Source organism: Podarcis melisellensis (assembly GCF_964234715.1).
Source record: "Podarcis melisellensis genome assembly, chromosome: 6".
Taxonomy (NCBI): Eukaryota; Metazoa; Chordata; class Lepidosauria; order Squamata; family Lacertidae; genus Podarcis; species Podarcis melisellensis.
This window is the reverse complement of record NC_138538.1, coordinates 910,459-1,041,174: the sequence shown is the minus strand read 5'-3', so window position 1 is coordinate 1,041,174 and position 130,716 is coordinate 910,459. Positions and strand designations below refer to the sequence as shown.

General features: G+C 49.0%; 5 protein-coding genes across 21 annotated transcripts; 2 read left to right on the top strand and 3 right to left on the bottom strand.

The window, feature by feature from the left end:
• The first annotated feature begins 9,228 nt into the window (after positions 1-9,228).
• On the top strand, positions 9,229-99,905 carry LOC309373118 (whey acidic protein-like). Of its 2 annotated transcripts, none has more exons than XM_081917354.1 (6): positions 9,229-9,350; positions 12,187-12,330; positions 13,757-13,909; positions 16,332-16,511; positions 17,322-17,962; positions 99,887-99,905. In XM_081917354.1, exons 1-5 carry the CDS (start codon positions 9,245-9,247, stop codon positions 17,345-17,347), a joined length of 609 nt encoding a protein of 202 aa, XP_081773480.1. In that variant the 5' UTR covers positions 9,229-9,244; the 3' UTR covers positions 17,348-17,962; positions 99,887-99,905. The 2 variants fall into 2 exon arrangements, with proteins under 2 accessions (XP_081773480.1, XP_081773479.1); XM_081917353.1 differs by lacking the exon at positions 99,887-99,905 and adding an exon at positions 91,499-91,521.
• On the bottom strand, positions 19,945-24,495 carry LOC309373161 (nigwaprin-b-like). The gene is made up of 4 exons (XM_081917405.1): positions 24,361-24,495; positions 22,594-22,728; positions 20,933-21,067; positions 19,945-20,104 (listed from the first exon to the last, which is right to left on the bottom strand). The coding sequence occupies exons 1-4, from the start codon at positions 24,443-24,445 to the stop codon at positions 20,100-20,102; spliced, it is 360 nt and encodes a 119-aa protein (XP_081773531.1). The 5' UTR covers positions 24,446-24,495; the 3' UTR covers positions 19,945-20,099.
• On the top strand, positions 80,413-86,171 carry LOC309373126 (BPTI/Kunitz domain-containing protein-like). Its single transcript, XM_081917366.1, has 5 exons — positions 80,413-80,564; positions 83,406-83,582; positions 84,329-84,469; positions 85,369-85,536; positions 86,133-86,171. The coding sequence occupies exons 1-5, from the start codon at positions 80,480-80,482 to the stop codon at positions 86,141-86,143; spliced, it is 582 nt and encodes a 193-aa protein (XP_081773492.1). The 5' UTR covers positions 80,413-80,479; the 3' UTR covers positions 86,144-86,171.
• LOC309372847 (uncharacterized protein) lies at positions 92,405-103,621 on the bottom strand. Of its 16 annotated transcripts, none has more exons than XM_081916860.1 (4): positions 103,534-103,621; positions 94,267-94,892; positions 93,367-94,131; positions 92,405-93,276 (listed from the first exon to the last, which is right to left on the bottom strand). In XM_081916860.1, the coding sequence occupies exons 1-4, from the start codon at positions 103,607-103,609 to the stop codon at positions 92,779-92,781; spliced, it is 1,965 nt and encodes a 654-aa protein (XP_081772986.1). In that variant the 5' UTR covers positions 103,610-103,621; the 3' UTR covers positions 92,405-92,778. The 16 variants fall into 16 exon arrangements, with proteins under 16 accessions (XP_081772986.1, XP_081772988.1, XP_081772983.1 ...); XM_081916862.1 differs by having other exon boundaries at positions 93,412-94,131; XM_081916857.1 differs by having other exon boundaries at positions 92,405-93,501; positions 93,547-94,131.
• A 17,753-nt stretch (positions 103,622-121,374) lies between these two features.
• LOC309373114 (uncharacterized protein) lies at positions 121,375-125,504 on the bottom strand. The gene is made up of 2 exons (XM_081917349.1): positions 125,377-125,504; positions 121,375-122,315 (listed from the first exon to the last, which is right to left on the bottom strand). Exons 1-2 carry the CDS (start codon positions 125,450-125,452, stop codon positions 121,765-121,767), a joined length of 627 nt encoding a protein of 208 aa, XP_081773475.1. The 5' UTR covers positions 125,453-125,504; the 3' UTR covers positions 121,375-121,764.
• Between the last annotated feature and the right edge of the window lie 5,212 nt (positions 125,505-130,716).

Below are 130,716 nucleotides of genomic sequence, written 5' to 3'. Positions count from 1 at the left end.
TACAAAAATGGGAGGCGTGAGGAGGTCAAGGAAATAAGTGAATGTAAGTAAGTGATGTACAGGTTTGACTTGTTTTTTATCTTTTATCTTTTTTTGTTTTCTGGTTTTTGATGATGTTTTTTCTATTTATATATGTATTGTTCTTACTTTTTATTTTTTTCTGTAATCCTTAAAATCTTAATAAAAATTTATTTTTTTAAAAAAAAGAGAGTGTCAACAAGCAGATAGATAGTGGTGATGTGGTTGACAGTGAACACTTGGAGGTTCATTTTGTTTTTATTTTTATTTTATTTTTATTTTTTGAAAAACTACCTCGCCCAAGACTTCTGAGTAAGCTTAGCAGTCGAGGAGGAATAAGAGGAGAGGTCATTTACTTTCTTGGTCTGGGTCCCCACCTCTGGAGCATCTGGAAACAAGCTTGCTCCATCTTCTGTTTAACAGCCCTTCAGATATTTATGATTCTATGAAATCCTGAGATCCACCGTGCAATTGACGCAGCTCTACTATTTTCAAAGTATAGAGAATCTTTAGATTGAGGGAAGCGAAGCAGCTGAAGAAGAACATCGCACAGATAAGGGAGGTGCTAGAAGGGTTCACAACCCACAACAAGCCAAGGGACAGATTTGCCCTAAATTCGTTTCTGGTGCAGCAGGAGAAAGAGGAGGATCTAAACAAGAGCCTCCCTCTCCAGCCCTGTTTCTGAGCTCTGCACCGTGGTTCACACACGAAGTGTGTCATTTGCTCTGCAGACAAACATCCTGTCCCAGAGATGTCTCAGGTGTAATTGAGATGCATTAGATGCCTCATTCTGCAGAAAGCATCCAAGCGCTCGTCATCATCAGGGCCTGGTCCAAGGGAAGAGTCTGACGGGAGCAGCACCTGAGCGTCTGCAGGTGCCCCAGTCACCCTGCAGCAATGAGGAACAAGGAGGAGGAGACGCAGACTTGGCAAATAGGCCTCACATGAAGCAGACAGAGGAACTTCTGCCTTCCTAGTGGAACAATCATCATCCCCTCAGGCAGGGGACTGGGCTGGGCTGCTCCTAATGCTCTTCTGGAAAAGCATTTCAAAAACAATATCAATCCAAGTGTTGAGCATAAAGAGATGATCTTCCTTAACATAAGAAAAGCCTGCTAGATCAGGCCAGTGGCTCACCTAATCCGGCACCCCCTTCTCACAGTAGCAAACCTGTTGGAAAGCAGCAAGCAGGGCTCAAGCTCAATTGCCTTCTTGCTTCCCCCAGTTTCCAGCAACGGGTATGTGGAAGCAGGGTCGGATTTAGGTTCGATGAGGCCCTCAGCTCCTGAAGGTAACAGGGCCCTTTATATGTCCAGCTGCCCTTTGTCAACAACAAATTGTTGCTGTTTTTGTGTGTTTAACAACAACAACAACAACAACAACAACAACAATTTATTTATACCCTGCTCATCTGGCTGAGCCTCCCCAGCCACTCTGGGCGGCTTCCAATTGAGTGTTAAAAACACCCGCGTCCCTATTCGGAAAGAAGACAGCCTATATATAGAAATGAGCAAACCAGTGATATTTTAGGGAGCAGGCGAGCAGGCGGGGCCCACATCTTACATCATAGGAGCCGACACAACACACAAACACGGTTGCTGTATGTAGGTTTCATTTTATTTGGTTTTTTATCTTATATTTTGGAAATGTACATCCAGGTGTGTGTTTTTCTTAGATTTTTTTGGGGGGCCCCCAAGAGAGTGGAGCCGTAAGCTAGAGCTTGTTGAGCTTATAAGTAAATCCAGCACTGTGTGGAAGCCTTGCTGCCTCTGACTGTGGAGGCAGAGCAGAGCCATTCTGGCTAGAAGCCATCAATTGTCCTCTCCTCCTCCATGAATTTGTCCAATCCTCTTTTAAAGCCATCTAGGCTGGTAGCATCCCTGCCTCTTGTGGGAGGGAGTTCCATAGGTTAACTGTATGAGCTGCTCGGAGAAGGACTTTCTTTTATCTGTTGCAAATCTTCCAATATCCAGCTTCATTGCAGGTCCATGAGTTGTTGTGAGAGAGGAAGAGAAACTTTTCTTTATCCACTTTCTCCATTCCAGGCATAGTTTCATCTTCTATCACGTTGCCTTCTCTCCCTCACCTTTTCTCTAGACTAAAAAGTCCCAAATGCTGCAACCACTCTTCATAGGGTAGGCTTGTTATATTTCAAAAAGTGAAAATCTAGAGCTTCTTCTTCTTGTTGTTTGGCCAAAGTTGGAAAACTTTTTTTTTTTTTTGCAAAATCTCAAAAAAAAAGTGGGGGGGGGGCTAAGGAATTTCTTATGAAATTTGCCAAAATCTACACTCCCGACATGGGCTGCCATACATCCAGATTTCCCCAGACATTTAAGCAATTTTCTCTCGGACGTATGGCCACCCTATCATTGGGGCGTCACCCCCCACCCCCCCACCCCACCACTGATCATTTGGGTGGCCCTTTTTCTGAACCTTTTCCAGTCCTACGGTATCCTGTTTGAGGTGAGGCAACCAGAACTGTACACAGCAGTCCAATTGCAGTCGCACCATGGATTTCTATAATGGCATTATGATATTGGCAGCTTTGTTTTCAGTGGCCCCCTGGCATGGATTTGACTTTTTCTTCTTTTTGTATTATTTTTATTGGTTTTCCAAATTACTACAGATCAGACCAAATTACTCTAATTTAATACAACTTCTTAGTAAAAACCAGGTTTCCCGCTCCTGTTGCAAACATATGCCCATCACTTCATCTCTTCTTAAATATTCACTTAATCCTTCTCTTGATGTTAGTCCATTCTCGCAACTGACCATTATTCTTTCCTTGCATGCAGCACCTCTGTTATTTCTCATAAATATGAAATCCATTTCACCTGTGTAGTCCTTCAGAGACGTTGTCTGGTGTGTTGGGAGATTTAATTGCTATCTTCCTTTGTTCTGTTCACTGCCGTGTTTACAAGGTCAATTCACATTCCATTCAGGCTGCGGCTATAAATAACTCCCAGATAACATGTCCAGTCTCCTCCATTAAAATTCCACTCTGGGGTTCTTCCTCGGCACACAGCTAAATACAAAGCCTTTCCACAAATGCAACCTCTTGCCATACTTGATTCGCAGCCTTTCATCTTCTGACTCTGCATTGCTCCCTCGCACTCCTGGTCCAGTCCAAAGAATAAATAAAGTCCACTCAACTTCGGTCGAGGGGGGAGGGCATAATGAAAGATTGTTAAATTCACTATTGAATCAAAAAGCATCCCTCCTCTTTTGGCAGCTAACAGATTGAGGTTGAATCCTGACAAGACAGAAGTACTGTTTTGGGGGGACAGGGAGCGGGCAGGTGTGGAGGACTCCCTGGTCCTGAATGGGGTAACTGTGCCCCTGAAGGACCAGGTGCGCAGCCTGGGAGTCATTTTGGACTTACAGATGTCCATGGAGGCGCAGTTCAATTCTGTGTCCAGGGCAGCTGTTTATCAGCTCCATCTGGTACTCAGGCTGAGACCCTCCCTGCCCGCAGACTGTCTCACCAGAGTGGTGCCTGTTCTGGTTATCTCCTGCTTGGACTACTGCAGTGCGCTCTACGTGTGGCTACCTTTGAAGGTGACCCGGAAACTGCAATTAATCCAGAATGCAGCAGCTAGACTGGTGACTGGGAGTGGCCGCTGAGACCACTGGTCCTGAAAGACCTTCACTGGCTCCCAGTACGTTTCTGAGCACAATTCAAGATGTTGGTGCTGACCTTTAAAGCCCTAAACGGCCTTGGTCCTGTATACCTGAAGGAGCGTCTCCACCCCCATCATTCCTTCCCAGCTGTTGTAAGGCTTTTCAAGCTTCAGAAAAATCATTCAAATTTCTTCAAAGCGCCAAACCCAGTCCTTTCGGCAGCTGACTGTCTTCTGGCCAATATCATACGTCACTTCATCATCATCGTTTTATTTGTATGCCGTCTTTCCATAGTTGAAACAATGCTCAAGGCGGCTTACAACAAGATTTACATAATTACAAACATAGCAGAAGTCAAAAACAATAAATAAAACACATCAAAACGTACACAACCAAATGGAAAAAAATCCACGTCAATCATAAGATCTAAGACTAAGGATGCAACAATAATATCAATAACAGCGACAGGACTCTCAACCCCCCATAAACAATACTCCAGCCCAAGAATCTGTTCAACAGCCTCAGTTTTTGTAGCTGGAGTCAGTCCGCACTCCACTCTCTCAGGCCAGATGAGAAAGGGCCAGCCAGGCAAGGTCAGGTCTTCCAGGGCTCACAGCCAAGGTGGTCTCGTTTAAAACAACACAGATAAAAATTAAAAACAATTTAAAGCTTCAGGTGCACCTCATGATTAATGCCAATATTCCAAATTAATGAGGGACCGATCACAAATCATGCTGGAGATGGAGGTTCGTCCATGACAGGGACACACTCCCAGGTCGCACCCGCTCTGCCTTTCAAGTTGGAAGACATGGGGGGATGCAGTGTCACAGTGGGATGCAGTGAACTGCCCAGAACCCACTGGGGAGCATTGCCAGGAATTTTACCTCTTAAATCCTGGCTTTCTCCCACCTGAGCCTCCCCACTGCCCCAGAGGGCAATGGAGAGCTACTGCCATCAATCGTGACATCAGCCGGAAACCAGAATTGCCTTTTTCACAGTCACTGCACACTGGGTCAACATCTTCATCAACCTTTCTTATGATAGCAGCGAGACAAAGAGTTGATTCCAATGGGGTGGGGGTGTTACCAAACCCTTCTTCTTGTTGTTGTTTAGTCGTTTAGTCATGTCCAACTCTTCGTGACCCCCTGGACCAGAGCACGCCAGGCCCTCCAGTCTTCCACTGCCTCCTGCAGTTTGGTCAAACTCATGCTGGTAGCTTTGAGAACACTGTCCAACCATCTCATACTCTGTCGTCCCCTTCTCCTTGTGCCCTCCATCTTTCCTAACATCATGGTCTTTTCCAGGGATTCTTCTCTTCTTATGAGGTGGCCAAAGTCTTGGAGCCTCAGCTTCAGGATCTGTCCTTCCAGTGAGCACTCAGGGCTGATTTCCTTCAGAATGGAGAGGTTGGATCTTCTTGCAGTCCATGGGACTCTCAAGAGTCTCCTCCAGCACCAGAATTCAAAAGTATCAATTCTTCGGCGATCAGCCTTCTTTATGGTCCAGCTCTCACTTCTATACATCACTACTGGGAAAACCATAGCTTTAAATTTAAATACAGACCTTTGTTGGCAAGGTGATGTCTCTACCAAACCCTCCCCTCCCCCAAAACTTGGACCCAGTGTGTGTGGAATATAGCACTTATGGAATGTTTAACACACTGTGGGAGGGTGATAAAAGGAATGACAAAGAAAGATGAGTTTGACACCGTATGATTATGTCATTTTTTAACAACCGAACAGTGCTTCCCCATCTATCTCAGTCACAGCAGCCACTGTGGAGAAATTAGCTTAACACTTGAGATTGAAGCATACCCTGTGGGTGTGAGCCGAATCCACACTTCCCTTTGTCCCACAATTTCCTCCATTTGGTCCATGACTTCTAGCCATGCATCCAAGAGGCTTTAGTTTTGTGTCACTGCTTTCCCAGGGGAAAACCCCATGGATGTTTGCTCTGATTCATCAGCAAACCTCAGCTTTTCCTGGGGGAAGCAGTGGGACAAAACAAAAACCCCCACTTCTTGAACCCATGCCTAGAAGTCATGGACCAAACAGAGCCCCACATTTGTTTTGATGCTGTGTGGATGGCTGCATAGAGGACTCAACATCTGTAGGTGTATTTGTCTTGGAAGACAACAACGCACGCTTGGAAATGGTTCCCAAAATTGTCAACAAACTTTGCAAAATAAAAATAGAAGATTCCTGCTTGTCAAATGCATGACTCACCCAAGCAGAGAGGAGTGGGGGCTGCATGTGCCAGCCTGCCCCCTCCCTTGGTTGTTTGTCTGCAAAGGGCGCAAGTGCCACAGGGCACAGGGAGCAATTATCTCCTTCCACTTCCTCGCACCAGGAATGTTGAGTCAGTGGCTGAGTCAGTGCGTGGCAAGAGGAGCAGTTCCCTGAAACTGAGCAATCCCAAGGGGGGGGCTGCTCGGGGGGGGGGAGATTGCACAACTGGCTTTGCTGGGATCCAGGTGTCGCCACAAGAGGAAGCGATAGGAAAGGGATTCCCATCATAGGGAAAGTGTCCCATAGAAAGCTCTAGGGGGAGCGTTCCTGAGTCACACCCCGTGACAGCTACAACAACAGCAGGGAGAGGAGACACTGAATCAGTGGGAGGCAAACATCAGGTCTGAGCCTCCCAAAACCTCTTTGCTAGGAAACTGTGACAGGCATTGTGGGTTCTGACTGGGGTGATGCAGCAAGTTGCCTTGTCCCAATGGAAATAATGATATGAGGTCATTAGGAAACCAAATGCTCCAGTTTCACTGATTCAGGCTGGAAGGGTTGCCATGTCTGAATGTGGCACTCAGAGACATCAGCTGACCCAAGGCCATTCTGAAGGGACACCTTGTTCCATTAAAAAGGTAAAGGGACCCCTGACCATTAGGTCCAGTCTGACCGACTTTGGGGTTGCGGCGCTCATCTCGCTTTACTGGCCAAGGGAGTTGGCGTACAGCTTCCGGGTCATGTGGCCAGCAGGACTAAGCCGCTTCTGGCGAACCAGAGCAGCACACGGAAACGCAGTTTACCTTCCCACTGGAGTGGTACCTATTTATGCACTTGCACTCGACATGCTTTTGAACTGCTAGGTTGGCAGGAGCAGCGACCAAGCAAAGGAGCTCACCCCGTCGCGGGGATTCGAACCGCCAACCTTCTGATCGGCAAGTCCTAGGCTCTGTGGTTTAACCCACAGCGCCACCTGCGTCCCCCTTGTTCCATTATGCAGCATTAATTTGGAAAAGGAAGGAACTTCAAATGGGGAGGCAGACGTTTTCTTTTGCAGACCTCTTGTGTGCAAGCTGCTCTCAGTGCCATGGGCACATCTGCTCTGCTTCTTCAACCCACGATTCCCAGCGTCGGACATCTGGACAGGCAGGGGTGAGAGCAGGCCCGACACGTACATCTCAGAATCATAGGCCCGTGGAGCTGGAAGGGACCAACAAAGGTCATCTATGCAATCCCCTGTGATTTGAACCCATTGGTTTGAGTCCTACCCTCTGGAGCAGCAGAAAACAAGTTTGCTCCGTCTTCTGTGTGATACTTGACGAGGGCCATTGCATCACCTGCCAGTCCTCTCTTCTGCAGGCTAGAAGACTTCATTCCTCGCCTGCTGTGACGACACGTCACCTTTCCAAATTATAGCTGTTCAACACTTATTCACAAGAAAGCACTTGGGAGGGAGGGGGAAAGGAGAAGTCAGACTGGTTGCCCAGCTGAGCCCAAACAGGACAGAGCCGCTCCCTCTTGACTGCAGGACCCTGGCCAAGACCAGGTGTTCAGGCCAGGTGCTTAAATGTTACCAAGAGGGAAGGAGTCCACTCCAGCCTTTGGATTTCCTCACCTCTCAACTGCCTGGGCTCCCTTTGCTCACTCTCCCCCTGGATTTCGACGTAATTCAGGCCATTCATTAGGTATGGCTTAGACAAGGATGGCATTACTTCATGTCGCAGCTTCTTGCACAACTTCGCTGGGCTGAGGGGGAATTTCCCAGACAAAGAACGAGAAAAGTTTCACCTTCCCCAGTGAATTCCTGGCTGTCCAGGCAAAATGAGACTTTTCTTACCAGCCAACTCACCTCTCCACACGGCTTTTCTTTTTACTGAAATCTATCACAAGATTCACCACTTCCCTTTTCACCTCTGACTTTCGGCTTGCATCACTTTCCTGACTCTCTCGGCCCCCCTGACCCAGCTGCCATTTGCCGCCTCCTCCTTCCTTGTTCAAAGAAATAGAGAGTTGTAAGGGACCCCGTGGGGTTGTCTAGTCCAGCCTCCTGCAATTCAGGATCTCAGCTAAATCCTCCCTGGAAGATGGCCACCCACTCTCTGCTTCAAAACCTCCAGGGCTCTTCTTCCCATCAGAAAGTTCTTCCTACTCTTGAGTCGAAATCTCCTTTTCCATCATTTGGAATCACAGAGTGGTAGAGCTAGTCCAGCCCACTGCAAGGCAGGAATATACAGCTGTACTATGCAGGGATCGAACCTGCAGCTTTGCCTACTCTACCCAATTTGCTCAAGTCCTCCGGAGCAGCAGAAAGCAAGCTTGCACCACTTTCCATGGGGAATCCCTTCAGATATGGGAAGATCCTCCTTGCCTCCCTTCCCAGACTTCTGCCCCCCTCCCCCACCTCATGCCCCTTGGTTTCTTTGCCAGTTGATGCTCCTGACCTGCTGTGCAAACCTCTCTGTCTGAGAATCATCTGGGGGAGGTGGACTAGATGGCCCTATGGGTCTCTTCCAACTCTAAAAGGTAAAAGTAAAAGACCCCTGACCGTTATGTCCAGTCGCAGACGACTCTGGGGTTGCGGCGCTCATCTCGCTCTATAGACCGAGGGAGCCGGCATTTGTCCGCAAACAGTTTCCAGGTCATGGGGCCAGCATGACTAAACTGCTTCTGGCACAATGGAGCACCGTGACGGAAACCAGAGTGCATGGAAACACCATTTACCTTCCCACCAGAAGGTACTTGCACTTTGACATGCTTTCGAACTGCTAGGCTGGAAGGGATCCTACCATTCTATGATTCTACACTCCAAATAAAAAAAAAATTATGGGAACATTAAGGAAATAAGAAGAGCCTGCTAGATCAAAGGCCAAAGGCCAGTCCAGCACCCTCTTCTCACAGTGGCCGATCAAATGCTCCAAATGGAAATCAGCGAGCAAGATTTGAGCAGAAGAGAAAGCCCTCCGCTCCTGGTTTTCATCCCTGCTCCTAATTCTTCTACCACCTTGGCCTGGCCAAGCTGTGTGATCCACCTGAGCGTGGAATGGGTCGTTTTATGGGGGGTGCTGGCTTTGGTCCCCGGGGTCAGCAACGGAGGCAGGTGTGCCCAGACGAGGGCAGCCCAGAGGAAAAGGGAACGGGCACTACAGGCCAGGGAAAGGATGAGCTCTTGTGCTGCCCCACCAGGCAGCCCAGCTGGGGCTTCTCCCAGAACCCAGAGCAGGAGGACTATTTTGGGCCAATGCTGGCTGCTCCCTCAGCAGAACCGGCCCAGCTGGCCAGGTAGGTCACTGGGAGCCAGCCCCACCCTGAAAGGCATTTAATGCTCCTCTGCGTGGCTCAGATCAGGATATTCCAGGCTGGATATTCCCCAGAGCACCATGGAGGCAGGAGTCCTCTGGCTCCTAACAGGACTCCTCTTGCTCCAGGGTTGCGCTGCTGCTGCTGCTGCCGCCCAGTCCCCAGATTACGGAGAGGAGAGGACAGGTGAGAGCTTGACTTGAGGAGTCGGGTCCCCCTGGGGGGAGGGGGCTGAACCATCCCCTCTTGGCTTCTGAGGAGGAGCCTCCTTCCCCATAGAGTAGGTCCAGCACCGGAGGGAGATGTTTTCATTTAGAGAGAAGGGGAGCAGGAGGCATAGGAGAGCAAGAAGCAACATGATAGACATTTATAAGATTCCTCCTTCCACGGAGGAAGTGGAGAGAGGTCTTTCTCCCTCTCTCACAGAACTTGTGGACGGGTGACGATGTTTCTATTTTACTTACTATATGCATCTTTCCCCCACACAGACACCTCTTTCCCCCTTTTCTTCCTAATGTCTCAACAAATGAAACTGATCTGTAAAAATGTTACATGGGGGGGAAATATGAGAGAGACATTGCAAACACTTTTGTAAATCAAGAAAATCTTTAATAAAATAAATAAATAACTAAAAAATAGAACTTGTGGATGTCCAACGAAGCTGCCTGTTGGAAGTTCCAGGATGGATGAAAGAAAGGAATTGTTTGTGCAGTGCAGAGTTAAACTTTGGAACTCCCTTCTGCAGGAAGGAAGCAGCCACCAACAGAGATGGCTTCAGAAGAGGGTCAAACAAATCACAGAGGAGAAGAGGGCAATGGATAGCTCTGGAGGCAACAAGGCTTCTGCATCCCAGTTGCTGCAAAACTGCCAGGGGAGGGCTCCTGTGTTCGAATACTGATTGCATGTTTCCCTTTGGGGCACCTAGATGAGGCCCCTTTTGGCATAATCCAGCAGGCTCTCCTTGTGTTCTTAAGGTGGGGGTTTGGGGAGGGGGCTGGAGTCACAGCAGCTGGAGCAGCCCATGGAGCAGAGCAGAACCAGCCTGTTTTCCCCCCTGGGGAAGGACTTGCTCCTTGGCTCCCCACCAGCTGGGCCTGCAATGCTAGGTGGGTCCCCTGCTCCAGGCCACCATGGGGTGGCTGAGCCAGAGAGGCCCCACCAAGACCAGGAAAGCAAGGTGGGGGGAGAGGGAGGGGGGTGGTTGAGAGGGATATTCTTCAGGACGCACCTTAATAATAATTAAGCCCATTGCCCAGCCCTTCTCGGCTAGCTTTTATAAGCCAGGATGGCCAAGGATCAAGGAAACAGGTGTTTAGTTTCACTCGTCCAAGCAGCCTGTCCACATCCTCGGAGGTAACAGATTGGAATTGATCCCACGCAACTTGACTAGACAGGACTCTAGCACTCTCCCACCCCGGCCCTGCAACAATCTGAGTGACTTTATCTGCAAAAAAATACTTAGCAAAATCATTGCAGGAAATCATGTGGCCCGTACTGGGCCCCAATGGAGCAGATGGTTCCTCTAAATTGCGAACCACCTGAAAGAGTCTCCTGCTGCTGTTTTCTGCAGATGCAGATGGATGGGGGGAGCCCTGCTATTAGGCAGAGTGAGGAGGCTGCCTCAGGTGGCAGGTGCTGGTGGAGAAGGTCAGGGAGTGGTGGCAAGAAGGCACTGAAGGGCAGGGCTGGCATATGCCACCCACAGCAATACAGTGGTACCTGGGGTTACAAACCTGATTCATTCCAGAGGTCCATTCTTAACCTGAAGCACGCTTTCGCTAATGGGGCCTCCTGCTGCTGCCGTGCTGCCGGCACACGATTTCCGTTCTCATCCTGGGGCAAAGTTCTCAACCCGAGGTACTACTTCCGGGGTAGCAGAGTTGCAACCTGAACTGTTTGTACCCCAAAGTGTTTGGGGTACTGCTGGAAACTGCAGGAGGGGAGAGGGTTCTTGAACTAACCAGAACTCAGGAGATCTGGTTAGCTCATGCAAGAACAAGATGCTGGACTAGAGGGGGCACTGGCCTGATCCTTCAGGCTATGTCTATCTAGTCCAGAGCTTCCCAAACTGTGCGTCATGACACATTAGTGTGTTGGCTGCAGTCGTAGGTGTGTCACACAAATGCTCCCCATGCTTCTCCTGGGGCCGGAAAGGGGTTAGTTTAACCTCCACTTTGCTGGAAAAACTGAATTACTGCGTCATGAAATGATGTGTGTCTAAAAAGTGTGTCACGAACATGAAAAGTTTGGGAAGCGCTGATCTTTTTCCCCCCCAATTTTTTTTATTGGTTTTCACAAATTCAAAACAAACAAACAAATATACATACATACATCCTGTTTAAATCTTGGTAACATTATTGAGTGACTTCCTCAAATCCCCTTGGTTGAATTTCATTATATGTCATTTTAACAGTTTTCCAAAATCGGTTTTCTCAAAAAATTAACTTGGTCACTTAACATCTTTCATTCTTTCTAAATTGACTTTAAACATCTTAAATCTTATCTACCTATTTAAATCCTAAGCCTATCTATTGTTTGCAAGCTTTTCCAATTAAGTTCTCTTAACATATTTAACCAAGTAGTCTTTAAATTTCATCCATTCTTCCTGGTACTCCTCCTCCTTCTGGTCACGGACTCTTCCAGTCAGCTCGGCCAGCTCCGAAAAATCCATCATCTTCATCTGCCAATCTTCCACTGTTGGTACTTCCTGTGTTTTCCAATTCTTCGCTAACGGGAAACTCTGATCTTGTCCAGTCTCCTGCAGTGCAGGAAACAGGTTTCTGTATGTGGAACTGGGAGAGGCAGCCATCTTCTCCTTTGTCTCGGGCGACAAAATATCTTGGGCTGGCCCTGAATTTGGGATTATTGGACAAATGGTCCTCTGCCCCCTTGCACCTTCCCTGGGGGGGGGGGTTGCCCACCCTCAAAATGCAGAGCCCAGGACTGACTGGCAAGGAGAGGGCCTGGATCGTGCTCACACCCAGCCTCTTGGGTCCTTTCTCCCCATCTCTCTTGCTTGCAGGGAAGGATGGATTCTGCCCCGCCTCCCCCAATGGGCTGTATGACCCCCCCTGCAAGGTGGACTGCGAAGCGGACAGCGAGTGCCCCGGGGGGAAGAAGTGCTGTGAATTTGCCTGCAAATACGTTTGCCTGCCTGCCAGCCGAGGTACCTGTGCTTTGCCAGCCACTGATGACGTGTTTCATTTACCTGCAAGATCGCCTTGCCCAGATGCACACCTTGGGCTGCTTGGATTGGTGGAACTGGCACCATTATGAGTGCCACATTGTACCCGCTCTGCACTTGTAAGAACTTGGGATTTTGGTGTGGCAGTGCCAAACTTTGAAGCTCCCTGCCTGTTGATATCAAGCAGATGCATCTAGTATACCCTTTCTGGAAGCTGCTAAAAGCATTTTTGTTACGCAGGCAGCTGTTGACAAAGTTCATGCAAGTTTTAATCTGTTTCTAGTCTAATGACATTTTAACTTTGTGAATGTCTTAAATTATTGCTGCTGATTCTTCTAATGGTTTCCTTCCAGATTCTTTCCACTTGGAGCTTTGTTGGTTTGTTTACAAACAAGCGGTGTATAGATTTTATGAAATAACAAATAAATAAAATCTCATGGGGAGGGTCTTCAGCTCGAAGTTGGTGGGTGCAAATGTACCCCAGATGACATGAGCAAATCTACCCATGTTTTCTGTAGGCCTTTTGTTCCTGGGCCAGGGAGAGAAATGGGGTTGAATTTAAGCTGGGGGTGGTTCCTGAGCCCCAGAAACAGTTCTGGAACAAAGCGCCCTCCCTTGGAACATGACCAAGTGCCAAGAAGTTGTGTGTGCTTCTGAGCATGGGCAGAGTGCCTTCCCTGCTGAACAGCCATAGTCAGATCCCGAATTGTGGGCTTGGGGAAGAGATTGCAGCGGGCCTGTGGTTCAGTCACTGTCCTATTAAGAACAGAGAGAGGGGCTGTGCAGTCAGCCCATTGGACCATGAGACCTTGCCAACCTCAAGAAGGGGCACTGGGTGGTACCGAGAGACAAGGCAGTGCTGCGCAGGCTGCGGGCGACCGGCGATACTGCAGTGCTCCACTGTAGCCGAGGTGCTGTGATTCCCACATTGCATGGGGTTGGACTAAATAATAATAATAATAATAATAATAATAATAATAATAATAATAATTTATTATTTATACCACGCCCATCTGGCTGAGTTTCCCCAGCCACTCTGGGCAGCTTCCAGCAAAGTATACAGTAGTCTCTTAAACATTAAAAGCCTCCCTAAACAGGGCTGCCTTCAGATGTCTTCTAAAAGTCTGGTAGTTGTTCTTCTCTTTGACATCTGGTGGAAGGGCGTTCTACAGGGCAGGCGCCACCCCCGAGAAGGCCCTCTGCCTGGTTCCCTGTAACTTGGCTTCTTGCAGCGAGGGAACCGCCAGAAGGCCCTTGGAGCTGGACCTCAGTGTCCAGGTAGAACGATGGGGGTGGAGACGCTCCTTCAGGTATACAGGACCAAGGCCATTTAGGGCTTTAAAGGTCAGCACCAACACTTTGAATTGACCCTCTCTTGCTCATTCTCTGTTTTTTCATCTGCTCCCAGAGAAGTCTGGCAGCTGCCCACCACCGCTGCTGAAGAAGCTCCAGGCGCCTTTGGTGTGCGACTCTTCCTGCACGGACGACGCCAGCTGTCCCGGGCCGCAGAAGTGCTGTGACTCAGGCTGCGGGAGCCAAGTGTGCAGGATGCCCATTGAAGGTAATGAGGAAACCGGCCCTGACCTGGGGCAGGACGGAGAAAAGAAAGTCCTTCTTCATCCAGTGCATAGTTAAACTATGGAACTCCCTTCCACCGGAGGCAGTGAGGACCAACCACCTGAATGGCTTTAACAAAGTACCATATTTTTCGCTCCATAAGACACACCTGACCATAAGACGCACCTAGTTTTTAGAGGAGGAAAACAAGAAAATAAATATTCTGAACGAAACAGTGGATGTATGATTTTTGTGGTTCATGCTATGGCCACAGACATGATATGTGATTTGACGGTGAGTTTGGGGTAGCCCAATGCAAAAATCCTGAGAATCCATGTGGATCTGTGCTTTGTAACCACGTTTTTGCACCACGAAACAGTGGATGCGTGATTTTTTTGGTGCAGGCTATAGCCGTGGACATGCTATGTGATCCGATGGTGAATTTGGCTCCAGGGACCATGCATTCGCTCCATAAGATGCACAGATATTTCCCCTTCCTTTTTAGGAGGGGAAAAGTGTGTCTTATGGAGCAAAAAATACGGTAATGGAGGAGAGGGGCATCAGTAGCTACGAGCCAGGAAGGCTTGGCTTTGCCTCCACAGTCAGAGGAAGCCATGCATCTGAGTACCAGTTGCTGGAAGCTACAAGAAGGGAGAGGATTTTTGGACTACGTGGGCCATTGGTCTGATCCAGTAGGCTCTTCTTACACTCTTATTCGGGGCAGGACCAATTTTATTCATGCAGTGCAGTTAAACTATGGAACTCTCTCCCACAGGAAGCGGAAAGGACCTCCAACCTGGATGTCTTTACAAGAGGATTAGATAGGCATCTGGTTGCATCTGGTTGGCCACAGGATGCTGGACCAAATGGGCCACTGGCCTGATCCAGCACCCTGCTTTATTTTGCTTGCACCCTGTTGACTCAATGTCTCTGGCAGTTGTTGTTTCTGCCACAGGGTATGGCCCTTGAAGGCTATCAGTGGCCATCTAGGATGGCTCAGCTCTGCCTACAGGGTTGTTGTTGTTGAGTCGTTTAGTTGTGTCCGCCTCTCCCTGACCCCCTGGACCAGAGCACGCCAGGCTCTCCTGTCTTCCACTGCCTCCTGCAGTTTGGTCAAACTCATGCTGGTAGCTTCGAGAACACTGTCCCACCATCTCGTCCTCTGTCGTCCCCTTCACCTTGTGCCCTCCATCTTTCCCAACATCAGGGTCTTCTCCAGGGAGTCTTCTCTTCTCATGAGGTGGCCAAAGTACTGGAGCCTCAGCTTCAGGATCTGTCCTTCCAGTGAGCACTCAGGGCTGATTTCTTTCAGAATGGAGAGGTTTGATCTTCTTGCAGTCCATGGGACTCTCCAGAGTCTCCTCCAGCACCAGAATTCAAAAGCATCCATTCTTCAGTGATCAGCCTTCTTGATGGTCCAGCTCTCACTTCCATACATCACTGCTGGGAAAACCATACATGGTAGGAGGCAGCAAGGCTGGAAACTGGCCAGTCTCTAAAACATAGGCGCTTCCCCTGCTGTGCCCCGGGGGAAGAGATGCAATGTGTGCCCATTGCCAGGGCATCAGGTCTCTCTCCTGAAGGCTGCATCAGCTCCAGACTCAGCTGCTCCTGTCAGGTGGGGGCGTGATCATTTCATGTGCATGTGCCAGGCTGAAGGCCCCCACAGGGCTCTGTGCAACTGTGGCACATCTGGCTGGCCACAGGGAGAACAGGAGGCTGGACTAGGTGGGCTCCCTTTGGCCTGATCCAGCAGCCGGGCTCTTCTGATCTTCTGGTGGAACCTCCAGGTCCAGGGGTAGTCTATCTCAATTCCTAGGTTCTCTGAGGCATTTGGCCACCAAGACCACATAACACCGGTCCTAAAAGACCTACATTAGCTCTGGCTGGCCGCCTCAGCACCTCGCTAATCCCCGAACTCGCGGCGCAGACCCGCCCACAGCAGAAGAGCCGGCTGCGGTGCTCCAACCGACGGGCGAGCTCTTCCCTGGACTTCAACTCTCAGACCCCGGACTCTCAGCCTGGCACCCCTGAGAGCCTGGCACCCGGGTGCCCTGCACCCCTGGAGCCTATAGTTAAGACTGCCCTGGGTGGAAGGAAACCTGTGGGAGAAAATTCCCTTTTGGGGGTTCAAGTACAGAGGCTCACCCCAAATCCCCAACTAGCCAGACGTGATTCAGACGGAATCCATAAGTGTCTGCGAGAGCATTTCCATTAGGGCACGCCCTTTACAGGAAAGAAACGTGCTGTCTTATTCTCCTGCCAATCCCCTTCTGCCACCCCAGCTCCTCAAAGTCTCTTGTCCAGCCACAGCCCTGGCAAAAACTTTGGGCTCATGCACAATCCGTTCCTTCCTGAAACTCCATCTGCCCAGTGCCAAGAAGACTCGCCCCCTCTCTCACTCTCTGCCTCTCTGTGTCTCTTAGAGAAGCCTGGGAAATGCCCCCTGGTGCAACGGAAGACGCCCTCGGGAGGAGGAGAGCCGTGGAACGACACCTGCGCCCACGACTGGCAGTGCAAGGGGGACCAGAAGTGCTGCTTCTCGGGCTTCTCCATGGAATGCACCAACGTCCCCCAAGCTGCCAAGGCAGGAGGGGGCAGGCCAGGTGAGGAAGCTGCCAGGGGCGGGGGTGGCACCATGGGAGGATGGGCACCCCTGGAAAGCGAAGCTCAGGAGGCTCATAGAGTAGGAAGGGATCCCAAGGCTCTGCAATGCAGGAAATGCAGCTAAAATCCCTGCTTTTTGACCTCTCTTGCTCCAGCTGCCTGTTTGGGCTGAGGGACTTGACTAAGCTGCCCTGGGGATCCATCACGCGAAGCCCCCATTGGCCTAGGAAGAGCGTAACGGGTGGGCTTTGGGGCAGGGGTCTTGGCACGCTTCTCCAGCAGCCGGGACATCCCTCCCTCAAACAGTCTGGTGGGTTTGATAAGAGAGGGAGGGTCTCAGGACTCTTCCCTGACAAGAGTGAAAGGATGGGGAGGGGAGACCAGCAGCTCTTCTTCTGGTGGAGCCGGCTGCTTCCTTTTAGCTGAGGCACCCCGGGGGAAGACACGGGGTGCAGGGGTTTACAGTGTCTGACCAGGACCTGGGAAAGGGCAGGGTTCGAATCCCCCACTCAGCTAGGATGAAGCTCACAGGGTGTGACATTCATTGCCCCTCGGCCTAACCTACCTCGCAAGGTTGTGGTGCAGATTGAGGGAGAATGTGAGAACCATTCAGACCACCTTGAGCTCCTTGGAGGAGAAGGTGGGACAGAAATGCAATAAACAAACAAACAAACAAGAGGAAGGGGCAGTGGCTGCCCCACAGCTCCAAAGGCCCATGGGGGTGTCAGCCTCTGTGCTTTTTGTGGGGAGTCCTGGTAGGGTGAAGGACAGCACACACACAGCCCTGACCACTCAGCTTTCTCTTCTAGGGTCCCCTACCTCCAGCACCTCTTAAAGGAAGACTCCAAGGACTGTTGGGTCTGGCCGTGGACTTGAAGACTTTCTGTCTGGAACACAGCATTGGGGGGGGGGGCTTCTACAGGAAATAGTTCCAGGAGGGTCCCCAAGAAACCAGTGCAGCCATTTGGGGTGCATTATCTTCCAGATGGGGAGCTGCCCTCTCCCACCGCCCTCTGGCCTCCTGTGGTACTGCTTCTGGCGTGCCCTTTCCCTTCCCAGACTGTCCAGCTAGGCTTGCTTTAACCAGGAGCAAAACCAGACTTTGTTTCACCCAAGTCAAAAACCCAGTTTGGCACACACTCCCATGCACAATTGCATAGACACACACACACAACACACACACAGGCTGGGAGCCTCATTGGCGTTCCTCTGGAGCAGGGGTCAACAAACTTTTTCAGAAGGGGGCCGGTCCACTGTCACTCAGACCTTGTGAGGGGCCAGACTATTTTTTGGGGGGGCGATGTACGAATTCCTTTCCCCCACAAATAACCCAGAGATGCATTTTAAATAAAAGGGCACATTCTACTCATGTAAAAAACAAGCTGATTCCCGAACAATCTGCGGGCCGGAATTAGAAGGCGATTGGGCCAGATCCGGCTCCCAGGCCTTAGTTTGCCTACCCATGCTCTGGAGGCTTCACCTGGGGCAAAATACCCAGCTAGCACCACCCGTACTTTAAGCAAGAGCTCAGTGCAGCTGCAGAGTTGCAAGATCTCAGCCAGAGAGGGATGGCTCGCACCTCCCTTCCACAGGCAAAGACTAAATCTCACCCTGGAGGGGGAAGGTGGAGTTCATCCTGTCCACAGAGATGGAGGCCTCCGCAGTCCATTAGCAGGGGGGCTCAGAGCAAGCCCCCCTCTCCAGGCGTGCAAAGGAAGACCCAGTAAACAATCCTAAAATGCTTCTGGCTCCCTTTGACCAGCGACCCCCTGAAACCAGGTGCCTCTTGGGCATATGAGAATCTGTATGAATGTTTGGCTCTGTATGTGTTTGGGGAATTAATAAAAAGAACCCGCCTGTGCCATTGTAGGGTTGCTATTGTTGTTGACTGTTTGTGAACCCCCATTTGCATACAGAACCATTGAATCGGGAGGGACCCCACGAGTCATCTAGTCCAACCCCCTGCAATGCAGGACTCACAGCTAAAGGACCCCTGACAAATGGCCATCCGGCCTCTGCTTACAAACCTCCAAGGAAGCAGAGTCTACGATCTCCTGAGGTCATCCATTCCCCTGTCCGACCGCTCTTACTGTCAGAAAGTTCTTCCTAAAGTGTAGCCAGAATCTGCTCTCTTGTGAGACCTGCAGGATGCTCCCCCAGCAGAGTATATTTCACCCTCCATCCCTTGAAATCTCCCTGCCATTTCTCCAAAGCCTGGCACAAGCGCTGCATCTGCCAGGAGATAACAGCCCCCCTATAGCACCCTGGTTCCTTGTGAGCAAACTGATATTGTGTAGCACAGCAGCCAAGAGGCTAAGGAGCCCTGCCCCAGGACGGGGCCCCTTGTTCCACTTCAAACTGCCCTAGACAGGACTGTTTGGACAAGACTCACACTCCAAGCCCTGAATTATCTCAGCAATTCCTCCAAAGTTGAACAGTGCAGAGGATTTCCCAGATAACATAAGTGATGTGCCTGGAACACTCAGAAACACACAGCCCTTGGCTGGATTTCACATGGCCCCAGGAGCTATCCGACTCACACTTCTTTCCTAACCAGCTTCAAAGATTAAAAGGGAGTGGGAGGTAGGAGGGAAAAGACCTGTCGGAGCCTCCCCTACTACTGAGCTATTCCTTCTCCTCCGGTCGAGTCCTTCGGAATCGCCTCCAACAATAATTAACGACCTGAGCCTCTGATAAGCACGTTCCCATTATGCAGAGAATCAAAGCAGCAGAAGTGATGAGATTTATGAGCTACATGGCCAAAGAGTTTTATTGCTAAGCTACGCAGACAGAAAAGAAAGACATCCTCTCTCTGTGAGAGCAGAGAGCAACTGAACAACAAAGGAGCAGGAAACCAGTAACGTCACATCCGTCTTCCGTGAGACTTCCAACAGTCTGGAATGTGTGGAATGCAAAGCAGAGTCTTGTGACTCCAAAGCACTGCACAGTGACAAACAGAAACTCACCAGACCTTGGCCCCAACTCCCAACTTCTTCCTGCCTTCACAAACTGAAAGATTCACAAATCGAATGCCTGGTCAGGCATGACTCTTGCCCCCCTGCCCATATCATGGCAGGTTCCCCATCATACACACAGTTTTTTTTTTATTTTAAGTGTAAAGCAGCTCTGGGAATTGTGGGAAGGGGGTCCATTGGAGGCATTGGGGGGAACCAGGTGATCAGCAGCTTTGGGGGGAACCAGGTGATCTAAAACATGTGTTTTAGAGCATAATTAAAGATAGAATGAACAAGCCTATAGAAGAACAAGCTTGGTGGAGCAGAACCAGCATGGCTTCTCCAAAGGTAAGTCCTTCCAGTTGAACCAGTTTCCCCAGAGACCAGCAGGCCATCCCGTTTACACACTGTTATACATTCACAGCAGACCAGTAACCTCTCCTTTGTCTCCCCAGTAACTTGATGGCGGAGACCAAGGTTCATGGGAAACTCATATCATTTTTATTGGGTGAGCCTAGGGTTTCAGGCCACTGTACAGTCTTCTACTCCCAAGGAAGCCAGAGAGAAGTCGGCTGCGGTGCCTGTTCAAGGTGAGGAGTCTCACGGAGGGGCTCATCCACTCTGCTGTCCAAGTTACCCTAGGACAGAAGAGAAAGCGTCAGAAGAGCCTGGCAGCAGGATCAGACCAGTGACCCATCTAGTTCAGCTTGCTGTTCTCAAAGCAGTCAGATGTCCCCAAGAACCTCTGGATAGGCTGCCTCTGGAGGCCCCAGAAGAACATAAGAGCTCCTAGATCAGGCCAGTGGCCCTTCTAGTCCAGCATCTTCTCCTCAGAGTAGCCAAACCAGATGCCCATTTTGGTGAGCCCAGAGCAGGACCTGAGCACAACAGCAGCCCCTTCCCCACTTGTGGTCTCCAGCAACTGGTATCAGACACGAGCTTTATCTAATTCGCCGTGCTTCCCAGGCCACCTGGTGCTCATCGTCACCATTAGCTCGTCTCCCCAGCTTTCATTTAAAGAATTTAAATAAAACAACAAGCCGCTGGCCCTTGCGGAAGCCAAGAGAGGGGGCAAAGTGTGCAGCTGCTATACCATCTAACTCAGCGGTTCCTAAACTGGGCTCCACGGAGCGCTTGGTGCCCCGTGAAGCATCTCCAAGGGCTCCACAAAGAGACCGGAAATAAAAATAAATAAATATGTGCCTTTGGCATCAGGGAGGCAACTGTGCTCCATAAAAAAACCTCTCTCCTGAGAAGTGCTCCACGACTCAGAACCTTTGGGAACCGCTGATCTAATCATTTGGAGGAGAATAATCTCACTTCCACCTTCCATCCTCCTTACCCAACGAGAGGAGTTGCCTCTCCCTTCTAACACATCAAGCTCCTGGCCTAGCTCCCTTCCTGCCCCAGCTCTTCTGGGGGCCTTGCTGTGAGTGATGGGCTTGGCACCCGCTGGCTTCTCTTACCTTTAATGGCTTTCATGCATTGGTGGCCACAGCCATTGCTGCAACACTTCTCCCCAGCTGAGCAAGAGGCATCACCCTGACAGAATTCCGCACAGGCCCCACCTCCAGTGGGCCGGGGACACCGTCCAGGATGCACTGGAAGAGAAAAAGGTGACCCCCATACTGGGATGCTCTACTGGGGATTTGGTTTTCAACGGGTAGCAAGCGGTGGAATGAAAATGGAAACTCCACACAGCACTTTGAAAGAATGCTGTATCTTGATATAGAATAAAAAGGCAAGGTTGTCATCACGCAGCACTTTGCTCGGCTGCCAACAGGTAATGCTGTGAACTTCAGTGTGATAACTTCTGAGAGCTGCTGGGCCATGACAGCAGTGCTGGCAAGCGAGATGGGAGGGGCTGGAGGAAAGAGATGCAGCTGGGCCAACAGCGCAAGCAGGACCTGCCAGAATGCTTCTAAGGATAGGGCAGTGGGGCCTAAGGGAAGTATGGGGGGTCTAGTGAGCTCTAGACAGGTAATGGTGAGGTGTCACGGCGCAAGGTGTAAGGTTTGGTGAAATATCAGGGGAGGGCAGTTGGGTAAGAGGATGGGGGGCTGGGTAGGGGCAAGTTGGTAAGTGAAGTGAACAGGGGTGCAACCCCTGGGCCATCATCCATGGGGTGGAAATGAGAAATTGGACTTTGGAAGATAAAAATCTAAAGGTATGGAATACTGTATGCGTGATCGAGCTAATAAAGAGGGCAGACAAGGGATAATCTTTGTGGGGAAATGGAATGTTTCTATAATTTATTGGTGTGATAAGGTACGATAAAATTGTAGAGTTAGAGGGGACACCAAAGGTCATCTAATCCAAAAATGAGCAATGCAGGAACCGCAAGAAGATTGAGTGGTATGGGGGTGGGGCCTCGACGCAAGTGGTTGTGGACAGAAATACAAGCCTGGCCTGCATTTTGCTCAGGGGGCTCTGTTCCCCGGTGGGCTGGGTTCTATCCTGATTCGAAGAATGCCCACTGGGGCCTGTCTTCTCCTGTAACCCTGGCTCTCATTTAAAACAGGAGTGGGGGGCCTCCAGGTACCTCGGCCTCCCCATTTTTCCTGCGAGGCCATCATGGCCAAGTCGCGCCCCCCTGTCCTGCCCTTGATGCCAAATCTAACGGGAGGTGCAGAGCAGGTGAAAGCAGACCTTTCCCAGCTGGTTGCCGTGGACGTGCTGCATGATTGACAAGAGGCCCCAATCTGCCTGATGTCACTATGACAGTGGGATGATTGAGCAGGCGGTTTATTCCACCCACATGTCACCGTTGGCCCTTGGGATCATGGAGAGAGGAATACCTGGCCCATGTGGCCAAAGGGTTCTCAGACCTTTCTTTGAAAAGGAACTTTCTAGACCATGGAGAACCTGTGATAGGAGGCCAAATACGCCACTGCTATACCAGCCAATCATTTGGCGAGAAACAAACCTCCCGCCTTCCATCACCCATGGCCAATGAGAAGAGTCCCTGCTCCCTTCCAACAGGCCAACCTCCCGCCTTCCATCACCCATGGCCAATGAGAAGAGTCCCTGCTCCCTTCCAACAGGCCAAGCTCCTGGGTCGGAGTGTCTTCCTGCTACTGCTCTCCTGGAGAGAGCGATGGGCTTGGCAGCTGCTGGCTTCTCTCACCTTCAACGACTCTTTTGCATGCAAATCCACAGCCTGTAGCACAACACTTGCTCCCAGGGCCGCAAGACTCATCACTCTGACAGGAGATTGCACATGTGCCAGGGCCTTTAATCGGAGGACACTGTCCAGGATGCACTGCAGGAGAGAAAGATGACTCCCACACCACAATGCTGTGGAAGTTTTCTTTTCCACAAGCAATGAAGCCCGTGAGCTGAGAGTCTATCCCCCGGAATACAGATCTCAGGCCAGGACAAGCACAAGCCTCTGTGAGAATCCAGGGCAGCCCCACTCAGCCCCCCAGCCCAAGACCTCGTCGGGGTTCAGTATCTAGAGAGAGAGGACCCCTGACAGTCATGTCCAGTCGTGAACGACTCTGGAGTTGTGGCGCTCATCTCGCTTTACTGGCCGAGGGAGCCGACATTTGTCCGCAGACATTTTTTCCGGGTCACTTGCACTTTATCTACTTGCACTTTGACGTGCTTTTGAACTGCTAGGTTGGCAGGAGCAGGGACCGAGCAACGGGAGCTCACCCCGTCGTGAGGATTCGAACCGCTGACCTTCTGATCGGCAAGTCCTAGGCTCAGTGGTTTAGACCACAGTGCCACCCACGTCCCCCAGTTCAGTATCTACTGGAAGGCTAATGCTGTGAGCCCTTCCACCTTCTCCTCAACCAGCTCCTATGGGAAGATGAAACCATCTATCCCAAAGACACCAACACAGTCCTCAGTGGCCAGCCTAAGAGATGTGCTGGCACCCCTAAAATGTCAAACAGCTCTGACCACCAAAAAGTTCTCCCTAATATTGAGTCAGAATCTCCTTTCTGGCCATTTGAATCCATTGCTTCAGCTCCCCACCTCTGGAGCAGCATCAAACAAACTTGCTCCATCCTCTATGAGACAGCCCTTTGGATTTCAGAAGATGGCTATCAGGTCAACTGTGGGGCTTCTCTTCCCCAGGCTAAACATACCCAGGGGCTGGAAACCAAGCCTTGTGAGAAACAGGTGAGGGAGCTGGGTAGTCTTTGCCTGGAGAAGAGAAGACTGAGGGGTGACATGTGGACCATCGTCAAATAACTGGAGGGCCATCACATGGATGTTGAAGGAAGCTGGTTTGCTGCTGCTGCTCCAGATTCAAATGTCAAGAAAGGGGATTCTCACTCCTTACGGGGTCCTCGATGCGGGATCACATTCACCTGGTGCTTTCCCAGCTGCACTGGCTCCTGGTGGAGTACAGGGTCAGGTTTAAGGTGCTGGTTTTGACCTTTAAAGCCCTACACGGCCTAGGACCCTCGTACCTACGAGACCACCTCTCCTGGTATGTCCCACGGACGACCTTATGGTCTTCAAACAAAAACATCTTGGAGGTCCCAGGCCACAGGGAGGTTAGGCTGGCCTCAACCAGAGCCAGAGCTTTTTCAGCTGTGGCCCCTATCTGGTAGAACGCTCTGTCACAAGAGATATGGGCGCTGCCTGTACGCTGCTCTTTGGGGCTGGGGGGGAAGATTTTTTTTATTGATTTCCCTGTCTAAAAACCTGGTGCGCCCTATGGTCCGGTGCACCCTATGGTGCGAAAAATACGGGTAATTATTATCATTATCATTATTATTATTAGGAAGAGCTTTCTGATGGTAAGAGTTATTCAACAATGGGACAGACATCCCCTAAGAAGGGTGGAGACAGGTTGGAGCAGGTTCAGAGGAAGGCTGTGCAGAGGGTCAACACCGCCAGAGGAGGAGGAAGCCTGGCTGGCCTGGGATTCTGCCCTTACCGTTTTGTCCAGCTGCAGACGGCAGCTCAACACAGATGGTGAGGAGGCCCATGAGGAAGAAGACGAGGAAGAGCCTGGCTTTCATGGTGCTGTTCCTGATGCAGCTAGCAGAAGAGTCTGGGTGCTGTGGCTGATCTGGGCCAAGATTTAAACCCTTGGTTAGAGAGAGAGGTGAGCACAGCCCTTGGTTGGGCAAGAGGAAACTTCAGCAACAAAGGTGACAGTTGGCTTTCATCACTGGGATGGCATAAGAGTTACACTTGTGCAACAGAACTGCTTCCCCCTATGTGTGCACCCCACGCCCTCCCCAAATATGCCCAGAGGTGTGCAGGATGCAATTCTCAGAGTAGGAGTAAGTGAGCATCTCCTCCTGCAAGGATAAAGAGTTTTCCCTAAAACCCGATGTTAAGGTAATAAGCCTGCAAGGATAAATGAGTCACCTCTCCTTCATTGCACCCAAAGGCCACTTGCTTAGCTCTGTCCCTTTGTAGGTGAGTGGCCTCCAGAGTGGGTTGCAACAGCTCTACCTCTTCTCCAAAGGTAAGTCCTTCCAGTTGAACCAGTTTCCCCAGAGACCAGCAGGCCATCTCGTTTACACACTGCTATACATTCACAGCAGACCAGTAACCTCTCCTTTGTCTCCCCAGTAACTTGATGGCGGAGACCAAGGTTCATGGGGAACTCATATCATTTTTATTGGGTGAGCCTAGGGTTTCAGGCCACTGTACAGTCTTCTGCTCCCAAGGAAGCCAGAGAGAAGTCGGCTGCGGTGCCTGTTCAAGGTGAGGAGTCTCACGGAGGGGCTCATCCACTCTGGAGTCCAAGTTACCCTAGGACAGAAGAGAAAGCATCAGAAGAGCCTGGCAGCAGGATCAGACCATCTAGCATAGCATGCTGTTCTCAAAGCAGTCAGATGTTCCCAAGAACCTCTGGACAGGCTGCCTCTGGAGGCCCCAGAAGAACATAAGAGCCCCTAGATCAGGCCAGTGGCCCATCTAGTCCAGCATCCTTTGTCTAACCCTCTTCCAAAGCCATCCAAGTTAGTGGCCATCATTACTTCTTCTGGGAATGAATGCCGTAGTTTAACAATGCAGGTCACTCATCCCAGATGCCTGTTGGTTGCTAACCAGCCATGGAAACCATCAATTCAGCCGAGGGCCTTCTGGCAGTTCCTTCATTGCAAGAAGCAAAGTTACAGGGTACCAGGCAGAGGGCCTTCTCGATGGTGGCGCCTGCGCTGTGGAACGCCCTCCCACCAGATGCCAAGGAAACAAACAACTATCTGACGTTTAGAAGACATCTGAAGGCAGCCCTGTTTAGGGAAGCTTTTAATATTTGATGGATTATTGTATTTTAATATTTTGCTGGAAGCTGCCCAGAGTGGCTGGGGAAACCCAGCCAGATGGGTGGGGTATAAATAAATTATTATTATTATTATTATTATTATTATTATTATTATTATTATTATTCAGCATGTTTCTTTTAAATGCCTAACTGGGGTGGGGAAAAAGGGGAGACTGCAAAACAAGCCCAGACCCTTAGATGGGCCTTGTCACCCATGCAGATGCTGACCTTCAGAGGACCAGGAGTCATGCAGGAATTCATGGGGTCTGAACTGGTAGTGGAGGATCAGGAACTAGACCTTGGTTTGATGAAGATATTGACCCAATGTGTGGCAGCTCTTGTAGGACCAGAATAATATGCACGTATTCACATAGCAAATAAAGCATCTTCTGATTAAATATAGGGGAAATCAAGGAGGAACGCAAGACTATGAGGACACAGATCCGCAAGATTAATACATAATAGTGGCAAAAGCAGTTAGGAATTTGCGACAAAAGCAGAAGTTGAGCTTAGCACACAGAGAATGCTTGAGCAAGATTCGTAAATGCAAAGTTGACACACACAGACTTTTCGGTAAGGGCACTCTGATGAATGTCTAAATAAGTAGCCTACACAATGTACTGTGTTAGAAGAACAAATTTGTTCCGCTGCTCTCTTCCTCTCTGGTTCTACCCAGTCAACATGAGGGAGGGGCATCATTAGGGGGGCTGCAGGTGTCCCACCCCTATGGCCAAGATTACAGGCACAATGTATGTGAAGAGGTTTGGATCTTCTTGTTGCCACATCCCACCCTCAGCCAATCAGCACACGACACACCCCATGATGTCACCCCTCCCTCACCCCTCCCTCCCTGCAGTCATGCCTTAACTAATAATAATAATAATAATGTTGTTGTTTAGTCGTTTAGTCATGTCCGCCTCTTCGTGCCCCCCTGGACCAGAGCACACCAGGCCCTCCTGTCTTCCACTGCCTCCCGCAGTTTGGTCAAACTCATGCTGGTAGCTTCGAGAACACTGTCCCACCATCTCATCCTCCGTCGTCCCCTTCTCCTTGTGCCCTCCATCCTTCCCAACATCAGGGTCTTTTCCAGGGAGTCTTCTCTTCTCATGAGGTGGCCAAAGTATTGGAGCCTCAGCTTCAGGAAATCAGGGCTGATTTCCTTCAGGATAGAGAGGTTGGATCTTCTTGCAGTCCATGGGACTCTCAAGAGTCTCCTCCAGCACCAGAATTCAACAGCATAGATTCTTTGGCAATCGGCCCTCTTTATGGTCCAGCTTTCACTTCCATACATCACTACTGGGAAAACCATAGCTTTAACTATACGGACCTTTGTTGGCAAGGTGATGTCTTTGATTTTTAAGATGCTGCCTCTCCCAAGAAGCAGGCATCTTTTAATTTCATGGCTGCTGTCACCTTCTGCAGTGATCATGGAGCCCAAGAAAGTAAAATCTCTCACTGCCTACATTTCCCCCCCTTCTATTTGCCAGGAGGTGATGGGCCCAGTGGCCATGATCTTAGGTTTTTTTACGTTGAGCTTCAGACCATATTTTGCGCTCTCCTCTTTCACCCTCATTAAAAGGTTCTTTAATTCCTCCTCACTTTCTGCCATCAAGGTTGTGTCATCTGCATATCTGAGGTTGTTGATATTTCTTCCGGCAATCTTAATTCTGGCTTGGGATTCATCCAGCCCAGCCTTTCGCATGATGAATTCTGCATATAAGTTAAATAAGCAGGGAGACAATATACAGCCTTGTTGTAATCCTTTCCCGATTTTGAACCAATCAGTTGTTCCATATCCAGTTCTAACTATAGCTTCTTGTCCCACATAGAGATTTCTCAGGAGACATATGAGGTGATCAGGCACTCCCATTTCTTTCCCATGAACAATATGCCTGTTGCCTTTGTCCATGGAGTTTTCTTGGCAGGGATACTGGAGTGGCTTGCCGGTTCCTCCTCCAGGTGGATCACGTTTGGTCAAAACTCTCCACTATGACCTGTTCATCTTGGGTTCCCTGCTCAGCATAGTTCATAGCTTCTCTGAGTTATTCAAGCCCCTTCGCCATGGCAAGGCAGTGATCCATGAAGGGGAATAATAATAATAATAAACTTTTATTTATATCCTGCCCTCCCCGGCCGAGTCTGGGATCAGGGTAGCTAACATCAAATATATAACGTTGGTATAAAATCAAACAATAATTAAATGACCTCCTAAAAACAGGTCAGGATCAAATTAAAATCTAATTAGATGGCTTTCCGCAGGATTAGGGTTGCGAACAGTAAATGTTCATCAGGCCCAACTGTTTCCGCTGATCTAATATGGGCCTGTGAGAATGCTGGGAGGCCTCTTTCATACTAGTTCTTATACAAAAAGAAAATTCCAATGGCTTCAGCTGGAAAAGCTGGAACGATGCACTAATTCAGCTGGACAATGATGGTTTGACTCTGCCAACAAACCATCCAGATTATTGCCAATTTAGCTAAAAGACATTCAGCAAATATACTGATAAAACAGCAACGTCTGAATCTGAAACTGCAAGACAATTTCTACATTCATCACAACATCCAGCTGTCACAGAGACAGAGCAAATATTTGCAAATACATCCATGCAAAAAGTAAGAATTTGCAACTCCTTAAGGCACCGGTATAAGCAGAGGAAGATAAGAAGAGGAAGCGAAAGATACAATCACCAACCTGAAAAACAATATGGAAGGATTTATGGTTCATTTTTTAACACTCTACTCTGCAACAATGACAGCACAATACACCGCAATGATAAACCATTCACTGCAACTGAAAGGCCTTCTGGATACATAGTTAGAGGCAAGTGTATCGGTAATTCTAGGCCCAAATAATAACCCACATAAAACACAATCTGACTGATGAATTGCATAACTAAATCAAGATGCAAACAGGATGCTAGAAGTTAAAATAAAACAATTCCAAGATGCTTACTTACTAAACAGGTTTTTCTAAAAATAATATTAATAATCCGTCTTGACATTTGAATAGTACGTAAGGTTCTTAGCCTGGGTCAACAGTGTGATGCAGCAGCAAAACAAACTAATGATATTCTGGGCTGCATCAACAGATGAACAGAAGTAATTGTGCTGCTCTACTCCGCTTTGGTCAGACCACCTGGAGTCCAGTGTCAAGTTCTGGACAGTTGGGTATGGAGAAGAGGAGACTGAGAGGAGATATGACACCCATCTTCAAATATCTCAAGGGCTGTCACATGGAGAATGGAGCAAGCTTGTTTGGGGCTGAAAGAAAACTCATGCAGCAAATGAGGAAAACAAAGGTTTTTATTTTGCTAGCCAGCCAAACAGGCACAGAGGAATAAATTCCAAAGTCTGGCCCCTTGCATCGGGCGGGACTTCTTAATATACATAATTGTTACATCTTAAGCTACTACATTGGGGAATGCAGGTGGTGCTGTGGTCTACACCACAGAGCCTAAGGCTTGCTGATAGGAAGGTCGGCGGTTCGAAGCTCCCATTGCTCGGTCCCTGCTCCTGCCCACCTAGCAGTTCGGAAGCATGTCAGTGCAAGTAGATAAATAGGTACCGCTCCAGCGGGAAGGTAAACGGCATTTCCGTGTGCTGCTCTGGTTTGCCAGAAGCAGCTTAGTCATGCTGGCCACATGACCCTGTCAAATGCCAGCTCCCTCGGCCTATAGAGCGAGATGAACGCCACAACCCCAGAGTCATCTGCAACTGGACCTAACGGTCAGGGGTACCTTTACCTTTAAGGCACTACGTATTCATAGACTGACCCAATCACAAGTTACAGTGATGGACCAGAGCACACCAGGCACTCCTGTCTTCCACTGCCTCCCCCAGTTTTGTCAAACTCATGCTGGTAGCTTCGAGAACACTGTCCAACCATCTCGTCCTCTTTCGTCCCCTTCTCCTTGTGCCCTCCATCTTTCCCAACATCAGGGTCTTTTCCAGGGAGTCTTCTCTTCTCATGAGGTGGCCAAAGTCTTGGAGCCTCAGCTTCAGGATCTGTCCATCCAGTGACCACTCAGGGCTGATTTCCTTCAGAATGGAGAGTATTGCTCTTCTGCCCAGATCCCGGTTGGCCACTTTGAGAAGAGGATGCTGGACTGGACGGCCATTGGCTAGATCCAGCAGGTGCTTCTTAAATTCTTTTTGATTGGCTGTCATGGGGAAATTATCTGGACCAGGAGCCAGCTGGACCCACACACTCAAATCTGCTTTGCTTCTGTCCCAGCCCAACCCAGGAGAGGAGGCGGAGAGGGAGGTGGGAGGAGTATATATGGCTGCCGATCTCAGCCCTGAGCACCATTCAGAGCTGCCTCCCAGCATGAGGTCCTACTTCTTCTTTGCGATGGGTCCCTCGCTCATCCTCTGGGCTCTGCTTCCAACTGTGCCTGCCCAGTGTGAGTGGGCAGCTCTGCTATGTGTGTTTGGGGGTTGCTTGGAGGGGTAAAGGGCTTACTTGGGGTCCCTTCCCACTCAACAATTTTAAGAACTGGGAATGCCTGGCATTGGGGAGTCTGTTTAGGGTGGGTGATATTGAGAAAGGTGTCCCGGGGGAGAGGAAGCCCTGCTGGAAGATATCTGGCTGACTGGACTGGCAACGTCAATGGTTTTTGAGGACCCCCTTAAAAAAAACCACACAGATGGGGACATCAGAGAAGCTTCCAGCCCCTCTGCTAAGGTTCCTTAAACTAAGGTCTCATCCAGACTACATTTGTGCTGTGCTTCTGGGCACAGGACCATGTTTTAAAGTGCCAGGTCCAAGCCCTTCTTTCCCCACCCACCCACCTAACCCTGGAACTTTTCTTTCAAAAACCCGCTCTTTACCGCTGTATCGAGCAAACAGCAATCCACGGGAAACCCAAATTGCTGTTTGTTACAATTCAGCATTAAAGAGCGGGTTTTAAGCAAGGAAAGCAGCTCAAGAGGGGTGAAGCATTCAGACACTGACTCTTATAATACAGACCTGTGCCTATAAAGTGTGGGGCAAAGTGTGGGTGCACCCTAAGAGAAATTTGGGGAAAGGGGTTGGGAAGCAGGAATAGGTATTTGTGTAGGAGGGTTGTGGGCAGAATCTTGAGCTGAATGTGTATTCACTAAGTAGTACCTTAGAAGCATAGAATTGTGGGGCTTGGAGGCACCCCCAAGGGTCTAGTCCCACCCCCTGCAATGCAGAAATCTCCAACATATGCCCCCCACCCCTGTTTAAAGACCTCTAAGCAAGGGGAGTCAGCCACCTTACTGAGGTTTATTTGTGCTAGATCTAGGCCATGTCAGAGCACATATTGCATAAATCTATGCTGTTCTTCCCCGGATATGTTTTCCTGATCCCACCCCCCAAACAAAGGAAAGGGAGTCAGAACTTCTGAGAGGCAGAACTCAGGTTTATTCAGCTGAATAAAAGAGAAAGAAACAGACTCCTGACTTGGAAGTCTGTGAAAGTACAGAAAGAAATCACAGTATTTTATACCTCAGAGCACATTCATTCCAGAGATACAGTGTTGTTTACAACATACCTAATCAGGCACCTGGTCAAATGATGCCCCACCTTCAAGTCTTCTCCTGCCTTCCGGTCCTGTCCCAGATCCAGCCCTACCCAAGTGTCTTGTTTTTCCGGGGACAGGCCCAGAATTACAAAGACCATCCCAGATTCGGATTTGTTCCTGGAATGTTCCTTATTTCCCCCTCCTGCACCAAACATGGGGATGAAGATGAGACGCCGAGGCCCCGCCCTGCCAAGTCAAGGAAATGTCTACCGTGAGGCACATCAGAACAAAGCTTATATAGCGTACTTCTACACAGCACACAAGTAGTCATGAAACATAAAAACATCCTTCTATATCCATCGAGAAAGGTTGCAGGTCAGGGGATGTCAACATACATAGCTCCGTCCTGGTATCAACTTCCTTGGGGTTGATTTGGTCTCAACTATTGACATTCCAATCCCATATTTTACTTCCCTGTTCGCAAAACATGTCAAAGAGCTTCCAGGAGAGGCGCTGGATTAACACCCCAGTGCTAACTCAAAGCAGACATAGCAAAACATTCTGGCTGACCATTTGCACCACTTCCAAGCTCAGACAGGAGATGTGCAATACAGCCTAGGAGGGAGGCAGAAGAGTCACAAAATGCAGGGAATCATTCATGGATGCATTCTCTCCCAATGTTAAATGCAATTGATACTGGGACAGTTAGGACTGTCTGGAGCTCATCCTACACTCAAATAGGACCCTGGTAGAGACACATGCCCAGTTGGCATGTTCTCTCCCTCCCGCTCCTTCATTCAGGAGCTTCGTTAGCTTTCTTCAGCCCGAACATCACAGCGACCGATGCCAACAGACACCGGCACACTGAGGAGCACACGGCTGCCTGTGCCCCAGCTGAGCAGTTTTACTGAACCCGGACTCAGTTAAAGTGCTCCCCGCCCCCCAGCTATATGGTGCTCTGATGCTCTTCCTGCTCATGTAGAAGCCAGATAAGCATCGAGGCTCCCTCTGCTGGGGGCCAGGAGGCCTTCTGAGGCATCAGAGCTGTTCAGCTGGGGGGCAGGAGGTCTCTTCCACCCACCAGCTAAGCAGTTCAGCAAAGCCTTGATGCTCCTCGGCTTGGGCTGGGCCATGAATCTCAGAAGAAGCAGCCGAGATAAATTCTAGAACTGCAGAGTTGGAATGGGCCACAAGGATGATGGAGTCCAACCCCTTGCAGCCCAAGAATATTTTGCCCAACATGGGTCGCATGCTCTACCGACTGAGCTATCCCCATCTCTCTGCTGATATGTCATGATGATGAAAAGAAAAGTATCGCCCAGCTAACTCATCAGAAGGTGAGCTGTTGTGCTGATCATAGTGGAAATTTGCTCAGCTATTCCCCCAATTGGACTTTCAAGATGAGACATGAATCTGAAACTCCTAAGGCAAAGTTCACTGAAAGCCCTGCCCACAAGCAGTGGGAGAGTCCTCTAAACTTGATAGGGGTTGAAAGACGTTAGAAGTGCTTTTTGGTTTAAAAGTAGATGTGCTGGTTCAGGGGGGAGGTTACCATGGGGCGAGGTCCAGGACCTGAGTTGAGGGTCGGCAGACAGTCCTCCTCGGGCGAAGTGGGGTCCACAGCGGGAAGCCGGGCAAGGACAGGAACTCTGGGGGAAACAGGACTGGGTGCGGGCCGAAACAGCTCATCAACGACGTTGCTCCCGCAACATGGGACCGGGCTGACTGGCCTTTATCTTCTCTGAGGCCAGGGGCGGTCCCGGCCCACAGGAGACCCGCCTCTCCTGGCCTTAAGGCGAGCACTCCTCCTGGGAGAAACCAGTTCCCTTCGCCTCTCTGCCCTGAGCCTCTGCAGTTCAGGAGTGGCTGAAGGGTTACTGGGCCCAGGGGGAGACTCACCTGTAGGCACTGAGTCCTCAACCACCTCCGGAGCCAGAGTGAATTCACCTGGTGCCTGCTCCTGAGGATCCGGCACAGGTGCAGGCGCTTCAGATTCAAGGCCCTGCCCCGGCTCAGCCAGCCCTGGAGGCGGGGACTCCTGTGCAGGCTGGGATTCCTCCGGTTCAGCCTCTGAATCGGATTCCCAGGCCATCACAGTAGAGAGCAAGGGGAAGGAATCCCCAAGGCAGAACAGAGCAAGACTATGACTTCCCCTTATCAGGACACTAGATGTCTGTTGGTGCAGCTTAGAATAGCATTCCCTTCCCCCCTCCTGCAAGATGATTCCATCAGATTAGAGAACGGGGCCCAAATGTATTTGAGTAGGGACCAATGCCAGGTTCTGCACTTCGGCAAGAAGAAACAGATGCACGAATATAAGATGGGGGACACCTGGCTTGCAAGCAGTACATGTGAAAAGGATGCAGTGGTCTTGGTGGACTACAAGCTTAGCATGAGTCCACAGTGTGACACAGCAGCAAAAAAAGCCAATGCTATTCTAGGCCAGTGTTTCCCAACCTTGGGCCTCCAGCTGTTTTTGAACTACAATTCCCATCATCCCTGACCACTGGTCTTGCTAGCTAGGGATGATGGGAGTTGTAGTCCAAAAACAGCTGGAGGCCCAAGGTTGGGAAACACTGTTCTAGGCTACATCAATAGAAGTATAGTGTCCAGATCAAGGGAAGTAAAAGTACCACTCCATTCTACCAAGTTGATGAGAAGCCTTACAGAAAGCATGAAATGCAGGCATCTAGAAGGACTGTCATATATGGAAGTGAGAGCTGGACCATAAAGAAGGCTGATCGCCGAAGATTGGATGCTTTTGAATTCTGGTGCTGGAGGAGGCTCTTGAGAATCCCATGGACTGCAAGAAGATCAAACCTCTCCATTCTGAAGGAAATCAGTCCTGAGTGCTCACTGGAAGGACAGATCCTGAAGCTGAGGCTCCAATACTTGAGAAGACTCATGAGAAGAGAAGACTCCCTGGAGAAGACCCTGATGCTGGGAAAGATGGAGGGCACAAGGAGAAGGGGACGACAGAGGACGAGATGGTGGGACAGTGTTCTCAAAGCTACCAGCATGAGTTTGACCAAACTGGGGGGGCAGTGGAAGACAGAAGTGCCTGGCGTGCTCTGGTCCAGGGGGTCACAAAGAGGCGGACACGACTAAACGACTAAACAACAACAACAAAGTGCCTTTCTGGAAGTTGCCTGGTGACAGGCAGCCAAAGTGGTGCCTTCAGCCAGGCAGCGGAGGAAGAGGCAAAGGGGCGGGGATGCGGGGGGAGGGAGTGGGGTCAGGCAAGCGAGGTGGCGGTACGGTGCACCGGCATGCACCGTCTCAGAGAAAGCTCTGGCTGTGGGGACGTGGTTTCTGAGACAAGGCGCTGGCTCCCCCAGCAAGGCGCGCTGTGCGTTTTCTGATCTCCACATTCAAGCTTAGGCACATAGCTGTCAGCTTTCCCCATTTCTTGCAAGGAATCCTATTTGGAATAAGGGAATTTCTCTTAAAAGGGGGAAACGTTGACAGCTATGCTTAGGCAACTGTAGGAAGTTGAGAACCTTCAGTCCTCAGAACCTCCTCCTTGGGGCAAGACCTACAGTGGATGCTCAGGTTGAGAACCTGATCCGTGCGGGATGCACCTTCACAACCCGCAGCGTTCGCAACCCTCGTCTGCACATCTGTGCATGCGCGAGTTGCGATTCAGCTCTTCTGCACATGCGCAAAGCACGATTTACCGCTCGCTTCTGCACATGCGCGACACCAAAACCCAGAAGTAACCCGTTCCAGTACTTCTGGGTTTCGGCGGTCCGTAACCTGAAAAAGCACAACCTGAAGTGGCTGTAACCCAAGGTATGACTGTATTGGGAAGATGTGCTCCTTGGCCTGGCCTTCTGAGCCGTTTGCTTCTTGGAATAAAGAGATAACAACGGACACTGTGACTTCTTCCTGACCTGCTCCAGGCACCCACCCGGACATCTCCTTTCCCACTCCCCGCACTCCTGCCGCATGTAGCCAAGATTGCAGGCGCAACGCAGGTGACGTGGTTTGAATGTCCGACGTGCCACACCCCACCCTTGGCCAGAACATGACACCCGCATGACATTTCCCCCTCTCCGCACTCGGGCCTTGACTTGCATCTCACACGCACCAATGCCTTCAGCTGGAAAAGCTGGAACGATGCACTAATTCAGTTAGACAATGATGGCCTGATTCTGGCAACAAAGCACCCATATTGCTGCCAACTTAGTTGAAAGGTATTCATCAGATTCATCAGATAAAACAGCAACAGAAACTGCAAGGCAAATTCCACTTGGCTATCCGGATCTCTGCCCATCACAACATCTAACTGTCGCATCTGGCGATGGGCACAAGGGAGGCGGGCAGAGGCCCAACTGGGAGCCACGCCAAGGGTGTCACCCCAGGAGAAGACGGGCACTGGGTGGGTCTTCCCAAAACTTCTCTTTTCCTAATTTTATTATTATTATTTAAATTCTCACGAATTATGAAGGATTCCTGAACCAACACAGGCCACTTCCTGGGACCGCCACTTCAGCCCTGACTTCCTCATGATGATGAGCATGATGAGGATGAGGATGATGGAAAAAACTCTCAGTGTTTCCCTTCCCCTGCCCTCCCATCATTAGCATCACTATTTTTTACTTCTAACATCACCTTACTGGTATTGCTATTGCTATGGCTAGTGTTATTTTTCTTTTCTTTTTTGCTTTTTTGTTTGTTTTTTGTTTTTAAAGGAAAATACACACAGAGAGACTCTTAATGGCCCTACTCTTTCCACCCCATCCCCCTCCTCCTTCTCTTTTTCTTTCTTTCTCCTCCCCACAAAACGAAAGAATAAACATTACAAACCTATATAGATAGATCACTTCATCCACTTTCAATAGTGAATCCCCCCTTTTATTTTATTTTCCTTTCATTACTACTACTTTTTCCCTTTAAAAAAAAATCTATTTTAAAATTTCTATACTTTTAATTTTATTTTTTATCTATCTTTTTTCTTGTTTGTTTTTTAAATATAACATCCACCCGTCACAAATACAGAGCAAGTATTTGCAAATACATCCACGCCAAAAGTAACCGAAGAGAATTTACAACTCCTTCAGGCGCCTATATAAGAAGAGGAAGCAGAAGATACCATCACCAAATTTGAAAAAGGATGGATTTATGGCTCCATGTTTTAATCTCTGCGACAACAACACGACAATTATGCCACAGGGATAAACCACTCCCTGCAACTTAAATGCCTTCTGGCTACATGGTCAGACGTCAGCCTAACAGTCATTCTAAACCCAAATAACAATCCATCTATAATGCATTCTTACGAATTTCAGAATTAAATCAGAAGAGTTTGACGTCTGTTCTTGCTAAAAGGTAAGATACAAGCATTCCAATATCCATACACCAAAACCAAAAAATAAAAATCCATCAACTTCAAACAGATCTTTTTAAAAAATAAAAACAAAAACAGCAGATTGCCTAGAAATGAGTAAAAAAAAACAAATTCAGCAAGGCAGCCATTTGTCTTTCTTTGAAACTGGTGAAAGCTTTTCCCTGAGTACAGTGAAATTTGCTCAGAAAGGCATGAACTGAAGTGTGGATTGGGCTTCTTTGTAAAGTCCTGAAGTCTTAAATCTATCCATCCAGACCAGGGTGGCCCATCAAGGTACATAATACATTTTATTTTTTAAGTGTCCAAACCCAAAGAGTACTCATTAATGGTTCCTTGTCATCCTGGAAAAAGTGACAAGCTGCAGGGTTCTGTCCTGGGCCCGTTGTTGTTTAAACGTCTTTATAAATGACTTGGATGAAGGAATTGAGGAGATGCTCATCCAATTTGCAGACGACACCAAACTGGGAGGGGTAGCGAATGCTGCAGAAGACAGAATCAGAATTCAATATTGCCTTAACAGATTGGAGAACTGGGTGCAACTAACACAATGAATTTCCACAGGCAGAAATGTCAGGTTCTGCACTTAGGCAGGAAGAACCAGATGCACAAAGATAGGATGGGGGACTCCTGACTTACTAGCAGCACACGTGAAAAGGATCCAGGGGTCTTGGTGGACTACAAGCTGAACATGAGTCCACAGTGTGATGCAGCAGGAGAAAAAGCTAATGCTATTCTAGGCTGCACCAACAGAAGTCTAGAGTCCAGACCATGGGAAGAAGTCATAGTCCCGCTCTAGTCTGCCTTGGTCAGACCACACCTGGAATACTGTGTCCAATTCTGGACACCACAATTTAAGAAGGAATGGGTACAGAGGAGGCCAACCAAGACGATCACTGGTCTGGAAACCAAGTCTGATGAGGAACGGTTGAAGGAGCTGGGTTTGTTTAGTTTGAAAAAGAGGAGACTGAGAGGAGATATGATGGCCATCTTCAAATATCTTATAGGCTGTTCACATGGAAGATGGAGGAAGCTTCTTTTCTCCTGCTCCAGGATAAAACTTTCTCCAGAAGAACTTTCTGACAGTAAGAGCTGTTTGACAGTGAAACAGACTCCCTCTGTGGTGGACTCTCCTTTGTTGGCAGTTTTTAAGCAGAGGCCAAATGGTCATCTGTCATGGATGCCTAAACTGAGGTTCTTGCATGGATTAGGTGACCCTTTGACCCAGCAAGGGAGGGTATTGCTCTTCTGCCCGGATCCTGGTTGGACACTTTGAGAAGAGGACGCTGGACCGGATGGCCATTGGCTTGATCCAGCAGGTGCTTCGTATGTTATTTTTGATTAATTATCACGGGGAAATTATCTGGACCAGGAGCCAGCTGGACCCACACACTCAAATCCGCTTGGCTTCTGTCCCAGCCCAACCCAGGAGAGGCGGGGGAGAGGGAGGGAGGGAAGAGGATATATGGCTGGCGATCTGAGCCTTGAGCACCACTCAGAGCTGCCTTCCAGCGTGAGGTCCACCAGGTCCTCCTCCTTCTTCGCAATGGGTCCCTCACTCATCCTCTGGGCTCTGCTGCCATCCATACTATGTAAGTTTGGGGATTGCTTGGAGGGGCAAAGACTCAGGAAGGCATGGAGTCGGGGAGTCAGTTTAGGGTATTTATGCCCTGCCTTCTTCATGGATGGGATTCTAAGTAGACACCCCTGCCCTGAGCTGCTGCTGTGCAGCTGGCTCCAGCTGGTGGACCTCAGGGCTCCGGCGAAAACCAAACTAGCCCCTGTGAATCTCAACCCATCTCTGAGCAAAGGAAGGTGGAGGGTGCTGCAGTTGGTGGTGGAAGGACCTCTGAAGGAAGCTTTTAATGACTGATGTTTTAATGTATTTTTAATCTCCTGTTGGAAGCCACCCAGAGTGGCTGGGGAAACCCAGCCAGATGGGCGGGGTATAAGTAATAAATGATTATGATTTGATGCTGATGGTAGTGAAGACATCCGCACCAAGCAGTTGGGCACCATCCTGAGGGTGCTGGGCTAGGTGCCCATCAAAGAGGAGTGGGATGCCATCAGAGGAGTGAGGAGGAACTGCATCACTGGGGGGCAGGTGGTGGAGCATATGGGCATGGCCAGGATTTCAGGGGGGCAGGACTTTTGTTAGGGGGGCAGAACCGAGCTACCTGCGACTTGTTTGGTCAGTTAGCTGAGTATTTGTATTTATTTGCTTGATTTGTGGCTACACCCCTGGTGGAGGGGGAAGGGAGGCGTGGGCAGGAGGCTGGAGAGCACGACCCTCACCCTGGACTGGATTCCTCCTTGCAGGCAATGGAGCCAATGGCTTTGCAGGACGCTTGCAGCAGGGGATATGGCGGCAGAATCGACAAGCCAATGAGGAGGCGAAGGTGGAGGAAGCTGGCTATGTAAAGGACAGGTGAGGCTAGGACACGTCCACAACATATGGAGGAAATTCCCCTCCTTCTCCTTACACTTCCAACCATTTTTATCTTGTGGGGCTGGACTATCTTTTGAAGAAAACCACCACCACCCCACCAACTCTCCCCTCCCTTCTCCACAGCACCGGACGAGCCCCAGTGGCTGCTTACCTGTGCCTTGCAAGCGGCAGGGGCGGGCGGCAGTGGCGGTGGAGGGACAATGAGTGGCGCAAAGGGGCTGGCTCCAGAGAAGGGCTGCGAAAAATGGCACTCAGCCATCCACGGCTCAACAAAGTCCAGCCCCCTTCCTCCTCTAGGCAGGGCAGGGAGAAGCCAGGAGGAGGGAGGGAGGAGCCGCCACCGTGGCAGTGTGGATGGGGGGAAATGACGAAGCCTGAATGATCAGAATCCCCACGCTGATCACCACAGCGATTCCCGGACCGTCCGCGGGCTGGATCCAGAAGGCAATTGGGCCAGATCCGGACCCCGGGCCTTAGCTTGCCGACCCACGTTCTATGCCGATAGCCTTCACAGGACCCTCTTTGAAAGCTGCTTAGGACAGCTGGGCTCTGTCTGGGGCTCTCGAGCAGGGTGCGTTAGACCTAGAGAGTTCACCAACCAGAAAACGGGGGTCGTCTTTTGCAATCCCTTCCTGCAATGATACAAAGCAGAACTTTGGCTTTGCCAAGCATCCAGGCTGGGGCACCTTAGAGGAGAGGTCGGCAAGGTTTGCCTCGCCTGGGCTGGTTCACTCCAGCGGAGATCTCTCTGTGGGCCAGATTGTCAGCGAGTGTGAGCGCACGTGTGCATGATTTCCGGTGTCTGCACATGCATAGGCACGATTTTCGGCACCGCAGCAGCGAGTCCCCACACCGTGCTGCGCTGGTTTATTGCAGTGTGTGGGGACTCGCCGAACAAGCAGCTCAGTTCAGGGGTGGCTCGGGGGCTGGTTAAACGACCCCCGTGGACCACAGGTTGCTGACCCCTTCCTTAGAGCCGAGATTCCCCCTCCCATCCGCTCCCCACACATCAGCCCATCTCAGAGGCGGCCCTCCTCCCAGAGCCCCAAACAGAGGATGATCTGTTGTTGCCCCGCAAGCCGCCTCTCCTGCAGTTCCCTGGTTCCGCTCCATCCCCTCTTCCACCTGGGTTTCTGTTGCTGCTGCTGCTGGAGGTTTCCTTTGTCTCCATGTCTGCGCTCTGTTCTTTACCTTTCAGACTGTTGCCTGAGGGGCAGACCAGAAACATTTCCAATAAGCAAACAGGCAGGAGGAACAGTGCAAGGGGGAGGGTTGAAAATCCCCAAGCTTGAATGTGGAGATCAGAAAACACACAGCGCGCCTTGTTGGGGGGAGCCAGCGCCTTGTCTCAGAAACCACGTCCCCACAGCCAGTGCTTTCTCTCAGACGGTGCAGGCCGGTGCGCCTTACCGCCACCTCGCTTGCCTGACCCCCGCTCCCTCCCCCCCCCCCGCATCCTCTTCCTCCGCTGCCGCGCTGAAGGCACCGCTTTGGCTGCCTGTCACCGGGCAACTTCCAGAAAGGCGCTTTGTTGCTGTTGTTTATCGTTCAGTCGTGTCCAGCTCTTCATGACCGCATGGACCAGAGCACGCCAGGCCCTCCTGTCTTCCACTGCCTCCTGCAGTTTGGTCAAACTCATGCTTTTAGCTTTGAGAACACTGTCCCACCATCTCGTCCTCTGTCGTCCCCTTCTCCTTGTGCCCTCCATCTTTCCCAACATCACGGTCTTTTCCAAAGAGTCTTCTCTTCTCCTGAGGTGGCCAAAGTCTTGGAGCCTCAGCTTCAGGATCTGTCCTTCCAGTGAGCACTCGGGGCTGATTTCCTTCAGAATGGAGAGGTTTGATCTTCTTGCAGTCCATGGGACTCTCAAGAGGCTGTGCCTGAAGCCGTGGGAAGCGGCAGCGGTGGGGGCAGTGGCAAAGTGGGAGGGGTGGGAGGGACGGAGAGGGTGGGAAGGTGGGCAAGCGGCTGGGGTGGGCATGGTGCCTACGGGCACCTAATTTTTCTTGGAAAAAAACACAGCTGCTCCCAGTGGGGTGACCTGGCTCTGATCAGGCGACAGTGATGGCTTCAAGTTGGGAGGAGCTGAGTGCTGCCCACCTCAACACTTTCCTCCCCCCACTCCGAAACAGGGCTCATTATGTCTACCTGGATGTGCCTGAGCATATTTTAGAGATCTTATGAGGATTTAATCTCTCCCCACTCCGAAACAGGAATGATGATGTCTACTGGTTTCTGCCTGGGAGTATTCCAGACGTATCAGAAGTACTTATTCTTGTAAGTGCTGACGGTGAGTGGCTCAGCCCTGCCTTGCCTTCTTGGGAGCTGGAGGGGGCGCGCAAAGGCAGCTCTGTGTCCCTCCCACCACCAGCCCCTCAAAGCCCAGCAGGCTCCCGAGACTTGTCGCCTCCTCACTCTCAGTTGGCACCTGAGCGCAGTTTTGCCTCCCAGCCCTGCTCCCGGGCAACGTGAACCCTGTTAAACTATGGAACTCGCTCCAGCAAGAGGCAGAGGTGGCCACCAACCCAGACAGCTTGAGCATGATAAAATCAGGGAGGAAAAGAAGGCTATCAACAGCAGACAGCTGCAATGGCTGTTCTCCGCCTGTTCTAATGGAGGCAGCCCTGCTTCCCAATACCACTTGCTATGAACCAAAGGAGGTGGGGAGAGTTGTTTTCATGCTCGGATCAGGGCCTTGCAGGTTTCCCTTTGGAGCAGCTGGTTGCAAGCAAGAAGTTGGAGCAGAGAGGTTGATAGCTTGATCATAGCTGTCCACTTCTCCCTTTTCTTGCGAGGAATCCTATTCGGAGAAAGGGAATTTCCCTTAAAAAAGGGAAATGTTGACAGCTATGAGCTTGATCCAGCAGGCTCCCCTTATGTTCAACATCCTGGGAATCCCAGCTTCCCTCTCACAGGCATGCATGCATAATTTTATTTGTATGACACTTTCCAAAGTTCAGACTATGCTCAAGGCAGCTTACAACATGGAAAAAACTACATGGCAGCAACATAGCAAAATTAGCCACAATCAATGAAACTTCCAAAAATGCACACCCAAATGGAACAATTCCCACAATTCTGCAGGGGAGAAGGAGCGGGAGGGCAAGACTAGTTACGAGGCTGGAGAGGAGAACCCTAACTCTTGGTCTGATGTCTTGCCTATAGAGTCCATGCAGCCAGATAAACGCCAGGTTGATGATGACTCCTTCGATGAGGACTCCTCTAAGAAATTCGATCCGGAACCGTAGCTTCAGGCGGCCATTGCCAGCAACCAAGCCCGCCATCTCCTGCCTCTGCACCCGCTGTCAACCTTTGCCTCGCCTCTCCGCGCCTCACATCGCCTCACCTCGCCAAAACGGCCCCAAATCTGTGAAGTTTTCTTTTCTATTAAAAGTAAATAGAAGGCACAAATTGCAGAAAAATAAAAGCAGCAGTTTCATGATTTGCTGGGAGTTTTGCGTATCTGAATTTGATATGTAAGAAAGGAAATCTCTCCAAACAGCATAGAAATGAGCTGAGAAATGAGAGCTCTCCTAGAGAGCTGAGAGACCTTGCGCTGCCAAACCCAGTTCTGGAAAAGTGGGCGGCGCAGGGTTCAAGGTGCCTCCTCTAAACCACAGCCCAGATCACTGCAAAGCGGGGCAGAAGGGAAACTCACTCCTCCAGAGCCCCGAGGGGCCCAGGGATCCGCCCTCCGCTCTGCTGGGCTTTGCTCAGTGAATCAGGGCCTTTGTCAAGAGTGATGATGACACGGAAGCCACAGACACCTCACTAATCCTTCTTGGCCCAAAAGGTGCTACTTAGGAGGAAAGGGAGGAGCTGGAAGGGGGATTCCCCAGAGCCACTCTGCAAGCAGGCGGAGGCTTCCTCCCCAAAGTCAACAGCGGAGGGATTCAGATGCTGTTGGTCCTGATCCTCAGTTGCATATTCCTGCATTGCAAGGGGGTGGGACTTGATGACCCCCAGGGTCCCTTCCAACTCTACATACACTTCTGTTCTTCTATGACCCTCTTTCACCTCCGTTATGCCGCCAGGCAGGAGCTCTGGGTCGTGAGGAAAGAAGGCAGCCCCACAGGCCTCTGTCGCTGGACCCTGGGACTTTGCCCAGGCCAGGCCACGGTGGCTGCGTCCTCCTTCAACGGGCGGAGGTTGTAGGGCTTGTGTCCCGCAAGGGATGGAGGAGCAATGGAGGAATCTAGAGGGGCCTTTGAAACACCTCCTCCTTGCAGCTTCTCTCCCACATAAGCCCACTTCTGGTCTTTAGAGGGGGTGCAAGGGTGGGGGTCAAGGCATGGGGCGCCGTACAAACATATGCTTAAGAGAGGCATTGTCCTTGCCACATCTCCAACGCTCAGTTCAGGGAAAGCCACATAGCTGTATTAAACGAAAAATCTGCCCTTATTCCTTTCTGGGGGACACAAGAGCCCTTATAGAGTCCTTTGTAGGTTCCCTATTAGTAGGAGAAAATAACAGAGGCCAACCAGAGAATATTGAGAAACAAAGCAGCTAGTAAGCTTGATCTTTATTGAACTGTTGCAACAGGGTGCTCTACTCACACGCAGGAAAGGAGGGGGACCCAGAAGAAAGGTGTGTCCACCCTTATATAGACATTTTAAACTGCCCACCTTAGAGATAAATACCACCCCCCAGATACATCATACCTACATCACAGAAGGGGTGTAGCTCAAGACCACCACCCCAGATACATCATACCTACATCACAGAAAAGGTGGTCTACAACAGAAATCTGAGTGCATTGTTTACCTCCTGTCTGGCAGGTTACCTGTTAATGGTCGCTTGATTGGATACCCTGAGGAGCCTGGCCAGTCTTTTGTAATGACAAATACTTAGTTCCTGAGCCAGTCTGGGCTTGGGCCAGGCAAAAGCTATGGTCAGGCAAAGAATATTAGACACCGAGAGACAACAGGACTGCGCAAGGTGCCCCGACTATAAAATTGGAAAATTGAGAGAGAGATAGCTGCACCCGCAGCATATCTCTTCTTTCTTGAAATGCAAGAAGGGCCTTTACACTCGCTACAAGCTCGGCTCTTCCCTCGCCGGTCCTGGATGGAGCCTTTAGAAAAGTCCCCTATGCTCAGAGACTTTGACTGTCCATTGGGAGAGATAGGAAGCCCAGAACACTTGTTCTTTAGATGTCCCTTTTATGAAGAGGCATTTTGGACTTCTGCCTGTCCAGTGTGCTTCCCGGTGCCAAAAAACACTGCTTTCTCTCAGTGCAATCTTCTGGGGGGAAACTTCACCTGAGGCAGAAATAGCAGAGATGCAGCGGCGTTGCTGTCGTGTGGGAGGAAAGGGAGTGAAGTACTCCAGAGACAGAGTCTTCTATTCTAGAAGCTTTATTTACAAGCAGAAAATTACACCATCCAAACTTTCAGACATCTTTCTCCTAACACACTCTGACTCCTTGCTCAAATACACTCCGACTGAAAAAACGAAAGCAGACTCACAGAACAAAGGAACTGTGACGTGACATCCTGACTTCCCATTGAAGTCCCTCCCTCAGACACGAAGCACCAGAAGGTTAACTCTTTAACCACCAAACTCTACAAGGCACGTAGTAAGATCATTGATCCCCTACTGGTGAGGCTCCCCGACCTCCCGCCAAAGCAAAAATTTGACCTTTTGCTGAGGCAAAGATCAGAAGATGATCTGGATGGTCGCCAGATTCTGTGTACAAATCCGTAGGCGCAGACCATCGCCCAACTCAAAGCAGTCCGGCATGAAAATCCCCAAACTTGGGTCCATGGGTGAGTCTGAGTCAACTCCCTGGGATAGTTTATTGTAGTACATTGTTTCTAAATTTATTGTTGTACATTGTTTTAATTGTCTGTTTTAACCATATTTGCACATCAGTTTCTTTTTTTAAAAAAGATATTTATTAAGAATTTTCAGAATTACAAAAAAGAGAAGAAAAAGAAAAAAGAAAAAAGATACATAAAAACAATTCAACAACACAACAACATCAAAAAAGAAAAATACAAATCCCATATTACATATCTTATATTTCATTTGCTTGTTTCCTTGACCTCCTCACACCTCCCTTTTTGTATTCTAGCTTAATTAATTATTTCACCAAATTCTTTCCCTCTTTTTCAATTATTGTTAAATAATTTATCTTGACAATCTAGCCTATTAATTAACTCAGCAGATCCTTTCCATCTTTCACCATATTCGGTTATTCAATTTGCCTTACTTTATTTAACCTTATTTTACCGTAAAATACCTTAAAACTTAAAACTTAATGCTTATTTATACATAACTCCTTATATCATTTCTACTAAAGCCAGTTTCATTCCAATATTTCCCCTAATATTCATTAATTTTACACTAATTCCCCCCCCCCAAAAAAAATTCTTTATAGACTTTCTTCCAATTTTCATCCAACGTCCCTTCTTCCTGGTCTCGGGTTATGTCAGTCCTTATTGTCCATTCCATCTAGTCCATCAACCTAGTAGTCTTATGTCCGAGGCTCTTAAATCTCTTCCATGCCCCTTCTGCAAATCTTCTTCTTCTTGTTTATACTTGCACTTTTCCTTGTCTTTTTTTGGTCTCTTTCTTGATTTCTTTCCTTTCTCAACTAGGAGTAGGTCTCTGGGGGATTCCAGCCCATAATTGTCTCCATCTCCCCTCATCAGACCAGCCCATTTCCCACAGTCCCACTCCCCACAGTCATCAATATAATCCAAAAAATATTTAACAGCATATTTCAAAGTCCCTCCAAAGTTAAGAGCCTCCTCAGCTCCAGGCTCCCCCTGGCCCACTCCAAATTCAATCTTCCAAAACAGCGGCTTATGCTCCTGCAGGGCTTCAGATCCCTCCATTTGTATTGCTTGAGGTGCAACCGCAACCTCCTCCATTATCATCTGCCCTTGTACTTGCCCAATCAAGCCAGTTTCCTGAATTGGTCCCTGTATGATTCCTGTGTCAATATTCCCTGTTTGTCCACATTCACTAACTGTAGCAGTCATCAAATCCAACTTCTCATTCATCAAATCCATCTTCTCATGCAACTGCTCCAGCAAAGCATTTGTCTTGCAAAAAGCAAGCACCAAAACTTCCTCCCAATATATTTTTATTCAAGGTCAAAAGACTGGTCCCACGATGTTAATCTCGCAGCTGTAAAGTCACCAAGTAAACTGCAGCAACAATTTGACAAGCTCCCTCTAGAGGAGACAATTTCTTTTCTTTTTTTAAAATATATTTATTGAAATTTTCAAGGAATACAGAAAAAAAAGAAAAGAACAAACAAAAAAAGAAAAAATATTCACCTTTTAAGCCTTATTTTCTATGACATATTTCCATGACTTCCCCACACCTCCCCTTCTTGTATTCCAATTCCATATGTTTGATTCAACAAGTTCTTATCCCCAATTTTTAACCTTATTATATTTAGTTCATTATTATATTTAGTTCCTTATTATATAACCAATTCTACCTTATAAACCTCAGTCTTTATACTTTAGAATCTTTTTCTAAGATCGACCCCTGTTCTCTTCCACGATTTCCCCATTTTTATACTCATAACATAACAAAATAGAAAGAAGAATAAATCAAAATATAATTATACACCTTTTGGATTCCCAAATTCCCCCCCCCCCCTTCCCGGTTTCAATCCCCAATATATATCAGTCTATCTGTTCTCAGCCTGGAGACCTTACATCCGAGGCATTCAATTCTCTCTCAGTTCCTCTTTGCCAGTTTTTTTGGTAGTCCTTTATGTAAAATCTCAAATCTCGGAGAAACCCTGTCTCGATAATGTCCATTTTTCTTCCAGCCAGACCTCTATATTCAAAAGTGGAACTCAAATCTTGTTTCTTAATCCTTTTGAATCTAAATGTCCCAAAAGCTCCAACTTCCATCTTGATCAAATTTGTAATCCATAGGTCTTCAGGTCTCCACCTAGGGAGGCTCTCCGTTCTTCATTTTCCAATTCAAGCCAAATCTTCATCATCCAGTTCTTATTTTCCTTCCTGCCAGGCCTCTGGCCTTCCTTAACCTTCTGCAGCATTGTAGCTCCTCCTTCATTTCCCTCCAGATCATCATATATCTCTTGTTCCACTTTCTCAGATTTATCAAATTTCTTTTCCTGCTCAGCTGCAAAGACTTTTGTTTCCGCTACAAGGGCTTTTTGTTCAGCAACAAAGACTTAAGTCAAGTCCCTTCCAGTTTCAGTAAAATTATTTACTGTTTCATTCAATGCAATTACCCCTGTAGCCAAAATATCACTCTGTTCTTGAAGCTTTCCCAGGAGATAAAAAGTCCTGTTCAGCTCAATGAGTATTTTTCCACTTGCAGCCATTCTTGCAGTGTCCCAGAACCCTCTCTAGAGGGATTGTGGTTACTTACTATCCTTCTAATTCCAGTCCCAAAATCAAAATAACTTGTTTCTCTTTGTTTTCAACAGTTTATAACCAAGTTGTAACAAATCCAACCGGCAAAGGCAACAAAAACAATGTTTCTTTTTGTTCCCCAACTTTGACAGCTAATTTTGACAGCTGTCAAAGTCCTCTGTATCTTTTCAACAGGCTCTCTCGCAGATCACTCCCGGGTCCCGGGGGTTACACTTCAACTCTCAAAATCAACTCTTATCCTCCAGCAAAATTACTTGTACTGTCCAATCGTGAAATTAATAACTTTTGTTCAATAAAGAAGAAGATATTCTCTCAACCTTAGTTATTTAGTCCTTGCTTTAAGTTGTTTACAAGGCAGGGAGACGGACTTCCTTTTTGCACCTTCCCAGATCGTGCCAAATTCAGAAAGAAAATTTCCCTTTTAAGTCCAATTTCCGTATTACTCACGGGTTGTTGCTTTTAATCCGAATGTTCAAAGGAAAAAGTCAGCACTCTCCGTCCATGGCATGCGGCTTCACTCAGCAGGGGAAGCAGAGGACTCTCAACACCATGCCGCTCCCCATCCCCCATTCCGTAGCCTTTAAAAAGGCTCCTTCGCGGGTCGGGGGCGCAAATGGTGCCCACCGAGTCACCAAGTCCACAGGCTTCCACGCCTGTTGTTTTTTAGGGTCCCCGCGTCACCGCCGCGGCAGGACCCGACACCTGCTGAGCTGATTCCCTCCAGAGCTCGGAGGGAATCCGCCATTAGGTGATGGCGCTAACCCGGAAGTCTAGAGGAGACAATTTCTATTTGTATCCATCTTTTTAAAGCATGTCCAACAAAAGAAAGTTACTTTCAATTTCCAAATATTTTGTTTCTTTAGAATGCAGAAGGCAACATTGGAATCAGTTTGTTTCTCTTTTTTTTAGCTATCTGTCAAAATGTTCCATTCACAGTCAATAGACGTCTCCAACAATTTCTGTCTCTGACACCCCGTTCCCAGGTTTGAGGCGGTGGAAACTTATTTTTCTTTACTCCCTCTCCTGCAGGCTTAAACAGTCCAATCCCCCCCCCTTTTCTCCTGCTTCCAAGGGGGTTTTAGTGGTTATAGATGAAGGAAATTTCGACCTTTACAAACAACTTTCCAGGCTATTAGCTTACAAGGTTTTTGCTTCAGTCTATTTACAAAAAGCGGAAGGCGGACTTCCTGTTTTGAACCTTCCCGCTTCAGTGCCAAATTAGGATGTTTCTTGATCCAATTTTCCGTTTTTACTCACGGGTACTTGTTTAGAGTCCAATTGTAAACAGGAAAAAGTCAGCGCTCTCCGGCAATGGCTATGCGGCTTCCCTCCGTGAAAGTAGCAATCAGTTCGCAGCACCGCGCCGCTCACCCCACTTCGCTCTGGAGCCCCAAAATGGAGTTCCCCACGAGTAGGGGAGGCGCTAAGGGACGCAGGTGGCGCTGTGGGTTAAAGCCTCAGCGCCTAGCACTTGCCGATCGAAAGGTCGGCGGTTCGAATCCCTGCGGCAGGGTGCGCTCCCGCTGCTCGGTCCCAGCGCCTGCCAACCTAGCAGTTCGAAAGCACCTCCGGGTGCAAGTAGATAAATAGGGACCGCTTACCAGCGGGAAGGTAAATGGCGTTTCCGTGTGCGGCTCTGGCTCGCCAGAGCAGCGATGTCACGCTGGCCACGTGACCCGGAAGTGTCTCCGGACAGCGCTGGCCCCTGGCCTCTTAAGTGAGATGGGCGCACAACCCAAGAGTCTGTCAAGACTGGCCCGTACGGGCAGGGGTACCTTTACCTTTACCTTTAGGGGAGGCGCTCCAGGTGCCCTGCTGAACCCCACGTTCCCAGGCTTCCTCCACCTTGGATTTCTAGTGGGTCCCCACCTTCGCCGCGGCGGGAAGACCCAATTTCCACGGAGCCCGTTCCTCCGGTCGGAGGAACTCCGCCATTCGCCGATGGCGCTAACCCGGAAGTCCGCACATCAGTTTCTAATGTTGTGAGTGTCCTCTATTTCAGAGGCTTCTACTCTGCAGCATTATAGTTGTTTTAACTGCGAGTCTTTTAGTTCTTATGCTCTTACAGTTGTTTTAACTGCGTGTTTTTATTTGTTTTTAGTTCTTATCTGTTTTAATTCTCAGTTTTTATCCATCCATTATCCATGTTTAATCTTGCATTTTATTCAGATGTTTTATCCTATGCTTGTTTCTTTGTCCTTATTTGCTCTAACAAGGTGACGCAGCAGCAAAAAAAGCCAATGCTATTCTAGGCTACATCAATAGAAGTATAGTGTCCAGATCAAGGGAAGCAATTTGTTGTTGTTTAGTCATTTAGTCGTCTCCGCCTCTTCCTGACCCCCTGGACCAGAGCACACCAGGCCCTACTGTCTTCCACTGGCTCCCCCAGTTTGGTCAAACTCATGCTGGTAGCTTCGAGAACACTGTCCAACCCCCTCATCTTCTGTCGCCCCCTTCTCCTTGCGCCCTCCATCTTTCCCAACAGTCCCGTGGCGAAGGGGTTTGAAGAACTCAGAGAAGCTATGAACTATGCCGTGCAGGGAAGAAATCGTACCATTCTATTCTACCTAGCTGATGAGAAGCCTTACAGAAAGCATGAAATGCAGGCAGCTAGAAGGACTGTCATGTATGGAAGTGAGAGCTGGACCATAAAGAAGGCTGATCGCCGAAGGAAATATACAAGGAAGGAAGGAGATACTCATACAGCAGGTAGCAAAACACACACACACCAACCATCCCAACTATATGCCAATGATACCCAGCTCTACCTTTCTTTCAAATGAGAACCAGTGAAGGTGGTGAATGTCCTGTGTGCATGTCTGGAGGTGGTTGGAGGATGGATGGTGGCTAATGGATCGAGGTTGAATCCTGACAAGACAGAAGCCTGACAAGGGGGACAGGAGGTGGGCAGGTGTGGAGGACTCTCTGTTCCTGAATGGGGCGACTGTGCCCCTGAAGGACCAGATGCACCGCCTGGGAGTCATTCTGGACTCACAGTGGCCGTGGAGGGGCAGGTCAATTCTGTGTCCAGGGTGGCTGTTTATCAGTTCCATCTGGTACGCAGGCTAAGATCCTACCTGCCCGCTGTCTGTCTCGTCTGAGTGGTGCATGCTCTGGTTATCTCCTGCTTGGACTACTGCAATGCGCTCTATGTGGGGCTGCCTTTGAAGGTGACCCGAAAGCTACAACAAATCCAGAATGCGGCAGCTAGACTGGTGACTGGGAGCTGCCACCGAGACCACATAACACCGGTCTTGAAAGACCTACATTGGCTCCCAGGACGTTTCCAAGCACAATTCAAAGTGTTGGTGCTGATCTTTAAAGCCCTAAATGGCCTCGGTCCAGTATATCTGAAGGAGCGTCTCCACCCCCATCGTTCTACTTGGACACTGAGGTCCAGCTCCAAAGGCCTTCTGGCAGTTCCCTCACTTCGAGAAGCCAAGTTACAGGGAATCAGGGAACCAGGCAGAGGGCCTTCTCGGTAGTGGCACCCGCCCTGTGGAACGCCCTCCCACCAGATGTCAAAGAGAAAAACAACTACCAGACTTCTAAAGGACATCTGAAGGCAGCCCTGTTAGGGAAGCTTTTAATGTTTGATGTATTGTTGTTGTTGTTTAGTTGTTTAGTCGTGTCCGACTCTTTGTGACCCCCTGGACCAGAGCACGCCAGGCCCTCCTGTCTTCCACTGCCTCCCGCAGTTTGGTCAGACTCATGTTTGTAGCTTCGAAGACACTATCCAACCATCTCGTCCTCTGTCGTCCCCTTCTCCTTGTGCCCTCCATCTTTCCCAACATCAGGGTCTTTTCCAGGGAGTCTTCTCTTCTCAGGAGGTGGCCAAAGTATTGGAGCCTCAGCTTCAGAATCTGTCCTTCCAGTGAGCACTCAGGGCTGATTTCCTTCAGAATGGAGAGGTTTGATCTTCTTGCAGTCCATGGGACTCTCAAGAGTCTCCTCCAGCACCCTAATTCAAAAGCATCAATTCTTCGGCGATCAGCCTTCTTTATGGTCCAGCTCTCACTTCCATACATCACTACTGGGAAAACCAGAGCTTTTACTATACGGACCTTTGTTGGCAAGGTGATGGCTCTACTTTTTAAGATGCTGTCTAGGTTGGTCGTTGCTTTCCTCCCAAGAAGCAGGCGTCTCTTAATTTCGTGGCTGCTGTCGCCATCTGCAGTGATCATGGAGCCCAAGAAAGTAAAATCTCTCACTGCCTCCATTTCTTCTCCTTCTATTTGCCAGGAGGTGATGGGACCAGTGGCCATGATCTTCGTTTTTTTGATGTTGAGCTTCAGACCATATTTTGCACTCTCCTCTTTCACCCTCATTAAAAGGTTCTTTAATTCCTCCTCACTTGCTGCCATCAAGGTTGTGTCATCTGCATATCTGAGGTTGTTGATATTTGTTCCAGCAATCTTAATTCCGGCTAGGGATTCATCCAGCCCAGCCTTTCGCATGATGAATTCTGCATATAAGTTAAATAAGCAGGGAGACAATATACAGCCTTGTCGTACTCCTTTCCCAATTTTGAACCAATCAGTTGTTCCATATCCAGTTCTAACTGTAGCTTCTTGTCCCACATAGAGATTTCTCAGGAGACAGATGAGGTGATCTGGCACTCCCATTTCTTTAAGAACTTGCCATAGTTTGCCATGGTCGACACAGTCAAAGGCTTTTGCATAGTCAATGAAGCAGAAGTAGATGTCTTTCTGGAACTCTCTAGCTTTCTCCATAATCCAGCGCATGTTTGCAATTTGGTCTCTGGTTCCTCTGCCTCTTCTAAATCCAGCTTGCACTTCTGGGAGTTCTCGGTCCACATACTGCTTGAGCCTTCCTTGTAGAATTTTAAGCATAACCTTGCTAGCGTGTGAAATGAGTGCAATTGTGCGGTAGTTGGAGCATTCTTTGGCACTGCCCTTCTTTAGGATTGGGATGTAGACTGATCTTCTCCAATCCTCTGGCCACTGCTGAGTTTTCCAAATTTGCTGGCATATTGAGTGTAGCACCTTAACAGCATCATCTTTTAAAATTTTAAATAGTTCAGCTGGAATGCCATCACTTCCACTGGCCTTGTTATTTGCAGTGCATTCTAAGGCCTATTTGACTTCACTCTCCAGGATGTCTGGCTCAAGCTCAGCAACCCCACCACCTGGGGTGTACGAGACATCCATATCTTTCTGGTATAGTTCCTCTGTGTATTCTTGCCACCTCTTCTTGATGTCTTCTGCTTCTGTTAGGTCCTTATCACTTTTGTCCTTTATTATGGCAATCTTTGAACGAAATGTTCGTTTCATATCTCCAATTTTCTTGAACAGATCTCTGGTTTTTCCTATTCTATTGTTTTCCTCTATTTCTTTGCATTGCTCGTTTAAGAAGGACTTCTTGTCTCTTTGCTGATATTGGGTCCGGCAAGCTTCCCAGTTTAGCTCCGTACCCCTGGAAGCTCTGAGCTTGCCTAGCAGAGTAAATGCAGCGGTCCTGAGTCCATGTGAGAAAGGGATAAATTAAGTCCAAAGACAGATCGTTTCTTATCTCTAGAAGCGTTTATTTACAAGTCATAAGTCAGTCTCTCCATCAGAAACCTCCGCCATTCCAAAGGCATTCCTCCGTGCTTTAAAAAAGCACACAGACAGCTCCGTTGAGCTGTCTCTCTCAACGTCTCTCAGTGAGAACTGAAACTAACTCTCAGAGGCAAAGCCTGTGAGGTAGGGTCCTGCTTCCGGCCCCTCCCAGATGCAGGGCACCACGGAGTTTTAACCCTGTTTGTTCCAAACTCCACAGTCTCTCCTTGCTATTTTTTTGGAAATCTGCATTCAATTTCCTGTATCTTTCTCTATCTCCCTCGCATTTTGCTTGCCTTCTCTCCCCTGCTATTTGTAAGGCCTCATTGGACAGCCATTTTGCTTTCTTGCATTTCCTTTTCATTGGGATGGTTTTCGTTGCTGCCTCCTGTATAATGTTGCGAGCTTCCATCTATAGTTCTTAAGGCACTCTGTCCACCAAATCTAAATGCTTAAACCTGTTCCTAACTTCTCTGTATATTCATAAGGGATTTGATTTAGATTGTATCTTACCGGCCCAGTGGTTTTTCCTACTTTCTTCAGTTTAAGCTTGAATTTTGCTATAAGAAGCTGATGATCTGAGCCACAGTCAGCTCCAGGTCTTGTTTTTGCTGACTGCTTCTCCATCTTCGGCTGCAGAGAATATAATCAATCTAATTTCGATGCTGGCAATCTGGTGGTGTCCATGTGTAGAGTCGTCTCTTGTGTTGTTGGAAAAGAGTGTTTGTGATGACCAGCTTGTTCTCTTGACAGAACTCTATTAGCCTTTGCCCTGCTTCATTTTGCTCTCCAAGGCCAAACTTGCCAGTTGTTCCTTTTATCTCTTGATTCCCTACTTTAGCATTCCAATCCCCTATAATGAGAAGAACATCCTTCTTTGGTGTCACTTCTATAAGGTCTTGTAAGTCTTCATAGAATTGGTCAATTTCAGTTTCTTCAGCACCAGTAGTTGGTGCATAAACTTGGATTACTGTGATGTTAAAAGGTCTGCCTTGGATTCGTATCGAGATCATTCTATCATTTTTGAGATTGCATCCCAGTACAGCTTTCGCCACTCTTTTGTTGACTATGAGGGCCACTCCATTTCTTTTGCGGGTTTCTTGCCCACAGTAGTAGATATGATGGTCATCCGAACTGAATTTGCCCATTCCCATCCATTTTAGTTCACTGATGCCCAGGATGTCAATATTTATTCTTGCCATCTCATTTTTGACCACATCCAACTTACCCAGGTTCATGGTTCTTACATTCCAGGTTCCTATGCAATATTTTTCTTTACAGCATTGGACTTTCCTTTCGCTTCCAGGCATATCCGCAACTGAACGTCCTTTCGGCTTTAGCCCAGCCACTTCATCAGCTCTGAATCTACTTGTACTTGTCCTCCGCTCTTCCCCAGTAGCATGTTGGACGCCTTCCGACCTGAGGGGCTCATCTTCCAGCGTCATAACTTTTATATGCCTGTTGTCTTTGTCCATGGAGTTTTCTTGGCAGGGATACTGGAGTGGCTTGCCGGTTCCTGCTCCAGGTAGATCACGTTTGGTCAAAACTCTCCACTATGACCTGTTCATCTTGGGTGCCCTGCTTGGCATAGCCCATAGCTTCTCTGAGTTCTTCAAGCCCCTTCGCCACGGCAAGGCAGTGATCCATGAAGGGGGTTTGATGTATTAGAGTATTTTAATATTTGATTGGAAGCCGCCCAGAGTGGCTGGGAAAACCCAGCCAGATGGGCAGGGTATAAATAATAAATTATTATTATTATTATTATTATTATTATTATTATTATTATTTAAAGTAGTTTGAATGTTCTAAGTCTCGCACTTCACCCACAGCCAGTCGGCACATGAGGCACCCCAAGATGCCACCCCCCTCTTATGTCATGGACTGGCTGGATGCAGAGGGGTCTTGGGGACCCCCCAGGGGAAGAAGGCTCAGACTGGGAAGAGGAGGTGTCAGAAGCTGCAGAAGGAACAGGGCTTAGTGAGCGGGGAGAGTCTGTGGCAGAGAGAAGTCCAGAATTAGAGGCAGAAGTGGAGGATGGAGAGGAGGGGGGCCAAGAGGCTTTTGGATGGTGTCCAGCAGGCTTCCCTGTGCCCCACTGGACTCCCGTGGATAGCTCTCCGTCAGCTTCCTGTAGCAGAGTCGTTGCAGCGGCTAGAAACTGTTGCAATGTGTGTGTAATAAATCAGACTGCACGCAAGCGTTCTTGCTTAACTCCAACAGTCTTTAATCTTGTAGAAAAAACATCTTAAATCACCCCGGCGAGAGAGCGCACATCTTGCTGCCTCGCCGCAAAAGCGAAAGGAAGAAAAGACACAGAGAAAACACTCCCCTCTGTGAATATAGCCACGCCTCAGAATGTGAGACGTCACTCAGAACTGTTTAATCCTGTAAGTTCTGATTCTCTTCACACCCCCTCACGTCTCGCATCCTGAGGGCAACTGTGAACACACATCTACAGACCTCTGAGAGTTCAACTCCCTTACCATTGCCTCCCGTCCCTTTCTGGCATTTGTCTCAGGCAACTGTTGAACCTCCTCAAAACTCCCAGGTCCGCATTGTGCGAAACCAATCCACGTGCTGGTGACCTGAAACCTCTCAGGTGGAACTCCCTTCGTGGTGCGAGTGGACCGTCTGAGCACAAACTCAGGTGCTCCTTCTGACCCACTGGGGCCAGCAAGTGTGTCCTCTACATCAGAAGACTCCCCCTCTGACCTAGTGCGTCTTCGCGCCTTCTGTACTTTGCTAACAGGAGACGAAGGCTCACTCTTGGGCTCTCTTTTAACAACCTGTGGAGATGCCCAACCCTGTTCTTGACCCTGTTCAGAGACTTGGTCCTCAGCAACAGGTTCAGCCTCTAGCTCTCCCTCCTCCTCAGAATCAGACAGACATTCTGAGAGAACGTCAGGACTCGCATGGATCCTTGAGCAACCATTCTGCTCACAGAACTCAGCATGTTTACTGATCAGAAGCTTGGTCTGATCACCTTCTGGATATGCAAACCTCCACCCCTTTGTTGCAGGTTCATATCCACAGAAGATCATTTTCTGAAACCTCGGGCCACCTTGCTTTCGTTGAGCCTTTGGCACGGGCACTGAGGCCTGTGAACCAAACACACGGAAGAAATGCAGCTTCGACTTCATTCCGTGGAGCATGAAATACGGGGTGTCACCTACCACTGAATTGTAGGACCTGTTCATTGTGAAATTTGCCGTCCTCCAGGCCTCGCTCCAAAAACTCTGAGGCAAACCGGAGTCACACAGTAGAACCTCTGTTGCTTGAGCCAGAGCTTTACTTCTGAGCTCCGCCACGCCCCTCTCCTGGGGAGAAGTAGCACCCGTCACCTTGTGACGTATCCCCTTCTGACGGAAGAAACTCTGCAGAGCAGACCCAGTAAACTCTGCACCTCGGTCACTCTTGAACCCCTGCACTTTGGTGGAGAACCGTAGTTCCACTGCCACAACCCAATCTTTGATCAGTTGTGCTGCCTCGCCTTTCGTTCTCAGCGAGAAGGACCAGCCATTCTGGGTAAAATCATCTGTCAGTGTCAGCACAAACCTGGCCCCGCCCAGACTCAGCTTTGGCATGGGCCCAAAAAGGTCTGTGTGCAGAAGCTCAAAAGGTTTTGTGGTTACCCTCTCCACCCTGGGATAACTGCACCTTTTACCTTTGCCTTTCTGCATGCCCTACAATCTAGGGATTGGTCACATGATTTTATCCTGCACCCTACTGTGTACTTGGGCAACCTTTGGATATCTCCCCAAGAGCCATGTGACATTCTTTTGTGCCACAAGCAAGCACATGAATCATGAGTGGAAACGTTTGCACACTTCGCCTGTGCTCCCTCACCCTCCAGAGGTGTCTCCAAAATGAAGAGATTGTTCTGGCATGCAACACTGACGAGTTGTCTCCCACCCCTGGAAATAGAACAGACATCATTTTCAAAGCAAACCTTGTACCCCTCTTTTAAGAGACAAGATACAGATAAAAGACAGTGTTTCATCTCAGGCACAACGTAAACCTCCAGCTCCGCCTGCAAGAAAGAAACAAAAACATTTGCCACGTTAGACAAAGGCCTCTGTGACCCATCAGCAAATACAACTGTTTTCCCAGCTGAAACAGCTCTGCAGTTCCACATTTCGACACTAGATGTCGCTGTTATCAGGTGATGGCTCGCTCCAGAGTCGATGACCCAGCGCAGCACTCTCTCCTCACTGGAGTTCTCCTTAAGCGTTCCCATGGCAACAAACTTCTCGCTGCCCCCGTCCTTGGGGCCTCTGCAGATGTCCTGTCTGGTTGTCACGGCAACAGACTCCCCCCGGCAGGAAGACTTGCCCACGACCTTCACAGCTTCCGTAGATGCAACTCTTTCAGTTGCCTTGGAGACCGGACTTGTCTCAGCGTTCCCACACAACTCCACAGCTCTTATCTGTTCTCGTCGCAGGTGGCTGGCCTTGAAGCCTCCAGCACGGCTAGGCTTCAGCTCATGGCGTAAACAACTCTTGGCAGCCTTTGGAAAATGAGGCGTCTCTGAGCTTTCACCGCTCACTGCCCCCCCCACTGCTCCCAGGGCTCCCAGGACGTTTTCCTGCACCCCCTCTGGTGGGTAAAGGGCCCCCAACTCTTGGCCTCTCTCCTGGCTCCTCACACAGACACGTTGCAGCAACAGCAACAGTCCCTTCGTCCCCCCGTGGGGGCTCCCAGCTCCTCCCAGCTGTGTGTCGGCTCTCAAGAATGTCCCAGCGCCATCTTGCCTCTCCCCTTCGGATGCAGCCACATCTTGGCCTTTGCATCCCACCCCAGCTTCACAAGCCTCACGGAGTGCTAGCCAAGCAGCCTCTGGCCTTTTAGCATCCAGGACAACTGGCCTTAGATGAGCATTCACATTCTCTGCCAAAAAAGCAAGCACACGCTTCTCAACTTCACTTTGCTCTGCAGCCCTTTCAGCCTCTGCTTTCCCAGTGGCCTTCTGTGGTGGCTGGACTATGTCCCACAGCTGCGCCCCGACTAGGAAAAGCTCTGCTTGAAAACTCCACTCCAGCCAACTTTGGCTACTCAGCTTCTGACATGGCAGCTTAAGCCCAAAGCCATATTCTTGGGGCTGAGCCATTTCTCCCCCAGGGCTGAGCCTACTCACGTAACAGCAGCTCCTCCAGCACCCGGTCCTTGGAGATCCGATTCCTCCCAGCGAGCTCCTCTGCCTCAAACGTTAGGCAGGACTCCAGCTGGCTTCAGCCTCCTCTCAGCTGGCTTTCACACACACCTGCACGACTTGGCAACAGTTTCAAACGTTTGGCTGACTTCCATAACCTCTTGGCTTTTGGATGGTGTCCAGCAGGCTTCCGCTGCGCCCCACTGGACCCCCGTGGATAGCTCTCCGTCAGCTTCCTGTAGCAGAGTCGTTGCAGCGGCTAGAAACTGTTGCAATGTGTGTGTAATAAATCAGACTGCACGCAAGCGTTCTTGCTTAACTCCAACAGTCTTTAATCTTGTAGAAAAAACATCTTAAATCACCCCGGCGAGAGAGCGCACATCTTGCTGCCTCGCCGCAAAAGCGAAAGGAAGAAAAGACACAGAGAAAACACTCCCCTCTGTGAATATAGCCACGCCTCAGAATGTGAGACGTCACTCAGAACTGTTTAACCCTGTAAGTTCTGATTCTCTTCACAGATGAGGCAGGCTGCTGAAGCATCCAGGGGTCTCTCCCTCCTACTCTGACCCCTTCCCCCCCCCCCTGTCCAGAAGCGTTATGAAGAGGGCGAAGCAGAAACAGATGCGTTGATGGAGATTGCTTGGGAAGGACCCAGTGGGGAGGAGGCTTAGGCACATAGCTGTCGGCTTTTCCCTTTTCTTGCAAGGAAACCTATTTGGAATAAGGGAATTTTCCTTTAAAAAGGGAAAGCATTGACAGCTATGCTTAGGCAACTATAGGAAGGTGAGGACCTTCAGTCCTCAGAACCACCTCCTTGGGGCAAGACCTACAGTGGATGCTCGGGTTGAGAACCTGATCCATGCGGGATGCACGTTCACAACCAGCAGCGTTCGTAACCCTTGTCTGCATGTCTGTGCATGTGCAGGTTGAGATTCAGCTCTTCTGCGCATGCGCAACTGCCAAAACCCAGAAGTAACCCGTTCCAGTACTTCCGGGTTTTGGCGGTCCGTAACCTGAAAAAGCGCAACCTGAAGCGGCTGTAACCCAAGGTATGACTGTATTGGGAAGATGTGCTCCTTGGCCTGGCCTTCTGAGCCGTTTGCTTCTTGGAATAAAGAGATAACATCACGGACACTGTGACTTCTTCCTGACCTGCTCCAGGCACCCACCCTGACATCTCCTTTCCCACTCCCCGCACTCCTGCCGCATGTAGCCAAGATTGCAGGCGCAACGCAGGTGGCATGGTTTGAATGTCCGACCAAGATACTTTCAAGAATGTATAACTTGCTGTTAAAATGGAATACGCAGGATGAAACAGTTAAATCTGCTATAATTAAATGGGCACAAGACATTGGTCATAATATTATGTTTACTGACTGGGAACAGTTATGGACCACTGGTGTTAAATTTACGGCATGTAATGCTTTAATAATAATTTATAATAATAATAATAATAATAATAATAATAATAATAATAATAATGTCAGGGGCTCAGGAGCAGAAGCACAGGAAAGGGAGGAAATGGAGAGCGAGGGGGAGGAATCCGAAGGAAACGTAAGCAATGACAGTGGTCCGAGGTCTCTGAGTCTTTCCAGTGAATCGGAAGACTCACAGAAAGGGGCTCCCATGGTCAGAGCAAGGGGGGTGCCTAGGGGGACACCCCAGGAAGAAGGGGCCAGAGGGGACTCAGAGAGCAGCAGTTGGAAATCAGGACCAGCTTCCCCACCAGAGCGCAGAAGGGGGGAGGAGTCCCAGGTATCGGGATCAGGCTGCTCACCGCCAGCGGGAGGAGATGAGTCAGGATTGGCCACGCCTCCATCGGAGAGCAAGGAAACGGTCGAGAGGAAGGTTGGAAGCTGGGCGCGCGCGCCAAGTTCAAATGTACAGGCGAGCGGCACAGTGGGTAGCCCGGATAGGGAGCCAGGTCCTAAAGCCCGCCGAAAGGAGGGACAGGAGTCAGGGGGGTCAGCGTCAGAGGAGTCCAGGAAGGAGGAGACCCCGGGGGGCAGAAGGACCCAGAGGAGAAAGGAGCGACGGAAGAGGTGGAGTAAGGCTAGAGTCTTAAACTGGTGTACAGGGGGTGGAGACTCAGACGGAGCTTCGCCGATCTAGCTTCTAGACGTAGAGCTGCACGCTGCAGCTTGTAAATGGAAACTGAACTTCAATAAAGACTTTTGTACATTACTACCGGCTAGCGTTGGTCCTCTGTGAGCTGGGACCTGGAGGCAGCTCTGACAGTAAGCTCCGTCTCATTTCACCAAGAACCTCGCAACGTGAGTGGACGCAGCGAGGGGCGAAGATTGGTGCTTCGCGAGCTCACAAAAGCAAGGCAAGATGACTACCGAACAGCAAATGGCAGCCCTACAAAATGCAGTGACGCGACTCAACGAGGAGATACTCGCATCCAGGAAGAGGGAAGACGAAGCAGCTGCTGCCTGCAGGGATCTCCAAGCCAGGTTGGAAGTGCTTACTAAGCAGGGGCTACCGGGACCTAAACCAGAGGGGATTGGGCTGGGGAAGAGAGGAGGCAGTCTTGTGTCTCATTTCGATGGGAATTTGCAGCAGTACCCTAACTTCCGAGCAGACGTGCTGTTTGCGCTGCAATTGCTGGATAAAGACTTTAGAGATGAGCAGGAGAGGGTGGGGTTTATATTATCTCATTTGCATGGAGAAGCTAAAGCGTGGCTGCGCAATCTGTGGAGAGATAAGGATCCGGCGCTCCGAAGTACGGATGCCTTCATTAAAGTGATGGATTCGTGTTTTTTATCAACAATAGACGTTGATATCGCCAGAAAAGAGATACATGGACTGAAACAAGGGAGAGCCACTGTAAGGCAGTATCATTCCCGCTTTTTTGCATTGGTGAATGCGCTGGGATGGGAGAAAGATTCAGCTGCAGTCAGAGACCTTTTCTGGGAAGGGTTGAATGGAGCTGTGAAAGACGAAATTGCAAGGGGGGAGAGACCCCAGAGCACTCAGGAAGTTGTTCAGAGGGCGCTGACGATTGGGGTGCGGCTGGAAGAGCATCCTTGGAGCAAAGAAGAAGGGCGTTGGGGACGCACGCCAGCGAGAGCACCTCCCCTCTTTCCCAGGGATGCAGCGCGTGCGCAATCCACGCCTCCGCTGGGAGGGGGAGAGGAACCGATGGAGATTGGAGGCGCCATGGCTCAGTCAGCAACCAGAGCCCTAACACCGGGAGCAGTCAAAGCGAAGCCTCCTAGAGGGAACAGGAAATGCTACATCTGCGACAGTGCTCAGCACATGGCGAAAGAGTGCACCCAGAGGCTCCACAAGCACACTGCAGCCTCCGCAACAGTAACGGAAGCAGCTCAGCAGAGAGAACCACAGCAGGGAAACGACGAAGTCTGGCTGGAAGCAGAGCCACTGGGGCCCAGCCAGACGAGTCAGTGAAGCAGTCCCCAGAAATTTTGCAGCCCACAGATCCTCTCCCGCCCAAACCAGTGGTGCAACTCACTGCATCGCTCCAGCTACCCAATGGACTCACAATGGAAGTGCCCATTACCATTGACTCTGGTAGTAACGCAGACTTTATAGGACTGGATTTCATTAAGCAACACAGCATAGCGCTCCTGCCAGCCACGCTGCCCCTGAAGGTTGTCACGGTGGATGGCAGGGAATTGCTGGGGGGGCAGGTGGTAAAGCAAACGCCGCCGATGGTGATGCAGATTGGAAATCACCGGGAAGTCATCAGCTTCAATGTCACCCAACTGTCGGACACGCCTGTAGTATTGGGCATGAGTTGGCTGCACAGGCACAGCCCAGCATTGGCTTGGTACCAGCGCCAACTGACTTTCGGCTCCTCCTACTGTGCAGAACACTGCATTCTGCCTAGCCCGGAAGGGGAAGAGGATGACCCGCAGCTACAATTAGGCACGCTGCAAGCAGTGCCCCACAAGTACGCAGCGTTTTTGGAGGTTTTCTGCGAAAAGGAAGCGGACAAGCTACCTCCCCACAGGTCCTATGACTGCAAGATTGACCTCCTGCCGGGGGCGACGCTGCCAACCGGGAAACTGTATTCCATGTCTGAAGATGAACTGCAGGAACTCAGGGAGTTCATAGATCACAACTTGAAGCGCGGTTTCATCCGGGAGTCCAAGGCAGTGGGGGGCAGTCCCGTATTCTTCGTGAAGAAAAAAGACATGCCCCAAAAAAGGCTGGTGGTGGACTATCGAATTTTAAACTCGAAAACCAAGCCCACGGCCTTCCCCATGCCCAAAATTGACGACCTGCTCGCGACGGTGAGAAAAGGACGCGTTTTCACCAAGTTGGATCTGCGAGGGGCGTACAACCTTATTCGAATACGGGAGGGCGACGAGTGGAAGACGGCCATGTTCACGCCCCTGGGCACCTATGAATACAGAGTTATGCCGTTTGGATTACAAAATGGCTCCCACTGTTTTCAAGCCTTCATGCATCACGTGTTTAGCGAGACTCCTCTACAAAAAGTGTGTCTGCTTCCTGGACGACATCCTGATATTCTCAGAATCGCAGGAGGCTCACGAGAGGGACGTCAAGGAAGTTCTGCAGAGACTGCAGGAGCACAGACTGTACACCAAGCTGGAGAAGTGCCAGTTCGACATGACGGAGGTGGATTTCCTGGGCTACAAATTATCGGACAAGGGGCTCGCCATGGACAGCGCCAAGGTTCGCTCAGTGTTGGACTGGAAGAGCCCGTGCAATCGGAAGGAGGTCCAGCGGTTTGTCGGCTTTGCAAACTTTTATCGCAAGTTCATCAAGGGGTTCGCTATGCAGACGGCGGCCATTACCGACACGCTCAGCTCCAAGAAGAAGAAGTTCATCTGGACGGAGCAGGCGGAGCAGTCCTTTCAGAAACTCAAGCGTCTCTTCTCGTCCGAAGAGCAGCTGCTGCATGTGAATCCCAGCAGACCGATGAGGGTTGAAACGGACGCCTCAGACAGGGCCGAGGGAGCAGTCCTGTTGCAGCAAGACCCGCATGGGGACTGGAGGCCGTGCGCCTTCTACTCCAGGAAGCTCAGCAAGTCGGAGCAGAACTACACCATCTGGGACAGGGAGTTGCTGGCCATTCATGCAGCATTCAAGGCGTGGCGGCACTTCCTTATCGGAGCCAAACACACAGTGCAGGTCCGCACTGACCATAAGAACCTGGAGTACTGGCGTACGGCAAGGTTCCTGAACCAGAGGCACATACGCTGGGCGGAGTTCTTTGCGGATTTCGACTTCAAAATAGAGTACATCCCGGGCGACAACAACGTCATGGCGGATGCACTGTCCAGGAAGCCGCAATACCTCGAGGAGGCGGCTCCGGCGGCGGCCAAGCACATTTTCGCACCGAAAGCGTGGGCGTGCGCTTCGGCAACCGTGGACCTGGATGCTGTACGTCACGCGCTGCGGGAGGACCCCTTCGCACACGCCAAGATGGAGGAGGTGCACAGTGGCAAGGCGAAGGACGACGAGTTCCAGATACGCGACGGATTGCTCATCCGCAAAGGGGCCCTCTACGTACCGGGGGACGACCTCCACGTGAAGGTACTGCAGCAGTTGCACGACGCACCCACCGCCGGGCACTTCGGCAAAGAGAAGACTGTAGAATTGCTAGCCAGAGACTTTTGGTGGCCCAAGATGCGGGGGGAAGTCGCGGATTACGTCTCAAGGTGCGACACCTGCCAAAGGGCCAAGCCAGGGCACAAACCGCCGGCGGGACTGCTGGAACCGCTGCAGACTCCGCTCGAACCGTGGGAGAGGGTGGCCCTGGACTTTGTCACGGATCTACCCAGCTCGCGGGGCAAGACAGCAGTTCTAGTGGTGGTGGACATGTTCACCAAAATGGCCCACTTCATTCCGTGCGCGAAGGTGGCCACAGCGGAACAGTCCGCCAAACTGTTCATAGACCACGTGTTCAAGGTTCACGGTCTACCACGGTCTATCCTGTCCGACCGGGGGCGACAGTTCATCTCAAACTTCTGGCAGAAGCTGATGGGCATCCTGAACGTCAAGATCAACCTAGCGTCGGCGAGACACCCGCAGACCAACGGACAAGCGGAGCGGGTCAACACCATCATGCAGCAGTACCTGAGATGCTACGCGAATCAGCAGCCTGCGACATGGGTGGACTACCTGCCGCTCGCCGAGTTCGCCTACAACACGAAGCACGTGTCCACGGGGGTGACACCGTTCTTCGCCAACAATGGGAGACATCCCAGAACCTTCCCGGGATTAGAGAGAGTGGGGGAGGGGGAGCCACAGGCAGCGGACGCCTTCGCGTCAGAGTTGCAGGAGGTCCACGAACAGCTCCGAAGGCAGTTAGAACTAGCAAAGCACGCATACAAACTACAGGCTGACAAACACAGAAGGGCTGGGAAAAACATACAGGTGGGAGACTGGGTTTGGTTAGCAGCCCAGGCAGTGCCGGCCAGATCGTTAGCGAAGAAGAAGCTCGGACATAAGCAGCTAGGGCCTTACCAAGTCGAGGCACAGGTCAATCCAGTGGCCTTCCGGTTGACACTTCCGGAGGGATCCAGAATGCATCCGGTCTTTCATAGATCAGTGCTCACGCCCTACAAGGCACCTCACAGATTTCAGGAGCCAGGGAAGGCACCAGACCCGCTCAGGGAAACGCCCACAGAGGGGGGGTCGCCAAGGGGGGAGCCCATCAACGAGGTCACAGAGATTTTAGACTCGAGATGGGGGGAAGAGGGGGTTGAGTATCTCCTCGCCAGGGAAGGTACCCCGGCAAGCGCCAACAGCTGGGTGCCGTACTATGAGGTGGAGGAGCACTACCTCAAGGACGAGTTCCACGCACTCTTCCCACACAGACCTATGCCGGCAGATTATTTCGACGAATATCTTTTCACACCCACACTTTCAGACAGCACGTTCCAGGGGTTCGCCTCGGACGAGGAACCGGCAATAGACACACGTTCCCCGGAGGGATCACCCTCGGGGTTTGCCTCAGACCGCTCTTATTGGTGGGACGATCGACTGGAGGAGCAGTGGCGCAGGAAGTGGCTGGAGGGTCCCTGGCAGGCAACATCCCCCGAGGAGACCGGGGGAGAGACAGACATGGACGCGTTGGGAGAGGACCTTGGGTTCGAGCACGGAGGCAAAGAGATGGAAGCAGAGGAGATCGATGTCGACGAGAACATGGAGGACGATCCGGACTTATCCGGCTGGATGCACGCCACGGGGGACGAACTGTATCCGGCACTCACCCCCACAACGATGGAGCGCCCAGTACCCACACCTGAAGGAGGGGAGGGGGGAAGGCGGGGCTTCGAGGGGGGATGGATGTCAGGGGCTCAGGAGCAGAAGCACAGGAAAGGGAGGAAATGGAGAGCGAGGGGGAGGAATCCGAAGGAAACGTAAGCGATGACAGTGGTCCGAGGTCTCTGAGTCTTTCCAGCGAATCGGAAGACTCACAGAAAGGGGCTCCCATGGTCAGAGCAAGGGGGACACCCCAGGAAGAAGGGGCCAGAGGGGACTCAGAGAGCAGCAGTTGGAAATCAGGACCAGCTTCCCCACCAGAGCGCAGTAGGGGGGAGGAGTCCCAGGTATCGGGATCAGGCTGCTCACCACCAGCGGGAGGAGATGAGTCAGGATTGGCCACGCCTCCATCGGAGAGCGAGGAAACGGTCGAGAGGAAGGTTGGAAGCTGGGCGGCTTCCATAAACACCAAAAATACAGTAAAATATCACACGTTAAAAACTTCCCTGAACAGGGCTGCCTTAAGATGTATTCTGAATGTCAGGTAGTTGTTTCAGTTACAGATAAGTAGCCGTGTTGGTCTGCCATAGTCAAAACAAAAAAAATTCCTTCCAGTAGCACCTTAAAGACCAACTAAGTTAGTTCTTGGTATGAGCTTTCGTGTGCATGCACACGAAAGCTCATACCAAGAACTAACTTAGTTGGTCTTTAAGGTGCTACTGGAAGGAATTTTTTTTGTTTTGAGGTAGTTGTTTATCGCTTTGACATCTGCTGGAAGGGCGTTCCACAGGGTGGGCGCCACTACCGAGAAGGCCCTCTGCCTGGTTCCCTGTAGCTTTGCTTCTCGCAATGAGGGAACCGCCAGAAGGCCCTCGGCGCTGGACCTTAAGAGAGAATATTATGAAAATGATTTACAGGTGGTACATGACACCAGTCAACCTTGCAAAAATTTATCATTTGCCCGACAATAAATGTTGGAAATGTAAAGAAAATGAAGGCAGAATTCTTTCACCTTTGGTGGACGTGCCCAAGGATTAAGGCTTTCTGGAAATGATATATAATGAAATGAAAAAGGTAGTTAAATATACCTTCCTGAAGAAACCAGAGGCTAGATCTGATGCTGTATAATAAAATGAGTGGCAGCCTTACAACATGGGGCTGCATGGGTGTGTGGTGATCACATGCAGCTGACTTTGGGGAAACAAAAGGGTAAAACACATTACGATTGTGAGGAAGAGGTCCAGGGTCTCAGCTGGCAAGAAAGCATGGTCGGCCAATTGGTGCCAAAGAAGGATAGAACATTCTTTATGTATGCTACAACAGCAGCAAGAATACTCATCGCAAAGTACTGGAAGACACAGGATCTACCCACTCTGGAAGAATGGCAGATGAAGGTGATAGATTATATGGGACTGGCAGAAATGACTGGCAGAATCCAAGACCAGGGAAGAGAGACGGCGGAAGAAGATTGGAAAAAATTTAAGGACTATCTTGGGAAATATTGCAAAATTAATGAATGTTAGAATGATGTCGGTTTAGAAATTAAGTGGTTTTCAGCTGTAATGATTAAGAAAATTGGAGCGGGGGGAAGAAAGAAAGGTTGAAAATTAAATGAAAATTAATGGTGAGGATTTGCTGAATTAATAATTAGAATTGGAATACAAAAAGGGGAGGTATGAGGAGGTCTGGGAAGTAAGTTATAAGAAAATAAGGGAATGAAATTTTATTTGTTTTTAAATTGTTTTCAGTTTTGTATTTTTCTATTTTTGTTATTTTTTCTGTTTGTGTTTTGTTTTTATTACTTTTTTTGTATAACTTTTGAAATGTTAATAAATATCTTTTTTAAAAAATGAATGTCCGACGTGCCACACCCCACCCTTGGCCAGAACACGACACCCGCATGACATTTCCCCCTCTCCGCACTGGGGCCTTGACTTGCATCTCACACGCACCAATGCCTTCAGCTAGAAAAGCTGGAACGATGCACTAATTCAGTTAGACAATGATGGCCTGATTCTGGCAACAAAGCACCCAGAGTGCTGCCAACTTAGTTAAAAGGTATTCATCAGATTCATCAGATAAAACAGCAACATCCGCATCTGAAACTGCAAGGCAAATTCCACTTGGCTATCCGGATCTCTGCCCATCACAACATCTAACTGTCGCATCTGGCGATGGGCACAAGGGAGGCGGGCAGAGGCCCAACTGGGAGCCACGCCAAGGGTGTCACCCCAGGAGAAGACGGGCACTGGGTGGGTCTTCCCAAAACTTCTCTTTTCCTAACTTTACTATTAGTATTTAAACTCTCACAAATTATGAAGGGTTCCTGAACCAACACAAGCCACTTCCTGGGACCGCCACTTCAGCCCTGACTTCCTCATGATGATGAGCATGATGAGGATGAGGATGGGGGAAAAAATCTATCATTGTTTCCCTTCCCCTGCCCTCCCATCATTATCATCACTATTTTTTACTTCTAACATCACCTTACTGTTATTGCTATCGCTATGGCTAGTGTTATTTTTCTTTTTCTTTTTTGCTTTTTTGTTTTTAAAGGAAAATACACACAGAGAGACTCTTAATGGCCCTACTCTTTCCACCCCATCCCCCTCCTTCTTCTCTTTTTATTTTTTCTCCTCCCCACAAAACAAAAGAATAAACATTACAAACCTATATAGATAGATCACTTCATCCACTTTCAATAGTGAATCCCCCCTTTTATTTTATTTTCCTTTCCTTTTGGTGGTCTTTTACCTCACACTATAACTTGAATCCCCATGGGATGTGGGTGGCTCTGTGGTCTAAACCAAAGAGCCTAGGGCTTGCCGGTCAGAAGGTTGGCGGTTCGAATCCCCGTGATGGGGTGAGCTCCCATTGCTTGGTCCCAGCTCCTGCCCACCTAGCAGTTCGAAAGCACATCAAAGTGCAGGTAGATAAATAGGAAGGTAAACGGTGTTTCCATGCACTGCTCTGGTTCGCCAGAAGCGGCTTAGTCATGCTGGCCACATGACCCGGAAGCTGTACGCCAGCTTCCACGGCCAATAAAGTCAGATGAGCGCCGCAACCCCAGAGTTGGCCACGACTGGATCTAATGGTCAGGGGTCTCTTTACCTTTTCATAACTTGAATCACCACCACAATTTTTTTATCATTATTACTACTAGTTTTTTCTCTTTTAAAAAATCTGTTTTAAAATTTCTATACTTTTTATTTTATTTATCTTTTTTCTTGTTTGTTTTTTAAATATAACATCCAACCGTCACAAATACAGAGCAAGTATTTGCAAATACATCCACGCCAAAAGTAACCGAAGAGAATTTACAACTCCTTCAGGCGCCTATATAAGAAGAGGAAGCAGAAGATACCATCACCAAATTTGAAAAAAGATGGATTTATGGCTCCATGTTTTAATCTCTGCGACAACAACACGACAATTATGCCACAGGGATAAACCACTCCCTGCAACTGAAATGCCTTCTGTCAGCCTAACAGTCATTCTAAACCCAAATAACAATCCATTCTTACAAATTTCAGAATTAAATCAGAAGAGTTTGACATCTATTCCTGCTAAAAGGTAAGATACAAAAATTCCAAAATCCATACACCAAGACCAAAAAATAAAAATCCATCAACTTCAAACAGATCTTTTTAAAAAATAAAAACAAAAACAGCAGATTGCCTAGAAATGAGTAAAAACAAACCAATTCAGCAAGCCAGCCATTTGTCTTGCTTTGAAACTGGAGAAAGCTTCCGAGACCTGGGAGAAGAAGCGGTGGAAGAGGACTGGAAGAAGTTTAAGGACTATCTGCAGAAATACTGCAAAGTTTATGAATGCTAAAATGATGTTGGATATAAAAATAATATGGCATTAGTGATGCAGTGTTAAAAAGTATGCAAAAGTGTAATAGAAAAAGGGTGAAAGACTAAAGTCATATTATGTCAAAAGTAAATAATATGCTAAAGGTGTTTAAACATAAGGAGGAAAGATCGGAGACATAATAGAATTGATTTTAATAATTAGAAATGAGTTTCTAAAGAGGGTAAGGATTTGTTGTATCTGATTGGACAAAGAGGAACACAAAAAAGGGAGGCGTGAGGAATCCAAGAAAGAAAGTTTTGTAAACATGAATTTAAAAATTGGAGTTTTTTATTTTTTATTTTTTTAATGGATGGAATTTTCTTCTTTCTGTATTTTGCTCTTTTCATCTGTTTTATGTGTATTTGTGATTGTTTTTGTTGTTCTGTATTTTTGTGATGTTTCTTCTTTTTCTGTAAAAACAAATAAATATATTTTTTTAAAAAAGAAACTGGAGAAAGCTTTTCCCTGAGTACAGTGAAGTTTGCTCAGAAAGGCCAGTCAAGAACTGAAATGTGGATTGGGCTTCTTTGTAAAGTCCTGAAGTCTTAAATCCATCCATCCAGTCCAGGTTGGCCCATCAAGGGACATAATACATTTTATTTTTTAAGTGTCCAAACCCATAGAGTACTCATTAATGGTTTCTTGTCATCCTGGAAAAAGTGACAAGCTGCAGGGTTCTGTCCTGGGCCCGTTGTTGTTTAAACGTCTTTATAAATGACTTGGATGAAGGAATTGAGGAGATGCTCATGCAATTTGCAGATGACACCAAACTGGGAGGGGTAGCGAATGCTGCAGAAGACAGAATCAGAATTCAATATTGCCTTATCAGATTGGAGAACTGGGTGCAAGCTAACACAATGCATTTCAACAGGCAGAAATGTCAGGTTCTGCACTTAGGCAGGAAGAACCAGATGCACAAAGATAGGATGGGAGACTCCTGACTTACTAGCAGTACGTGTGAAAAGGATCCAGGGGTCTTGGTGGACTACAAGCTGAACATGAGTCCACAGTGTGATGCAGCGGGAGAAAAAGCTAATGCTATTCTAGGCTGCACCAACAGAAGTCTGGAGTCCAGATCATGGGAAGAAGTCATAGTCCCGCTCTAGTCTGCCTTGGTCAGACCACACCTGGAATACTGTGTCCAATTCTGGACACCACAATTTAAGAAGGATGTTGACAAGCTGGAATGGGTAGGCCAACCAAGACAATCACTGGTCTGGAAACCAAGCGTGATGAGGAACGGTTGAAGGAGCTGGGTTTGTTTAGTTTGAAAAAGAGGAGACTGAGGGGAGATATGATGGCCATCTTCAAATATCTTATAGGCTGTTCACATGGAAGATGGAGGAAGCTTCTTTTCTCCTGTTCCAGGAGGTACCGTATTTTTCGCCCCATAGGACGCACCGGCCCATAGGACGCACCAAGTTTTTTGGGGGGGAAATAAAGGGGGGGATTTATTTTTTTCCCCAGGCGCTTGTGGGTCCGGCGGCGGGGAGAAGCGCTCTTCTCCCCGCCGCCCGCCTGCAGACCATGTCCGGGGACAGCAGGAGGACGCACTGCACCTCCCAGCTGTCCCCGGAGCTTGCGGGGCTGGCGGCGGGGAGAAGAGCTCTTCTCCCCGCCACCCGCCTGCAGACCATGTCCGGGGACAGCGGGAGGACGCGCTGCGCCTCCCAGCTGTCCCCGGAACTTGCGGGTCTGGCGGCCGGGAGAAGCACGCATCTCCCCGCCGTCAGCCTCCAAACCACATCGGGAGACAGCGGGATGGCGGCGTTCCGCCTCCCCGCTGTCCCCCGACCTTGTGGGACTGGCGCTGCGTCTCTCCTGAAGCCTCTCTCTTCAGCGAAAGCCTGCATTCGCCCCATAGGACGCACACGCATTTCCCCTTCATTTTTGGAGGGGGGAAAGTGCGTCCTATAGGGCAAAAAATACGGTAACTTTCTCCAGAAGAACTTTCTGACAGTAAGAGCTGTTTGACAGTGGAACAGACTCCCTCTGTGGTGGACTCTCCTTTGTTGGCAGTTTTTAAGTGGAGGCCGAATGGTCATCTGTCATGGATGCCTAAACTGAGGTTCTTGCATGGATTAGATGACCCTTGGACCACGTCCAACTCTACCATTCCATGGTTCTGTGATTCTATAAGGGCTGCTTACTGGTTCCTGTTGCTGGACCAATGGCTACCAGGCGCAACATCTATGCTTTGTCTCCACAGTTGGAGGCAGCAATGTTTCAGAAACCAGGGGCTGGAAAACACAGCAGAGGAGGGTATTGCTCTTCTGCCCAGATCCTGGTTGGACACTTTGAGAAGAGGACGCTGGACCGGATGGCCATTGGCTTGATCCAGCAGGTGCTTCTTGTGTTATTTTTGATTGATTATCACGGGGAAATTATCTGGACCAGGAGCCAGCTGGACCCACACACTCAAATCCGCTTGGCTTCTGTCCCAGCCCAACCCAGGAGAGGAGGGGGGAGGGAGGAGAGAGGAGGATATATGGCTGGCGATCTGAGCCTTGAGCACCACTCAGAGCTGCCTTCCAGCGTGAGGTCCACCAGGTCCTCCTCCTTCTTCGCAATGGGTCCCTCGCTCATCCTCTGGGCTCTGCTGCCATCCATACTATGTAAGTTTGGGGATTGCTTGGAGGGGCAAAGACTCAGGAAGGCATGGAGTCGGGGAGTCAGTTTAGGGTATTTATGCCCTGCCTTCTTCACGGACGGGATTCTAAGTAGACACCCCTGCCCTGAGCTGCTGCTGTGCAGCTGGCTCCAGCTTGTGGACCTCAGGGCTCTGGCGAAAACCAAACTAGCCCTGCAAATCTCAACCCATCTCTGAGCAAAGGAAGGTGGAGGGTGCTGCAGTTGGTGGTGGAAGGACCTCTGAAGGAAGCTTTTTATGACTGATGTTTTAATGTCTTTTTAATCTCCTGTTGGAAGGCACCCAGAGTGGCTGGGGAAACCCAGCCAGATGGGCGGGGTATAAGTAATAAATGATTATGATTATGATTTGATGCTGATGGTAGTGAAGACATCAGCACCAAGCAGTTGGGCAACATCATGAGGGTGCTGGGTTGGTGCCCATCAAAGAGGAGCTGGATGCCATCATAGAGGAGTGAAGCACGTGGGCATGGCCAGGATTTTTTGGGGGGGCAGGACTTTTGTTAGGGGGGCTGAACCGAGCTAGCTGTGACTTGTTTGGTCAGTTTGCTGAGTATTTTTATTAATTTACTTGATTTGTGGCTACACCCCGGTGGAGGAGGAAGGGAGGCGTGGGCAGGAGGCTGGAGAGCACGACCCTCACCCTGGACTGGATTCCTCCTTGCAGGCAATCGAGCCAACGGCTTTGCAGGACGCTTGCAGCAGGGGATACGGCGGCAGATTCGACAAGCCAATGAGGAGGCGAAGGTGGAGGAAGCTGGGTCTGTAAAGGACAGGTAAGGCTAGGACACGTCCACCACATATGGAGGAAATTCCCCTCCTTACACTTCCAACCATTTTTATCTTGTGGGGCTGGACTATCTTTTGAAGAAAACCACCACCACCCCACCAACTCTCCCCTCCCTTCTCCATAGCACCGGACGAGCCCCAGTGGCTGCTCACCTGTGCCTTGCAAGCGGCAGGGGCGGGCGGCAGTGGCGGTGGAGGGACAATGAGTGGCGCAAAGGGGCTGGCTCCAGAGAAGGGCTGCGTAAAATGGCACTCAGCCATCCGCGGCTCCACAAAGCCCAGCCCCCTTCCTCCTCTAGGCAGGTCAGGGAGAAGCCAGGAGGAGGGAGAGAGGAGCCACCGCCAGAAGAGTGTGGATGGGGGGAAATGACGAAGGCTGAATGATCAGAATCCCCACGCCGATCACCACAGCGATTCCCGGACCGTCCGCGGGCTGGACCCAGAAGGCAATTGGGCCAGATCCGGCCCCCAGGCCTTAGCCTGCTGACCCACGTTCTATGCCGATAGCCTTGACAGGACCCTCTTTGAAAGCTGCTTAGGACAGCTGGGCTCTGTCTGGGGCTCTCGAGCAGGGTGCTTTAGACCAAGAGAGTTCACCAGCCAGAAAACGGGGGTCGTCTTTTGCAATCCCTCCCTGCAATGATACAACGCAGAACTTTGGCTTCCCCCGCCCCCCAAGCATCCAGGCTGGGGCACCTTAGAGGAGAGGTTGGCAAGGTTTGCCTCGCCTGGGCTGGTTCACTCCAGCGGAGATCTCTCTGTGGGCCAGATTGTCAGCGAGTGTGAGCGCACGTGTGCATGATTTCCGGTGTCTGCGCATGCATAGGCGTGATTTTCCGCACCGCAGCAGCGAGTCCCCACACCGTGCTGTGCTGGTTTATTGCAGTCCGCGGGGACTCGCCGAACAAGCAGCTCAGTTCGGGGGTGGCTCGGGGGCTGGTTAAACGACCCCCATGGACAACAGGTTGCTGACCCCTTGCTTAGAGCTGAGATTCCCCCTCTCATCCGCTCCCCACACATCTCAGAGGCGGCCCTCCTACCCAGAGCCCCAAACAGAGGATGATCTGTTGTTGCCCCGCAAGCCGCCTCTCCTGCAGTTCCCTGGTTCCACTCCATCCCCTCTTCCACCTGGGTTTCTGTTGCTGCTGCTGCTGGAGGTTTCCTTTGTCTCCATGTCTGCGCTCTGTTCTTTACCTTTCAGACTGTTGCCTGAGGGGCAGACCAGAAACACTTCCAATAAGCAAACAGGCAGGAGGAACAGTGCAAGGGGGAGGGTTGAAAATCCCTAAGCTTGAATGTGGAGATCAGAAAACACACAGCGAGCCTTGCTAAGGGAGCCAGCGCCTTGTCTCAGAAACCACGTCCCCACAGCCAGTGCTTTCTCTCAGACGGTGCAGGCCGGCGCGCCTTACCGCCACCTCGCTTGCCTAACCCCCGCTCCCTCCCCCCCCCACCCCTGCCCGTTTGCCGCTTCCTCCGCTGCCGGGCTGAAGGCACCGCTTTGGCTGCCTGTCACCGGGCAACTTCCAGAAAGGTGCTTTGTTGTTGCTGCTGAGTCATTTAGTCGTGTCCAGCTCTTCAGGACCCCCTGGACCAGAGCATGCCAGGCCCTCCTATCTTCCACTGCCTCCCTTATGTTAGGAGCTTCCAGAACACTGTCCCACCATCTCGTCCTCTGTCGTCCACTTCTCCTCGTGCCCTCCATCTTTCCCAGCATCAGGGTCTTTTCCAGGGAGTCTTCTCTTCTCATGAAGTCTTGGAGCCTCAGCTTCAGGATCTGTCCTTCCAGTGAGCACTCGGGGCTGATTTCCTTCAGAATGGAGAGGTTGGATCTTCTTGCAGTCCATGGGACTCTCAAGAGGCTGTGCCTGAAGCCGTGGGAAGCGGCAGCGGTGGGGGCAGTGGCAAAGTGGGAGGGGTGGGAGGGACGGAGAGGGTGGGAAGGTGGGCAAGCGGCTGGGGTGGGCATGGTGCCTACGGGCACCTAATTTTTCTTGGAAAAAACCACAGCTGCTCCCAGTGGGGTGGCCTGGCTCTGATCAGGCGACAGTGATGGGTATAAGGTGGGAGGAGCTGAGTTCTGCCCACCTCAACACTTTCCTCCCCCCACTCTGAAACAGGACTCCATTATACATCCAGGGCTCCTGGAATCTGCCTTTGAATATACAATTCCTTAATCCTGCAAGTGTTGATGACGACGCCTTTGGCCATTTGAACTTTGGCGGTGAGTGGCTCAGCCCTGCCTTGCCTTCTTGGGAGCCTGAGGGGGGCGCGCGAAGGCAGCTCTGTGTCCCTCCCACCACCAGCCCCTCAAAGCCCAGCAGGCTCCCAAGACTTGTCGCCTCCTCACTCTCAGTTGGCACCTGAGCGCAGTGTTGCCTCCCAGCCCTGCTCCCGGGCAACGTGAACCCTGTTAAACTCTGGAACTCGCTCCAGCAAGAGGCAGAGGTGGCCACCAACCCAGACAGCTTGAGCATGATAAAATCAGGGAGGAAAAGAAGGCTATCAGCAGCAGACAGCTGCAATGGCTGTTGTCCGCCTGTACTAATGGATAATAATAATAAAATAATAATAATAATTTATACCCCGCCCATGTGGCTGGGCCTCCCTGGAGGCAGCCCTGCTTCTCAATACCACTTGCTATGAACCAAAGGGGGTGGGGAGAGTTGTTTTCATGCTTGGATCAGGGCCTTGCAGGTTTCCCTTTGGAGCAGCTGGCTGGCCACCGTGGGAGCAAGAAGTTGGAGCAGAGAGGTTGATAGCTTGATCATAGCTGTCCACTTTTCCCTTTTCTTGCGAGGAATCCTATTCGGAGTAAGGGAATTTCCCTTAAAAAAGGAAAACGTTGACAGCTATGAGCTTGATCCAGCAGGCTCCCCTTATGTTCAACATCCTGGGAATCCCAGCTTCCCTCTCACAGGCATGCATGCATAATTTTATTTGTATGACACCTTTCCACAGTTCAAACTGTGTGAGCCAGTGTGGTGTAGTGGTTCAGAGCGGTGGACTCGTAATCTGGGGAACCGGGTTCGCGTCTCTGCTCCTCCACCTGCAGCTGCTGGGTGACCTTGGGCCAGTCACACTTCTCTGAAGTCTCTCAGCCCCACTCACCTCACAGAGTGTTTGTTGTGGGAAAGGAGATTGTGAGCTGCTTTGAGACTCCTTAAGGGGAGTGGAAGGCGGGATATCAAATCCAAACTCTTCTTCTTCTTCTTCTTCAAACTATGCTCAAGGCAGCTTACAACATGGAAGAAACAACATGGCAGCAACATAGCAAAATTAGCCACAAACAATCAATGAAACATCCAAAAATGCCCACCCAAACGGAACAATTCCCACAATTCTGCAGGGGAGAAGGAGCGGGAGGCCAAGACTAGTTATGAGGCTGGAGAGGAAAACTCTAACTCTTGGTCTGATGTCTTGCCTATAGAGCCCGTGCAGCCGGGAAAACGCCAGGATGAGTCCTTCGATGAGGACTACTCTGAGGAATTGGATCCGGAAGAGTAGCTTCAGGCAGCTATTGCCAGCAACCAAACCCGCCATCTCCTGCCTCTGCTCCCGCTGTCAACCTTTGCCTCACCTCTCTGTGCCTCGCCTCGCCTCGCCTCGCCGCAACAGCCCTAAATCTGTAAAGCTTTATTTTCTTTTAAAAGTAAATAGAAGGCACAAATTGCAGAAAAATAAAAGCAGCAAAACGCACAATGGAAGCCCAGTTTCGTGATTTGCTGGGAGTTTTGCGTATCTGAATTTGATACATAAGAAAGGAAATCTCTCCAAACAGCATAGAAATGAGCTGAAAAATGATAGCTCTCCTAGAGCCAGTGTGGTGTGGTGGTTAAGAGCGGTAGTCTCATAATCTAGGGAACCGGGTTCGCTTCCCTGCTCCTCCACCTGCAGCTGCTGGGTGACCTTGGACCAGTCACACTTCTCTGAAGTCTCTCAGCCCCACTCAACTCACAGAGAGTTTGTTGTGGGGGAGGAAGGGAAAGGAGATTGTTAGCCGCTTTGAGACTCCTGAAGGGGAGTGAAAGGCGGGATATCAAATCCAAACTCTTCTTCTTCTACAGAGCTGAGAGACCTTGCGCTGCCAAACGCAGTTCTGGAAAAGTGGGCGGCGCAGGGTTCAAGGTGCCTCATCTTGCCCACAGCCCAGATCACTGCAAAGTGGGGCAGAAGGGAAACTCACTCACCCCGAGGGGCCCAGGGATCCGCCCTCCGCTCTGCTGGGCTTTGCTCAGTGAATCAGGGCCTTTGTCAAGAGTGATGATGACACGGAAGCCACAGACACCTCACTAATCCTTCTTGGCCCAAAAGGTGCTACTTAGGAGGAAAGGGAGGAGCTGGAAGGGGGATTCCCCAGAGCCACTCTGCAAGCAGGCGGAGGCTTCTTCCCCAAAGTCAACAGCGGAGGGATTCAGATGCTGTTGGTCCTGATCCTCAGTTGCATATTCCTGCATTGCAAGGGGGTGGGACTTGATGACCCCCAGGGTCCCTTCCAACTCTACATACACTTCTGTTCTTCTATGACCCTCTTTCACCTCCGTTATGCCGCCAGGCAGGAGCTCTGGGTCGTGAGGAAAGAAGGCAGCCCCACAGGCCTCTGTCGCTGGACCCTGGGACTTTGCCCAGGCCAGGCCACGGTGGCTGCGTCCTCCTTCAACGGGCGGAGGAACGAAAAATCTGCCCTTATTCCTTTCTGGGGGACACAAGAGCCCTTATAGAGTCCTTTGTAGGTTCTCCATTGGTCAGAGGAACAACAGAGGCCAACCAGAGAATATTGAGAAGCAAAGCAGCTCGTAAGCCTGATTTTTATTGATCTGTTGCAACAGGGTGCTCTCCTCACACGCAGGAAAGGAGGAGGACCCAGAAGAAAGGTGTGTCCACCCTTATATAGACATTTTAAACTGCCCACCTTGGAGTCAAAGACCACCCCCAGAAACATCATACATACATCACAGAAGGGGTGTAACATCATACCTACATCACAGAAAAGGTGGTCTACAACAGAATTCTGAGTGTGTTGTTTATCTCCTGTCTGGCAGGTTACCTGTTAATGCTCACTTGATTGGATACCTTGGGGAGCCTGGCCAGTCTTTTGTACAGTAATGGCAAGTACATAGTTCCTGAGCCAGGTCACAGGCTCACCCTATTCATACACAGACATACCCTTAGGACAGGATTTGTGAAGGAAAAGACAATGAGGAGGCTCCTCCATTTGACCTTGCAGAGAAAACACCTGGTCAGCCTGAGAGTCAAAATGGCTCCATGGCTGCTCTCCTGTGAAGCTTCAGACATGTGGCCTATATATCTATGTACGTGTTTGCTTGGTACATTTATGAACCTTTATTATATACATAAGACCCTAATTTATTTATTTCATAACCAGGCAGACATTTCTCCAGATTACACAAGGACCTTTGTGAAGGGAAAGCTGGAGAGTCCTGTGCCGCCCTAAAGACGACAATAGTTATTATGGCAGGAATGGTTGCGGTCAAAAGCCAGATGCCTAGCCTCTGGAAACAGACAAAATATTTTTTTATATATATAAATATTTATTAGGGTTTTTAGAAAAAAAAAGTACAACAACAATAAACAATATTACTTTGTTTTAACAAAATTTCGTATCATCCTTAAGCTTCCTCACGCCTCCCGCTCCCATTTACATCATTAATAAATTTTTGTCAAGCAAATTATCATCTTATTTCCAAATTTTGTAACCACTTATTTAATTACAATAAAATAATTCTCCTGCAAATTTGTTTCTCTTAATCTCTCTTATCATCAAATCCTGATCTATTTTAGTGATGGCCAATTATTTATAACCAAGCATCCTTCTTAACATTCCATTAAATCACAATATTTTTGTAGATAAATCTTAAATTTCTTCCAATCTTCTTCAATCCTTTCTTCTCCCAGGTCTCGGATTCTGCCAGTCATCTCCGCCAGTTGCATATAGTCCATCAGTTGCATCTGCCATTCTTCCAGTGTGGGTAGATCTTGAGTTTTCCAATTCTTAGCAAGTAGAATCCTTGCTGCTGTTGTTGCATACATAAAAAATGTTCTATCTTTCTTTAACACCTTCTGGTCGACAATGCCCAGGAGGAAGGCCTCTGGTTTCTTGGTAAAGGTATACTTAAATACCTTTTTCAACTCATTATATATCATTTCCCAGAAGGCCTTCACTTTAGGGCAAGTCCACCAGAGGTGGTAGAATGTTCCTTCATTTTCTTTACATTTCCAGCATTTGTTATCTGACGAATGGTATATTTTGGCAAGTTTAACTGGGGTCATTGGAAACAGACAAAATAGTTGGGTGGGTAGAAAAAACCTCACTGGGTAAACTGGTGTCTCCCTGATGGGTCATGGAATCATGTACTGTTGGAAGGGACCACAAGGATCATCTAGTCCAACCTATTGCAATGCAGGAATCTTTTGCCCAACGTGGGGTTCAAACCCACAACCCTGAGATTGTGTCTCATGCTCTACTGGCTGAGCTATTCCAGGGATCTTGAAGTTGTTGTTGTTGTTTAGTCGTTTAGTCGTGTCCGACTCTTTGTGACCCCATGGACCAGAGAACGCCAGGCACCTCTGTCCTCCACTGCCTCCCGCAGTTCGGTCAAAGGTTACTCAAGTGCTTTTAGCAAACAAGTGGTGTCTTCAGTGCGGGTCCCTGCTGTCTGGGACAAAGGGTGCTGTTCAAAAGAGCCGTGCTGGGCGCCTCCCCCAGCCTTGAAGGCTGACCTTCCCGTTGACTCCAGCGAATGCCACACAACTTGCGTCATGCAAAGGAATGTGAGGTCCATGGTGACAGCCCCAGGACCCTGGGTCCAAATGCTGTTGTTGCTGCTGAGCAATAGCTCCCAATGGCTTGTGGATGACCCACTCTTGGCCCGTGAGGCTGGTAGCAACTCTGTCGCAAGAGGAAGTTTGCTGCAAGCAGAGAGGTGGTTGGGATTCTGTCAGGTGAAGGAAACATTTGACACCAGAGGTGATTTTCCAAAGAGTTCCTGGCAAGAGGAGTGGAACAGGGCGAACTCTCCTTCTCGGAAGGTTTCCAAGGACAGGTTAGATGGCCATCTGCCAGGGATGCTTTAGCTGCGATTCCTGCCCTTTAGGGGGTGGACTAGATGTCCCCTGGAGGTCTCCTCCAAATCCACAGCTCTAAGATTCTATGAGTGCTGATGATCTAAAAAAAAGAGAGGCTGTGTGTGACCCAAGAACCAGTAGTCTTTTCCATGAATTTCTCTTTCAAAGCCATCTAGGGATGGTCCCTGTTCCCTGTAGCAGTGAGTTCCATAGTTTAACTCTGTGCTGCCTGAAGAAGCGAGTGAGGAAGGATGGAGCCTGCTCCTTATGCCCTGCTGGGGGCTGATCTTCCCCCAGACAGACAGTGGCCATGGGGTGGGGGTCAGGGAGAGAAGGCAAGGAGGACCCCTTGCTGGCAGGACAGTAGCTGCCCCACCCAACCCAACCTCTAGAGAATCCAAGGGGGCCTGCTGCTCAAGCATTTTTCAAGCAGGCAGGATTCCATCGTTCCACTTCAGAGAGAAATTATACTTTTTTTAGAAACACACGTCTTCGAAAGCATGTTTTGACTTGCAATGTTTATTTTGAAGAGAGAGAAAATATCCATCTCGAGCTTGCTCCATGTCGGAGCCCCACGTCAGCTTCCTACGAAATAGACGAACACAAACAAACAAAATTTTGCTTACTGGTTCCTGGAAATTACCGTGTCACTGGAAAAAAACGATCTGGACCAGGAGCCAGCAGCAGTGACTGGCTGTGATCCACCCAGCTTCTGTCCCAGCCCAACCCAGGGGAGGGAGGGAGGAGGGAGGAGGGAAGACTATATCTGACTGCTGATCATAGCCCTGAGCACCATTCAGAGCTGCCTCCCAGCAGGAGCACCATGAAGTCCACCAGGTTCTCCTTCTTCTCTGTGATGGGTCCCATCCTCATCCTCTGGGCTCAGCTGCCGTCGGTGCCCGCCCCATGTGAGTTTGGGTATTACTTGGAGGGGTGAAGAATTGGGGAGGTTTGGGGGTCGGGGAGCAGGCTTGGTGAGCTGTGGTTCCTGCACCGCAGGGGGCTGGGCCAGGTGTCCCTTGGGGCTCCTTCTATGAGGGGCATGGCCTTAACCGGTGATAGCATGCCAGGGTGGGGTGGAGCCCACCTGCCAGGGCTAAGCCTCGCCTGAATTTGAGAGATTCCACCTCCCTCCCCAGTCATAGCCCTTTGCCCAACACCCCCAAGAAGCTTGGACATGAAGGTGACTCTCAGGATCCACAGCATCCTCACATGCTCAGAGAACCTCTCACATACCCTGTTGAGATGCACAGGCCCAGAGGTTTTGCTGGGACTTTGCAGGTTGGGTGGACAAGCCCTGAATTTGAAGATCTACCTGCCTGAATGTTTCAGGTTGGTCAGTGATGGGCAGCAGCTGGTCAGTGAGCTGCCTCCTTTGGGCCAAACAAGCCAGAAGGCTTTTGATTTACACCCTAGAAATTCACTTCTGTGCACTGACCATACAAAACTGTGCGATGGGGTTTGGGATTTGGGCAGGGTAAGGTTCAAATTCGGGAGCTTCAATGATTGTAGTCCTCAAATGAAAAAGCCCAACCCCAAATTCTGGTCAGAGTGGAGGAGAACCTGGCTCAGGAGAGAGATGAGGCAGATATATGTCTGACTAGACAGGCAATGGCAAAAGTTTATGATGTCCTTTCTCTCTTTAAATAAGGGTGGGGACAACAAAGGCTCTTTCGCCACCTTCACCCTCTAAGCTGCTGAAAGGAAGGGCTTGTCCACACTTCTGAAAGTCATGCCTAGAAAGCTCAGCTCTTTAGCACTGAATCAAAACAAACGGCAACTCATGAGAAACTCCATTGCCATTCATCCTGATTCAGTGCTAAACCACAGGTTTTCCTAGAGGAACAGTGGGGCAAGCAGATGTGAGCCCCAAGAGAAGTTTGGGGGCTCATCTAGAAGTGGAGTTTTGTGGAGGAGGGCTGTAGGCAGACTGTGCATGTAACAAGAATCATAGAACTGTTGGACTGGACCCTCCAGGGTCCGTTAGTCCATCTCCCTGCATTGGAGAAATTACATTTAAAGCATCTATAAGAGACGGCCATCCAACCTCTGCTTTGAAACCCTCGACAGCCCTTACCGCTAGAAGGTTCTTCCCTAAGAGTGCCACCCAGCTGTTGCTGTGCTTCTGGCTTCCGTCAGTGGACCTTGAGGCTCTAGCAAAAACAAAGCAACCTGAGGTTTTCCCATGCCAGATACAGCCCTTCTCTGAGCAGAGGAAGGTGGAGGGTGATGGTGGGACCTCCTGGCAAGATCCGAAGGGTGTCAGCGTCCTGGAAGAGAGAAGCCGACTCCATCAGCCTCTGACTTCCAAAGCAGCCTGTGCCTGAGTTCTGCAAGTTGGGTCTTGTGGGGAAAGGGAAGGTTCAGGAAGCCAAGCAATGAATCACACGGCCTTTGATACTCTAAAGGGAGGGGGCTTGGGTTAGGGGGTGGTTAGGTGTTGAAATCCTATGCGTCTCCCAAGGTTCAGATGTAACAGATGATGTCAGCCTCCTTGGAGCAAAAGACAAATGAGTCACAATGCCTGGAGCCTGCCCTTTCAGAAGGGTGATGATGCCTAGAAAAACGTCCGGCGGACAAGGAGACTTCCATACTGGGGCAACACATTCTGGAAGCGTGTTGTGTATCCGCCACCTGAATCAGCTCTAGGTGGCGGGAGGTGTCTCCTTTTGCATTCTCACAACTGGTTCTCCTGCATTCCTGTGGGCTCTGTGGAGTGTGTGGAAAATCCTTGCTTGTCTAATGGTGTCATGAGGCTGCCCTCCAGGTTGGCACAGACACGTCAAGTTTCCTATTGTTCTCACCTGTGGCCCCTCCTATTTTTCCATGCCTCTGGGGCCAAAAAAAAATGAGCTTCTCTCTCTCTCTCTCTCTCTCTCTCTCACTAGTCAGACAGCCTGATCATGCAATGCCCCACCTTAAAGCCTTCTCCTGCTTTCCTGCCCTGTCCCAGACCTAGTCCCAACTCCTCCCTCTTCCCTTCAGAGTCCTCCTCCCTCTCTGGGTCTCTCTGTTCTTCTATCCTGAGAGATCCAGTCAGGGGTGTAGGAAGGGGGGCGGTGGGGACGGACCGCCCTGGATGCCCTCGCCTGAGGGGATGACATTCAGCACGCCATCTGTCCATGACTCCCAAGCCTACCCCAACCCGCCAGGGTAAGGGGCAGAGCTGCGCCGTTTTGCCAGTGGCATTCCCCGCTTCCCCCTTTGTTTTGACCGCTTGGAGGGGCTTGGGGGTCATGGGCGGGTGGCGCTGAATGTCCTCCACAGGCAGCTCGCTCCGGCCCTGGCTGCAGGGCGTGCGTGCTGCTTGGGCACCCAGTTGGCTATCCCGTGCCTGGGAGGGCACCCTCCATGCCGCGCCCAACCTGGGCAGCGCGGGCATATGCTCTGCCACTGTTGCCAGTCACCTCCAGTTCCTCCATCATTGGATTCCTGAAGGTCTCTCCCTGGAGATATGGCAGGGAAGAGCAATGGACTTTGAGTGTCTCTTAGCAACAGAGGAAGCGGAAACAGAGGAGTCAGCCACTGGTCCATCTAGCCCCATATTGTCTACACTGACTGGCAGTGGCAGTCCATGTTTTCAGGCAAGGGAATGATTCCTAGCCCTACCCAGAGATGCCATTGGAGGTGGGACCAGGGTTTTCTTCGCCCTCGCTACATTTCTTGTCTTCCTTGTAAGTTGCTTGGAGGCTGCGCTGCAGTCAAGCACTGTACGAATTCTGTTGACTCAAGAGAGATCAATAATACAGTTTCAGACGTGTGCAGCACCTTTCCAAAGGACTCTGACCGGTGCGGCGACCCCAAACCGCGCTTCTTCTACAACTCCACCTCCAAGGCCTGCGAGCCCTTCACCTACAGAGGCTGCTCGTGGTTCCGCAACCGCTTTTACACCATCGAAGAATGCCAGCGCCACTGCGGAGGGACTGGTGAGTGGGGGTGAGAGGGGGGTGGGCCCAGATGTGGGAAAGGACCCCGACCCTCTTGACTGACAGAAACCCACCCACCCAGGCATCTTGAAGCACAGGGAGCCCTTGGGACCTGGGGGGGGGGAGCGGGTGTCCTGAACTTCCTCACCTGCTCTGCCCCTGTGCCATGTAGAGGTGGTCAGGCATAGATGTGGCTCAAAGGGTTGCTCCACTCATCCCAGCATGCCAGAGTCGAGGGGCAGGCCTGACTGGGACCCATCACTCAGCATCCTCCTAGAAGGCCTTCCTTACGGAGGGGGGTGGAAAAGAGGTGAGGGAACACACTAGGTGTGAGAAAGTGGGCAGAGATTGTCCTCTTCTCCTCCAGAACTTCATGGAGTCATTGTGAGAGATTCAGGGCAGACAAAGGGAAGGGTTTTTTTGCACACAGCAAATAGCTGAAATATAGAATTTGTTCCTGCAAAAGGAATTGACAGTCACCAACTTGGAGGGCTTTAAGGACTGAGCAAATTCATGGGGAGGATGACGCTACTAGCCACAAGGTCCATGGAAGAGCTCTCCTGTTGATGGAGAGAGTCAGTGTTGCTCTGATGTTCTTCATGCAAGCTTCTCCATTGGGGCATGTGGTTGGTCTCTGTAAGAACAGGAGGCTGGACTAGATGGGCCCAGCAAGATGGGAACAGCGGCCTAAGGTCCTCTCCACATCACGCCCAACGACAACCCTGGTTTCGCTCTCTGTGTTGCAGAAAAGCCTGGCTCCTGCCTCCCCAGTCCTCGAAACATCACCCTGGAGTGCTTGGCCAGCTGCCTTCATGACGGAAACTGCCCGGGGGATCAGAAGTGCTGCTCCTATGGGTGCGCATTGCGCTGCTCTGAGCCCGTCAAAGGTGAGACCCAGAGGTTGCTGGGGGAGGTGGGGGGCTACTGGTACCCTTCAGAGAAGTGGCCTCTGTCAGGGATGATTTAGCTGTCACTCATGGGCTCTCAATAATGCTGGGCAGCTGTGAGAGCAGAGTGGTGCTTCTGCGGCTGGAGCAAGTGCTAGAAGTTCTGCCTTCCATAGAGTGTGAGACTCTTAATCTCTGGATTGTGGGTTCAAGCCCCACATTGGGCAAAAGATTCCTGCATTGCAGGGGGTTGGACTAGATGACCCTCGTTTCCCAGTCTAAACAGACTCAGTTCCCTCAATCTGCCCTAAATCTTCCACCAGTTTGACTGGATGACCCCATCAGGTTCTAGGATTCTGAGAGATGGAGAAACCTACCTGTTTTCTCCCCACATTCTGTCATGAGTTTCCCCGGCCACTCTGGGCGGCTCCCAATCGAGTATTAAAAACAATACAGCGTTAAATATTAAAAACTTCCCTGAACAGGGCTGCCTTCAGATATCTTTTAAAGATAGGATAGCTACTTATTTCCTTCACATCTGAAGGGAGGGTGTTTCACAGGGCGGGCGCCACCACCGAGAAGGCCCTCTGCCTGGTTCCCTGTAATTTGGCTTCTTGCAGCGAGGGAACCGCCAGAAGGCCCTCAGAGCTGGACCTCAGTGTCTGGGCTGAATTATGGGGGTGGAGACGCTCCTCCAGGTATACAGGACCAAGGCCGAATAAATTTCTATACAATCTGGATAGTCCTATAACTCCCACAAGGAATTATAGCCCCAGATGTTTCGACCTTTCTTCACAGGGGAGTTGCTCCACCCCTGTCCTCCTTCTGAATCTTCGCAGAGAACGTAGTAAAAGTCTGTTTCTCTCTCACTCTTCCTTCCTCTCCCTTTGCCATCCCAGATATTTGCAAGCTGCCTCCAGATTACGGTCCATGCCACGGCAAGTTCCGGAGCTGGTATTACGACGAGCGTGACCAAAACTGCAAGAGGTTCATCTACAGCGGCTGCCTCGGCAACCAGAACAAATTCAAGAAGCGCAGGGAGTGCCTGGCCAGATGCAAACCAGCAGGTGAGCAGGCTCGAGACCCAGCAGGGAAGGGGGCTATCGATGGTGACTAGCCAGGGTGAATAGGCTAGACTGGGTTAAAAGAGGGGAAATGGCCAGTGGAAATACGAGACCAAAATGAAGAAAAGTGTACGGAAGAATGGAAATTCTTTTCGGCCTCTTTTAAAAAGGATTATAGCAAATGAAATTGCAAGCAGGGTCTTGCAGCATAAGCAATGGAAGGCTAGCAAGAATGAACTAAATGAAGAAATGTGTAAGTTTTGCATTTCAGGAATAAACATCAAGAATGCAAGGATGGGAAGTCGAATTGCTAAGAAATGTGGATAAATTGATTTGGCACAAAGTTTATAAAACCGATAAAAAAATAAATTAAAAAGCAGCAACTACAAGCAGGAAGCTTTGAGTTAACGTACAGATGCAGGACTGATTCTGAGTATGTTACAGAAAGTTCTTGGCAGTGACTGGAAGGGAATGATCCACTTCCAGTTGACTGCAGAGAAGCCATTTCTCAAAGGCACAAAAGTGTAGAAGCCGCCTTAGGCGGGAAGGAGTCCCCGCCGATGGCACAGTGTTCTGACAATGCTCTCCTCTTTTTCCAGGGTCTTCCTAAGTCTTCCTCACTCACCCACTGCCTGGCCAGCCTGCAATGGCCTCATGCCAGAACAGACGGCCCCTCCGCACGCATTGCACAGACAATCCGGGTGTATGAATGAATCAATGTTTCCATGAAGTGATGACAAATGTCTCCGCTGCTGTGAGAAACTTCCTGGTGGTTGACGTGTGCTTCGTCCAAGGGGTGTGGCATTGCTCCCGGTGGGGTGCAAAGGACTGTCTGCATTCTCCAAGAGCTTGCACCCTTCTTCGTAGGAATGTCCATGCTGGCATGTGGCAGATGAAACCAGGCAGCCAATGGCGCTTGCAGAAACTCTGGTATAAACTCTCAGAGGAGGAGGAGGAAGAGGAGGAAGAGGAAAGAGAGGTCTGGCTTCCTTGCTGCCACCTCACCTGAGTGCTTCCTGGGTGCTTCTCCCCACCTGCCACCACTAGCCTGTTCTTCCACAAAAGCACACTCAACTGGAGGGCATATAGAATCATAGAACGGTAGAGTTGGAAGGAACCCAGGAGTCATCTAGCCCAACGCCATGAAATGTAGGAATCACAGCTCAAGCATCCCTGAGAGATGGCCACCCAACCTCTGCTTGAAAACCTCCAGTGAAGGACTCCACCACCTTCCAAAGGAGTCCATTCCACTCTCCAGCAGCTCTTGCCACCAGAAAGTTCTTCCTGATGTTTAGACAGACTCTCCTTTCCTGTAACTTGGATCCATCGGTTCAGGTCCTATCCTCCAGAGAAAAAGGAAACGAACCTGGTCCCTCTTCCATGGGACAGCCCTGCAGATATTGGAAGATGGCTCTCATCTCACCTCGCCGTCTTCTCTTCTCCAGGCTAAGCATCCCCAACTCCCTCAACCATTTCTCACAAGACTTTGCTTCCCCTCCCTTGACCCTCTTGCCCACCTTCCTCTGTGCACCTTCCACCTTGTTGGGGTCTTTCTGGAGTGTTTTTGCAAATGTGAATGAAGAGCAACTGCTGTGGCCAGCGTTCGAGGAGAAGGTGTAGCAGCCCATGCAGGGCTTCCCTTTCATGGTCCAAAAAGCTGTAGTGTTCCCAAAGCAAGGAAGGATTAGACTCTGATTAATAGAATACACAAGAGGCTTGACAAGCAAGACTCTGGGAGGAGGTGCCAATAACTAATAATTCCTCTCCACCCCTCGGCCCAGGTCGTTTTATTCACGAAAGAACTTTTTACACAGTGTTTGTAAGAACCAATCAGATTTCCTCTAAGCATTTCAAAAAACCCCACATGGGGACAAAGGTAAAAGTTAAAACTACAAAAAGCTAATTTGAGCATGCATAGTAGTCCAGAGTAAATAAAATAGGAAACAAGGAATGCATTCAGCAACCCTGGAGGTCATAAACAAGCAGTAAACAGGAGAGGAAGGATGGCAAGGAAAGATTAGGCATGTTTATCACCTCCATGTGATACTATTTCCTGGCCCTAAGATTAACAAAACCAAGGAAAGGTACATCAAAGCCATCTACTATCTTTATGGCCCAGGATTCCTGGTGAAGCAACTGGCCTGTGTATTTAGAAAGCTTATACGTGCCTGTCAGGCGTAGGGAAAGCAAATGACAGAGATGCAGAGGCTTCTGGGATTCGATCAGAAACTATTGTCAATGAATCAAACCCAGTCAACGCAATGCTTTCATTGCGGACACCATGGCTTGCTCCATATGTCATAATTCCTCATAGCAATCCCACCTGACCCCCACACTCTGGATATCTGCACCCCTACAAAAAGCCACAAAGGTGAGGGGTGGAGAAGAGGGGTCAGGCTGTGTTGGCAGGCAAGCAAGGCTTGAATCACGACCTTTGTAGGGGATGCAGAGGTAGCAAAGAGGACCCAGGAAGGCAGAGAGGAACAGAGTGACAGCGTCCCCTCCAGCCTCCTTTTGAGGAACCTTTTGAGGGCCACATTCCACCGGGGGTAATCTCTTGGGAGCCACATACCAGGGATGGGAGGAGACTGAAGTTAAATGTGGTCTCTCCCTTCTCCTTCCTTCCTTCCTTCCTTCCTTCCTTCCTTCCTTCCTTCCTTCCTTCCTTCTCTCTCTCTCTCTGCATGGGGGGGGGGGTTGCCAAGGTCCCAGTCCATGGAGAGAGGGGGGGTTCACCCCAACCCTCCCCAGCTGCCTCTCCAGTGGAAATCCCCCACCCCATGCATGGGAGGGCAAGGGGGGGAGGCAGAGCTGAAGGGGAGGGGCAGAGACAGCACCCTGAGCTGGTGGCAAGGGGCCCCTGGTCTCTCTCTCAGCTTCCTTCCAGGGCCTCTGGCAGAGAGCTGTCCTTTCCCATTTCCTGACATTCATTTTTATCTTTTAAAAAGATATTTATATACCATTCACCAGGTGAACTTTGCAAAGCAGTTCACACAGGGATATGAAAGCAATGAGCCTCAATAAAGCACCTTTAAGTTATTTAATAAAACAGCCAAGGCAAGCAACAAACAGTATTTTCATTTATTTATTCTTGGAAGCTCAGCTGTCTCCCTGCAGCCCCAGGGAGTAGCTTGCTGGGAAGGAGAAGCTGCTTCGCATGGAATACTGGGAGCAGCCGGCTCTTGTGGGATCACAGAATTGCAGAGTCGGAAGGGACCCCCAGGTTCATCTAGTCCAACCCCCAGCAATGCAGGAGTCGCAGCTAAACAATCACTGCTTTTAATATATCCTGGGCGTGTTCCTGAGACTTTCTGCATGCTGAGCCTCTACTCTGTGGATGACAAGTAGTCCTTCTCCAAGACTTAAATGGCAGAGTGGGCTTCATACACTCACAGATCAACTGTGTTTTGGGGCAGATCAAGGGGGGCTGGGGAAGGGGGGAGGCACTTCATTCTGGGTGCTCCCTGGGTGGCTCCATCCCTCAGTCTGGAGCCCCTCACACACCTCAAGAGGTTCCGGGGGGGGGGGGGCTCTGCCCCAGTTGCTCCCCTTGTCCCTCCTTCTCTTGCTTAACTTTATTGGAATCTTTGTTCAGAATTGTTTCGCTTAACAGTGTGATTTTATCATATCATTGTAACATTGTCTTTGGGGGGATTGGAGAATTGTATTTTTGAAAGGGGGTTTCTACACTCAAGCTTTATAAAAAATAAATTATGAAATAAATATGGTGCTTTTATATTGTTGGTATTGTAACGGTGTGTGTGTGTGTGTGTGAGAGAGAGAGAGAGAGAGAGAGAGAGAGAGAGAGAGAGAGAGAGAGAGAGAGAGAGAGATATGCCTTGGGTGAGGTGTACCTATCTTAAATAAAACCAATCAGATTCTCCCACTTTTCCATGGCTGCAGGGATTAAACTCCTTATATGTAGTGGAAGAGCCAGTCGTGCTTCTCTAGAGGTCTTTTCATGGAGGGGAGTGACCCACAGCTGCTGGAATGACCACGGTATGGCTGCTGGTGTGCCAGACCCAGGGATGCCACACAGGTGTGGTTTCAGTTTTGCTCTTAATGTAAATCCAGTTTTGATGAATGGCAAAACTCAGTCTGCAGGAGCAGTGAGAAGCAAAGGCCTGCTTTGGCCAATACATCATCAACCGAACAGGCCAGCCAGATTCATCAGATCCTGCAGCACCAAAGGGTCTGGCATCTGCCAGGCAAGCTGATAGCTGAGAGGTGTTTGAGGTTTGGGGTCCTGCTCCACTAGGTATAGATTTAGGACACTTACCATATTTTTTCAGCTATAAGATGCCCCCAAGTATAAGACGCCCCCTATTTTGGAGGACTCAGATTTAAGAAAATGGGGGAGATGGCCCAGAGTATAAGACACCCCCTAATTTTTTTTGGGGGGGGACCTAGTCTTATACACGGAAAAATATGGTAACAGCAACTGATGGGTTTAGGGGAATGCAGGCAGGCTGTTTTTGAAAAGGCTACTGCAGACAGCTTTAGAAAAGGCTACTTTGGTCATTGGTAAAAGGGGGGGGAATAAAGCATGTCGTCGTCGTCGTCATCATCATCTAATATTATTTATACCCTGCCCATCTGGCTTGGTTTCCCCAGCAACTCTGGACAGCTACCAAAAGATTGAAAACAGAATAAAACATCACACATTAAAAGCTTCCCTAAACAGGGCTGCCTTCAGATGTCTTCTAAAAGTCAAATAGTCATTTATTTCCTTCACATCTGGTGGGAGGGCGTTCCGCAGGGCGGGCGCCACTACCGAGAAGGCCCTCTGCTTGGTTCCCTGTAACCTCACTTCTCGCAATGGGGGAACCACCAGAAGGCCCTTGGCGCTGGACCTCAGTGTCCAGGCTGAACGATGGGGGTGGAGACGCTCCTTCAGGTATACAGGACTGAGGCGGTTTAGGGCTTTCAAGGTCAGCACCAACACTTTGAATTGTGCTCAGAAACGTACTGGGAGCCAATGAAAGTCTTTCAGGAGAGCAGCTTTGCCGTGCTGCCCCCTGGTGGTTGCCTGCTGCACAATGCTCCAAAGGCTTGGCTGAGTCAGGATGATGATCCAGAAGAGGCCTCCAGAGGGATGGGGAAGCCTCTGGTGGGGCTGGGGGAGGCCACTAGAGAGGAACTTGGAAGCAGGGGGTGGGGGTGGGGTTCCTCAAGCTGCTTTCCCATCTCCTCTGCCCCCCACAACAGGAGCCGGGAATTCCGCCTCCCTCTCTGTCCTCAGCTCCTTCTCTGGGAGATGCCTTCAGAAACAGGATATCCAGGAGAAGTTGGAAAAGAAGGGAGCAAGGGGCTCCACCTGGGACCAAGTGGGGAGGGGGTGCCCAAGAGCTTTCCCCACCTGCTTCACTGCTCAACTGCAATACAACCCCCATCAGTGCTGGCAGTGGGCCTCCAGTATTATCATTATCATCTATTAAATTTCTATACCACTGCAGCCCCAGAAGGAGCTGGGCATGTTTAGCCTGGAAAAGAAGAGGCTGAAAGGAGATAGAATAGCCATCTTCAAATACCTGAAAGGCTGCCGCAAATGGAGCAGGCTTGCTTTCTGCTGCTCCAGAGTGCAGAATCCAAACCAATGTATTAAAATTACCCAAAAAAAGGAGACTGTGATTAAACATAACTACTGCAATGTGCTCTATGCCGGGTCATTGAAGGTGACCCGGAAACTACAACTAATCCAGAATGTGGCAGCTAGACTGGTGACTGAGAGCGGCCACCAAGACCACATAACACCGGTCTTAAAAGACCTACATTGGCTCCCAGTACGTTTCCGAGCACAATTCAAAATGTTGGTGCTGACCTTTAAAGCCCTAAACAGCCTCAAAGGCCCAGTAGACCTGAAGGAGCGTCTCCACCCCCATTGTTCAGTCCGGACACTGAGATCTAGCTCTGAGGGCCTTCTGGCGGTTCCCTCCCTGCAAGAAGCCAAGTTACAGGGAACCAGGCAGAGGGCCTTCTCGGTGGTGGCGCCCGCCCTGTGGAACACCCTCCCACCAGATGTCAAAGAGAACAACAACTACCAGACTTTTAGAAGACATCTGAAGGCAGCCCTCTTTAGGGAAGCTTTTAATGTTTGATGCATTACCAGATGGGCGGGGTATAAAGAATAAATTTATTATTATTATTATTATTATTATTATTATTATTATTATTATTATTATTAACTTTCTGACACTAAGGGCCATTCGACACTGGAACTGACTCCCTTGTTATTGGGTGAAAGTTTCTAAGCAGAGGTTAGATGGCCATCGGTCATGGATGCTTCAGTTGAGATTCCTGCATTGGTTCCTTCCGACTATACAATACTATGATTCTACGGTCCCAAGTCAGTGCCCCAGCACTCCACCTACATTTTGGGGGTTTGCTTGGAGCGTAAATGCAGTCTGCATGCTCTCCAGGTTGCTCCCAAATGTCACAAGAGGGAGGAAGCAGGCAGAAGGTCCAAACAGGATGGCAAATGAGGCTGAGCCTTGGGGCTCTACAAGGAGCTATTCCTAGCAAATGCACTACACTCGTTCTTCAGGTTTACTCGCAAAGAATCAGCAGGGCTGGTCAGCTTCCCAGAAGATCCTGCCTTGGAATCCCTGGTGCTGGAACTAGATCCCCTGCTGTTGGGCAGAAAACAAAGCTGCAGCTCAGCTTTCTTAAAGGCTCTTTCTGGTCATGGATCTCACATCCCTCAGGCAGGTCCTTTAAGGACCCTCTTTGAACAGGAAGAGGTTTAGGGGGAAGGAGACAAGGGGCAACTTGACCTAGAGCCTGGTTCTCAAAGGGTGTGGCAGGAGAGGATGGGAAGAGCGGCAGAGAGATTCAAGGACAATCAAAGAAGCATTTCAACATCACAGGGTAGTATAGTATCAAAATTATTCTTTTTATTTGTGGAATATGCATAGATACCTTTTCAAAATGAGACCAAGACCATTGGCTATTCTTCTACTGTTCTCCACGACATATTGTTGTGGAAAGGGATTTTCATCTCTGACAAAGATCAGAAAAGAGCAAGGCTTCTTTGTGCTGATGAGGAGACGAGAGTTTGCTTGTCTGAAATTAGACCTCACCTAAATGAGATTACCCGGCAAAAGCAATCTCACACCTCTCAGAGAGTTTGTAAGAGCCTCGTTTATAATTATATTTTGGGAAGGATTCCTGTCCTGATGCAGGAACATTAAACTTTCTGGATGTCCCATGATCACGTTATGAAGGAGTTGTGTTCTGTGTTACAAATCAAGCCCTGCGAGGAGTTCTTTGTTTTTGTTTTCCAATTTGCTTCATGGGCTTGTCTCCCCAGGCATCAAAGGCAGGCTTCCCATTATTGAAGCCCCACGAGGGCCAACTCGCCTCCTCCTCCAAGCCAATGTCTGGGTCCTCAGCATCCTCGTCACTCCACATGTCGTGATAGGCGTACGCATTGTCAGCAGGCCTGTCTAACCCGTAATCCAGTTCCTTGTCAAAGGCATCTCCATCGCCGCCATTGTCCGCATCGCTGGCATCGGAATTGCCACCCTCATTCCCTTCATCTTCAAAAATGTCGTCTTCGTCATCGTTGTCATCCTTGTCATCAACTTTCTCTGGTTTGTCCTCAGGCTTGGGCTTACTCTCAGGTGCAGGTTTCACACTGGACCCTGGCTTTTCATGGGATGCTGGTTTGTCACCAGATGTGGGCTTGGTATGGTCCACATGCCCAGAATGATGCTCTTCAGATGTGGGCTTGGCGTGGTCCACCTGTCCAGATGGATGCTCTCCAGATGTGGGTTTGGCATGGTCCACATGCCCAGAAGGATGTTCTCCAGAAGTGGGCTTGACATGGGCGACCTGCCCAGATGGATGCTCTCCAGATGTGGGTTTAGCATGGTCCACCTGCCCAGAAGGATGTTCTCCAGATGTGGGTTTAGCATGGTCCACCTGCCCAGAAGGTTGTTCTCCAGATGTGGGTTTGGCATGGTCCACCTGCCCAGAAGGATGTTCTCCAGAAGTGGGCTTGACATGGGTGACCTGCCCAGAAGGATGTTCTCCAGATGTGGGTTTAGCATGGTCCACCTGCCCAGAAGGATGTTCTCCAGATGTGGGTTTAGCATGGTCCACCTGCCCAGAAGGATGTTCTCCAGATGTGGGTTTAGCATGGTCCACCTGCCCAGAAGGATGTTCTCCAGATGTGGGTTTGGCGTTGTCCACATGCCCAGATGGATGCTCTCCAGATGTGGGCTTGGCGTGCTCTACCTGCCCAGAATGGTGCTCTCCAGATGTGGGCTTGGCGTGGTCTACCTGCCCAGATGGATGCTCTCCAGATGTGGGCTTGGCATGGTCCACTTGCCCAGAATGATGCTCTCCAGATGTGGGCTTGGCATGGACCACGTGCCCAGAAAGATGCTCTCCAGATGTGGGCTTCACGTGGTCTACCTGCCCAGAAGGATGCTCTCCAGATGTGGGCTTGGCGTGGTCTACCTGCTCAGATGGATGCTCTCCAGATGTGGGCTTGGCATGGACCACGTGCCCAGAAAGATGCTCTCCAGATGTGGGCTTCACGTGGTCTACCTGCCCAGAAGGATGCTCTCCAGATGTGGGCTTGGCGTGGTCTACCTGCTCAGATGGATGCTCTCCAGATGTGGGCTTGGCATGGACCACGTGCCCAGAGATATGCTCTCCAGATGTGGGCTTGGCATGGTCTACCTGCCCAGAAGGATGCTCTCCAGATGTGGGCTTGCCATGGTCTACCTGCCCAGAAGGATGCTCTCCAGATGTCGGCTTGACATGGGCCATGGACCCAACAGGAGGAGCTGGCTTCTTGTCCGTTACTGGCTTTTCCGTGGGGCGGGGTCTGCAGTGGGTCTTATTCCTACCACCCGGTGCTGGCTTTCCTATCAGCCCCGGCTGGCCAGCAGATGTGGGTTTGCCATGCTGAATATTAGAAGCTGGCTTGGCACTGGAGGCTGGTTTCTCACCAGAGGTGACTCCAAAGACCCCCTCCTGTCCTTCTGGGGTCTTTCCAGCGGAAGGAAAGACGGCTTCTGTTCTGTTCTCAGCCTGGGGTCTCTTCTTCTTACAGAGAATGGGAGGTCCTGGCTCCTTCGAAAGATGGGTGCCGCCTTCCTTGGAGATGGGGGCTTCTGGAGAGGAGACCTTGCCCTTGCCCACAGAGGTGCCCTCCTGTCTCTCTGGCTGCTTCTTGGGCAAGCAGTTGCTGAGAGACACCTCCGCATCCTTGATCAGCAGACAGAGAAGCTGATGACCGGAGGCTTTTTTCCCCTGAGAAGGGGCTCCCCCCTGGCGCCGCATCACGGCATCACCACCACGGGAAAGAGATGCTGCTGCTGCTGCTGCTGCTGCAGAGGTCTCTGGACCTAGAAAGGAGGATACAAGGCACAGACAGTCATGGAATCGAAGAATCAGAGAACTGTAGGGACCCCCAAGGGCCATCTAGTCTAACCCCCAAGCAAAACAGGAATTGCAGCTAACAAATCCCTGACAGATGGCCACCCAAGCTCTGCATAAAAACCTCCATGACCTTCTGAGGTGGCGATTATTATTATTATTATTATTATTATTATTCATTGATATTCCTCTTTTTCCCCAGAGCAGGGCTCAAGGAAGCTTAGACTAATTCAAACAAGACAGATAAAATACAAAGAGCTAAAAAAATCTACTTATGTTACGGAAAATGCGAAGTATATAAAGGTTTCCTAAATCAGGGAAAAAATTATACCAAGTGTGGGGAAACTATAAAAACTTGCCGGAAAGGAAAACACCGTTATGGCTTTCACATATTGAAGCCATGCCAGTGAGAAAAAGAAACATGAGAGAAGAATGGGAAACAGAGAGAGAGATCTGTTAACAGAGGTTGGTTAGATTTTCGACTGAATGATTTTTCTGTAAGTTATTTGACGCCCCTGGATGAAAGTGTGATTATAAAGAATGGAAAAATAATAATAATAATAAACAGAGGTTGGTGGTGTGATTAGATTAAGGAAGTAGGAAGAAGTAACAGAAAAAGACGATGATTTGGTTACAGCATCACCAACTTAATGAATTATTTAAGTTGGGGGGAAAGAATGATTTTGTAAATCAAATTATTCAGTTAGAAAAAGGCCTGCTGAATAATAATCCATAATGTATAAAATGCTGCTAGAATAGGAAACCTTTCCTGTGTCCCCCCCCCCTCCCCCGGGTCTAACACAGCAACATCCCATTGCCAGCCAGTGATGGCAGAGTGCAGAGAGAGTCGGACTGGGACGCTGGTGGGGGGGGAGAGACCAGGGATCCAATCCCCCCTCAGCCAGAAGTCCACCAGGTGTGACCTTGGGCCAGGTACTGCCTCCTCCTGGCCAAATCTCCCTCTCAGGGTTGTGGTGGGGGTTCCATGAGGAGAGGGAGAAAACCACGTGCGCCACATCCGAGCTCCTGGGTGGAAAAGGCCGGATATAGCAATGCAACAAACAAGTCCCTCACCAAGGGGGAATGTTCATAACAATTTTTTCATTTGGAAACGTGCTAAGAGGAAGGCACACTTGGCCAATCCACACCTTGATCAATTCCCACCCAGAAACCTATTTCTCCACTGTGGAAGGACGTGTGGATCCAGAATTGGCCTCCACAGTCACTTACAGACTCATTAAAACCGTATTTATGGAAGACAATCTGACTCGGTTACGAGGGATTGCAGAAGAAGAAGAAGAAGAAGAAGAAGAAGAAGAAGAAGAAGAAGAAGAAGAAGAAGAAGAAGAAGAAGAAGAAGAAGAAGAAGAAGAAGAAGAAGAGTCAACGGGTGTTTACTGAAATCTTGGTCCTTTGGCTGATATGGAAATTTAGCAACACCAGGGAATTGTTAATGGCAGTCTTAAAGGTAAAAGGACCCCTGACCATTAGGTCCAGTCATGGCCGACTCTGGGGTTGCGGTGCTCATCTCACTTTATTGGCCGAGGGAGCCAGCATACAGCTTCCGGGTCATGTGGCCAGCAGGACTAAGCCACTTCTGGCGAACCAGAGCAGTGCACGGAAACGCCGTTTACCTTCCCGCCAGAGTGGTACCTATTTATCTACTTGCACTATGACATGCTTTTGTTGGCAGGAGCGGGGATTCAAACCGCCGACCTTCTGATCGGCAAGTCCTAGGCTCAGTGGTTTAACCCACAGCGCCACCCGCGTCTTACATCTATGCATTTATAATAAAAATTCAAAAGAGGGAAGAATGAGCCACCTATTAATTCATGGAAATAAACTGGGGGAGTGGGAGAAGAACCAGGCATGATCCATAGCAGCTCGGGTGCTCCATCTTCCTGCCCAGGCAGTGCCAGGCAGCCCAACCACAGAAGCCACCAAATTGCAGAGGCTGCCGGCCAGAGCTATTTCTGATTTTACGGGGCTGCCAAGTCCAGAAAGGGAGTTTCAACAGGCAGAGTGAGAATCCGCTTCTGGTGACCAAGCAGCTGCGGCAATTATCCCAGGCGTTTCAAGAACTGGAAGTAATGATGGGTTTGTCGTGTCACAATGACCCAGTTAGCCGAAAAGGTTGTGGGTTGCTTAACATTATGAGACGGCAAAAAATAAGCCCGTCCTGGTTGCAACATGCCTCTGCCTACGTATTCTGTTCCGGGAGGCCCCTGGTGTGAGCTAGGGTTCTCCCCCCAATCTCTTTCCTTTATAGCGATGTGCGTTTGGAGGGTGAGTCTGTAGGATGCCTGGGTCCCTTCCGATTCTGGGTGGCCCTGTACCCACTAAGGGTATCAGCTGATGGAAGACTCCATTGCTAAACTGGGCGGTTGTTAAGATAATAGGCGAAGTTTTCCACTTAAGGATCAGCGTTCGCTTTGTGCCAGAGGGCAAAGGCGTGGGGCATCCCACTTCCTCACCTGGCAGGTAGACAAAGAACAACAGGTGTGAGTTGTGTGTGAGGCAGCGGGATGAGAATCTGGGACCCAGTTGCTGCGGTTGCCATGCAACTCAAGTTTGGTTCAAGCTGGGATCCAAGGCTGGGATCGAGGGAGAAGCAAGATCTGTTGGGGTGTTAATGCTCAGGTGGGATAGAGGTAGAACACAGAGTTGTAGCGCTGGAAGGGATCCCAAGGGTCATCTAGTCCAGCCCCCTGAAATATGGGGAGCTCAGCAAAAGCATCCCTGCCAGGTGGCCACCCAACCTCGACTTAAAAATCTCCCAGGAAGGAGGGGCCACCACCTTCCCAGGGAGTCCGAATTTGCTTCCTTGTACCAAACTCCTGCAATTCCGGCAGGGTAACATTCTGGGAATCATTCCTAAAGCCAAAATTGCATATAGTCAAAGCCCTTTGGGTTCTATGGTGGGGGGATTTCCAAAGTCATTTCCCCCAGAACCCAGTCCCTTCTCTAGAAGGAAGTTTTTAATCTTCGATGTTCTGTTATGGTTTTATAATTTGTTGGAAGCTGCCCAGAGTGGCTGAGGAAACCCAGTCAGATGTGTGGGGTATATAATAATAATAATAATAATAATAATAATAATAATAATAATAATAATAATAATAAATTTTATTTCTACCCCACCCTCCCCGGCCAGAGCCGGGCTCAGGGTGGCTAACCTCAGTAAAATTACAGTAAAAAACATAATGGGGGGGACCCAATTTAAAATATAGGTAAAAATGCAATTTTAAAAAGCATCCTCATTTTAAAAGTAGCCCATAAATCAAAATCATAAGGGGAGGGAAACATAAGGGTCAGACCGAGTCCAAACCAAAAGCCAGACGGAACAGCTCCGTCTGGCAGGCCCTGCGGAAAGATGTCAAGTCCCACAGGGCTCTAGTTTCGTGTAACAGAGCAGTCCATCACGTCAGGGCCAGTACTGAAAAGGCCCTGGCCCTAGTTGGGTGTTGTCATTTGTGGACCTTAAAGTCCTCCATGGGGCATACCAGGAGAGGCAGTCCCGTAGGTACGTGGGTCCTAGGCTGCGTAGGGCTTTAAAGGTCAAAACCAGCACCTTCAACCTGACCCGGGACTCCACCAGGTAGTAGTAGTATCATCATCATCAACATTAATTCTGCACTTTTATTTTTTTAAATTGCCACATGCGTGAACCTAAATGCTCACAAAGTCCTGCCTGGCTTAAGACCAAGCCATCTGAAAGACCTTATTCTTCAGGAGAGACCCTTCTCTCAGTCCCCCTTGGTGGGGGTGCAGGAGGGGACCTTCTCAGTAGTAGCCACTCCCAGATTCTGGGACTCCCTCCCTGGAGAAGCCAGGCTGCCTCTCTCCTCACCATCCTTCCACCGGCAGGTAAAGGAGACCTTCTCATTCCAACAGGCTTTTGGGAACAGACTGCTTTTTGGAAAAGGGCTGGTGCCAGGCTGTTTCATTGTAGACATTGCACACACTTTTGTAAATCAACAAAATCTTTAATAAATAATAATAATACTGTTTCATTGTAATTATGTGCATGCTTTAAAGAGTGTGTGTGTGTGTGTGTGTGTGTGTGTGTGCGCAGTTTTAACTCTATCATTGTTTAACTGTTTTTTTAATTATTGTTTTCCTCCCGCCTGGGGTCTCTGTCCAGAAAAGGCAGGATATAAACATATAGTCCTGTTCATCAAAAATGCTTCCTGCCCTCACCCATCCCAACTTCCTGAGCTCCTCTCCCAGGCTCACGTGGGCTGCTGTGTGGAGCAGAGGAAGTGCCTGTGAGCAAGACTCCGTGTCATTTCAAATTCGCAATTATGCTAATTAATTGAGCAACTAGCACCTGAACCTGATAGCCATCAGAGTTGAATCAAGCCTGGGAGGAAGAGGCGGAGGAACGTGAGCAGCCCTGGGCAGCAGAAGGCCTGCTGGCAGCATGCCATCCTGCAATAACTGGCACACAAGTGCCCAGCAGGGCCAGGGAATCAGAGAACTGGAGAGCTGAGGGGGACTCCACCTTCATCCTTCAGCCCGGACACCGGGGTCCATCTCCGCGGCTCTTCCAGCGGTTCCCTCCCTACAAGGTTACAAGGAACTAGGCAGAGGGCCTTCAGGGTGGTGGCGCCCGCCCTGTGGAATGCCCTCCCATCAGAAGTCAAGGAAATAAACAACCTTCTGACTTTTAGAAGACATCTGAAAACAGCCCTGTATCAGGAGGTTTTTAATATTTAATGTTTTTTCGTGTTTTTAATATTCTGTTGGGAGCCATCCAGAGTGGCTGGGGAAACCCAGCCAGATGGGCAGAGTATAATGTTTATTATTATTATTATTATTATTATTATTATTATTATTAAACGGCCTCGGTCCAGTATCTGAAGGAGCGTCTCCACCCCCATTGTTCTGCCCGGACACTGAGGTCCAGCGCCAAGGGCCTTCTGGCAGTTCCCTCCCTGTGAGAAGCCAAGTTACAGGGAACCAGGCAGAGGGCCTTCTCGGTAGTGGCACCTGCCCTGTGGAATGCCCTCCCACCAGATGTCAAAGAGAAGAACAACTACCAGACTTCTAGAAGACATCTGAAGGCAGCCCTGTTCAGGGAAGCTTTTAATGTTTAATAGGTTGTTGTATTTTAGTGTTCTGTTGGAAGCCTCCCAGAGTGGCTGGGGAAACTCAGCCAGGTGGGCGGGGTATAACCCCCTGGAGTAGGCATTGCCTGCAAGGAGAAACACGGACAAGGAACTCCTCAGGCTCCCCCAGGGCCTATACAAGCTGTTCGGTGCAACCCAAAACCTCTTGCACCCCCAAGACCCTGTGCTATTCTGGGCAGAAGCCAAGAGCTGCCGTTTGGCCGAGGGACCCTGCACTCAGATGGTGCAAAGCAGCCTGGGGGGCTGGGGTTTGCAGGACAAAAGGTCTTGAGCCAGCCCTGCCTGCCAGGTAGAATAAGTAAAGGTAATGGGACCCCTGACCATTAGGTCCAGTCGTGGCCGACTCTGGGGTTGCAGCACTCATCTTGCTTTATTGGCCGAGGGAGCCAGCATACAGCTTCTGGGTCATGTGGCCAGCAGGACGAAACTGCTTCTGGCAGCACATGGAAACGCCATTGACCTTCCCGCCGGAGTGGTACCTATTTATCTACTTGCACTTTGACGTGCTTTTGAACTGCTAGGTTAGCAGGAGCAGGGACCGAGCAACGGGAGCTCACCCTGTCATTGCGGGGATTCGAACTGCCGACCTTCTGATCAGCAAGTCCTAGGCTCTGTGGTTTAACCCACAGCGCCACCCATGTCCGCCAGGTAGAATAGCCAGGTAGAATAGCCGCCAGGTAGAATAGCCAGACCCACTTACAGGTTACATACCAGTCAGGTGTGGGATGTTACTAGCACCCTAAGGAGGCTTCTCCCTTCTCCTCTTCGCAAGGCCTCCCTGTCCCATGAATAGGCCAAATTCCCTCTGAAAGTGCTCCAAATTTGTGGCCGTAAGCACCATCTGGGACTCTACTCCGCAGTTGAGTTATGTGCTGTGAGACGAAATCCTGCTTTGAAACAGCAGCCCAATTTAGATCTCTAGGGTGACGCTCATCACAGTAATATATTGAGCCAAGCCTCTGCCTGGCGGTGGTTGGATCCTGTGCTAAAGTCCTGTTCCTGAAGGTGCTTCCGTCCTCAGTTCCCGTCTTTCCAATCTTGATTTTGTTCCACCCACCCACTTCTTACGATACGATAATCTTTACAGTGGTACCTCGGGTTAAGTACTTAATTCGTTCTGGAGGTCCGTACTTAACCTGAAACTATTCTTAACCTGAAGCACTGCTTTAACTAATGGGGCCTGCTGCTGCTGCCGCGCCCTCGCAGCACAATTTCTGTTCTCATCCTGAAGCAAAGTTCAGGAAGCACTATTTCTAGGTTAGCGGAGTCTGTAACCTGAAGCGTATGTAACCTGAAGCGTTTGTAACCCGAGGTACCACTGTATAGTCATTGTCCCATACAGAACAACGAAACTGAAAAAATCTACATCAGACATTCAAAAACCGACAAGCCTGCTTTCCCAGCTATCCCAGCCTGGTTGACCTCCTAAAAACTCTGATACCCCATTTTTTAATACAATATACTCCTATAAAGACTATCTTACAATGTGTTTAAAACCAAAATTTGCATTTGGATAGAAACTGTTTTTCAGGCGGCTAGTCCTGGCCTTTATAACCCTGGACTTTCTTCCAGAAGGCAGAAGCTGAAAGAGATCATTTCCGGCGTGCATACTATCCTGCGCTATCTCTACAGCTTTCTTACGGCACCTGGAAACATAGATTTGATCCAAGGTGGGAAGAGTGCGCCCAATTATTCTCTCCACAGTCTTTACAACCCTGGACAGCATTGTTTTTTCCCTGACCATGCAGCTCCCAAACCAAACACACAGAACATAAGTTAATACACTCTCCACAGTACAATGGTAAAATGCCATCAACAGGTCCTTTGAGAGATTGTTTTTCTGGAGGATTCTCAGAAAATATAACCCCTGCTGTGCTCTCTTCACCAGGTCTTTGCAGTTTTCTCCCCAGGTTAGGTCATCTCTCAACTTCATTCCCGGAAATCAAAACACCAAGACCTGTTCCACACACTTCCCCTCAATAATAAGTGCCTGAATATTCAATTTACATTTCCTAAAGTCCACAATAATCTCTTTTGTTTTCTTTAAGTTAAGGAGTAAGTTGTTTTTCCTGCACCACTCCCCCAATTGCTCAACTTCCTTCCTATAGGCCACCTCCCCCTCTCCAGCCATGATTAAACCAACCACCGTTGTGTCATCTGCTAACTTAATGATCTTATTACTGGGGTAATTGGGGGCACAGTCAGCTGTATAGAGCGTATATAAAAGCGGGCTCAACATGCACCCCTGAGTCAATTTGCAAATTTTGTGTTTCACACTTGTGTTCAACTAACTTTTATTCAGAGTAGACCCATTGAAATGAACCTAAGTGAGTTGTGGATGCTAATTTCAATGGGTCAACTCTGAGTGAACGTCAGTCGCGTAAAGATCTGCATTAAAAATTGTCCCCCTTTTTAAGAATGCTTTTCTCCCCATGGAAAGCTTTTGTGTGCAATTGTGCAGAGTCCTAACGAGAGGTGTATCAAGGGCCCCCTGTGCTCTGGGCAAGGAGCCGTATCAGCAGCCTTACCCCATGGGGAAAAAACCACTTTACAACAATAGCTGCATTAGAAATTACTACCTTTTACGCATCCCAAGCACTTGAAGTGTCTGGAGTGAAGGCGAGGAAAAGGGGGGAAAGAATTGCACACTTTTGTGCTGTTGTGCAAGAGGATGGAAAACTTCTCCCACATGAGATCTCGCCATACACAGCACACACTCCATAGTCTCCAGCCGTCTATTATTATTATTATTATTATTATTATTATTATTATTATTATTATGTGTATACCACCTTATACCCACAAGTCTCAGGGCAGTCTACCTTTCTCCTGCCTTGCCTTTTCTCCTACTGCTCAGCTCCCAACTCTCATCTGAACTCACAGCCTTACACAGATAAGTGAAGACAGATTTCTGGGGTGATCATTGTCGGGGTCCCTCAGGCCTGCACCCCCAACAGGGGCCGATTTTGCCAGCCCCCAGGTATGCCTCTGGTCCTAATCTCCACAAGCAATTTCCCTCTTATGGTGTACGTTTCTACATTTTTTTCACCAATATGGGCATTTTCGCACACATCCTTGGCAGGAGATTTGGTTCCGTTTTGAGGGATAGCTGCATTTCAGCTTGTGAAAAAGAGAAATGTGAAAAATGAATGTCTCCATTGACATCAGGAAAAGAGCAGCTACATAGATGGCATGCAGGAGTTCTGCAGGTGAAGCTTCCCCCCCCCTGCATGCTAGGAGAGCATTCCCTGTTGGATTTGTGCCTGCCAAAGTAAAGGCTCCATCTCAGAGAGTGGGGGGGGAGTAGTGGCAAGTCAGCCTTTTCCATGCAAGGACCAGAATTGCACGTCTAGTCCTTTTCGCCATTGCAAAACCATTCCTTGATTTCCCCCAGGAAAACAGAACCGCTCCTCCCCTCACCTGGCAGGTGCCTTGGCTTTGCATCCCAGCACCTGCCAGGACAGCAGCTGCCTCTACTCACCTGTGTGCGGTGCAGCCAGCAGGGCAGTCCAGAGGACCGAGGACCCCAGAAGGAGCAAGAGGCCACCTGGCTTCATGGTGGTGGTGCTGAGAGACGGCTCTAAGTGCCGGGGATTTAGCCATACCGGGATATAAGCAATTGCTTGGGCGGAGCAGTTTGGCGAGTGACGTGACCAGCTTGCAAGGTGACTTGCAAGGGCCTCCCGTTAGATAGACCAATTCCATTCTCTAATAAGCTGCTTGGGACTGCCTGCGCCACCTACACAGCCAGCAGGAGCACGAGAAGGGCAAGGTGCCAGCGGGAAGAGCAGAAATCAGCCAGCGCCCCAGGGCATCATAGCTGCGGCCCACGGCTCCGCCTGAATATCAACAGCTGATCCTGCCAAATTCTGGAGGAAGGCAGCTCTGTTTTGCTCTGGGGCCTCCAGAAATCAGGCTCCTTCTGCATCCAGGCCACAGGTGTGATTCCTGATTTGTAGGGGAATCCTTTGGAGCCCCTTCCATCTCGCCAATGTTATGATTCCATGAAAAAGAGGGTTTCTGTCTGCTCTCCCCTTGGCAGCAAACATGGAGGCTGCCTTTAATTATCTGTTTACAGGTAGGTAGCCGTGTTGGTCCACCGTAGTCAAAAAAAAATAAAAAAAATCCTTCCAGTAGCACGTTAGAGACCAACTAAGTTTGTTTTTTTTAAAAGATATTTATTAAAGTTTTCAATATTAATACAATAAAAAAGAAGAAAACAGAAATACAAAAATAAAAATAATTAAAAACACACAGAGTTTCCATACCTTATTTTCCATTAACTTATTAATTTATGAGGAGGTCCGGAAGACCAACTCAGTTTGTTATTGGTATGAGCTTTCATATCTGAAGAAGCGTGCATGCACACAAAAGCTCATACCAAAACAAACTGAGTTGGTCTCTAAGGTGCTACTGGAAGGAAATTTTTTATTTTGTTTCAGTTATCTGCCTTGAGTCACCAATCCCAGAACACAAGAGCGTAAGATCAGGCCAGGGGCCCATCTAGTCCGGGATCCTGTTTTCACAGTGGCCAGACAAAAGCCCCAAAGGGAAACCAACAAGCAGAATCCGAGCCCAGGAGCAACTTTCCCATTCTGTGGTTTTCAGCAACTGGGATTCAGAAGCCTTGCTGACCCCAACTGCGGAGACAGAACAGAGTTGGTGGTCAACCTTGCCTCCTGGGGGAAAGTCCACCAGCATCAGCGAGTCCAAACCCCTGAAATTTAGGAATCTTTTGCCCAGCCTGGAGCTTGAACCGTCAAGCCCTGAGGTTCAGAGTCTCATGCCCTTGTTCTGCATTCCTACATTCCTGGATTCAACCGCATCCTGCACCACCGAGGTGCACTGGCTGGTAACATGTGTTGCGGATATCTTCGCTCTTGTGATGCAAGCTGAGTCACCCACACTCGGAGTGCAAACTCATCTATCTCCAGAATTATATGTTTCTTGATAATGTTGCAGGACTGGTCAGTGCAGTGCTAGAAGCCAGGTTGCATTTCTGCATTGTTACCTTTCAGGTAGTACACCTGAGCATCTTCAGAGAGACGTCTTAATAGCAAGAGCGGGTCAACTCATTTCCTGGGGGTGGGCTGTCTCTCCTCCCTCCCTCCCTTCCTGGAGGGAGACATTTGAGGACCATCTGCCTGGGGTCTTGGTCTTTTTCAGATCTCCTGGACCAGAGCACGCCAGGCACTCCTGTCTTCCACTGCCTCCCACAGTTTGGTCATAGTTGTACTTCTCTCCAATTTAGCAAACTTGGATCTCGTTTATTAGGATTATACCCTGTTTGATTTATTTCTGTTGTGTTTTTAGATGTTGTCTTTGGTATCCATCTGTCTTGGAGGACAATGGAGAACTGGGCCTTTGGGGCTGTAGAGACCAACATGTATTGTTGCATCTGGGGCAGCTGAAGGAGTCAGGCTGCGTTGCTCTTTTCAGCTATTGTGATGAAAACTGCCGTGTAATTGCTTTGAAGGGTGGTGTTCACATTGTGTAAGTAAATAAATAAGTAAATATCCTCCGTTGAGCCAGAGCCTGCCCTAGGTGGCCTACAAGGCCTGAACCATCTTCACAATTCTATAATCCTTTAATTATTGACTTGATCTATTACAGTCTAATCCCCCTTTTCCTCAAGAAAGCTGTGGTTCTTCCCGCTCCAGATGCACAGTAGACATGTTCGCATGCATTTTTGCTGGCCTGGCCTGGCCATGCCATAGCAACAACAACAGCAACAACAACAACAATTTGCCCATCTAGCTGGATTTCCCCAGACACTGGGTTTCCCTGGGCAGCTCCCAACAGAATATTAAAAACATGATAAAATATCACACGTGATCCATGGTCTTGTTCTTTGGCGATCCCTTCAACAAAGTGTAGGATCGTGACAATGAAAATAATAGAGTTGGCGCAATAACACAACCCTGTTTAACACCTGATCTCACTGTGAATGGTTCACTTTGAGAGCCATTGTTATCTGCGATTGTTGCTGTCATATTATCATGGAAGAGCCAAATGATGTTTACAAATTTATCTGGGCAGCCGATTTTCAGAAGGACAGCCCACAGGGCATTACGATTTACAGTGTCAAAAGCCTAAGTCAGGTCAATAAACGCCATATACTGTACAGGGGTTTGTCTTGCTCTCTGCATTTTTCCTGAAGCTGTTGAGTGATGAAAATCATGTCCACTGTCCCCCTAGTAGGCTGAAAACCATTTTGGGATTCAGGAAGGGTCACCTCAGATATTGTTAGGAGACGGTTTGCTAAGATCCTTGCAAGAAATTTGTCAGTCGCAGCTAATAGAGAGATGCCTCAATAGTTTCCGCAATCAGTTGTGTCACCTTTTTTTAAAGAGATTGATAATTTTGGCATCCCTAAAGTCTGCTGGGATCTCCTTTCTCTCCCAGATGTTTTCGATGAGCTTGTGAAGTTGTTGTAAGTTCAATCCCGCCCACTTTGAAGTTTTCGGCAGGTATCCCATCAGGTCCATTGGCTTTGTTGTTTTTCATTTGGTTAATAGCTGTTCACAACTCTCCCAGATTTGGAGATACTGCAAGCTCATCTCTAACTTGTTTTTGCAGAATTTGTGAGAGGACCTCAGCAGCTACGGGGGAGTTGCGGTTAAGGAGATCCTGGTAATGTTCTTTCCAGCACAGTGCAATAGCTTCTTTAGGGGGTTGGACTCGATGGCCCTTGTGGTCTCTTCCAACTCTATGATTCTATGATCTTTTAGAAGTGTGGTACCGTCTGCTGAGCCTAGGGGGCATATGTCATGATTTATTGGCCCATAGAGGAGGGTCTTTGTGGCTTTGAAGAAACTCTGTGCATCATGAGTGTCGGCTAAGTGCTAGATCTCTTGAGCTTTTTTTATCCACCAGGTGTTCTTTAGTTCTCTGGTTCTTCTTTGAACCTCAGCCATAGTGTTGGCATAGGTTTTTTTCCTTAGTAGCACAGTTTCTATCTCTTTGCCAGATCTGAAAGGCCTTCCTTTTCTCGTCAATCATGCGTTCAATCTCACTGTCATTCTCGTCAAACCAGTCCTGTTGTTTCTTGGTTTGGTATCCAATAGTTTGTTCACAGGCTGCAATAATGGATGTTTTTAGCTTAGTTCGGTGTTCCTCGATGTTATCAGGGAATTCTGAAAGCAGATGGTGCTTAAGAGTCCTTTGGAAGCAATCCCACTTAATATGATCTTGAAGGGCTTGAGTGTTCATTTTGCGCCTTGGCTTCCTTTCTTGAAGCCTGTGTTGAGGTATCATCTTGATAGCCATCGTGGAGCGTATTAGTCGGTGATCTGCCCAGCAGTCATCAGTGCTTGTCATAGCTCTGGTAAGGAGCACATCATGTTGCTCTTCAGCTCAGACAATTACATGATCTAAGAGGTGTCAGTGGTTTGACCGAGGGTGCCACCAAGATGTTTTAATTATTTTATTTTATTTTTGTCAAAGGAGTGTGTTGGTAATAACAAGGTTGTGCGCTGCACATATCATCAAAAGTAAGATTCCGTTCTGGTTGCTGTTGCCAACTCCTTCTTTCCCAATAGTCGCAGGCCACAGATCGAAATCTCACCCAACTCTTGCATTAAAATCACCCAGGAGGATAATTTTATCTTCCTTAGGCGTCTCTAATAGGACAATATCCAGCTGAGAGTAAAATTTTTCTTTAATGTCTTCATCGGCATCCAGTGTTGGTGAATAAGTGCTTATAATAGTAGCCTGTTGGTTTTTGGTGAGCTTTCTTCGAAGGGCTGAGAGTCGCTCATTAAGATAGCGAAGCCTACCCCATGTATTGGACGTTCTTGTTCAGATAGACCTTTCCAGAAGAATGTGTAGCCTCCCCTTTCTTCCTTCAGTTGTCCCTCACCTGCTCTTCGAGTTTCTTGAAGTGTTGCAATATCAATGTTAAAACATCGCAGCTCTCTTGCAATGATGGCAGTTCTGCGTTTAGGACGTTCACTGTCTGTGTTATCTGACAAAGTCCGCATATTCCATGTTCCAAAGTTCAATTGTCTTTTACGACCGCTGGGTGGTGACCCCACTGGGCGCGGTAATCCAGTCAGGGAAAAGGGGAGGCCGATTATGTTTAGGGCACCTTTTCTAACCCCTCCCCCTTTACTGGGTGAGCAGAGTGGATCCTAAAAAGGGCTGATCAGTCATGGATACAGCTGCCGAGCTTCTCAACTGCCTTGTTCCTGGAGTCAGAACGACTGAATCTGTATCCACCTCCCATGTGCCGGTTCATGACTAGGGGCTTCCAGATTTCTCAATCCTGCCTGTTACCATTTGCCAATCACCATGGGACTTTTGGGGTTTGGGATGGGTTTTTGGAAGACGCCTGTGTGTGAATTTGTTTCATGTGCGTAGATCAGTGCACGCTGACCAATGCACAGTAAGGCTCCCTTCCGATGGCATGAGGATCACGACGACCTCTGCTGCAGCCTCCATCTGCCTTCACAGCCGTTGCAACATACCGCTTGTCATCACCCGCCTGTTCTGCCGTTGAGGACTTCTTGGATCATTCTGGTCAGGAGTTTCATTCTCTTCCGTGCTGCAGAGTGTGTGTGACATTCCACTCTTTGGAAGCGTGGGAAGGGAAGGAACTGTGCGCCACTTCCCTCTTCTTTCTTCTTGGTTCTGTTCTGTTGTTGTTCTCTCTGGGAGGAGAGTAGACATGCCGTGACTGCTCTGTTCTTTATTTCGATCCTGTAAATAAATCACTCAGCCCAGATGCTACATATCCTCAGTCTCAGCTTCTGCTAAGCTCTGCTGCTTGATTGAATGTGCTATGGATGAATGGAGGAATGAATGCTGTGCTATGCGTTCTGGACCGGTGCCGGGAGAGGACCGTCTCTCACTAAGAAGCACCAGCAATTCTGTTATGTACTGAGTTGAATAGGATCCAAAATGCAGCAGTCTGATTGGTCCTAGAACAATAGCATCCAGAATGCAGCAGTCTGATTGGTCCTAGAACAATAGGATCCAAAATGCAGCAGTCTGATTGGTCCTAGAACAATAGGATCCAGAATGCAGCAGCCTTATTGGTCCTAGAGCAATAGCATCCCGAATGCAGCAGTCTGATTGGTCCTAGAACAATAGCATCCAGAATGCAGCAGTCTGATTGGTCCTAGAACAATAGGATCCAAAATGCAGCAGTCTGATTGGTCCTAGAACAATAGCATCCAGAATGCAGCAGTCTGATTGGTCCTAGAACAATAGGATCCAAAATGCAGCAGCCTGATTGGTCCTAGAACAATAGGATCCAGAATGCAGCAGCCTTATTGGTCCTAGAGCAATAGCATCCAGAATGCAGCAGTCTGATTGGTCCTAGAACAATAGGATCCTGAATGCAGCAGTCTGATTGGTCCTAGAACAATAGGATCCAAAATGCAGCAGTCTGATTGGTCCTAGAACAATAGGATTTAGAATGCAGCAGCCTGATTGGTCCTAGAGCAATAGGATCCAGAATGCAGCAGTCTGATTGGTCCACAGGAGCCACCCAATCCAGCTCCAGGTGGAAGTGAATCCGCAACCTGATTGGCCTACAGGAGAATCCCAGAACTAGCCAACCAGGTGGGGCCCATTGTGTAAATAATGTATATAAAGCAGACCTTCTGGGGGAACTTCCATTCCTCCTCACCACTATGAGCTGAATAAAGAGCATGAAATCCACTCTCGACTCCGAGTATATTTTAAATTCTTTGTCTGGCTCCTTCCATTTGACCTTACTTATCTTTGACCTTAGTTTTAGGGCTTTAAATTTGCCTTTTATCTTCTTGTCTTTTGCTGTGCCCATTTGTTGCCTCAAATGGTGTCCATACGTTTGGTGTGAATTAGTTCTTATTCACACTTTTGTACACTTCTGCTGAAAGGGGGAGGTTTACTGGTTTGTTTTGTTCTTGTTCTTGTTTTTATTATGCATTTTGAGTTCTTATCTTGTATTTTTATGCTGTGAACCACCCTGAGTCCTCCGGATGAAGAGCCCTTATACAGTGGTACCTCGGGTTAAGTACTTAATTCGTTCCGGAGGTCCGTTCTTAACCTGAAACTGTTCTTAACCTGGAGCACCTCTTTAGCTAATGGGGCCTCCCGCTGCCGCTGCGCCACCAAAGCACGATTTCTGTTCTTATCCGGAAGCAAAATTCTTAACCCGAGGTACTATTTCTGGGTTAGCGGAGTCTGTAACCTGAAGCATATGTAACCTGAAGCAAATGTAACCCGAGGTACCACTGTACAAATTTTAATAATAATATTGAGACGTTTTTAATGTTTGACACACACACACACACACACACAAATATATATATATATATTCTGGAAACTGCCCAGAGTAGCCGGAGAAACTCAGCCAGATGGGCAGAGAATAAATAATAAAATTAGGAGGAGGAGGAGGAGGAGAAGAAGAGTAATAAACAAATAAATGAACTTGCTGTACTTCTCAGCCCATTCCAATTTGTCTGTATCCAACTTCAAGTGGAGTGCCTGGAACTGCAAATGATATCTGCTTGGTTTAGAATAAAGTGGAAGTGGAACTATTATTTTTATGACTTGGAAAATCTGGTTCTGCAGCATAAAATCATGTTAGCCTTTCCTGCAGCTGCATCACACAGCTGACTCACGCTCAGTTTATGGTTGATGACAATCCTGAGATACTTTCCGCATTTACTTCTGACAATTCAGGAATCTTCCTCCTACAAATTGTTTATCTATTAATGCCTACGCGTGGAAATTTGCATTTGTCAGTGTTGAATTTCATTTTGCGAGGGTTTCTTTGCTTCGTTTTCCATTCGATGAAAATCACTTTGAATATTTTTCCAGTCTCCTGAGGTCCCTCCAAGTTCGGTGTCATCTGAAAAATTGATAAGGATTCCCTGCATCTCTTCTTCTTAAGTCACCACGACAAAGGTCTTGAGGAGAGGCTGGCCTCGCACAAAGCTCTGAAAACCCGTTTGAGGAACGGCTGATGAATGCCCAGAGTACAGTTGTCGCAGGAACTCCCCCTCCCAATCACTCAGTTTGTACAAACTACACACACACACACACACACACACACACACCATACACTACGCTTCTGTTATAAATTCATAGAAAATCAACCATACCTCGGATCTGCACTGTTCCACTTTTATTTTACTCCATGAAGGAAGGACTATCAAAGGGGGAAGGTTTAATACAGGGCAGCCATAATCCCTTCACCATCCCAGCACATCCACAGGAGCCCTGCCCAGTAGCTATGCCAACCCTGATGGTCCTAGACAGAAGACCATGAAGGTCACAAAGAACTTCCATATGGGAGTGGATTCAGCATGGACTGGAACAAAGGACAATGATCAGCTCTTCCCTCTGGGGGCAGGAAACTGCAAACTCCCCTCTGTCACCTGGAAAGTACTCATGGGGAGGGGGAAAGGGGGAACCAGCCAGGTGACAGGACACTCAGGTTACCACCACAACTCCTCCCTCAACCCCTCCTTTTTGTGATGTGTCAGTGATGTAGTTGTGATGTAGTTCTAGGGGTGTAGCTTGGGGATTGGTAACTAATAAAAGTTGGGGTCTTCTTTTGTTCTGGGCTTCCATTTTGTTCCACCTGGCAGCAGGTGGGAGTCCTGTCGTGACAGTCTTCAACAAAGACCAAGCTGACTGGCTGCTGTTTTGCTCTGGGATTCCTGGCTGGGGTCCTTGTTTTTTGTCCAAGGGATATCTCCGATTTCTCCGTTAACAAAGGTTGCAACCACCTGGAAAGAAAGACAGTGGAAATGTATCCCCATTCATTCTCCTAGCTTTCTAGTTCGTCTCTTTCTTGGATTCCCATACAGTGGTACCTCGGGTTAAGTACTTAATTCGTTCCAGAAGTCTGTACTTAACCTGAAACTGTTCTTAACCTGAAGCACCACTTTAGCTAATGGGGCCTCCTGCTGCTGCTGCACTGCCAAAGCATGATTTCTGTTCTCATCCTGAAGCAAAGTTCTTAACCTGAAGCACTATTTCTGGGTTAGCGGAGTCTGTAACCTGAAGCGTATGTAACCCGAGGTACCACTGTATTCTTAACCAGTAATTTCGTTTTTCCACTGTTAGGTTTGATCCACAGGACCCATTCCTTATTCAGCATGAATTGCAGCCATGCTTCTTAATTTAAATAATTTTTATTGGAATTTTATTTACAACATAACATAAACCCCCCACCCCACCCCCAGTACACAGCCCACCCTCATTAAACGTGAACATGACATACAGTGAGCATAACATACAACAATACAAACAACAAAATAAAATACTTCCTTTATCCTGTATCTGGCTTCCTTATTTACTTATAAACTGTTTCCTTTATGAATAATTATTTTTATACTGCAATATGAATTTGGATATCTCTTTTTGCCATAATCTAAGACTTCCCATTCCTCCAGTTGTCGGTATCATTTGGAATAGATACATCATTTTCAGCAACACGTTCATTTTAACCACCTGCCATTCTGCCAACAAGTTTTTATGTACAGTAATTATCTTTGAATAGATTACTATTACTATTGGTGAGCCAAATTCCTAAATACTTGGTATCTCATTAGGGAAAAGGGAATATAAGATCAAAGCATTTGCGGATGACCTGATTCTGACTGTTGAAAACCCCAAAGAAAGCATACCACAGATAACTGAAAGAATATTAGAATTTGGGGAAGTAGCCGGCTTCAAGTTAAACAAGAATAAAACCAACATGATAGTCAAAAATATGACCAAGCAAGAAAAGGAAGAACTCCAGGAGATATCAGGATTAATAATAGTAAAGAAGACCAAGCAGACATGCTTCTTATGCAAAACTTCTGCATCCACTTCTCCCTTCAGGAGCTGAGCTGCTGCACCTGGGACCATTCCACCACCACCCCCTTCTCATCCTCCGCTTTGCCAGCCTCCATGCCAGGGGTCAGCAACTTAAGGCCCATGGGCCACAACTGGTCCACAGGCATCACTTAACCAGCCCATGAGCCGCCCCCGAACCCAGCCGCCCGCTTGGCGAGTCCCCGGACCCTGCGCTAAACCGGTGCAGCACAGCACAGGCACTCACTTTTGCAGTGCCAGAAATTGCATCTGTGCAGACACAGAAGCCAGAAATCACAGGCGGGCGCTCTCACACACGCCTGCGATCCAGCCCATGGAGGGGGCTCCACAGCAGTGAACCGGCCCAGGCAAGGTAGGTGATATGTACTGAGTTGAATAGGATCCAAAATGCAGCAGTCTGATTGGTCCTAGAACAAGAGGATTCAGAATGAAGCAGCCTGATTGGTCCTAGAACAATAGGATTCAGAATGCAGCAGTCTGATTGATCCTAGAACAATAGGATTCAGAATGCAGCAGCCTGATTGGTCCTAGAACAATAGGATTCAGAATGCAGCAGTCTGATTGATCCTAGAACAATAGGATTCAGAATGCAGCAGCCTGATTGGTCCTAGAACAATAGGATTCAGAATGCAGCAGTCTGATTGGTCCTAGAACAATAGGATTCAGAATGCAGCAGTCTGATTGGTCCTAGAACAATAGGATTCAGAATGCAGCAGTCTGATTGGTCCTAGAACAATAGGATCCAGAAGGCAGCAGTCTGATTGGTCCTAGAACAATAGGATTCAGAATGCAGCAGTCTGATTGGTCCTAGAACAATAGGATTCAGAATGCAGCAGTCTGATTGGTCCTAGAACAATAGGATTCAGAATGCAGCAGTCTGATTGGTCCTAGAACAATAGGGTCCAGAATGCAGCAGTCTGATTGATCCTAGAACAATAGGGTCCAGAATGCAGCAGTCTGATTGATCCTAGAACAATAGGGTCCAGAATGCAGCAGTCTGATTGATCCTAGAACAATAGGATTCAGAATGCAGCAGCCTTACTGGTCCTAGAGCAATAGGATCCAGAATGCAGCAGTCTGATTGATCCTAGAACAATAGGATCCAGAATGCAGCAGTCTGATTGATCCTAGAACAATAGGGTCCAGAATGCAGCAGTCTGATTGATCCTAGAACAATAGGATTTAGAATGCAGCAGCCTGATTGGTCCTAGAACAATAGGATTCAGAATGCAGCAGCCTTATTGGTCCTAGAGCAATAGGATCCAGAATGCAGCAGTCTGATTGATCCTAGAACAATAGGGTCCAGAATGCAGCAGCCTTATTGGTCCTAGAACAATAGGATCCAGAATGCAGCAGCCTGATTGGTCCTAGAACAATAGGGTCCAGAATGCAGCAGTCCGATTGGTCCACAGGAGCCACCCAATCCAGCTCCAGGTGGAAGTGAATCCACAACCTGATTGGCCTACAGGAGAATCCCAGAATTAGCCAACCAGGTGGGGCCCATTGTGTAAATAATGTATATAAAGCAAACATTCTGGGGGAACTTCCATTCCTCCTCAGCACTATGAGCTGAATAAAGAGCATGAAATCCACTCTCGACTCTGAGTATATTTCAGTAAGCCTTGCCGCCCCCTGCTCCATGCCCTCTCTGACCCTTTTGCTTCCCTGACATGATCCCGACAGCTGCAGGCTACTCATCTGTGCTCATCCTTCATCTCCTTCCTCCCTTCCCTTTCTTCCTTTGTGAGTTGAGCTCCTCATCAGTTCCAAAGCTTTTTGCAGAGCCAGGCTTCCCTGTTGGCTAACCCTGGCAAGCCCAGGCCAGGTGATTTCCTTGTTCCTTCCTTGGCCTCCCAAATTAAGAAGCGGCTCGCAAGGCACAGAGGCTGAGGCAGAGGAAGCCCCCCACCCCCACCCCCACCCCCGGGCGACTCATCCGTGCTTCCCTGAAACTTTCAAGAAAGCACCACCCACAGCCCACAGTCAGCTCTGACCACACTCTGGTTTTCATTTCCTTCTCTGTTTCTTTTTCACCCGAAACCTACCAAAGCCACACTTTCCAAAGCAATGCCAGAGCTGAAACACAGCCGTCCTTTGAAATACTCACGTCTCCGAATTTTGCAATGCAGTTCTCCAGCCAAGTCATGTATACAAATATGCAAATACCAGGATACAGTGTGCGTCGAAATGCATTGTTGTTGTTGTCATCGTCATTGTTGTTATCGTTATCATCGTTATTATTAAATTTTCTTTACTACCCTCACAAGGCGATTTACAATATAAACATCACAAGGAAACATAATTTAGTAACAAACAATAACCCCTAAAAATGCAAAAATACATTAAATTGGGGGGGGGGTTGCAAAAACATGCACACGGGACACGGGTGGCACTGTGGGTTAAACCACAGAGCCTAGGGCTTGCCGATCAGAAGGTCGGTGGTTTGAATCCCCGCAACGGGCTGAGCTCCCGTTGCTCGGTCCCTGCTCCTGCCAAACTAGCACAGTTTGAAAGCACGTCAAAGTGCAAGTAGATAAATAGGTACTGCTCCGGCGGGAAGGTAAACGGCATTTCCGTGCACTGCTCTGGTTCGCCAGAAGCGGCTTAGTCATGCTGGCCACATGACCCGGAAGCTGTACCTGGAAGCGGCCAATAAAGCAAGATGAGCGCCGCAACCCCAGAGTCGGCCACGACTGGACCTAATGGTCAGGGATCCCCTTTACCCTTGAAAGAGATGTAATGAAGGCACCAGGCAGGACTCCCTGCGGAGAGCATTGCACAATCAGGGAGCCGCCACAGAAAAAGCTCTTTCTTGTTCTGCCACCCTCTGGACATCTCATGGAGGAGGCACGCGAAGAAGGACCTCAGGTCGTGACCACAGGGTCCAGGTCAGTTCACACAGGGAGAGGCGGTCCTTGAGGTCCAAACCAGCACTTTGAATTGGGCCTGGCAACTCACTGGCAGATAGGGCAGCTGGGCCAGGATCCGTGCGAGATGCTCAAGACATTTTGCCCCAGGGAGCAGCTGCCAAATTCTGCACCAGCTGAAGCTTCTGAACCGGCAGCCCTGCATATAACACGTTGCCGTAACCCGCGGGTAGGCAACCTAAAGCCCGGGGGCCAGATCCAGTCCAATCGCCTTCTAAATCCGGCCCATGGATGGTCCAGGAATCATTGTGTTTTTACATGAGTAGAATGTGTCCTTTTATCTCTGGGTTATTTGTGGGGCCTGCCTGGTGTTTTTACATGAGAATGTGTGCTTTTATTTAAAATGAATCTCTGGGTTATTTGTGGGGCATAGGAATACATTCGTATTTTTTCCCCAAAACATAGTCTGGCCCCCCACAAGGTCTGAGGGACAGTGGACTGGCCCCTGCTGAAAAAGTTTGCTGACCCCAGTAACCTAGAGGCTACCAGAGCAGAGACCACAGAAATTAAGCCATCCCCGTCCCAGAACCACCTTCTCCAGACCCTTGCCTTTCTGCGCAGGTGTACACATTTTGGATACAGAATCGTAGCACTGGGAGGGACCCCATTTGAGATCTGGCTTGCCTGGCCACTGTCATCTATGTGCTAGGAGATGAGAGGCTGGACAACTGCAAAGGGCTGTGTTTGGGGCTGCCCCACAAAGCTGACCTGGAAGCTGCCACTGGGACAAAATATAACTCAAGCCCGTGTTTTATCAGCCCAAAAATGGAAAATGAGTGAGGTCCCAACTAAAGAAGAATGGCAACTGATGGAATATGTCCAGCTTGCAGATAATGATGATGATGATAATAATAATAATAATAATAATAATAATAATAATAATAATAATTTATTTTTTATACCCCGCCCATCTGGCTGTGTTTCCCCAGCCGCTCTGGGCGGCTTCCAACAAAACACTAAAATGATTATAGAATAAGAGAACAAGAAGAACATAAGTTTAAAGAAGATTGGAAAATGTTTGTTGAACACATGGGGGGAAACGGTGTGCACTTGAAAACATTGGCAGCATTAAGATAAATTCAACAGTGTAAACAAGTTTTGATGGATGGAATAATGGAATACTGAACGGTTTGGTTTATGTAAAATATGCAGGGATTTATGGTATGCAAAATGAACCATGGAAAGAGAGGAAGGGAAGTCATTGATATTGTTAGGATGTTTAAATGAGTACTGTGTTTAAAACTGTAAAATAGAAAACTTAATAACACACATACATATATATATATATACACACACATACATACAGTATACATATATATACACACACACACACACACACACACACACAGTGTGTGTGTGTGTGTGTGTGTGTGTGTGTGTGTCTGTTTGCGTCTCTGTGTGCATGCACACACACGCCAACTCAATTGCTCATGGAGGAATCCTGTGACTGTGACTCCGCTACTGAAAGAATCCCGCCGGCTGCCAATAAGCTGCAGGGCTGAAATCCAGTTGGGTCCTGCTCCACAGCGCTCTCTGTAGCCTGGGACCAGGATAACTAAGAGATAGCCTCCCCCGTTATAAGCCCAGGCAACCACTGGGGGAAATGTGGGGCAGCGCATGAGAACAGCAGCATAAATTTGCTCTCCAGTTTTTTCTGACTTTGGGGAGGGGAGGCTAAATAAATGAAAGGTCCACTATTCCTGCCTCCATCTTGCAATGGGGAGAGGCAAAGAGAGCATTGCTGCAGAAGGAAGCTGAGACAGGGAGTCGCTTACGACAACCTTGCAGTGCAGTCCAGTGTTCTCATCTTCACCCTGCAGGTTCTGCTGGGAGGGTGGGTTGAGAATGAGTAACTTGCTGCAACCTCACAAGGCAGTCCACAGCCATCGTACGGAGTTACAACAACTCTATTCTACGGTTGCAACATTTCAGACGCTGGAGCCGTAGTCTGACAGAGAGTGGCTTTCAAAAGATCCCCAATTATAAGGATTTGCCGCCTACACAATCTTTACTGATGATCCGCAGCTCAGAGTGACAGATGTCCTCTTTGCTCCCGTATTGCATTATCAATGTATGTTATCTGGATGCAGACAATAGAAACATTATATAACAGCTATTATGCATGGCTATTACTGTACAAGTGAGTGCTTTGCAGGAGATTTTCAGCTGACATCATCGCAATCATGCCGAAAACAAAGAGAACAGCAGAAGAGGTGAGAAGGCAGAACAACTCCTGATGCATCAGAAATAAATCTGCAGGGGACTGGGGGAGAGGATGGAGCCCTGAGGCACCCCTGACAGGCCAGATTTGATGAAGTGAAGGGCCGTGAGGACCAACCAAAGTTGTTGACTTTTTTTAGGATTTAACTTGTTGGGCTTTTTTATGATTTTACCCCAGAGTTGTTGAACTTTTTTTAGGATTGAAGTTGTTGTGGTTTTTTTATGATTTGAGGGTTAAACCACAGGGCCTAGGACTTGCCGATCAGAAGGTTGGTGGTTTGAATCCCAAGAGCCCATATAGAGTCCTTTTGTAGGTTCTCTATCAGTAGGAGAAAATAACAGAAGCCAGAGAATATTGAGGAGCAAAGTAGCTAGTAAGCCTGATCTTTATTGAACTGTTGCAACGGGGTCCCCCATTCCCCTCACGCAGGGAGAAAGGAGAGGAACCCAGAGCACTGGTGCGCAAGCCCTTATATAGACTTTTGAAATTACCCACCCTGTAGCTCAAGACCACCCCCAGAACATCATACATACATCACAGAAAGAGGTGGTCCCCAGCAGAAATGTGGGTGTGTTGCTTCTCTCCTGTCTGCCAGGATACCTGATAATGCCTTATTATCTGATTGCCTTTTCTGGGTAGCCTGGCCATTCCTTGGAGATGGTAAATACTTAGTTCCTGAATCTCTTACGCATATTGATAGTGTGCTCAGCTTAACAGATGCTTGCCAGACTGTATTTGAAAAGGGAGGTGTAAGCCCTACAGTCCAAAGACCAGTTACAGATAGGTAGCCGTGTTGGTCTGCCATAGTCAAAACAAAACAAATTTCCTTCCAGTAGCACCTTAAAGAACAACTAAGTTATTTCTTGGTATGAGCTTTCGTGTGCATTTCGTGTATCTGAAGAAGTGTGCATGCACACGAAAGCTCATACCAAGAAATAACTTAGTTGGTCTTTAAGGTGCTACTGGAAGGAAATTTGTTTTGTTTAGTCCAAAGACCATTAGAAAGCTTTCCCCGTTTCCTTCCTCCCTGCAGAGAAATATTTGAGGTCAATTTGGGAGAGTCAAAATGGATTCAGGATTGTTCTCCTGTACTATATCAGACACGTGGTTTGTATACTTGTGTATGTGTTTGCCTTGTACATTTATTATATTATATATATATATATAAATGACCTTAGAATTCCTATAACATGCCCCACAGAGCCAGAATTGGGGTCATAGGAGCCATGGAATACAGGATTCCAAAAGAAGGATGCTGAAGACATCAGATTGGTCTTTTCTAATGCTTTATTGAAGAAAGGTATAGACTTCTAGCAAGCCAGCCTGCCAGTTCTTTAAAGACCTGGGACGACCTCCGCAGCAAGGAGACGGCTTATCTGCGCCCATGCAAACTTGCAAACATTCTTCACAGAACAGAGCAACATACGTCCGCCACCTGACCAAGAGTTTTCACATGACAAATACCCAAACAACGTGCAGCTTGCAGACTTAACTTATACTGTAAAATAAGAGAACATGAAGAACAGAGAAGACTGGAAAACGTTTATTGAATACATGGGTGGAAATTGTGTGCACTTGAAAACGGCGGCAGCATTCAGATAAATTCAACAGTGTAAATAAGTTTTGATGGATGTAATAAGGGAATACTGAACGCTTTAGTTTTTGTAAAATATGCAGGGATTTAGGATACGCAAAATGAACCATGGAAAGAGAGGAAGGAAAGTTATTGATATTTCAAGGATGTTTAAATGAGTATTTAAACTCATTTAAATGAGTATTAAACAGAAAATTATAGGGAAATTATAGGGAAAGTATCTGCAATATATACCAAACATTGGAGATACTGGGACCAGTATCTCAAGCCCCTAGATAAGGGCACCATCAAAGGAAGAGAATTAGCTTACATCAAAGCAAGGGAATATAAACGTAATGAATTGTGGGGTCCCTTCCATCCCCACGGAGCTTTGCTTCTATGCTTCATTGGTTGGTTTTTAGGCAGAGGTTGGATGACCAGCTGTCAGGGTTTCTTGAGAGGTATTTCCTGCCTTGCAGGGGGTTGGACTAATGACCCCTGGAGGCCCCTTCCAGATGCACACTTCCATGACTATATTATGCCAAACAGGTGTTTTGTAAAGGCATGTGTAGTTTTACTGAATCTCAAAACTCAGTTGGCAGGAACTTTGAAGGGCCAAAATCCTCTTCATCCAGCTCATCATCATCTGAAAAGGAAGACAGTCAAGGCCTTCGGGAAGGTGGATTAGATCAACCTTTGCAGCACCAAAGCAAGGGAGCTGGTATTTGCCTTGCAAACAGGTGTCATTTTAAGAACAGCTGGAATTTTGCTTCTGAGTTTTGCAAAAGGCCTGCCAGTGCTGCCCTCTGGTGGCCATGTGCTGCACAACAGGCCAGCGAGGCTTGCTGATTCATAATACCCACACAGGGAACCCCTGAGTCCTGCACCCCCAGAGGGTGGGAGGGTGTCCCTTTGGATTTCAAGAGGCAGCTCTGTGGGACCTCCAGCATGAAGCAAGGTTCAGAGCAAACCCTGGAACACTTCCCCCCAGAAAGTTCATAGAATTGTACAGTTGGAGGGGACCCCAAAGGTCCACTAGTCCAACCCCACTCCCTTGCAACACAGGAACCACAGCTGAAGTTCTCCAGCACGATTCCTGCTGAGATGAATGTGAGCAGAGAGTTTCCCAAGGGATGAGGCTGAGGGCCTTTTCCGCTGAGCAGAGAAACTGAAGAATCTCCACTGCCTACAGGCCAGGATCAGAGGCAGTTTTGCCTCTGGGTACCAGCTGCAGTGACAAACCTAGACAGCATCTTAAAAAGTAGAGACATCACCTTGCCAACAAAGGTCCGTATAGTAAAAGCTATGGTTTTCCCAGTAGTGATGTATGGAAGTGAGAGCTGGACCATAAAGAAGGCTTATCGCCGAAGAATTGATGCTTTTGAATTATGGTGCTGGAGGAGACTCTTGAGAGTCCCATGGACTGCAAGAAGATCCAACCTCTCCATTCCGAAGGAAATCAGCCCTGAGTGCTCACTGGAAGGACAGATCCTGAAGCTGAGGCTCCAAGACTTTGGCCACCTCAGGAGAAGAGAAGACTCCCTGGAAAAGACCCTGATGCTGGGAAAGATGGAGGGCACAAGGAGAAGGGGACTACAGAGGACGAGATGGTGGGACAGTGTTCTCGAAGTGACCAGCATGAGTTTCACCAAACTGCGAGAGGCAGTGGAAGACAGGAGTGCCTGGTGTGCTCTGGTCCAGAGGGTCACGAAGAGGCGGACACGACTAAATGACTAAACAACAGCCAGTTGGGAGTTGGGACTCAACAACAACCAGAGGGAGCAGCGCTAGAAGGGGACCCCTCCCTGCCTGCCTGGCTGTGGGGTTTCCCATGAGGGCATCTGTGGGGGTCCAATCTATGGGAACAGGAGGCTGGGCCAGCTAGGCCTTGCGTCTGCTCCTCTTAGCTATCTGTCTATTTATCTATCTATCCTCTTCCAGAGAAGCCAAGGTCTGTGATGCAGCAAGAAAGATGCCCCAGCATGTGACCCAGGGACGGAGCAAGTTCCGTCTCTGCAGTTTGTGACGTGGCAAGAACTCTGCCCATGCAACTGCCCATGTGCTACTTTGATGAGCTTTATCTTTCCCTGTCTCACACGCTGGGGCAAGGCGCTCTGCCTGCGCTGCTTCCTTCAGGCTGGCAAGGGACCCCAAGGATACAGGCCGGGGTCAATCACCATCACCACCATCGGCATCATCGTCGTCATCATCATCATCGTCGTCATCATCATCGTCGTCATCATCGTCGTCATCATCGTCGTCATCATCGTCGTCATCGTCGTCGTCATCATCGTCTTCGTCTTCGTCGTCGTCGTCGTCGTCTTTGTCATCATCATCGTCCTCGTCACGGTCGTCCAGTTCTTCAAGGGGGGGTGGCCTTGCAAGCTCTGCTGGCGTTTCCCCACTGGGGAGTCTGCCCAGTTCAACACCAGCCCCTGCCCCTTCTCCGTTTCCTAGCTGCCCCCCAGAGGCAGCCGGCCCATCACTGGCGACACGTCCCGCTTCGGACAGTGGCTTCCCAGTGGTTTCTCCACTCGCTGACTTTTCATCAGAGACGGGTTTCATCAGACCAGCGTCTTGCAGCTCCTCAGCCACAAGGCTATTCTGGGCCAGCTCCGCATCCTTTCTCACCTCAGCATTCTTCCCGGAGGCTTCTTTGCACTTGGGTGTGGCTTCCGTCTGGGCCCAGCGAGGGGCAGGAGATGCCCTTCCTGGTGTCTCTGAAGACAGAAAATATGAAGGGCATGCAGTTAGTTAACCTCCTCTCAGCTCCCACAGCGGCTGTTCCCAGTCCCCTGACATCCTCATAATGTGTGTGTGTGTCAGGGAAGTTTGGGCATACCGCACCCATCTGACTGGGTTGCCTCAGCCACTCTTGGCAGCTTCCAGCATACCAGAAACACAGTGAGAAATCAAGCTTTAAAAATTTCCCAATGCAGGGCTGCCTTAAAATATCTTCAGAAAGTCATGTAGTTGTTTATTTCATGTAGTTGTTTATCTGATGGGAGGGTTTTCCACAGGGAGGTTGCCACCACCAAGAAGGCCCTCTCCCTGGTTCCCTGCAACTTCACTTCCCGCAGTGAGGGAACCACCAGAAGGCCCTCGGAGCTGGACCTCAGTGTCTGGGTTGGATGATTGGGTTGAAGACACTCCTTCAATCCAACCTGGAGATTACCAGCACACAGACCATAGTGGTCAGGTTCTCCTGGTCCAGAAACGGCCAAAGCTGGGGAAAGGCACTCCTGGTCACTGAGGTCACCTGCACCTCTAGAGATGGATTTGATGAAACATGGAGCCTGTTCTTCTAGGGGAATACAACCCCGTTTGAAGGAGGCAGCTGACCAACTGCACACCCCCAGCACCTCCATCTTGCCAGGATTCAGGGTCACTTTGAGTTCAGAGACCAGTCCTAGAACAAAGGAACCTAAGAAGAGCCTGCTGGATCAGGCCAGTGGCCCATCTCACCAGCATCCTCTTCTCACAGTGGCCAACCCACAAGCAGGATCCAAGCATCAGAGCAGCTCCTTCCTCCTGCGGTTTCCAGCCACTGGAGAAGCATTGCTGTCTCCAACTGTGGAGCCATCTTGGCTTGGAGCCGTCGACAGCCCTCTACTCCTCCCTGAATTTGTCCAGTCCTCTTCTAAAGTCACCTAGCTTGGTCCCACCACTGCTTCCTGTGGGAGTGAGTTCCACAGTCTAACTCTGAGCTGTGTGAAGGAGGGCTTCCTTCCCTCTGTCCCAAATCTCCCAACCTTCAGCTTCACCTCTGATCTCATCTGCAGGACGTGCAGCAGTTTGGGCGAAGTGAGGGAGGCAACAACCTCCACCCTCCTGCCACAGGTGTGGCTCCCGTTTGTGACAACAAGGTGTGTGAGGCGAGGGAGGTGTACAGCTTTGGAGCTGTTGCTCCATGTGGGATGGGGCTGGTGCTCAGTGAGGAAGGGAGGCTGCAGGAGGGCTTGGTGCGGCCAGAGCCCCTTGACCACGCAGCAGAGTGGCTCGTGATGCACCAGACACCAAGGTCCAGGCAGGTAAGCATGAAGCTTCTTCCTTCTCTGTATCTTGGCCCCGGGCATCGTCGGGCATGAAGCAATCCCAGGAACTGAGGCAGTAATTAGCTCCCCAGCCATTTCTGTTTAGCTTGGATGGGCTCCAGCCACCGCATTCCTCCTCCTGTCTAGCCACAGAGAGTAACAGAATCTCTCCCACTGGGTAAAACTCTGCCAGGTTCTGCTCACTGATAGGAAGCAACTGGGCATGAGACAGGGGCATCAAAGTCTCTCCGTAGCCAAGTGCAGAATCGTAGAGTTGGAAGGGTCCTCAAGGTCCCCTACTTCTACTCCCAGCAATGCAGGAATCCTAGCTAAAGAATCAAAGAATCCTAGAGCTGGAAGGGACCCCAAGGATCATCTAGTCCAGCCCCCTGCAGTGCAGAATTTCAGCTAAAGAATCCCTGACAGAAGGCCACCCAACCTCTCTTTGGAAACCTCCAATGAAGGAGAGTCCACAACCTCCCCAAGACAGTCTGTTCCACTGTCAAACAGCTCTTACCGCCAGAAAGTTCTTCCCAATGTTTAGTCGGAATCTCCTTCAGATATTTGAAAACGGGACTCATATCACCTCTCAGTCTTTTATTCTCCAACTCCTTCCACTGTTCCTCTTATTGCATCTCACATGTTCACCTGCTTGTATTGATTTGTACTAGAGCAGCCTTTCTCAAGCTGTGGGTCCCCAGGTGTTGTCGAACTACAACTCCCATCACCCCTAGCTAGCAAGGCCAGAGCTCAGCGATGATGGGAGTTGTAGTCCAACAACATCTGGGGACCCACAGGTTGAGAACCACTGTACTAGAGGGTCTCACTCCCCTCCCCCCCATAATCATGCACCTCAGCACAATATCTCTGGCTTGCATCCCAAGTGGCCATCCAGCCCAAGTCCATTTGCTCTGTAGTTCTTTGCAGATTGTGGCCCCTGGAGAATGTGCCAGTTCCGGCCCACCTCAGCCCCTGGGTCCCCTTTGCTCCTCTCTCCTCAGCCTCCATGCAACAACCAGGCTCCCATTTTTCTCTGTGAAGCCAGTTCTGCCCTCAGAGCCCCAGGGAGGGGATGCTCAGCATCCGTCCAATTCAGCTTCTCGTTTTTCAGTCTTGACTTTGGCTCTCTCTCACACACACACATTCCTGCATCGGTCTGCAAGTTTTGTTTCAGAAATTCTGCACAAAACTGAATGTCTGCATTTCAAGCATATTTCTTATAAGATACAGATTTTGTATACACATTTCTGCAAGCAGTTTCCCCTAACATAATGTCCTTTGTATATTCATGTTCAGAGGACTGGACTAGACAATTTTCTGAGTACTTTCCAACTCGACACTTCTATGATTCTATAAATTTTTGGGTTGGGGTACTGCATCACCGAATTCAGAGATGTGACTTTTGGAGGGCAGGGCCATTTCAGTTCACAGAATGGTTAGGGAAATGTGAGCTATGCAATGCTGTGGATTCACTTTCCTGCTGCAGAAGCTGAGCAGCTCATTCTGAGCCCTGCAGTTCCCTCCGGCTACTCTTCCTTCCCATCCCAAAATTCCCACCCACCCACTGCCCAATTCCAAATTTGAAACCTGCCTTTGACATGCAAGTCCCAGAACATGCAAGTCCTCATTGCAAAACCATTTCCTGATTTCCTCCACCAGAAAAAGAAATCCCACATCCTTTCCTTGCCTGGATGGTCCCAGCCCATGAGGCCGCTGGCTTTGCATCCCAACAACTGCCTCTCCTTACCTGTGTGCGGTGCAGCCAGCAGGGCAGTCCAGAGGACCAAGGACCCCACAAGGAGCAAGAGGCCACCCGACTTCATGGTGGCGCTGAGAGGCAGCTCCTTTGGACCAGGACTGAACTATGCTAGTTTATATACCCTCTCTGGGTGGAGCCGGAAATACTTTGCACGGTGACTTATGAGAACATCTCGTTGACAGCCAAATTCCATTTCCTAATATGCCACCCTGCCAACTACAGGGAACCTGCGTTTTACCTGTAACACAATCGCATCTATCAATGTTTTGACCTTGATTGCAAGGTTGCAACATTTCTATTTGCGGAGAGGATGGAATTCCTTGTGGATAAATATGTAATGCAAAGCCAGGTTTCTAACAGATTACCAACGCAAGCTGGATAGCTGAAAAGTACCCAGTATGACATATTTGGCACAGAATGAAGGAACTGGGGCCTTCCTGCCTTCCGTTGGTGGTGAGAAGTCTTTTGACAGGATAGGGTGGCCACTTACAAAGAAAGCTTCAAAAGGCTTGCTGTCTCAGACCAATTATTTTAACCCGGCTACATATAAGATCTTTAGTAAATGGACAGCTATCAAGACAGGTAGTTTTTAAAAGAGGAGCAAAACAAGGATGTTCTCTTTCTCCAGGAGAATACTCTTTCAGGTTTATTGGATTTTATTGTGCGAGCCAAAGGCCGTGGCAACATCCAAAGAAGGAAAGGAAAAGAAAAGGAAAGAAAGGAAAGGAAAGGAAAGGAAAGGAAAGGAAAGGAAAGGAAAGGAAAGGAAAGGAAAGGAAAGGACACACACACACAGCAGTTGCTACATATGCAGTAAAACCACGGTCAAATCCACCAAAATTTCTTATTACACAGAATAAAAAGTAATTCTCAAATAAAATGTGCAAATTAGATCTCGGAGTCCCCTTTGCAACTGACTGCTAGCTCATCCCATTCTTTCTTCCTAATCTTCCTAGCTGCCAAAGCACAGAGAACCATGTTATAAGTCACAGAGTCATCAGTAACAGCAGCCATTTCACCTTCTCTGCCCTGGTTAGATTTCTTGGGTTTGTATATAGTAGACATTGTAGTAGGTAAGAATACTCTTAAATGGGTATCTGAAGATGTTTGCTATTGCAGTAAGGTTGGGTTGGACCTACCGAGGTGCTATAGAAGTAAACAATGAACAAAGGATACAAAAGATAAGTTCCCCATTTATACTGAAGATGTTCTGTTTTCTTATGATGATGATGATGATGATGATACCCATCGGACGAGGTTGCCCCGGCCACTATTGGCGGCTTCCAACAAATTAAAACAGGATATCGTTAAGCAGAAAGATCAATCAAAAATTAAGAGAATCTAGCAGGGTTAGGAGATATAAAATTAACAAAGGAAAACCAGAGCTGCTCAGTATTGATATAGACTAGAACATTAAAGAAGAAAATAAGATGAGTGAGGAAAGTACGATAAGTATAGAAGTATTGGATAATTTTGGTAATCTCTCTAAGGGTGCTAAACATATCTTTTATTGCTGCTCTTATTGCTGCCTACATTTAAAAAAATATTGTGTGTGACCTTAATTTGTTTTATTCTTTCTTCATAGCCACCTTGAAAAGCCTAACAACAAAGGGACACGACAAAGGGATGGTATCCGCAATATACAAAATACTACTCCAAAATCCTACAAACCCCCTATATGTAATCAAAAAAGAATGGGAAGACAACATAGGCTATGAGATTAACCCACTCAGTGGACTTGAATGTGGTCTAAACCCCACCTTTAAATCCATATCAACGAAAAGAAAAGAACTCACTTTGAAACTCACTCACAGATGGTACCTAACACCAAGGAAATAAGCGCTAATACGCCCAGGAACCTCACCAAAATGCTGGAGAGGGTGCACCTCCGCAGACACAAACCTCCACATGTGGTGGGAGTGCCCCAAAATCCAACTATTCTGGACAACAGCCATACAAGACATATGCAAAATAACTAAGCAAGTATTAGGAATCACCTCAGAACTGGCCCTACTAAACACATTCCAAGACAATAATGCCCACTCACATCACAAAGAACTCATAACCCACCTACTCTCAGCAGCCAGAAACATCATAAGCAGACACTGGAGAGACCTGTCAGGAGTAAGCACGGACCAATGGTACCAAATAGTATGGGAAACAGCCTTAGTAGAAAAACTAACCAATAAACTGAAACCGACACGGGGACAAATAGAAGACGATGCCTTCAGCCCAGTATGGCTCCCCTTTATCACATACACAGCCCAACAAGCCAATCCTCCAACAGCATATGAATCAATCTGCCTAACCTGATTTAAAAACACCCACCACCCCACTCACACATGAAAAAAAGTTCACCACAACTAATCACAAACAAGCAACTACACCCATGGCCAACCCCAACCTCTCTCACTCACAAGCGAGTAGTAAAGAGAACCCACACAAGCGATGCTCACGCAAAACCCCACGCATACATTAAGTAGAAACATCGCCCCCTCCATCTCTTCCCCCTTTTCTTCCTAATGTAACACTAATGTCTCAACAAATGAAACTGACCTGTAGAAAATGTTACCTGAAAAAAGAGACACTGCACATGCTTTTGTAAACCAATAAATCTTTAATAAAAAATACATTTTAAAAAGCAAACAAACTATGGGATGCATGGATAATTTTTTTCCCTTTTGTCTGCCCCAAATTTTTCAACGCTCTGCTTCATGATTTGTCCACAAGTTCTTAGTGCCAGGAGAGAGAGAGAGAGAGAGAGAGAGAGAGAGAGAGAGAGAGAGAGAGAGAGAGAAACTTTTATCGGTCCGCTTTCCCCATGCCAGGCTTCATTTTATAAACTTCTATCATGTAAAAACAACAGGAGTGGACGTTTTAAAGAAGAGGATTAATCTAGGGGTGTATGTAGACCAGCAGCCAGCATGTTGTGCACATAGAATGAAAGAAGAAAGAATAACAACATGAGAAGGATTTTTAAAACCCATGTGGACATGGCAAAGACGAGTTCAAGGGGTGAAATGGACGTGAAAGAATAAACTCCCTATTTGGGCATCTTGAAATATTATATGTTAAATAGAATTGCGGGCAGGATTCAGTTTTGAGCAACGGTTGGTGGTGGATTTGTTGGCAGGTGAAAGAAGGACTATGGCAAGAAACAGAGGGTGTTTTCTGGAAGCATAAACTGTGGGATCCATAGAGGAAATTGTGGGATTTCCTCTTCATGTGTAAATCAAGGCAGGGAGAGGAAGACTGTAGTTTTGTTGTTGTTGTTTAGTCATTTAGTCGTGTCCGACTCTTCGTGACCCCCTGGACCAGAGCACACCAGACCCTCCTGTCTTCCACTGCCTCCCGCAGTTTGGTCAAACTCATGCTGGTAGCTTCGAGAACACTGTCCCACCATCTCGTCCTCCGTCGTCCCCTTCTCCTTGTGCCCTCCATCTTTCCCAACATCAAGGTCTTTTCCAGGGAGTCTTCTCTTCTCATGAGGTGGCCAAAGTCTTGGAGCCTCAGCTTCAGGATCTGTCCTTCCAGTGAGCACTCAGGGCTGATTTCCTTCAGAATGGAGAGGTTGGGTCTTCTTGCAGTCCATGGGACTCTCAAGAGTCTCCTCCAGCACCAAAATTCAAAAGCATCCATTCTTCGGCGATCAGCCTTCTTTATGGTCCAGCTCTCACTTCCATACATCACTGCTGGGAAAACCAGAGCTTTAACAGACTGTAGTTAGAAGTGATAATATTCTAGGGAGAAGAAAGCCACGTGGAGACTGGCTTTCTGAAGTTCCACTGGAGCTTTAACCCAGTTCGTGTACATGGCTGGTTTGGTCTCCCTGTAAGGGGTGATGCAGCTGCAGGTCCCTTCCTAATCTAAAATACTATGATTCTAACTTTACAACATCTATATTTTATATATTTTTGCATGATGTGGGGAGATTTGTTTCAAGGCAGTCCTGAGAAGCAAGGATTTGTTGGATGCCAACAGGAAGAGCCCAGATCAGGCAGTTCCCAGGGGCTTCACAACTAGAATCCATAGAATCATAGGCTTGGAAGAGTTGGAAGAGACCCCAAGAATCATCTGGTAGTCCAACCCACTGGATCCGCTTCCTCCTGGGAACCAGCAGCTGATCCAGCGATATTCCAGAGGAAGCGAGCTTTGCATAGCTTTGGGACCTCTAGAGATTATGTTCCTCATGTGTTTGAAGGAGCCCCAAAAGAGAATTCCTACATGTTTTCCCCTTCACAGACTCCATATCTAGCAGCACCAGGTGGGATTCTTGCATGAAGTCTTCCATGGTGTATTCTCACCCCAGGAAACTCCCCATTTCCAGGCCTGTCCAGCTCCTTCCGCCAAGATAGCATAACTATAACTGGTAGCACTAGAAATGTCATCTCTGGAAATACCCTGCCCATTGTTTTCATCCGGTACATTCCTGGATTTAGCCACATCCTGTGCCAGTGAGTTCCACCTGCTAGTAACATGTGCTATGGATTTTTCCACTCTTGTGTTGCACACTGAGTCATCCACACCAGCGCAGAAAGCAGTGGGTCATAGAAGCACAAAGTTGGTCTAGTTTCTCCCTAGGCAAGTGCAGAATCGCAGAGCTGGAAGGGTCTTCGAGGTCCCCTACTTCGACCCCCAGCAATACAGATGAGCTGAGAGTTAAGAAGGGCATGTATAAGAAATGGAAGAAAGGGGAAATCACTAAGGAAGAATATACACGAGTAGCCAACAGTTGCACGGGGAAAGTCAGGCTGGCTAAAGCTCAGAATGAGCTCAGGCTTGCAAGAGGTTAAAAATAATAATAAATGGTTTCTTTGGCTATATCTGAAGTAAGAGGAAGAACAAGCAAGTGGTAGGTCCTCTGTGTGGGGAAGACAGAGAAATGCTCTTGGGTGACAGAGAAAAGGTGGAACTACTCAACACCTACTTTGCCTCTGTTTTTACCCCAAAGGAAGGTGATGTTCAACCTGGTGATAACTGAATAAACGATTTAAGGAGGGAGCTGCAGCCCAGGATAGGAAAAGAGGTAGTAAAGGAACACCTGGATGCTTTAAATGAATTCAGATCTCCAGGGCCTGATGAGCTGCATCCAAGGGTGTACTAAAGGACCTTGCGGAAGTAATCGCAGAGCCCCAGACACCATGAGAACATGCTCCCACACTGGGCATCCGACGTGCGTGTGTGTGTGTGTGTGTGTGTGTGTGTGTAAAGGCAGTCTACATAAACCCATTCAACAAACAAATACATTATTGGAGGTTGCCAATTTCTCAGGTTGTTTCCCAATCTCATTTAGGGTGATCTGGAATGTTCACCCCCATTTCTCTAGGG

What these genes read in the sequence shown, in the direction of transcription:
- LOC309373161 (XM_081917405.1), bottom strand. Translation starts at nt 24,445, where the DNA reads ATGAAAGCCAGGCTCTTCCTCGTCTTCTTCCTCATGGGCCTCCTCACC. An exon ending in GTCTGCAGCTGGACAAAACG is followed by an intron (nt 22,729 to 24,360) that starts GTAAGGGCAGAA and finishes TCTCTCCTGCAG; the next exon opens with TGCATCCTGGACAGTGTCCT. An exon ending in ATGCAAAAGAGTCGTTGAAG is followed by an intron (nt 21,068 to 22,593) that starts GTGAGAGAAGCC and finishes TTTCTCTTCCAG; the next exon opens with TGCATCCTGGACGGTGTCCC.
- LOC309373114 (XM_081917349.1), bottom strand. Translation starts at nt 125,452, where the DNA reads ATGAAGTCGGGTGGCCTCTTGCTCCTTGTGGGGTCCTTGGTCCTCTGG. An exon ending in GCTGGCTGCACCGCACACAG is followed by an intron (nt 122,316 to 125,376) that starts GTAAGGAGAGGC and finishes TTCTGTCTTCAG; the next exon opens with AGACACCAGGAAGGGCATCT.
- LOC309373126 (XM_081917366.1), top strand. Translation starts at nt 80,480, where the DNA reads ATGAAGTCCACCAGGTTCTCCTTCTTCTCTGTGATGGGTCCCATCCTC. An exon ending in GCCGTCGGTGCCCGCCCCAT is followed by an intron (nt 80,565 to 83,405) that starts GTGAGTTTGGGT and finishes TCAATAATACAG; the next exon opens with TTTCAGACGTGTGCAGCACC. An exon ending in GCGCCACTGCGGAGGGACTG is followed by an intron (nt 83,583 to 84,328) that starts GTGAGTGGGGGT and finishes TCTGTGTTGCAG; the next exon opens with AAAAGCCTGGCTCCTGCCTC.
- LOC309373118 (XM_081917354.1), top strand. Translation starts at nt 9,245, where the DNA reads ATGGAGGCAGGAGTCCTCTGGCTCCTAACAGGACTCCTCTTGCTCCAG. An exon ending in TTACGGAGAGGAGAGGACAG is followed by an intron (nt 9,351 to 12,186) that starts GTGAGAGCTTGA and finishes TCTTGCTTGCAG; the next exon opens with GGAAGGATGGATTCTGCCCC. An exon ending in GTGCAGGATGCCCATTGAAG is followed by an intron (nt 13,910 to 16,331) that starts GTAATGAGGAAA and finishes TGTGTCTCTTAG; the next exon opens with AGAAGCCTGGGAAATGCCCC.
- LOC309372847 (XM_081916849.1), bottom strand. Translation starts at nt 103,609, where the DNA reads ATGAAGCCAGGTGGCCTCTTGCTCCTTCTGGGGTCCTCGGTCCTCTGG. An exon ending in GCTGGCTGCACCGCACACAG is followed by an intron (nt 94,893 to 103,533) that starts GTGAGTAGAGGC and finishes CCTCCTTTCTAG; the next exon opens with GTCCAGAGACCTCTGCAGCA. An exon ending in GAGAGCATCCTTCTGGGCAG is followed by an intron (nt 94,132 to 94,266) that starts GTAGACCATGGC and finishes CCATCTGAGCAG; the next exon opens with GTAGACCACGCCAAGCCCAC.